Below are 135,047 nucleotides of genomic sequence, written 5' to 3' on the forward strand. Positions count from 1 at the left end.
GGAAGGGCCTGGCTGGTTGAGTTGGAGGCTCACTGCTGAGAAAGACCCTAGCACTTGTCACTTCCAGGCACCACCCATTCCTTACTGAACCACTGGGTAATCTGTTCTTGTTCTATATATGCGAGAGAGAAGGGGGAAAGAGAGGGGGCCGGAGGAAGAAAGCCAGCTGGAGAGGCACAGTCGAGGGCGGGGCGGGGGAGAGCATGAAAGGCGGCGAGAGCCCTGGGCGGGAGCGGAGGCGGGGCTGGTCTATACGTCCCAGCTGCGGCGGCAGAGCCAGCGCGCTGCAGAACCCCAGTCCGCGGTCTCAGGCTGGAGGGTCACATCCTGCTGCAGAGAGCAGTGGAGCGTGGCTTCTCGGCATCCCGCTCCGCACCGAGGAGCAGAGCCAGCATCAGACCCGCAGGGAAGGGGGGAAGCGAGAGAACGAGGGAGCGAGAGAGCAGAGTCCTGTGAGAGCCGGCCGGACCGAAGCCCAAGCTTTCAGAGACAAGGGCTCTGCATCACGTCCTCAGCTCCACGTACCCGGCCCTGCACCGCCTTCCTTGCCGGGCCTGGGCTGGCATGGGGTAGGGACCACGCAGCGGAGCCGAGAGATGGGCCGCTCCCTAGGCACAGAGCGGCCCCTTAGGCTCAGAGCGGCCTGACCGTCGGAGACTCTGGGGCCCAGCAGGTGGGTGTGGGCAGGGCAGAGGCGTGTTCCGAGGTGTAGTTAGCGGAGCTGCTGTGTGGGCGTGGGCGGAGTTTACCTGGGGGCTCTCTGTGCTGGACATGGGCTTTGGCGGGGGGGAGGTTGGGTCCTATCTTGGGGATTGGCTGCAGATCCTATTTGCGGGCAGTTTTTGATGCCCAGGCTTCCTGACACCTGCAGGAGCCCCTAAACTGGCTGGACTGAGCAGATGATGACCCAGTGCCCCAGAATGGATTCCATGGGGGCAATGGCTTCACTGATTCCACTAACCCCATATCTAAGCCCTACAGTCCTACTGTTGGTCAGCTGTGACCTGGGATTTGTCCGAGCAGGTAAGTTGAGGGAGAAATGGGAGGGATCAGCTAGGACCTACTTTGTGGGTTTAGTCATATTAACTTATCACTTCCTTGGCACAGATCGGCCTCCTTCTCCCGTGAATGTGACTATCACTCAGCTCAAAGCCAATTCAGCCACAGTGTCCTGGGATGTTCCAGAGGGCAACATTGTCATTGGCTACGCCATCTCCCAGCAAGTATGAATCAGCCCTCTCATCCCTCCTTTCTTAAGATTCCCCTGTATCCCCCTCAGGCTTTCCCCAAGTTGGGGAAATGCTGGAGTAGGTATCTCCCACAAGCAGTCTTCTTTAATGAGCTTTCTTACACTTTCCCCTTATTTATATGATGCCCCCTGAGACAGACTGTATGTGATCCCTGAGGGGTTCCCCTGAGAGGAACCTGGGTGGGTCCTGTGGTCTACCACTCTTTCCTGCCACCACAGAGACAGAATGGACCTGGACAGCGGGTAATCCGAGAAGTGAACACCACAACTCGAGCCTGTGCCCTTTGGGGCTTGGCTGAAGACAGCGATTACACCATACAGGTCAGGAGTATTGGTCTTCGGGGGGAGAGCCCCCCTGGGCCTCGGGTCCATTTTCGCACTCTCAAGGGCTCTGATCGACTGCCCTCAAACAGTTCAAACCCAGGTAAGAGCATGACCTGACTTTATAACTCTCTGTACTCAAGATCCTCTGACCCTTCCTTACCTACTTAACCATTCAACTCTGTTCAAGGCAAGTAACTATCCTAGATAAATAGAATGGTGATTGAATTAATTATGCTGCCACTATATCTTTGAGGGAAGACAGATTGGAGAGGAGAAAAAGGGCTGGTAATTTGGAACAGTGCTTTTTATAACTCTGCTTTAGCCTGACCTCCAACCCACAAACCTTCCATCCTTAATAAGAACCTGGCTTTTTGCCCCACCTCAACTCTCTGATGCTTTGATACCCGATCTCTCTGTCCACAAATCAGCTATCTTTGGGGAGAACGGTGACCTAAAATTTGAGCTCAATGGCTGTGAATCTATCCTTCATTCTAATTCCCATAAATGTACCTTTCTTAAGTGTTTTTAAAATACGCTTCCTTGCTGTCCCCTTGGTAACCCTTTAGGCCATGTATGTCCTCCTCAGGTGATATCACAGTAAAGGGTCTAGATGGAGAGCGAACCCTACAGACGGGGGAAGTGGTCATCATTGTGGTGGTGTTGATCATGTGGGCAGGTGAGCAAGGGGTTTGGAAGAAAAAAAGTTTGGGGATTAAAGAGATGGGGGCACTAAGATGGGAAGTACTAAAAAGCATTGGGAGAAGGGGACAATAATAATTACTTGAATTTCTAGAGCACATTTGAGATTTTCAAAGTACTTTCCTCACAGCAAACCCCTTATAAGGTAGGTAGTGAGAAAATATTGTTGCCATTTTACAGATGAAGATACTGAAACTCATAGAGATGAAGGCACTCATCCAAGGTCACAAACAAGGGGAAAAATGAGGGCTGGTGCATTTAGGGAGGGTGGAAGAGAATCTGGAAATAACCTGAAGCTAGAGATGGGAGGTTGATGAGAGTCAATTGAAAAAAAATCAAGGGGGTAGGACTTTGTAAGAGGAAACAAAAATGAAAAAACCAGACTAATTGGGATTTAGAAATTGTGCGTGTGTATGGGTGTATGTGGGTATGTGTATGTGTTCTTTTATGGTGACTAGAAGGCGCCTAAATTATGGATGAGTATGGAATTATGGATAAGAGTAAAGTATCTTGATGTTATTACAGCTGTGATCGGGCTATTCTGCCGTCAGTATGACATCATCAAGGATAACGACTCCAACAATCCCAAGGAGAAGGGAAAAGGGCCAGAGCAGAGTCCTCAAGGTCGGCCAATGGGGGCCAGACAGGTGATGTGGGAGTTAGGTACTGAAGAAGATTGGAAGGGTGGGTGCTCAAGCAGAGGTCACCTTGGGTAGCCAGCAAGATCCAGATAAGTAAAGAGGAAACCAGAGACAACAGAGAGATAACGAAATGGCTTAAAAGAGTAGAAGGAAAGTAGATCCATGAAGTAAGAAAAGAAAGAAAAGGAATTGTATCCCTAAGATTTATGAATGATTTCAGAGCCTCAAGCATAATTTTCCATTACAGAAAAAGTCACCATCCATTAACACCATCGATGTCTGAAAGAAAGAAATGGAGCCAAAAAAGAGAGAGATGGATTGGGAATGCTGATAAAGACTCAGATGGTCATCTGCCCAAGATAGAAGGATCCTACCCACTTCCTTACAGCTGAACCAGAGGGGATAACTAGCATTCCTACACACTCAGACCTGCCTCCTATTCCCTTTCTCACTGTAAGCAGGGTCTCAAGGGCTTGACAGAAAAAGCTTCCCTAGACCTGGAGAGTGAATGAAAAGTGGGAGAAGTCCCCAATGTTCCAGGTCCTGGAAGGAATGACTTGTCTAACCTTTTTTCATGAAACCCAAGAAAGCAAACGATCTACTTCACCTGCATCAGGACTGTCAACATCTTTAGCTGCCTCTAAACCCAGCCTCTGTCCCCAGGACTCAAATGGGGGTCTTTCTGTGGGCTCTGGGCAGGGGGGAGGGGACTGTTGGGGTCCAGGGACCAGATACCACACTGCACTAATCTAATGTCTTCCATGAAGCCTGAGGAGCTTCATTGCCTCATCAGGCAGCCTCCAAGAGCTGCTGGTGATCACACCCCTTGGGCGTTTTTACAATAAAGGGTTCTTGGAACAAAATAATTTTCCTATGTGACTATTGGAATTTCCTTACTTTTTTCTATATGACATTCTAATACAAGACTACCCCCAACTAACTGGCCCCCACATTTCCTGTATCAAATGTTCTATTTCTTTACTCAGAGCTGGAAAAGAGGAAGGTACAGAAGAAATGGGTGCAAGGAGTCTCTAGTTCCAGTTGTTTTTAATTCAAGCATTTCTTGAGCATTTTGTAATATTACTATGGATACTCTCCTCGTTGTTAAAAAAGACAATGCCTGAAATCTGGAAAGAAACAATGTGTCCAGAGAAGTATCTACAAAGATATATAAGATAAAAAAATTTTCCAGGACTTGAGGTAGGACACTAATTGACAAGTGGGAGCAAGTCAGAAAAAAGGGGCCAGTGTCAAGCTAAGTTTCATGAAAAAGAAGGTGATGGTACTTGAAGTGAGCCTAGTAGGAAGTCAATGGTTCTAACAGAAAAAGGTCAAGAAGGAGTATAGGCATAGGGACTCATGGTTGGAGTGCTGTAGATTGGTTTAGCTGCCTGAGGACCTAAAAAAGGTATATAGGAGCCAGATTGTAAACATGGGAATTTTTATTTTATCTTAAAGACAAAAGAAAGCTATTGGAGTTTTCTTGCTTGAAGGTGGGAGGGATGTGGTGAGACATGTTTTATAATTTCAGTGTGAGGGAGACCACTTAGGCTATTGCAATGGTTCAAGAGAGAGAGATGACTGAGAGCCTGGATGAATGTTGAGGATATGAAGCAGAAAGAATTGCATCAAGAGATGTTATGAAAGTAGAATTGGGACCTCAAGATGACACAGTGGATAGTGTGCCAGCCCTGAAGTCAGGAGGACCTGATTTCAAATCCACCTTCAAACACTTAATACTTCCTAGCTGTATGACCCTGAGCAAGTCACTTACTTAACCCTAGTTGCCTCAGGGGGAAAAAAAAGTAAATCAAAACTTGCCTATTAATTGGAAACGGGGTTATAGAAAGGGCAGAGGAAGACTGGGGTTGGGAAACTGGATCACTGGAAGGATTTACCTGCCACAGAAATTGAATTTAAGAAGAGGGGAGGTTTAGGGAGAAATCAAATGACTTCTGTTTTTACTATGTCTAATTGAGATACCCAAGGAATATTCAGTTGGAAAGATCCAATTGATGATATATGAATGGAACTTGGGAAAGAGCTAAATTTTCCTGATTATAGTCAAAATAGGATAGTTATAACACATCAATTGATATTATTAAAAAATATCATATAGTCTTTATTATGTGACAGGTACATTGGAGACCAGAAGACAAAATGAAACTGCTCTTGTTCCTAAGGAGCTTACAGTCTACTGGGGAAGCATAGATAGGACAGATGCCAGAAGTGAGTTCATACCATCATTAATAACCTTTTATATTGTTCCTGCTCACAATCTAAATCAGAAACGTCTGCTTTTGCCTTCTGTGTTACCTCTTGCTACACAGACAGGTCTGAGCAGAGCAATGCTAGTCGTTAATTGGTCACTGACACAATTGATATTGTCCGTGCCCCTTGATCATCTGTTCAGAAGAGGGCCTACCCCAGAATTTGTTTACTTCTTTCTAAATATTTACTTGTCTCTAGCAGAACTCAGGGAAGAATAATACTTTCTTCATGGGGTCTGTAGGAGTTTAGTGCTCAAGCATTCAAGACTCATTCCTCCCACCTGTGCCCTCTAACTGGCCCTAATCCTGTTAGAGATAGAGGCCTTTGAGCAATGGCTCAGAGATGAATTTGGGAGTGTGGATGCAGATATCTTTAGCCTGAGCCCAGGAACTGATCCAAATTGGGAAGCTGGGTATGGTCCAGAGTCATATTCAGACTCTATCTAGAACAAGGTCCTGGTAGCAGAACTGAGGAAAGGGATTATTTTTGAGCAGTGAAACAATATGACCTTGATCTGGGTTATTTTCTTTCTGGGCCTAATTTTCTGTGAAAATCATCATTATGCCCTGAACCTTTCTTGTTTCTTCTCTGAAGATGAGAGAAATCCTAGATGGCTGCTCTAATAGCAAACTAACCCAGAGACTGAAAACTTCTAAGGCAAAGATCTCTGTCCTGAGAATTTCTGCCCCTCCCAGCCTCATTCTCTTCCTTCTGGAAGCCTCAGAGCCTTCTAAATCCCACAGAAGTGACTTTTGTGATTACCAACCCCCATTTCTTCTGGTAACTCTAGGTAAAAAACAAAAAATTCAGAACAGAGAGACAGCAAGGTATACTGGAATCTTTAGTTAATGGTTTTAGAATTGAAAGTGACCTCAGACCTGTGGGAACTGAGTGTGGACCACAACATAGCATTTTCACACTTTGTTGATGTTTGCTTGCATTTTGTTTTCCTTCTCAGATTTTTTTTTCTTTCTAGATTTGATTTTTCTTGTGCAGCAAGATAACTATATAAATATGAATACATATATTGGATTTAACATATATTTTAACATATTTAACATGTATTGGATTACCTGCCATCTAAAGGAGGGGATAGGAGGAAGAAGGGAAAAATTTGGAACACAAAGTTTTGCAAGGGTCAATGTTGATAAATTATCCATGCATATGTTTTGTAAATATAAAGCTTTAATTAAAAAAGGGGGTGGGGGGAGGAAGTGACCTTAGAAGTCCTCTTGTTCAATTCATTCATTTTACAGCAAGGAAAATGAGGCCCAAAGAATTTAAATGACTTATCCACAGCCACACAGGCAGAAAGAGATTATAAATCCAAGTTCTCTGATTCTGGCTCCAATGTTATTTGTACTCTACCTATTACACTGTGTCCTGACCTCTACAGGCCCACCATATGCCAAAATTAAGCAAACTCAAAAAGATAGCATGTTAAACAGAAGTAGGAAAAGAAATCAGACACAGGGATTACAATGTTCTCAGGTAAAATGAGATAAGCTAAGACTCCCCCTTACCCCCAGAAATCAGACACTTTATTTTCCCCTACACTATGGCAAACTCCTACCTTAGTCTAGCCATGATGAAATTACTGTCCCACTAAGCTAAGAATTGAACTAGCAATTTGAAAAGGGCATTTACTGTCTTATCTGGTGACATGAAGCAAGCATTATTTACTCAGCCTGAGCAAAAACTCCTATTCTAGAAGTTCTATAGTCTTAGGAATCATCTAAGTATCCAGGAAATTAAAGCCTAAAGAAGTTATTACCAGCTGGGTTTTGAACTAAAGAACCCAGTTTCAAATCCCAGCTCTGCCACTTACTTACCTTGACTCTGAATCAGTGAATCTCAAAGTTTGGTTTCCTCAACTGTAAAATAAGGGGCTTTTTCTAGATCACTATGGAGCCTGTGCTTTTAGCTTTAAATATGATTCTCTGACTAACAAGTAGCAGAGTTGGGCAGACAGTAGAAATGAAAGTAGTTGGCTGAGATGACTTCTGAGGTCCCTTCCAGCTTTAGGTCCACAATACCTGAGCAAGGTCACACAGGTAACAAGTGGCAGTGTTGGGATTTGGATCCAGGTCCTCTAAATTTAAATCCAGTGCTTTTTTTGTTTTAAATACTGCAATCTGGTCCCTAAACAGCTTCTATTCTGTACTCTAACGACCATTACCCTCTTTCTCCCACCTGTGCCCTCTAACTGGGCCTGACCCTGTTAGAGACAGAGGCCTTTGAGAATGGCTCAGAGGTGAATTTGGAGGTGTGGATGCAGATATCTTCAGCCTGGGCTCAGGAACTGATCCAAACTGGGAAGCTGGGTATGGTCCAGAGGATGAGAACATAATCTACCCAAGAGCTTCTCAGAGCCAGTTTCTCTTCTCCCCCTCCTTCTTTCTTTTTCTTCCCTCCTTCCTTCCCTTTTCTTCCTCCTCCCACTTCCCCTCCTTCGTCCACTCCTTCCTTCTCCCTCCCTCCCTCCCCTCAGCTCTTCCAACTCGTTTGCGCTTGCGCCGTGCTCGCGCGCTGAGCAGACGCTCTGGGCCTACGTGAGCATCGCGCTGCTGAGTTAGCGGTGTGCGTGAGGGCCGGTTGCCCGGGTAACCGTGGGAGTTTGTTGCAGATAGTGCCGGAGCCTAAGTGGTGGGTCGCCATGCAATTGAAGCACTTGCGGACCCTCCTGAGCCCTCAGGTGAGCCGCCACAGGTCCCTTCGGCCGCCCTCCGCCCCCTCTGACGTTGCGCAAGGCTCGGGGGCAATGGGGCCCGGGTGGGGGTAGCCCCGAGATAGGACAGGGATCTCTGTGGGGCCTTCCTCTCTTCCGCGGCGGGTGGCCGGAGGCGCCCGAGCTGCCCCAGTCCTGGTGTCTGCGAGGGACACCGCAGTAAATAACAACCGTAGCCCCCGAGAGCTGTGGGGGAGGGGCCGACTCCGCCGTTTGACAGCGGGGACCTGACTACGGTCACACAGGTAGTGGGTGGCAGAACTTGGATTTAGATGCCGGACCACCTGTGCTGCTTTCCACTGCACCGTCAATCAGCTTGTTGAATTGAATTTCAGCTCCAAATCTGTACTCCTGTGATAATAGTAATAATAGCTAAGATTTTAAAGTTTGCGAAGCACTTTGCATATATATATCACATTTATAAGCTTAAAAAATCTTCATAATCGATCTTCACAATCGATATTGTTGTTATTACTTTCCAATTGAGAAAATAGAGACTGAAAGTGGTTAAATGACATAACAATATCATAATTATAACTGCTAGCTTTTATATGGCAGCTAGCAGCAGGTCTTCTGCACTTCACACAAAGTATTCTATCCAGTTGATCTCAGACAGTTATTAAGTATCCAAAGGGAGATGAGATGGGGAGGTCTCAGGGTGGTTGTGAAAAATCACATGAAATAATATTTGTAGGGGTAGCTAGGTGGTGCAGTGGATAGAGCACCAGACCTGATTTTGGGAGGACCTGAGTTTAAATTTTATCTCAGACACTTAACGCTTCCTATCTGTGTGACCCTGGGCAAGTCACTTAAACCCAATTGCCTCAGGGAAAAAAAAAAGGGATAATATTTGTAAAGTGCTTTGGCACAGTTCCTGACACATAGTAGGTACTATACTAGCTATCATCACTATCATCATCTTTGTATCTTTCCACAATGAATTGACCCAAAATGCCTGATGCTTTCTTTTGGTTCTTTTGCTATTTAATGAAGCACACTTAATGTTGTTTATTTCTCAACCCTTTTCCTTTTTATATAACTAGCCTACTTCTTTTTCCAATTATACATTCCATTGTGTTGTCTTTTACATTACTCCTGGTGTGTCTTAATTATTTCAAAGATTTGTGATTCCCTGGATGTTCCCACAACCAAGATACATCATAATTCTTCTATAACTCAGTAGGTTGTCATTGAGAATTGCTCTGACCAACCTATCAGTATAAGCCTCTCTGAATTTAGTCGGGCCAGTCCTTAGAATCAAAGAATTTGAGAGTTGGAAGGACTTCAGCAATCTTGGAGTCCAGCTCGTCTGCCAAGGAATCCCCACTGGAATATATATGACATATGGTTGTGCAGCCTCTGTGTGAAGAGCTCCAAGGAATTCCCATGACAGCTCAGCCCACTTTGGGATGACTCTCATAAAGAACAAGATTTGCTCCCATCAAACATAAATTGGTCTTTTAGCAACTTCCACTTGTTACTCCTGAAACTGCCTTGTAGGACCAAATAGAAAAAAATCTAATATCTCTTTGATTTGGCAGATTTTCAGATATTTACAGATATTGAAGACATCATGTGACCCTTCTCAAAGCAAATCATGTCCAGTTCCTTTAACTGGACATGAATCCATCTGATTTTATGTTGTCTAATCCATCTCTTCCTATCTTGTCTACAAAAATAATATGAGAAATATAATCAAAAATTTTTGCAAAATTATAGGTAAACTATACTTGATACATCTAAATTTGTGGGTATAGTAATCCTATCAAAAAGAAAAGTTATTCTAATATGAGCCCTTTTCTTTTTTAAAAATTCTTTTATAATAGCTTTCTATTTTTCTCTCACTTCCTCTCCTAGATGGCATGTAATCCAATATATGTTAAACATGGTAAAAAAAAAAAGTGTTAAATCCAATATAGGTATACATATTTATACTATTATCTTGCTGTATAAGAAAAATCAGGTCAAAAAGTTAAAAATGAGAAAGAAAATAAAATTCAAGCAAACCACAGCAAAAAGAGTGAAAATACTATGTTGAGATCCACCCTCAGTTCCCATGGTCCTCTCTGTTGGTGTACATGGCTCTTTCCATTACAGGTCTATTGGAACTGGCCTGAATCATCTCATTGTTGAAAAGAGCCATGTCGGCCAGAAACTGGAAACTGAGTAGATGCCCATCAATTGTAGAATGGCTGAATAAATTGTGATATATGAATATTATGGAATATTATTGTTTGGTAAGAAATGACTAACAGGATGATTTCAGAAAGGCCTGGAGAGACTTACATGAACTGATGCTGAGTGAAATGAGCAGGACCAGGAGATCATTATATATTTCAACAACAATACTATATGATGATCAATTTTGATGGACCTGGCCATCTTCAGCAATGAGATGAACTAAATCAGTTCCAATGGAGTTACACCCAGCGAAAGAACTCTAGGAGATGACTAAGAACCATTTCATAGAATTCCCAATCCCTATGTTTTTGTCCACCTGCATTTTTTATTTCCTTACAGGCTAATTGTACACTATTTCAGAGTCCGATTCTTTTTGTATAGCAAAATAACAGTTTAGACATGTATACTTATTTTGTATTTAATTTATACTTTAACATATTTAACATGTATTGGTCATCCTGCCATCTAGGGTAAGGGATGGGGGAAGGAGGGGAAAAATCAGAACAAAAGGTTTGGCAATTGTCAATGCTGTAAAATTACCCATGCATATAATTTGTAAATAAAAAGCTATTAATAAAAAAAAAAAGAAAAAAGAAAAGAGCCATGTCTATCAGAATGGATCATCATATAATCTTGTTATTGCCATGTACAATGGTCTTCTGGTTCTTCTCATTTCACTTAGCATCAGTTCATGTAAGTGTCTCCAGGCCTCTCTGAAATCCTCCTGCTGCAGACCTGCAAGCTGAATGGAGGATAGATTGAAATGGAGAGATATTAAGTAGGGAAATTAATGAAAAGGCTGCTTCACCATCTAAGAGAAAAATAATGAAGCCTGAACTAGGCTAGTGGCTGTGAATGGAAAGAAGGGAGTGGAGAGAGAGAGAAATTTTGAAGGTAGGAAAGAACAGGATTTGACAAGGTCATGCTAGCACTGAGTATAACACCAAATTTGTGAACTCTGGGTGACCAGGTGGATAAGAGCCCATGAATAGTAATAGGAACATTAGGAAAAAGAGAATGTTTTGGAGGAAAGCTAATGACATGATTGGTTTGAAGTACTTATGTAATATATTGCTGTGTCCAAAAAGGTTAATCACTGATGCAAGGCTAGAGTTCAGGAGAAGTATTTGGACTGTATATATATTACATTTGTGTAATTGAGTCTATGGAAGCAGATAAAATCACCTAATGAGATGCAGTATGGAGGAAGAAAAAATGAAGGACTAGGATAGAACCTTAGAGGAAATCCTCAGTAATGGATATGACTTGGAGAAAGATCCAACTTAAAAGAATGAGAAGGAGCAGTCAGACAGATAAAAAGAAAACCAGGAGAAAGTCACAAAAATCTGGAGAGGAGAGGGAATCTCTAAAATCAGATGATGGATGGATTGCAGTGAGACAAAGAAGGATGAAGATTAAGAAAAGACCATTAGATTTGGCATTTAAAAGATCACTGGTAACTTTGGAGAGAAGTTTCAATTGAATAAGGAAATTGGAAGCCTGATTACAGATTTTAGAAGCAAGAGGGAGAAGGAAAAATATAGACAGTTTTCTTAAGAAATTTGGATGGAAAAGGAAGGAGAGAGATAGGATGATAACTAGTAGAGATAGTGCAGTTGAAGGATTTTTTTCCCCCAAAGATGGGGGAGAGATAGCCATGTTTATAGCAGTTGGGAAAGAGAGATAGGGGAAAAATAAAAGGAATAGAAAGGGTGGGGTCAGTAATTGCGACAAGCTGCTGTAAGAGATGGGAGGGGATGGAATCAAGGGTGCAGCTAGAGGTGTTTGTTTTAGCAAGAAAAAGGCCATCTCTTCATGGGAAGTGGGGGATAAGAAAGGAGGAGATAGTAGGATAAGATATTTGAGTGGTGTGAGATGAAAAAGAAAAGAGGGAGCTTCTCACTTTTTTTCAATGAAAGTCCTCAGCCAATGGGTGAGAGTAGAAAATGACTTGTTCTCAGCTCTTTCTGAGAACTGGGACAACTTCTCCAATCTTCTGGTGCCTCTCCTGTTTTTTGTAATCTTTCAGGTATTATTGATAGAGATTCATCAATAACATCTGCCAATTCTTTATCACCTAAGAGTATTGAAAGATCCTAATTCATCTGAGACAGATAACTTGAATATACTTATACTTGGTGACTTTCTAACTTATTGAAGGGTACAGAGCTTATACCCTTCTTCCACAGCTTTTGAAAACCTGGGGTCATTTTGATATCTCATATGAAAGTTATCTCTGATAATAAGCTATCACTTAATTTATTCTCTCCATTCTCCCTACCCCCATCAGCCTTTATATTACCCTTTGATGGTGTTTCATGATTTACAGGCATATAGCAATATCAAGATAATAGTGAAGTTTAAAAGTACGCTTTTGCAATAGCAAATAGCTTGGAATTACTGAACACACTATGCAGTTTTCCAAATGCAGTCTATCCTCATCTTTTTTTTCCTTTCCACTTTTGAGTACAGAGAAGAGCAAATCATTTGGCAAAAGGTAATTCACAGGATTCCCAGTTTAATTCAGAGGATACTTATTAAGCACTTACTATATGCAAAATTTTGTGTTGGTTCCCTAAAATGTCAGTGACCTGTGATAAGATTGGAGTGTGAACTTTCTCCATTGGAGCAAATGGCGACCTGTCTGTCACATCTCTTTGGAGAGTTCTCTGCCCATGGTTCAGTTGTATCCAAATGTTCCTGACTCCAAGGCCCAGAGTCTAGCCACAACTCGAACAATTATCCACTAAGAGCTGATTGTTCAGCAGGGAGATAAGGAAAGGAATTTGGCTTGGTAGATAGAGGGTGCAGTATGTCTCTGAGTCATGAAGTTCTGTGTTCTCATTCCACCTCAGACAGATTCAGGCCTTGTCACTTAACATCTAAGTGCCCTGGAGAAATTTGATGTATTGAAGAGCATAAACAGAAGAGGATTTCCTACACCATTGAAATCATACATTTAATTTTTTAAAGGTGGGAGCAGCGATATGTGGACATAAGATTCCTTAAAGAAATAATTTAAACATAAGACTATAATGTGAAGATGGAAATGCCCTTATTATAAGAAAGGTATAAAAAGTCAATAGGTATTTAGCAAATATCTTCCCAGCTAAATGCTAGGAATACAAATTCAGAAGTGAGATGATGTTTATTTTCAGAACATCATATTTTCCCAAGTGTATATATATGGTCAGAAATAAAAAATATAGAAAAATAAATAGAAAATTACTTGGTCCATCTTATATGCTCATGTTTCTTTGTTTTCTTATTGTTTTGTTTATATACTTAAATACTATTAATTCTCAGTAAAAGCTAAACTAAAATTTTCTTTTTAACTTTTAAAATTTATCTTTTCCTCCAACAGGATGGTGCTGCAAAAGTGACCTGCATGGCTTGGTCCCAGAACAATGCCAAATTTGCTGTCTGTACAGTGGACCGTGTGGTGTTACTATATGATGAGCATGGGGAAAGGAGAGATAAATTCTCCACCAAACCAGCTGACATGAAGGTGAAAAGACTCCTCCTTCCTTGGCTTCTTACCTTTTCAGCATTTTCCCTATTCTTAAATCACAAAAAATAGTGTATTACTCTCTTATTCCATCCATTTACTCCCTTTTCCCCTTCCATATTGCCCTTAATTCCAATATAATTATATAAACCTTTTTTTAAAAAAAATTCTTTCTCTTAATATATTTGCACTCCTTTATCTCACCCTTAGTATGGTAGGAAGAGCTATGTGGTGAAGGGCATGGCTTTCTCTCCGGACTCCACTAAGATTGCCATAGGACAGACTGACAACATCATCTATGTATACAAGATTGGAGAAGATTGGTAAGACTAGTGAAAGTGGATGACTGGGAAGAAATGAAGATTGAAAGGGAAATGACACCCTGGGGAAAAGGGTCTAAAGATGAGATATTAATACCTGCCCCAAATATAAATACGTGTGATACCATGATATTGATGCTTCTGTCCCAGTCCTTTCCCAGTCCAATTCCTAGGAGAGTCAATGTCACATAAACAAAGCTGCAATACTGTATCTCTGCTTAGTAATTGAGATGGACAATATCATTGAAACTTTGTATTGTTCACAAAGCCATGGCCACTTAGAATCCTACATAGATTTAATTTTAACAAATAGATTCCAATTTTGATATTTTCTTTTCCCTTTTTTGGAGCAGGGGTGACAAGAAAGTGATCTGCAACAAATTTATCCAGACGGTAAAGTATTATTTTCTCTCAAAATGATTTTATTGGAATGTTCAAGTTTTTATCAGGATATCTAACCTTCCTTAGTTCTAACATCTGGTGCTCTTTCCTTTGCTAAATGGTAGTTTCACTATTCATTCTTATAACCTTACTCTTTTTGAGTTTGGTTTGTGTCTTTCCATGCAAAAGACCAGGGTGGTGCTTATTTATTGGTTCTGATCGTTATAAGCAATGCTTATAACAAAACTGTTTTTTTTTCCTTCCTTATAGAGTGCTGTTACTTGTCTACAGTGGCCAGCCGAATACATTATTGTTTTTGGACTAGCTGAAGGGAAGGTAAAGGAAAGAAACATAAAAGAGGTGGTCAACAGTGCTCTTCTCCCTTAATATTAGATCTATATGTAGTATTAGTCTTTTATTTTATTTATTTTATATTTTATATATATATATATATATATATATATTTTATAAAGATAAGATGATTGACTTTTTCACCCCAAATTTATACCAAATTAAGGTGAAACTGAGAAGAGCTTTTATATTTAGTCCCAGTAGAATAAGGGGTTAGGCTATTTTAGTCTTAGCTTTTCTTTTCTTAAGTCTTGAGCATGTGCAGTCTTTTTACTGCCTTCAGAGTCAAGGTGAAGAAAGAATTCATCTGGCTTCTCTCTTTCAGGTCCGTTTAGCAAATACTAAAACCAATAAATCATCTACCATCTATGGGACAGATTCTTATGTTGTCTCACTAACATCAAAGTAAGTAAGGGGAGAGTACTACTGGGAGTGAGAGGAACATAAGGATATTGAAAATTGGTGAATGGGTGACTTCTGAGAAGGCTGTGTATGAGAGGGGAAAAGGAGTCAAAGGTTGGAAAATGGCTTGACAGTAAAAGGGCACTTGATTGCTGGGCTTAGGACTTGTAGTCAGGTAAATTTGTATTTGAATTCCAATTCTGATTTTTATGAGCTGTAACCCCAAGGCTATTTTCTCCTTTGTAAGTGTGGATAAAAATTAATAGCTGTACCTATCTTAAAAGGTTATTAAATTCAAGTGAGATAATGGGTGTAGACAGAGTACTTTACAAACCTTTAAAGCTCTCTATAAATGTCAATTATTTTAATTACTTTATTTTCCCAATATCTATTTTTTCTCTTGACTGACCAGTGGCTCTGGGAAAGGAATTCTTTCTGGTCATGCTGATGGCACCATTGTCCGATATTTCTTTGATGATGAAGGCTCTGGTGAATCACAGGTTTGTATGATAAAGGATCCTTGGAAATCAAGCTGTTTAGAGGGTGAAAGTGAGGAGTGGCTTGGAGCTTAGAGGAAGAAGATCAGAAGACTTAAATGTTTGGATTTGGGAAGTCAAGAGAGCTAGAATCTTAGGGGAAGAGAGAGAGATGGAGAATGCTAGGCTAAAAATTCCTGGGAAAAGAGAGAGATGGAGAATGCTAGGCTAAGAATTCCTGGGAAGAGAGAGAGAGATGGAGAATGCTAGGCTAAAAAATCCTGGGAAAAGAGAGAGATGGAGAATGCTAGGCTAAGAATTCCTGGGAGCAATAGGTAGAAGGATAAAGAAGAGTTTTTGGAGAATGGTGTCTTTGAGAGTGCTTGAGGCTAGAATGAAATGAAGACTCTGGGGAAAGTGGGTTGTGTGGCTGTGGGTTTGGTCAATGTACGTGTGGTCTCACTAGTAGAACTTACACACTAATTTTGTTTGATATCAATTTGTAAGAGTAGATCTCCCTCATACTAGTTATTCTGTGTATTGAGGGTAATTGTCTCATGGACACTTGTCAGTATGTGTGTGGTCTTCCCATAGAAGATTTGGTTTGTATAAGTATATTCTTATGTTAAAGGAATAATTTCTATAAGAAGAATATGGTCAAAATAAGTGAGAAGGAAGTGATGAAAAGAAGAGATTTAAAAAAAATTAATGTCACCACTTGCCAGACTTCCTTCATTCCTGTTCTAGGGGAAATTGGTCAGTCATCCATGTCCACCCTATGCCTTGGCTTGGGCATCTAATAGCATTGTGGCTGCTGGTTGTGACCGAAGGATTGTGGCTTATGGAAAAGAAGGCCATGTATTGCAAACTTTTGATTATAGCCGTGACCCTCAGGAGCGTGAATTTACCACAGCTGCAGCCAGTCCTGGAGGCCAAGCTGTTGTACTGGGAAGTTATGACAGGTGGGATAGGAAAATGGTTAAATAATCAACAGAGACTTTGGGAGTCATCCTATAGTCTTGTCCTATGACCTTTCTGTGCTTCCTTTTAGTCTCTTCTCATTCTCTCTTCCTTAATCTCCTTGACCTCAGACTTCTTATTTTTTGTCTTTTCTATATTTCATTCTTTTGTGCCTCTTATGTATCTCCTTACTAAATGACTTTTTCCATCTTCCTTTTCTCCAGCCTTTACTTACCTTACCTCACCATATCTCTTCTTATCACTCTTTTGTCACTTTCCTAAATCATTTTGAAGTCTTTGTTCTCTCTCCCACTAAACTCTCCCCACTCTCTCTTCCTGACACCTTTTCCTCACCAATGAAGGGAAAATATTTTTTCTCATCAATACTGCATCTCTACTCTTTCTCTTCCCTTCTATAAGCCATATATCATGTGTCCTTAAATCCCTAGGCTTCGGGTGCTGAACTGGAGCCCTCGACGAAGCATCTGGGAGGAGGCAAAACCCAAAGAAATTGCCAACCTGTATACTGTCACTGCCTTAGCCTGGAAACGGGATGGTTCCCGACTTTGTGCAGTATGTTCACCTAGAACTAGCTCCTTCCTGACAAAAACTTGTTCCTTTTCTTGGAAAATTCTCTTTCCCTAAGGATGTTTACCTAATGCCACTAGCAACTTTACCTTCTTTTGATCCCATTCTACCAATCCAGGAACTGGAAGTAGGGAGGAGAAATTAAACATCTCAGTTTAGCAGTCACTAGGAAGTTGCAAAGAGATGTATACAAAGGGCTAGGTTTTCACTGATGTCTCGCCAATTTGGGGTGCCCTGCTTCTGATATCTTTTGCCGTTAAGATGCTTACCACCCACTCTTTTCCATGTATTCTCTGTGTCCCCAGATACTTCTCCCTGATTAATCATTCTGCCTCAACACTTTCTAGTGGCTGCTATCTTTTCTCACAGGGTACTTTGTGCGGCGGAGTAGAACAGTTTGATTGCTGCCTCCGAAGAAGTATTTACAAGAACAAGTTTGAGTTGACATATGTAGGACCCAGCCAGGTAAGTAGGACATATTCCACCCATCTAGACTTTGTCATGAGTCACCCAGCTTTGTACTATTTTCTTCCCCCGCCCCAGGGTATATCACTATTATATCCAAGGATAACTATTTTTATCACACTGCAGACAGAGCTTCAATGAAGAGTAGGTCACATCAGGGTAGTTCTCTTCCTTCAAGCCACAACCCTTCCTTCTTTTTGGAGAAGAGACTGGCAAACATCAGATCTTTTAAACTGGGCTCTAGAGACTATTCTCAGTTCTTTTCTAGTCTGAAATTGTCTTGATTGTGAACTACATTAGGGAAGAAGAATAACTCATGCTTACATGCTAATTTAAGATTTATAAGCATTTTTCTCACAATTCTGTAAGCAAATATTATCCCCTTATTAAATGAGGACCCAGACTTAGATGAAGTGCCCATGGTTACAAAGCAGGGATTCAGATGTAGGTCCCCTGACACCAAATCTACTCCATGTTGCAATAGTGTGTGCTACTTTTTAAAAATCTTTTTTTGGTACAAGACTTGTGATTTCATTAGTATAGGGAACTTATGGTACAGAAATTCTCTCTCCCAATGCAGATAGGTACCTATTCTGCAACTTACAGACTTAGTTGCTGGGGCACAAAGAAATTAAGATACTTGTCCAGGGCTACACAGCCAGTATGTGTCAAAGGCAAGGTTTGAACCTAGGACTTGTACACTCCAAGGCCAGTTATCTGTTAATTACACCATACTGCTTTTTATATCTTAATTTTTATTGGTATATTGCTTTTACTAATAGTTGATTTATAAGTAACATTTATATAGTACTTTAAGATTTTATAAAGTACTTCATAAACATTAACTATCTCATTTTTTCTTCATAACAATTCTGAAATGAAACGTGTACTTAGATTCGCCGGGATTGCTTCCCTTGTGGGTAGAGAGTTATAAGGGATGGGAAATGGGGAGGGTCACATTTCTTTCCTATCCTGTGTCTTCAGACTACTTGACTCTAGCCATGGCTGATCAGATAGGCCAAAACAGGCCAAAGGCCAGAAGTGCAGAGGGCCAAAACAGGCATGGATGGCTCTGAGCCCAAAGAAAGGATAGCATATGGTCCACGCTCAGGTCTTGTTCTTTCCCCACTTCCAACCCCTTGGGCTGGTCCCTTACCTAGGGAGGGCCCTTCCCTTACTAGCCCTTTGCTTTCTCTAGCTCTTAAAGTCCCTGAAAGCCAGATGACCAGAGCTAGAGACTGATTTAGGTTTAAAGGCTAGTATCTAACCTTGGGTAAGAGTAGTATCTTATTTCTTGAGCTCTGGAACATATCTATAACCCAAGGGTAGCTGGCTAGAGCTAGGCTCAGTTCCTTCAGCTAGTCCAGGACCAGATAGAACCTCAAGGCTCTTAATCCCTTCCAGGGGACATCAAAGAAGTAAAAGCAGGCTTTGGTTCTTTGGGAGAGGTGGGAGGGGAAATTCTCTTTCTCATAGCAGTCAGTAAGGCTGAAAGAGTGCCAGAGTCCAAGACTAGGCAGAACCATCAGACTCTTAGTCCTTTCCCCCTAGGGACAAATAGATAATTAAGCAGGTAAGCCTTGAGCCCAAGGAGAGTTACAGGTTCCATGCTCTGTGCCACCCCCTCAGCAGCCTCTGGTCTATCAGCTGTTTCCAAATATATACCTTCTCCCTTCCTTATTCAGTGAACCATTCCTGATAACAAAAAATTAGAGCAAAAAGATTCAGCAAAACCAACCTACATATCAACCTCGTCTAAGAGTATATGCAATATTCAGTATTCAAAGTCCTCCACCTATACAAAGAAAGGAGAGAAGTGAATTTGCTCAGCTTTCCTGCAGTCAAAGATTTAGTTTAGTTTTGTTTATTAATTTATGTTGTTACAGCCATTGTGTATATCATTTTCCTAGTTCTGTCTATATATTCTGCAGTAGTTCATAGAAATCTCCATATATTTTCAAAACTCTTCATAATTTCCATTTATTATGGCACAGTAACATTCCATTTCATTCTTGGACCACATTTTGTTTATATATTCCCCAAGTAGTAGGCATTTTGTTTCCAGATTAAGTTTTTTTCCTAACCTGTGATTTAATTGCCATAGGGCTCTCCATTGTGTAACAGACTTCCTCTAGGAAAGCAGTTGTGTGCCTGAATAAGCGATACCACTGTTAGCTAGAGAGTTACTTTGGGTACCTAGAAGTCAGGTCATTCAACCAGTATCCTCCAGTCATCATGTGGCAGAGATCTCCCTGATTGAGGAGCCAGCTTTCTATTCACTATGCTATATTGCCTGTCTAACCAGTTATTTCCTACTACAGAAATAATCAAGAAGCAAGGCACCTGAATTAAGGGGGATCAGAAAAAGTTTTCCTGTAGAAGGGGTGGTTTTTATCTGGGACTTGAAGGAAACCAAGGAAATCACAGAAGTAAGAGTTGAAGGAGAATATTCCAGACATGGGAGCCCAGAGTTGAGGGATGGAATGTCTTGTTCCAGGAACAGCAAGGAAGTCAGTGCTACTGGATCAAAGAGTATGTGAGGGAGTTCAAGAAGTCTAGAAAAAGGAATGTGGGCAAGTTATGTAGGGGTTTGAGTGCCAAACAGGATTTTTATTTGATCCTAGAGGTTATAGGGAGTCACTGGGATTTAATGAGGCAGAAGCCTTTTGTAGCAGTTTGGGCACGAGATGATGATGGCCTGAACCAAAGTGGTAACTGTGTCAGAGAAGGGGACATATGTGAGAGAGGTTACAAAGGTAAAATTGACAGATCTTGGCAACAGATTGGAAGTTGGGGATGCAAGAGAATAAGGGGTTAAGGATGACACCAAGGTTGGGAACATGAGTGACTTGAAGAAGGGGTGGTGCCCTCAACATAAAAAGGAAATTTGGAAGGCATTGGGATTTTAAGGGGAAAATAATGAGTTCTGTTTTGGATATGTTGAATTTAAGGTGTCTTTGGGAAGTTTAGTTCAGGATATCTAATAACTGTTGGAGATGTGAGGTTAGAGGTCAGCAGGAAGATTAGAACTGACTAAATAGATATGAAAATTATCAGCACAGAAATAATAATTGACTCCATGAGAATGAATAAGCTCATCAAGTACAAAAACAGTGTAAAGGGGCTAAAAGAAGAGAGTGCTATGGACAACCCACTGTTAGTAGATATGACCTGAATGAAGATCCAACAAAAGAGACAGAGAAGAAGCTGTCAGGCAGGAAGAGAACCAGGAAAGAGTGGTGTACCAAAAACCTTAGAAAAGAACATCAAGGAGAAGAAGTGATCAACAGTATCAAAAAATTCATAGAGTTTAAGAAGGAATAGGATCAAGAAAAGGCCTTTAAATTTGGCAGTTAAGAAATTGTTAGTAACTTTGGAGAGAAGTTTTGGCTAAATGATTTTTGGAAGCCAGATTGTAGAGACTTGAAAAGGAAGTTGATGTTTATGCAAGTTATGCTAAGTCATCAGCCTTTTGCTCCATTCACATTCTCCTCTACTCATTTTATTCCCAATTCCCCAATCAGTACCAGCTCTGACCTGTGCTTATGCAAAAGTCAGAATGGGTAAGAAGATGCTTAGGGCTCAGGATGTTGACTCCTCTTCTAGGATGAAATTGTGGTGTAATGGAAAGTATACTGATCTAATACGGATAAAAAAAAAAACCTGGGCTTAAATGCCAGTTCTGTTACTTAATCCCTGTATGATCTTACTTTACCCCATGGCCCCATCCATAAAATGAAGTAATGAAACTAGGTAATCTCTAAGGCTCCTTTAGCTTTTAATATTCTATATAGTGGTTCTCTATGCTTTGCCTTCTACCCAGGTGATTGTGAAGAATCTTTCATCAGGCACTCGTGTGGTCCTCAAATCCCATTATGGGTATGAAGTAGAAGAAGTGAAGATTTTGGGCAAGGAGAGATATCTGGTGGCCCATACCTCAGACACTCTGCTGTTGGGAGATCTGAACACCAATCGACTCAGTGAGGTAGGGACCAAGGATGTAAGAGTCATGGGGCTATCTTGGATGGGTAATAGGAATCTATTCTTCCCAATGCTGGAAGAATAGGAGGTAGGGAAAATTTTTTAGATACCCTAAACATTTTGATTCTAGGTGATTTGGTTTTAATCATTTCAGTGTTAAAATTTTGGAACAGGGGACCCAGAAGGCTTCAGGAGTTTGGGTCAGAGAGATCTTTGAAAAATAGGATACTGAAGAGGGAAGAGAGGGAAATCAAGAGAACCAGAATAAGATCTGCCACTAGGGCTTCACTGTGTAATGTCCACCATCAGTCTCCTTTTGGCTCTCTTCTATTATTTTTTCCTTCATCTCTTTATCTCTCCTCACCAAAGCCTCTTGGATTCATATCTTAATTAGTCTTTATTTTTCCCTATTGCAGGTGGCTTGGCAAGGATCTGGTGGCAATGAGAAGTATTTCTTTGAAAATGAGAATGTGAGTGGAGCTGAATTCATGGAGCCCCTGGCTCACCAAACTTTTGACTATCCCAGTCTTTTCTAGTCCCTTACTTCCTACTGGAGAGACCTGGCAGTGAATAGAGAAGATAATGGTGGGAGAGTTGAATAGAGTGGGGAAGCAAAGAGAAAGTTGTGAACTTCTCAGTGTGAGAATTGGTGTTCTAGAATGCTGCACTCCATAACTTTTTTCTTTCTGAAATTAAATCTTGGTTAATATGTTAGTATTACTCTTCTCCAGGTCTGCATGATCTTTAATGCTGGGGAACTGACTTTAGTGGAATATGGGAATAATGACATTCTGGGTTCTGTACGCACTGAGTTCATGAACCCCCATCTCATCAGGTAAGATCCAGAGATCCCCACCTTGTCAGGAATGACTTTCACTCTGACTTAGGACTGTCATCCATTCAGATTAGACCAACACCCAGACATATTCCCCTTCAAAAACTTAGAGAGACAAGAGATAGAAGGCATTTTGGATTTTAGTTAAAGAGCTGACCTTGGAGTGAGAGAACCTTAGTTCAAGTTTTTCTAACACATCCTAGCTTTGTAATTTTGGCAAGTTATTTAACCTTTCAGTGTCCTAGGCAACTACATTTGATTGTAAGTTGCTGAAAAGGTATCAGTCTTTATTGTAAACTGAGTGCTTACCTGAAGCTCCCTACCCCACTGAAATCACAAGAGCAAAAAAAAAATGTCTAAAACCTAAACATTGTTTGTACTCTTATTACATTTCTTAAAGTGTCCGTATCAATGAGAGACGTCAGCGGGGAATGGAAGAGAACAAGAAGCTGGCTTATCTCATAGACATTAAGACCATTGCAATCGGTAAGAACAGTCCACATTTCAAATAAATATATATGCACCTACATTGTATTTAACTGCTCAGGACCCCAATGTATTTATCTGTAAAATGGGGATAATAATATTTTACATTGTCTATCTTGTAAACCTTAAAAATCTACACACTTAAATCAATATGAATTATTCTTATTATTATAGTCTGTTCTAATGTAATGTTATTTACATACATTTGTATCTCAGGCATCATGATATAATGGATAAAGAAGCAGTCTCAAAGTTAGGAAGATCTGCGTATACAAAGAAGGATTCTTCATTAATTTTTAGTTCCTTTGTCAGCCATTTTTTAGTCTTTAGGCTAAAGTCAGGAACTAATGATATATAAGGAGAAGTATGTGATTGGACTCTATTGAGGAGACTTAACAACCCTCAAAAGCTCTTTGCCAGCTAACTTGTCAGACCTAAATGCCATGGCCTTTCTGATCACCTCCAAACCCTGATTGATCACACTCATGCTCCATACTATTTATATTTATCTTATATTTATATATTTATCTTTAGCTAAGATTTCATGGAATCACAAAGTTTTAGAGTTGGAAGGAACATCTAATCTAACCTATATTCCCTTCCACAACATACCTGAAAGATGCTCCTCTGGCTTTTAAAGCCTGAGGATCTCAAATGAAGGGGAACCCACCATCTCCCAAGATAGTCTATTTCACTGTGGGATAGATCTCATTTTATGTGATCTTTAGTGTTGGATGAACCTTTTATAAATCATTTATTTCACCTCTCTAATTTCACATACTAAAGCTCTGAGGGTTGAATGCAGTAAGAGTGACAAAAGCTGATTGTATATATGAGGACTAAGGAACCCGTATTAAATTCATTCTGAGGAAAAAGGACCACAGAATCTGTATAAATGGATATGTAGGGAGCTGGTAAGAAATAAAGGAATGTTATGTAAGAGAATGCATTAGGTCTAGATAGGTCCCTAGTTTTCTTGACAAAAGTCAGTTTAGACCATTATTTCTATTGTTTCTCTTATTGTATTATTGCACATCTCTGTCCCTGGATGGAACTGTCAGACATGAATATATTAGCTGCATTAAAGCAAAATATCTCATGTTTTACTAAAGTTTATAAAGTGCTTTCTACACAACAACTTCATGAGGGATCCATACAAGTCCTATTACTATGCTCAGCTTGGAAATGAAGAGACTAAAGTTTATAGAGACCAAGTGCTTTGCCAGTGATTACACAACTCATAAGTGGTCCCATTCAGTTTTACTTTTTCTCCTGGTTTCCTCCTTCTTTCCTACATCTGTGTATGTTATTTCCTGAATCCTGAATATCCATGTAGTAGCAATATAATTAAGCTTATTGATCAAGCTAATATTTCATATTAACATAAACTTGAACATTTCATTTATAAATTATATGTCAGTGAGGGAAACATTAAGCTGAGATTAGGTTCCTGAGGTTTCTATTAGATTTTGTCTCAATGAGGTCTTTCAGCACTTTCTTTCTTTCTTTCTTTCTTTCTTTCCTTTATTCCTCCCCCCCTCCCTCCTTCACTTTCTTCCTCCCTCTTTCCCTCCCTCCCTCCCTTCCTTCCTTCCTTCCTTTTTTCCTTCCCTTTTTTTTGGGGGGGGGAGGAAGGGGGAAGGATACAGTATATACACGTAATCAGGGTTAAGTGACTTGCCCACACAGCTAATACATTGAACTCAGGTTCTCTTGACTCCAGGACAAGTGCTCTATCTACTGCACTGCCTACCTGGCCCTTTCAGCACCTTCGAAGTCATGGTCATACTATAACTTGTCTGGGATAGGTTCAGGCTAGGTGAATTCTATTGAGCATTTCCTGGTTTAACTTTGTTTGGTTTAGAGTTTTGAATGAGGTCACATGTACAAGAATTTTCCCTTGCCTTAAACCTTCAAGAATCTAGATATGGTAAAAATGCTCTAAATCACAACTGATTATAGAAATGCAAATTAAAACAACTAAAGTACTACCTCATACCTCTCAGATTGGCCAAGGAAAAGATAAATCTTGGAGGGGATGTGGGAAAACTGGTACACTAATGCATTGTTGATGAAGTTGGGAAATGATCCAGGCATTCTAGAAAGCAATTTGGAACTATGCCAAAGGGCTATAAAGCTGTGCAATATCTCTACTGGATTTGTATCCCAAAGAGATCATAAAAGAGGTAAAAGGACCACATCTGCAAAAAAATATTTGTGGCAGCTCTTTTTGTAGTGGCAAGGAATTGGAAATTGAGTGGAAGCCCTTCAGTTGAGAAATGTCTGAATAAATTATAGTATATGAATGTAGTGGAATATTATTGTTCTCTAAGAAATAATAAGCAGGCTGATTTCAGAAAAGCCTATAAAGACTTCCATGAACTGATGCTGAGTGAAGTGAGGAGAACCAAGAGAACATTGTACATAGTAACAAGAAGATGATTTGATGATCAACTATGATAGTCTTCTCAGCAAGAGTGATCCAAGATAATTCCATCAGATTTAGGGTGGAAAATGCCATCTGCATCCTGAGAGAGAACTATGGAGACTGAATGTGAATCAAAGCATAGTATTTTCACCTTTTTTTTTTTTGCTTTTTCTCATTTTTTTCACTTCTGATCTTATTTTTCTTGCACAACATCACAAACATGGAAATATGTTTTAAAGGATTGTACATGTATAACCTATATTAGATTGCTTGCTATCTTGGGAAGGAGAAAGGAAAGGAGAGAAGGAAAAAAATTAGAACATAAAATCTTAAAAAATGAATGTTGAAAACTATCTTTACATATATTTAGAAAAATAAAATACTATTGAGAAAAAAAGTAAGGAAATTAAAAAAAAAAGAATCCCAGATAGGAATTATAATATTTAGACTAACCTGAACTTTTGGGTCCACTAAGGACTTGAACTCAACTCCCAAAATTCCAGAAGAGTCAGCATTTGAAAAATCTTTACAAAATAATGTCACATCACCCATGTGGCAGGGCAGACGGTGCAGACTTCCTGAGGCATAAAGTAGGCCTTTGAAGCCTGTGAAGCCTTTTCCATACTGTCTTGGTACTCAGTGATACTTCATTCCTTCATGATCCCTCTTCTCCATTCTGCAGTGGATTTGGTCGGTGGCTACAACATTGGCACGATCAGCCATGACAGCCGTGTGGATTGGTTGGAGCTCAATGAGACTGGACACAAATTGCTGTTCAGGGATCGGAAACTTCGTGTAAGACACTGAATTCCAGGACTGGTCACTTTGGCAGTAGCCACAAACACAATTTATAGGGGGCATGGTACAGAGCAGTACTTGAAATGGGTAGGGGGTTGTAGAAGGACAGGCAGAGCCATTGAATTGCTGCTGCTGCTGCTGTTGGTGATGATGATGACTACTTTTTGCTTCCTCTCACTATGAATGATTGGCTTAGGAAGGGCTGGCCCAGGTTGCCTGAGGGATCAGCATCCATCCTTCTATTGCCATCACTGTAGCACTATATTGTAACAGCAAGAGAGGGATGCAGAAAGGGGGATCCATCATCAGTGCACGTCACCTTTATTAGATTTTTTGTCACTTGGAAACTTTTCCCCAAATCCTACTCTCTCCACCTGCCCCTGCCCCAACATTGATACAATAGTAAAAATAACTATTAAGATAATTTCTTTTTTGTTAACTCATTAATTCCTGAACTCACATTTTAAAGGTTATTCTGATGACTTTCAGTGCATAATAACATCATAATGTCAAAGTTCTACAGAAGACAAAGAATTTGACAATTTTTCATTTAAGTGAAAAGCAAATCATAAAGATCAGACTTTTTCATATGTCCCATGATCTAGAGCTCGGGTTTTCTGGGGCTGATCTGGAAATGTCAGTCTGGTCTATGATCACTGTAGACTCCCATAGAGTGGGTGGCCGTAAGAGGCATGGGCTTTGTTAAAAGGCATGTACGTGCATGCCTTTCAGGCCCCGGGTTTTCTGGAACCAGAATATTTCAGACCAAGTAATCTCAAAGGGAGGCAACTTAAGGGCTTAAAATGGTGATAGGTACTTGACTAGATGCACCCTTACCTCTGAGAATCACATGTTCACCACAAAATCCTCAATTATTTACCAGTTACTGTTCTACTAGGAGAGACCCTCACTGCATCTCCTATTAATTCTCTTTCTTCTATCCCATCTTTTCCTCAGTTACACTTGTATGATATTGAAAGCAGCTCCAAAACGATGATCCTGAATTTCTGCTCCTATGTGCAATGGGTGCCAGGAAGCGATGTGCTGGTAGCTCAGAACCGAAACAGCTTATGTGTGTGGTACAACATTGAGGCACCTGAAAGGGTCACCATGTCTTCTATTAGGGTATGGTGGAGCCTGAGGCCCTGAACCACAAGGCCTGATAGGGACAACCTAGTATTGTGTTAATTCAGTTGTTCCAAGGAATTGTCATCTCAGATTTTGGTACACATCAGTTCTACTTTTCATGATTTCCAGCTGAGATATTGAGAGCCTTAGGGAAGCATAAGGGTTCTGTAATATAATACAAATAGTCTTTGCCACACTGCATGCCACCATAGCATGCTCTTAGACTGGGGTAAAGCCAATTTAGAGAGTCTCCTTGTAGTTTAGAACAACCCCACTGAGGTAAATTATATCTAGCTGTAACTCCTTGTTTGGTGGAACCCTAGAGTTTGGTCCAGACTAGTTCAGATCCCTCTCCCCTCAGCACTGCCCACCTCCCTAATTAGAAATCTTAAAGAATTGTAGCTTAGCTTATGAGTAGAATACTGAGTAGAGAATCCTGACTTAAAGCTTCAGGGTAATTGCAGAGTTGCCAACAAGTTTCGGGGTAGATCAGGACCTTAAAATCTAGTCGAGCTGATTGGCACCATTACTACTATTGGGTATCAGTGAAGTTTTGCCTAGTGAGTCCCACTTTAGCCCAAGGACTTAGGAGCACATGATACATGCTGAAGTGTTGTGCCCTGAGATAGGATCCAGAAAAATCATGGTGCCGTATAATTCCCTCAAGAGCAAAAGAAAATGGGGATGGCCAAGGTTGGACCTAGTCTCTTCATAAGAGAAGATTAATCCAAATAAGATACTAATCCAGAACCTGGCTGGGGATTCACAGGGTGATGTCGTGAGTCTGGAACGGGGTGGTGGAAAGACAGAAGTGATGGTGACCGAAGGTGTGACGACTGTTGCCTATACACTGGATGAAGGGCTTATTGAATTTGGAACCGCCATTGATGATGGCAACTACACTCGGTGAGAAGATGGACAAGGACACAGGGAGGGAGGTGTTAAAACCAGAGCATAAGGAAGAACCCTATTTGGGAAGACAGCTCAGAGAGAGGAAGAACCATCAAGGTATTCCAGTATCCTATGTTTTCTTACTCTGTGGGTATTCCTCATGCCACTTTTAGAGCAGCTGCATTCTTGGAGACTCTGGAAATGACCCCAGAAACAGAAGCAATGTGGAAAACGTTAAGCAAATTGGCACTGGAAGTAAGACAGCTACATATTGCAGAAAGGTAAGTTAGGGCTGAATTGAGATACTGAATTGAGATACTGAAAATTTTAAGAGCTAGAAAGGCAGGTGACTAAAGTAGGTACAATCATGCTCCAGTCCTGTCTTCTTGAGTCCTTCCTTAGAATCTTTTCTTACTTCATCCCCTCCTAGGATACCAACAGACTAGGATTATAAGTTTCATGGGGGTAGGAACAATTCCTGCTATTACCTTTTTGCAATCTTTATCCCACTGAGATTTATACCTTGCCACACTATACCCTCTTCCAGGTGCTTCTCTGCTTTGGGCCATGTAGCAAAAGCTCGATTTCTACATGAGACCAATGAGATTGCAGATCAGGTGTCCAGAGAATATGTAAGTATCAGCCTTCTGATCCCTTCAGTGTTTCAAATTGTGATTCCTCAGTTTCTTAACTATATGATTTGTAACTTTCTGGTCTTTGCTTTTTACCATCCCCTCACTTGAGACTAGCTCCTCAATCCTCTTGGCCTCAAATTTTCACACTTTTCAGTGCTCAGATTCCTTAGGCCCTGTAACCCTTCTTCTTGCCATCCAGTTACACTCTCCCTCTTTATCCATGCTTCCTCTTTTGCATCTTTTGCATATACCTGCAGTTAGTGTCTCCTTATTCTTTGTCAGGGTGGGGAAGGAACTGACTTCTATCAGGTCCGAGCCCGTCTGGCCATGCTAGAGAAGAACTACAAGTTGGCAGAAATGATCTTCCTGGAACAGGTAATAGAATAGGTTTGCATGAATATGAATATGTAATTAAGAGATGGGAGGAAAACTCATAGTGAATAAACAGTGGCAGAAAAGTAAAAGCAACAGCTACAGACTTGAAAAGATTGAGTTCTGGGAGAATGTTTATAGTTAAGATTGGCTTTGCAAACGTGTGATAGAAAGTCAAAGTGCTTATGCTGACTCTGGGGCGACCCAGCTGAGGCGGCCTAGTGCTTGTTTGGTGATGTTGATGCCTTCTTTCTCTTTCCATTTTCTTTCCCTCTGATCATTCAGAATGCTGTTGAAGAAGCTATGGCCATGTACCAAGAACTGCACCGCTGGGATGAATGCATTGCTGTGGCTGAGGCCAAGGTAGGGACTGCTCTTCCCACAGCTCCTTAGAAGTAAATTTCCCTTCTCATCTCACTTCAGAAACTTTCTTCTTTTGTGGACAAGTCCAGAAAGCAGGGCTGTGGTTGAGCCTAATGAGATTGGCAGAGAGCTGGAGAATGAGGGATCCTGAGAGCAGAAACCTGTGCTACCTTTATTCTCTCTCTCTCCTCTTCCCCTAGGGCCACCCTGCCCTGGAGAAGCTGCGCCGGGGTTATTATCAGTGGCTGATGGATACACAGCAGGAAGAAAGGGCAGGTGAATTACAGGAAAACCAGGGAGATGGGCTGGCTGCCATCAGCCTCTACCTGAAGGCCGGACTCCCTGCCAAAGCCGCTCGGTTGATTCTGGCTCGAGAGGAACTGCTGGCCAACACTGAACTAGTGGAACACATCACCTCGGCCCTTATCAAGGGAGAGCTGTTTGAGAGGGTGAGACAAACTTCCTATGTTTCCCTGACGACACCTTATCCTGTAATCCACACTAGGTTCCTGAGACCCAAAAGCCCTGCATTCACCAAAGAGGAGTTCTCTGATAAATAGCTCAAGCCCTCTTTGGCCTGATTCTTTTGCTCTCTAATCTGATATTTGTGATGGGAGAAGTAATGCTTTTAACAATGATAGATGGTGGTAATAGTTGGTAGTTGCAGTCGTGGTCACAGTGATAATAATTAGCGCAAGTTGAAAAAACTGAGACATTTTTAAGCAGAGGTCAAGTTTAAACAACTAGTGTCTGAGACTGAAATTGAACTCAGGTCTTCCTGACTCTAGGCCCAGCAATATCCACCACACCACCAGCTACATCTGCTTTCATTGGTATTAGCTCATACATCTTCATAACTCTAAGAGAGAGAGGCTTAGCAGATATTAAATATACAAGATGGAATTTAGGATGAAGGACTTATATTAGATCACACACCTTGGCAATGCCAGAGATGAGATCTTGGATCACCAAAGACCTAGTTTGAGAATTCTTTATTCCCTATGCTGCCTCTCCTAATACATGGACTGAAACCCTCTTTTAACACTGTATATGTTAATAGGCAGGAGATCTATTTGAGAAGATCCGGAATCCACAGAGGGCCCTTGAGTGCTACTGTAAGGGCAATGCATTCATGAAAGGTAACAGTGACCTTGGCTGTATAACACACACACACACACACACACACACACACACACACACATACATACACACACACTTTATTGAAACATACATATTACTTTCCTTCACTGGCCTCCAAATTTTTTATTTTGCATTGACACTACCTACAGTTCTCCCCCATCCTTTACTTTTCACCATTTTTTCCTTATCCCTCATTTTCTTTTCATGTTCTATGCCTTGAACCCTGAAAGTCTTAGCCGGGTTCTTTTCTCTGACAGCGGTGGAGTTGGCCCGCATGGCATTCCCAGCTGAGGTTGTGCGGCTGGAAGAGGGATGGGGGGACCATTTGGTGCAACAGAAGCAACTTGATGCTGCCATCAATCACTATATTGAAGCCAGGTATGAAGAAGACGCCAAGAGGATAGGGTTTGCCTGTGGGAGGTAAGAATTCTACAGGAGCACATAAATTGGGGATCAAAGCATTGAAAGAAAATGGATCCCAGAAGAAGGTTGGAGTATTTCTATGTCATATACACTTCTGATCTCAACCTGAATAAATGAATAAAAAAGCATTAGTAGCTACTTATTATATACCTGGTGATAGAAATACTATATTCTGGTAATACAAATATAAAAGTAAAACAATTCTTTTCCTCAAGAACTTACATTTTTAATGGAGGAAACGTGACTATAGAAAAATGGTAGCCAAGAAAAGATGTGTTGGTCTCAAAAGTCACAGAATAATTTATTGATAGCTCCTTTTCACACTTAGTGGCAGTTTAGATGGTAAAGAGCCTTGGTTATCTGAACATGTTTTCTTTGCCTCGTCTAATATCATCTCTTTTCTCCTAAATATCAGGTGCTCCATCAAAGCTATTGAGGCTGCTCTTGGTGCCCGTCAGTGGAAGAAAGCAATTTATATCTTAGATCTGCAAGACCGGGCTACATCATCCAAGTATTATCCTCGTGTAGCCCAACATTATGCATCCCTGCAGGAGTATGAGGTGAGGAGTCAGGCATCTGACCTTACAAGGCAGCAGCACAATCTAGAACTTCTCATAGTACTCCCCCCTTATCCCATCCATAGTTCAGAAATCTCTTCTCAGAACTAAAAGCCCCACTGCATCATGATCTGAGAGCTTTGCAGATAGAGAACCATTATTACTAGCTTTATTGAATAGTTGCTCAAGAACAGACCTTCTACCACCATCATCATGATACCAAACCCATATACAATATGCTCTGTGTGCTCTCACTTGGCTCTTACATCATTCTGTGAGGCAGTATTATCCCCATTTTATAGATGAAAAGCAGACTCAGAGTAGATTGCTCAAGGTCTTGTAAGTGGCAACATCAGGATTCAGGTATAGATTTTCTAACTCCAAGTCCATGGTTCTCTTCATGCTTTCTTTTTAAGTCAAATTCTATACAAACTCTTAAGAAATATAGAGATCTTGGCCCTTGTCCCCTATATATGTGAGTATATCACTTTATATGTGAATATACAAGTATGAGCTAGATTCCCCTTGTATTTCTCTTCATGTTGTTTAGTGTTCTTCTGTGTCATGTGGATATAAAATCGTACCCTATGTTTTTTTTCTACCTTCACTAAAAGTTATCAAGTAAGAAAATACCAGTCTCTCCCAGTTTCCCACATTAAGCAAAGTTTATATCCCATATCCTCTAATCTCAGTTTTCTCTTCCCATCAGTTATTTCCAAATCTGTATCCTGTCTATTTGTTTTCCCTCCTTTTTCTTTCCAGATTGCAGAGGAGCTCTACACCAAAGGAGATCGGACAAAGGATGCCATTGACATGTATACTCAGGCAGGGCGCTGGGAGCAAGCACACAAGGTGGGGAATAGGAGTGGATTGCCATTGTGGTCATGTTACTCTGGGCACCTAACAATGCCCCTTGTCAGTTTGAGAGTATTCTATATGTCAGGTTAAGTTAATTTCTAGTCTCTGGTAGGGAGAAGATTGAATAAAGGAACCAATTTTGGTTGCTGTACTTAATTACTTTGGAGGAAAAAAGATAGAGAAGCCATAGGAACTGAAAACTCTCCAGAAATCCCAAATTCCAAAAGTGTGGGGAATGAGCACATACTCCCCAGTCATGCAAGGAATATCTGAATCACCCTGCAGAAGATAAAGGAAATTCCTATTCTGTTTCTTCATTCTTGAAGAGTTTCTGGTCTTTGTAGTTTCTGGTTTTAGGGAAGATCTGTAGGCCCTTTTCTGTGAATTGAGGATTCACAAAAGCCATGACTGGCTTCTCATCTCTTTTATATACCCTTTAGTCTCCCTTGTTCTCAAAGTAGCAAAGGGGAGCACATCAGCCAGATGGCTCCTTTTGGCCTGACTACTCATGGCTCTGTGTCTCTGGACAGTTGGCAATGAAATGCATGAGGCCAGAAGATGTGTCCGTGCTGTACATTACCCAAGCTCAGGAGATGGAGAAGCAGGGGAAATACCGAGAGGCGGAGAGGTAAGGGGGGAAAGAAAAACAAGAATAGGAAATAATGATAATAATAAATCACATTTATGTATCTCTAAATTTTCTAAACACTTCCCCCACAGTATTTCTCCAGGGTAGGCAGTGCAGCTACCATTGTTCCCATATTCGAGAAGAGACTACTGAGGCAAGAAGTAACTTCCCTTCCCTGTGGTCATTCAGCATCTGACTCAAAGGTCTCCTGAGTCAAAGTCCAGTTTCCCATCTGTTATGCCATGTCCAGGAAAGAAAGGAAGGAGGCATCTAGAAAAAGGGGAAGTCTAGTGTCTTGTCCCAGGAGAGGCAACAGATAGATAATTATAGCCTGAAGTTTGATTCCTAACTCCAACATTTAATGGTCCTATTACTATGGGCAAGTCAGTTTCACCTCAGTGCACCTCTGATCCCTTCTCTACTCATATCCTTGACTAGCTTCAGAGTCCCATCTCACAGTCCAGTCCACAATCTGTCCATGTCTAATCATACTATGTAACTTAGCCATCTCCTCCCAAAAGTTTGTCCTGGGGTTGGAGTGAGGGTCTATTCAACATGCTGTAGGCTGCCTTAGCTCTCTTTCCTCTTACCTTGACACTGCTCAGACTGTTAATTTTTCTGTCCTCCTGCCACATGACCACTTCATCATCTCTTTCTGGGCTACATTTCTAGGCCATTTTGCAAAGTTCCTCCCTGGTTATGTGTTACAGCCTATTCACACCTGTGTGGTACCCAGTTTTAGTGGGAGTGGTATTCCAGGTCTTGCTTACATATAGAAACACTAGTAAAATGTATGTTTTGAAAAGATGGACTATTATGGGAAAATGCTTTGAAGTATCTTGATGGCAACCCAGCCTACTTTCCTCTTCCTCTTCAACTCTGAGCCCAGTTCTTTGTCCTTTTTATGCTTCATCCATTTGGTCCTCCTGTGTGGATGGACAGACCAAGCTCTTTTGGATTATTACATATCTATTCCTGAAGGCTCTGGATCATCCTAAAGCTTTATGCAATCAACACAATATCATCCCAAGCTTATCTAGAGGACCAGTATCATCCATTGGTTTTCCTTCCTCAAATTGGACTGTTCACTGGATCCTCTTCTGTCACAGAGCATACATCTCCTTTTCACAACACATTTTTTATCAGAGGTTCTTTAACTGGCTTTTTTTATTATATCTTCCAGGAAACAATCTTAATAGGTTAATGGGAGATACCTTGTATGTAAAAGAGCCTTAAAAGTATTTGCTTCTTTTGAGCTAATATTTTTTTCCAAGCAATTATGAAATGCTGGACATATGCTCCATTGTTGAATATCACTGAGGGAGCTTACTTATTCCCTCCTGATACCCTTTTTCAGGAATGTTCTTAGATGGAAAATCAGGCATGGTAGCCAAAAAAGTGAAAAGACTTTTTTGTTATCAATTAGGGAGCTAGATTTTTTTCCCACAGCTTTAAAATTTTTTCTTCCTTTAGTTACTTTGTAAATTTGCCATTCAAGTTTGTAATGTTTTTACATTTGATACATTTATATTTGATAGAAACAAGTACTGTTTCTATCTTTTATTCCATTTGCACTTCCTCTGTCAGCACCTTACTGAAGTTTGGGTCCAAGTGTAGGATTCCACTATCTTGGATTAAAAAAACAGTTGTAATGTTTTTTGAAGATCTTCCTGTCCTCTTTGTATTTTCATTCTTGAAGGTCTTTGGAATGACTTTACTTAGTTTGTCAAGCTTTCTTTAGACTGATTTTACTTTCTACTTTCATATGTCTACTCTATTTGCTTCTCTTCTTTATCTAAAAATGGATGTTTATATATAAAAGAAATGTTTTCACTACCCCTAGGCTATATGTGACAGTGGAGGAGCCAGATCTTGCTATTACTATGTTCAAAAAGCACAAATTATATGATGACATGATCCGCCTTGTAGGGAAGCACCATCCAGACCTGTTGAGTGACACCCATCTGCATCTGGGCAAGGTGAGACATTTCTCCCCATCCCAATCCATCTTTCCCTTAACCTGTATCTATCTACCTTTCTTCACTGGCTTATCGTTCCCTAGGAGCTAGAAGCTGAAGGCCGACTACAGGAGGCTGAATATCACTATTTGGAAGCACAGGAGTGGAAGGCAACTGTGAATATGTATCGTTCTAGTGGGCTTTGGGAAGAAGCTTACCGGGTAAGAAGCAGATTTATTTTTCCTTCTCAGCATCCACTAATTGTCATCTTCAAAAATAGCTTGGTTTCTTCTGATCCTAGCCTAAGGATCTATTTCCTAAATTAGAGGTAAATCTGAGATTAGGAATTAGCACATGGGGTGGGGAAGGATAAGCATCTAATATTAATAGAGCAACCACACACCTTTGGATTGGAGTATCACCAGGAAGCTCTTCCTTTCAGGTGGCAAAAGCACATGGAGGTGCTAATGCCCACAAGCATGTGGCTTATCTATGGGCAAAAGGTCTTGGGGGAGAGGCTGCTGTTCGACTACTCAATAAACTAGGACTCCTAGAAGCTGCCATTGACCATGCTGCTGACAACTGGTGAGAACCTAAAACCTTTTCTCCTATTTCTCATTGGAAGCAGCCTCACATACCATGGGAGTTATTCCCTTCCCATTCCTGCCTCAAGGTTGTGACACAATTTCCTTAGGATATCACCAGCTATAAAAGTTTCTCCACCTGTAAAATTGGGGTAATATTAGTACCTTCCTTCCTATGGTAATTGTGAGAATAAAATGAGATAATATTTATAAGACACTTTATAAACTTTAAAATACTCTATAAATAAATCTATTGTCATTGTTAATAATAATTAGTAAAACAAAAGCATCCATGAATCTGAAAAAAAGTTTGAAAGTTAGTAGTGACAGAAGAGATCTCAGAAGTGAATTCAAGAAGAGGAGCAGGAAGAAAACAAGTATTTTCCTTCTCACTTTATGGGATTCACGTCAAATTTAAGTCAATTTCTTTCAGCCATCATTGGCCTTAGAGATGGTCTGGGGATAGGGAAAGTTCCATTCTATAGAGCCTTTAAGTTTTTTTAATACATTATATTAATTTCTGAAAGTATACCATTGTCCCTGCTCCCCTGAAACTGAATCCTCTCTTGTAACAAAGAACAACAGTTACACAAAAATATCTGATAGGGATCTTCTATGACAATGAACACAACATGTTGCCCAAGTTGTATCTTATCTCTGCTGATTGGACGAAAATATACATTTCATTTTCTGTTTTCCAGAATCATTTTTGTTTTTTTCAGTTACTTAGAATTTGGCTTTCTTTTAGTAATCTTTCCCCAAACACTGTGAAAGATATGTTCTTGCAGAGCCATATTTTTAAACCGAGCAGGGTTAGACTGAAGTGAAAGACAATGAGGAGAGGACAGGGAAGATCCTCATGGACAGGTAACTGAGGAAGAAAGAAAGGAGACCCCATTTATGTAATGGTAGCCAAAAATTTCAAGTAGCAGGAGCACCTCAGGATTGACCAAGGAAATTAGATAATATTTTCAAACCACAGGACCCTGGATTTTGCAGCTCAGTAAAATCACTCCTGCTTTCTTTCCCTTCTTCTCCCTAAAGGAACTTTGCCTCTAAAGAAAGGGAAAAAATTTGTGTAGATACAATTATGTGTATTTGTCTAGGTACCTCTCTGTGTCTGTTATAGTACTCAATTTGATGTTGCTATGGGGTAGGCCTTAATAATTCTGGCACAAATGAGGTGCATATCCTTTTGTGGTAGAGGAATAAATAAAGGCAATCATTTAATAATGAAGATCAGCTTTCAAGATCAGATCTATATTAAGCCTTATGAGCTAAAATCTGTTTCACTGGATCCAAAGTGAGATTTACTTCAGAAATTAAGAATAATGCTAATATAAACTGAAGCTATGAAAATGCCAGACTATTTGATTCATTTTTAGGTCACTTGATTTAAGGCAGGTGATGTTTCATAATAATATTGATGGGCTTCAGGAGATAATAGGGTAAGAGTCAGCATTAATTTACTGAAGTAACAGTGACAACATGAGGCAATCCCATTGATTATAAAAACTAATGCTGTGAGAATCAAGTGTATTTTGGAGGGAAAAAAAAAATCAGGTGTGATGATCTCTCTCCTGACTGGCCTGGTGTTCTCATACATACTATCTTACCACTTTTTTTTGTGCTTCCTCTCCATTTCATTCCTTCAAACCCAGTAGTTATGTCTATGCCCCTCTGCCTCCTCTTTGAAAGCAAAGGACTTTCTGGAGAGTCAAAAAATGCTAAAGAACTCGCTTTCCCTTTCTCTTGGGCTTTTTCCATTTATCATTTTCTAAATCTTTTTAATTTATCACCATTATTTCTCAGTTTTATTTTTCTTTTGCAAATATAAAGACTGAAGTAGAAAAACTTTTTCATCTTTGTTCCAGCTCCTTTGATTTTGCTTTTGAACTTGCTCGACTTGCCCTCAAGCATAAAACCCCAGAGATTCACCTAAGATATGCCATGTACCTGGAAGATGAGGTATGGTGCCTTGGTTCCAGAATCTTCTTTCTACACCCTTAAGTTAATGTCAGTGGAAGCTTGTGGCCCCTAGAAGCTACTGACAGTGGTCTCTCCCTTCCTCTCCCTGAACAGGGTAAGTTTGAAGAGGCTGAAGCAGAGTTTATCCGAGCAGGAAAGCCCAAAGAGGCTGTCCTCATGTAAGTAACTCCCATGGGACTTCCTCATATTTCCCACATAGAAACCATTCCCCAAAACCTTTTCATTCATGTCTAATATTAGTAAACTCTATGCTCTTCATGCAGGATGTAGTCTTTTCTACATATCCCGGCTTTTCAAATAATTCTATTCTGTACTTTTTTCTTCTTTTTAAAACTCAATTCTGATTTTTATGACAGGTTTGTCCACAACCAGGACTGGGAGGCAGCTCAACGAGTAGCTGAGGCTCATGACCCTGACAGTGTCTCTGAGGTGCTAGTAGGACAGGCTCGGGGAGCCTTAGAGGAGAAAGATTTTCAAAAAGCTGAAGGGCTCCTGCTTCGGGCCCAGAGACCTGGACTGGCCCTCAATTATTATAAGGTACAGAGCTTCAGTAAAAGCCAAAGGAGAGGGTAGAGAGTAGAAGGGCCTAGATATTCAGAGTTGCCAATGTGACTTCAAAGAAAGCCTGGCACAGGAGAGAGAAAGACTGAGAGATTTGGGACAACAAACCAGGTGGGCTGCTAGGAAGGAGTCTTGAGTGTTTCCTGTCCTCTAAAATTTCTTGAAAATCTTATTAACAGGAGGCTGGGCTTTGGAGTGATGCTCTTCGAATCTGTAAGGATTATGTGCCTGGGCAGCTGGAGGCACTGCAGGAGGAGTATGAGCGGGAAGCCACCAAGAAGGGTGCCAGGTACACACCGCCAAGGAAACTGGAAAATAGAAGGCCAGGGCTGGGAGAAGCACAGACGTGTGCAGGAAACTCTGGCAGTTAGGGGTCTTAGAAGTTCAGCTCCCCTAGCCCTACATTATCTTTCATACATGATGTACTTTCTTTAGTCATGGACCCTTTTTTTCCTTCTGCAGGGGTATGGAGGGACTGGTGGAGCAGGCACGGCAGTGGGAGCAGGCGGGTGAATACAACCGTGCTGTTGATTGCTATCTCAAAGTGCGTGACTCTGGGGGTGCCAGTGGAGCTAGTAACCTTGTAGAGAAGTGCTGGATGAAGGTAAGGGACCCAAATCCTCCCTTACCTGCCCACTTCTTCTTAAGCTACCGCAAAGGTATTTCCAGGAGTCTCATTTCTTACCCCCGTTGGCTCTCCAGAATATATTAACTGTGGCACATGCTGAAAAGATTTAGAGAACTAAAAACATGGTTTTTATCTTCAAGGAACTCACAGACCATTTGGAGGCTTGAAACTAATGAACCTTTTACATTGGGCAAGCAGGATACATAATTAAGTGCTAACTTATATGATACAGACTTTAGGTACTGTGAGATCTCTTCATGGAGAAAGGAGGGTTTAAACAAGGATTTAAGGGCTAATTATGAGAAAGATCTGGTGAAGACAGAACACAAACTATTAGATACTGCTTGGGCACCTCCAGGCATTTCCTGGTTTTTTTCTTCCTAGAGAATCAGGGAGTCATCTGGAGGGACAGCAGATCTTCACTTGACTTCTTCTTATTGCCAAGCACTCACTATAAAAGGATTAAATCAGGTTTATACATGTGGCTCTGATATGGTTTCAGGAACAACAGAAAATATAATAGAATATATACTGAACTGGTAACTGAAGGAGCTGAATTTAAATCCTTGCTCTGTAACCAGTGACATTTTTTCAGTTTAGGCCTTAATTTCTTCATTGAATAAAACATCTGTTCCTCTTTCTTTTGTTCTCCAAATCTATGCCTTGCCCTAATGATAGTAATACTCAATTGCTTTTTCAGTTACTCAAGCTCTTAATTTCAGAGCCATCTTTGATTTTTTCCATTCCCTTCAACCTCCATTGACAGATCTTGTCTATTTTATTTCTGGCAGCCATTCCCTGCTTTCTATATTACTCTTGTAACCATCCTGGTTCCCGCCTTCTTTGTATTACTTACATTACTGAGGAGATGGGTCTGAGTTTCTCTGCTCCTGCCTTCCAAAATACTTTTCCTACCTATTGTCTGATGCCTGAAATTCTTAGAATCATAGTACCATATATACAGAGATTTGGAAAGAACTTTAGAGATAAACACCATCATTTTATAGATGAAGAAACTGAGACCCAGAAAGATTGACCAAGGTTATATGTGTAGTTTTAATGGCAGAGTCTAGATTTGAATCCAAATTTTCTGATTCCAATCCTTTATTCTTTCCACTTATACTACTCTGCTTGCCTTAAGGGTCCTCAGATTGGACAAAGCTGTTCATGCCATAGTTAAAAAAATAAAATGTTAAAAATGCAATTTCCTTGGGGCAAGTTCAACAAGAAATCCATCAATAATTGTAAAATTGCTACAAAATATTTTCTTGTTTGATGAGATGAGGGGAGGAGCAGTGATACAAAGAAGCAAGCAGGAGACTAAGAATGTGAAGGAATGAGATGGGCTATATCACTGAGAGGGGGAAAAAATGTCTAAAAAGGAAGCTAAGGAAGGGCACCAAGCTAGGGGACAAGCTTTAACCAATTTTTAGTTTTCCCTCAGATCAACTCTGGTAATCTTCATTTCTAAACTGATAGAAGATACAAAACAAAAATAGTTTTGCCATACTGGGAAAATATTCTTGTCCACTTGTATGTAGGTTTAAATTAGAGCACGGCTTTCTCTTAAACTTTGAAAAATGGAAGCAATTTCCAGGCAGACAGGAGAAGGGAAATTGTAGTTATGAAGACAAGCCATATGAGACAGTGATGGACCTGAGAGGACAAATATGTTCCTGTCCCTATCCCTCTTCTTTTCAACTTTATACCATTCTTTGCTGATATATTTTCCTCAGCTTCAGGTATGCAGATGATATCCACATCTGTCGTTCAGCTCCCAAATTCTTCTCAAAGCTCTTTCTTGAAAACAACACCAGGAGGCCCCACCAGCAACTCAGTCTTACCTGCCCAAAAACTAATCTTCCTTTCCAAATCTGCAACTTGTTCTTTTTTCAAGCTCTTAAGTGCAGAGTCATTTTTGACTCTTCCCATTCCCTTCAATTCCTCAATTGCTAATTCTATCTATTCTATTTCTGACATTCTTTCTATATTACCACTATAACTACCCTGGTTCCTGCCTTCATTGTGTCACTTAGATTACTGTAATTCACTCCTGATGAATTTTTCTGTTTGTAATATATCCTCAATCTTCATTCATACCACTGTAAACTAATCTTCCATTAAAAAAAAAAATAAACCAAGTAAAATGGGCATTTCATTTATAAACTAGAACAGAAAAAGAAGACTTTATACATGAAACTTCAAATACTATATTTAGCATGCTTTGCATTTTAAATTTATAATAAATGTAACATATAACTTTGAAAACTCCTGTTCATTTTATTTCAAAATGAATTAATGGCACTTTTTTACTTTTTATTTTTCAATAACTCTGCCCCTAATTCTTTTCTTCCTCCCCTCCACCACCAAGTAGGAAGAAAACTAATATTCTACAAATTCCTCCATTGGCCATGTCCAATAATGTATGTCTTGTTTTTTACCTTATATCCATCACTTCTCTGTCAGGAGTTAAGTAGAGTGCTTCATCGTGAATTCTTTTTTAAATACAGTTAGTTATTATATTGATTCTTAAGTCCTTCAAAGTAGTCTCTCTTACTTTATTATTGTAGAATGTTATTATTGTAAAAACATAAGTTCTGCTTATCTCACTCTGCATTATTTCATAGAAGTCTTACTAAGATTCTCAGGAATAATTTTGTTGGTTATTTTTAAAATTATAACACATTACACTCATAGACCATAACTTGTTTAGTCATTCCCCAATTCATGAGAGAACTCTTAATTTCCAATTCTTGATCACCACAAAAAAAGCTACTATAAATATTTTTGTACATGTAGTTCCTTTTTGGGGTATAAACCTAGTTCTGGTATCAATGGATCAGTGTGTGCATAATATAATAGCTCTTTGGACATAATTCCAAACTGGCTCCAAAATTCAGTTCAAAAGCTTCATCAACAGGGTACCTGTTTGGGGCAGGCTAGATGGCACAGTGGATAACCTCAGACACTCAATACTTGCTGTATGACCCTGGGCAAGTCACTTGACCCCAATTGTCTGGCATGGGAGGGAGATAGTATGCCTGTTTTCATCAACTTTGTCTGGTGACTGTAAGAAGGAATCTCAAAACTGGCTGCTTTAACTTAACATTTCTTTAATTATTATTAAGTTACATATATTCTAACATTCTATATATCTATATCTATATATTTCTCTCTCTCTCTCTCTCTCTATCTATATATCTTAGATATACATACCTTAAATATAACAGAGAAACTTGATATTGAGATTTTTTCCTCCAACATACATTTTCCTTCACTGGTTTTGTTTGGGCAAAAACTTTTTGAGTTTTATATAATCAAAATTGGTTGTTTTATCTTCTGGGATCCACTCTATGCCATTTGGTAATGAACTCTTCCCCGGCCCATAGTATTTTCTTTCTTGCTTCTCCATTGACCTTATATATTGAAGACATGTATTCATTTCAAGTTTCTCTAGATATGAGATAAAATACTGGTTTAAACTAGGCTTAGTTTTTAATGGTTCATGCACCTCTTTAGCAATCAGGTAAAGAGCTTTGTAACCTCTTTTCAGAATAAAGTTTTAAAACAAAGAAGCAGCTATGGAATGCTATAGTGCACAGAGGATTGGGCAAGGAGTCAGGAAAACTGGAATTCAAATCTGTCTTCAAATATTTAGTAGCTGACGAGGCAAGACATTATACCAATATATACATATATACATACATACATACATATATATATATATACACACACACACATATATATACATACATATATATATACACACATATATATACATACATATATATATATACACACATACACACACACACACACACACACATATATATCTGCAATGATAGATATTAATATCAGGTTTTTCAACTATAAAATTGGATAAAAGTACTTAAACTTTATAGAGTTGTAGTGAGAATCAAATGACAGATCTGTAAAAAGCCTGGTACATAGGCACTATGTAAGGACTTACTACTTTCCTTGCTCCATAACTTGAAAGAAATTCTAAAATTGAGAGTTTAGTGAAAATTAGATGAAATTTTTTTTCACATTCAAGTTTATAACTCCTCCTAAAATCTGTCCAGTCTGAATACCCTGTTAAGAATTCTTGGTCTAAATCTGTATTTGCCAGTATGTTTCCCAATTATCTCAGCAGTTTTTGTTGAATAGTGTGCTCTTAACCCAATAGTTCAGGTTCAGTACTATTTAAGTACTTCATATGTTCCATTGATCAACCATTATGAAGTAGTTCTGATGATTACAGTTTTGTAGTATATTTTTAGATTTGGTATTGATAGACTTTTCCTTTTCACTTTTTTTTCCATTATTTCCAGTGAATGAGATTCTTGACTTTTTATTCCTTCATATGAATTTCTTTAACAAATACACCCTTCTGAGAAGCAGAAAGCTGGGAAATAATTTTTACAGTGTTTCTGACAAAGATCTTATTTATAAAATTATATAGAGAACTGACTCAAATTTATAAGAATGTAAGTCATTCTCCAGTTGATAAAATGATCAAAGGATACAAAGAGACAATTTTCAGATAAAAAAGTTAAAGCCATATATAATCATATGAAAAACATGCTCTATATCCCTTTTGATTAGAGAAAAGCAAATTAGGACAACTCTGAGTTACCACTTCACACCTCTTAGATTGACTAAGATGACAGAAAAAGATAATGATGCATGTTGGAGGAAATGTGGGAAAATTGGGACACTAATACATGTTGCTGGAGTTGGGAAATGATCCAAATATTCTGCAGAGCAATTTGGAACTAGGCCCAAAGGACTATAAAATTGTGCATACCCTTTGACCCAGTAGTGTTACTACTAGGCTTATATCCCAAAAAGATCTTAAAGGAGGGAAAGGGACCCACATGTGCAAAAATGTTTGTAGCAGCCCTTTTAGTAGTGGCAAGAAACTGGATACTGAGTGGATGCCCATCAATTGGAAAATGGCTGAATAAATCATAGTATATGAATTTTATGGAATATTATTTTTCTATAAGAAATGTCTAGCAGCAGACTGATTTCAGAAAAGCCTGGAAAGACTTACATGAACTGATGCTGAGTGAAGTGAGTAGAACCAAGAGAACATTGTACATAGCAACAGTAAGATTATACATATTGATCAACTGTGATGGAATTGACTCTTTTCAACAATGAGAGGATTCATAGCAATTTCAAGGCAAGCCAATTCCAGACTTGGAATGGAAAATGCGATCTGCACCTAGAGAGAAAACTATGGAAACTGAATATGGATTGAAACATAGCATTTTCACCTTTTTTGTGTTTTTTTCTCCTTTATCATGTTTTTTTTTTTTTCCCTTTGGGTCTGATTTTTCTTGCACACGTGACAAATACGGAAATATTTTTTAAAGGATTGCACATTTTAAACCTATAATTAGATTGCTGCCTTGGGGAATAGGGGGGAGGTAAAGGAGAGGAGAAAAATTTGGAAAACAAAGTCTTTTAAAAATGAAGGCTGAAAACTATTCTTACATGTAATAGCAAAAATAAAATATTGAGAAAAATTTTTTTCTAAAGACCAAATGTACCCTTCTGACATCATTTATCCCTCTACTTCAAAAAAAAAACCCCATTGCCTACTAAACAAATTCCTGTATTCCAACTACCTTCCATGCCACACTGTTGTTCTCTCTTGCCTCTGCTTTTACTTTTGCAGTGCCTCATGTCTAAAATGAGTTCTCCACCTCAATTCCTCCATCTGTTTGACAGCCCCTTTAAGACACAATCCAAATTCCATGACAAATTTCGTGACTTCCGTAAATGCTCCTTGAATGGTCACTTTCCTTTGCACTTACTGAATTAGACTACCTAGAAGTGAAGGACAGGGAGGCAGCCACAGCATATGAAAGAATGATGGAGAATGGATTAATTTGATGGAGGCCTTGAAGTTGCTAAGGATTAGCTAATCCCAAACTGTCACTTAAAAATAATTTATTATAAATAATTATGAGCAGACACATTCAATTACATATATATTTGTATGTGAAAGCATAAGCTTTTATTATTTAGTTTGTCCTCTCCTTTATGTAGCCCAAAAATAATCAAGATGTTGGGGAGTACACTTCCTTGTTCCCTGATAGCAGTAGTCTGATCTCTCTCCACTTCAGTAAACTCTGGTGGCTCTCTATTACCTTTATAATCAAATACACAACCTCTGCTTGATTTGCAAAGCCCTTCACGATTGGCCCCCTCTCTATTTCTAGTCTTACCTTTTACTTTTTTCTCACATACCCTACAATCTGGAAATACAAGTCTTCTTTTACTGTTTTTCCTTTATGACCTTCTATTTTCCAACTCCCTGCCTTCTGGCTGTCTCTCACACCTGAAATGCTTTTCTCCATCTCCTCCACCTGATGTACATCAAAACAGTTTGTGGCCCTACTTCTGTAAAAGGTCTTTCCCAATCCTCCCCACTGCTAGTACCTTCTCTGGGAGAGAACTTCTATTTACCTTGAATGCAGATTGTTAAGTACATAGATATTGCATATTGTTTTCCCTATTGGAAGATGAATGCCTTAAGAACAGGAGCCACTTTTGCTTTTCTTTGCCTCCCCAGAGCTTAGGGCAATGCCTGATGCATAGGAAATAGTCACTAACGATTTGAGTTCCAGAGTAGAGGATTCTATTTATTTTCCTGGAGTGAAGAATTCTTAATGAGAAAAGGAAGTTGGGATAACTTTAGAGAAACAGGCTATTTGTTGGGTCATGTGAAGGTTATTATGAATCAGTGGGTAGGTTTTAAAAAATGTTATGGAAGAGAGTATCAGTGGAATTTGTGACAGGTGACAGGAGAGATTGCTTAGATGGACCATTCATCTACCTATAATCATAGGAATTAGTCCATTTATGTTCTATGAAATAAAAATGGTGAGAGCTCTATCAGAATCTGGCTGTCTTAGCATCTGCTCCCTTTTCATTTTTCCCTCCAGGCAGCTGAACTCTCCATCAAGTTTCTACCGCCACAACGTAGTCTGGAAGTTGTTCGGGCTGTAGGTCCCCAATTGATCGGAATTGGGAAGCATAGTGCTGTAAGTGGGGTGGTGGGGAATACAGTAGAGGGGAGTTACAAAGGAAGTTACAATGGTTTAGGGGCAGGGCAGAGGTGGAGGTCCCAGAACTCAAAATATGATGGGCTAGAGATGTGACTCTGGGAAAGAGAGGAATATGTATTATTAAGGAGTAGAGATGACAGATAATCTCTAATATTTGATTTGTAACTTTTTAGGCTGCAGAACTCTATCTGAATTTAGACCTAATTAAGGAAGCAATTGACGCTTTCATGGAGGGTGAAGAATGGAACAAGGCCAAGCGAGTGGCCAAGGAATTAGATCCCAGGTAAATGCAAAACCCCACCCTTTACTTAGAAACCTTTCACTTTAAGGATGAGAGTGGAAATGGGATATAGGCTTCTAGCAATTAAGAGATTAAGTCTGTCTCCCTAGGTATGAGGACTATGTGGACCAGCAATATAAAGAGTTCCTGAAGAACCAGGGCAAAGTGGATTCGGTGAGTTGCCAGAAAATGCCAAAGTTGGTGAGGAGACAGAATTCAGGAAGGGACTAAAGAGAGCTGCTCTCTCATATTCATGGAAATTTTTCAATTTGTCAATAGCTTGTAGGCGTGGATGTTGTGGCTGCTCTGGACTTGTATGTGGAGCAGGGTCAATGGGATAAATGCATTGAGACAGCCACCAAGCAGGTAAGTGTTCCCATCACCCCATCCCTAGCTCTTTGCTTCCACTTCCCCTCATTTGCCTATAGTTTCATTGTCTAAGGCTATTCCACTTGTATTCACATCCTCCTTTTCTCTTAAATATACCCATGCTTCCAAATCTTTCTGATCCCAAACTTCTCCCCTCCATCTTCTTCTCTGGACAGAACTACAAGATCTTGCACAAGTATGTGGCATTGTATTCAACCCACCTGATCCGAGAGGGGGGCTGTGCTCAGGCACTAGCTCTCTATGTGCAGCACGGAGCACCTGCCAACCCACAGGTACTGGCTCTTCCTGGGGGAAACTTCACAGAATCTCTTTCTCCCTATGGACCTTTGTCACAACAGAGGGGAGGAGAATCCCTGTGTATAATCTAGTTCCTGTCCTCAGAATTTCCCTTCACCTAAAACTGTCCTACACCTGCCTAGATAGCCCACCATATCTTAGAAAGAAGTGGTCCTTTGGAAATACATACCTTGCTGAAACACATCCATATTTTGGGAAATCCTTTAAACTTTTAACATCATGAAATCTTTGCTGATTCATCAGGAACATTCTTTCAGAAGCTAATCTTGCTACTGGAAATAGGAAATATTCCCAGTCTCTTATGTGTGACCCTGGACAAATCATTTGGCCTCTCAACTTCAATTCCTCAATTACAAAATAGGAATACTACTACTTGTACTAGAGTTGTGAGGCAAGTGCTTTGTTACAAAATGCTATAAAAATGAATTCCTAGTTTACATCATTTTATTAACTTTTTTTTCCTGCTTCCATACTCCTTGGCCTCTGAAAAACCTTCTCTCAGTTCCGCTCATTTAATGCCCCTTCTTCCAAACAATAAATCTTTTCCAATTCCAGTTCCTTCCTTCTCACTAATATTCTTTTCTTTCTTTCTCACTCCAATAATTTCCAGAACTTCAACATTTATAAAAGGATCTTCACAGACATGGTGAGCTCCCCTGGAACTAACACTGCTGAGGCCTATCACAGCTGGGCTGACCTTCGGGATGTCCTCTTCAATTTGGTGAGAGTCAAGAGTTTGTTTACATATTTTGATCACAGAAATACTCTCCGTGCCTCTTCTCAGGGTTCATGTTACAGTGAATTCCAAACTTATTTTCCCTCCTCTCCCCACAGTGTGAAAACCTAGTGAAATCCAGTGAAGCAAACTCAGCAGCCCATGAAGAATTTGAGACAATGCTTTTGATTGCTCATTACTATGCCACCCGTTCTGCAGCCCAAAGCATCAAACAGCTGGTGAGATGACAGGAAAGGCTGAAGGAGCATAATACTCTTTTTGAGGCATATTCAAGACTTCTTAATGATGCAAGCAGGTTTCAAGTTCATGCTATACACAGCACCTACTTAGATTTATATAGGAGGTACAATGACAAGTTAAGTCTCAGGTCTTTTTTGGCACTGGATTAATGTTACTACTTAGAAGAATCAAAAAGACCCTTAGAGATTGTTGAATCCAGGTTCCTATCATTGGGAATTCACTACTTCCTGGGGCAAACATTCTAATTCTGATAGCTCTAAATGTTGGTGATTAAATAATAAATCACATTTATATAGCACTTCAATATTTAAAGTAGTTGAAAGCACTGAGTCTCCCAAAAATCATGAACCTACAGCTAGTCAGTGTCCACATCTAGGTTAGAACTGATATCTACCCAGTGCAGAGGCAAGCCCTCTTTCTATGACATAGAGCTACTGAGTGCTAGAAAGCTCTTAATTTTTAACCTGCCAAATAGGCACCCATCTAGCAGCCTTAGATTAAGTATCTTCCCTTTATACCTGACAGCCTTTCAGACATTGTGAAGAGTTTTGACACACCTTCAGTGTGTCTATTCACTGCCCAGCTCTCCTATTCGTATAATGATTTCTGATGCTTTCCATGGCTATGTTACAAATATAAATTATGCAATTCCTATTCCTCATTCTTTATCTCATGATGTACATCATGTTTGTCAACACATTGTCTTTAGGTACTTAGAATCATAATAAGACTCATAAAGCTGGAAGAATTTACACAGAAAGTTAGAACTTAACATTAACTTAGAAGGATCTTGTCCAACCTGTTCATTATGGAAATGGACACCAAAGAGTCCAGAGAGGATAAATACTTGTATAGAGTTGCGTTTTCTGGGTCATGTCATTTGTCTTTCTGAGGCTGCAGCCTCCCTGGTACAGGCCTGTACCCTTGGTTTAATTATTTTTAAAATCATAATTCTTAGGAGTCAGTGGCTGCTCGTCTTTCTGTATCCCTCTTACGACACACCCAACTAATCCCTGCAGATAAGGCTTTCTATGAAGCAGGCACAGCTGCTAAGGTGAGTGATGAAATGGTTAACTGTGTGGCCAAAGTAATTAATAGCAAGGAGACTGGGATAGATGGGAGAATCAGGGACCCTGTTTACCAGAACCTAATTACTAAATTCTCCTTTCCTTAATTATTATTTCCCACGTAGGCAGTAGGCTGGGAAAACATGGCATTCATCTTCTTGAACCGTTTCTTGGATCTGACAGATGTAAGTTAAGCGGCAGCTGTGCCCAGGGAAGTGGCTGATTGTACCGGGTTAGTCTCACCATTTTTCTCTCGACACTTCTCCAGGCAATAGAGGAAGGCACTCTGGATGCCCTCGACCACTCAGATTTTCAGGACACAGACATTCCCTTTGAGGTGCCACTACCAGCAAAGCAACATGTGCCGGTAAGGACTGAGGCTGAGAAGAGCCTGATTGGTCAGGTCAGAGTTCAGCTAAGGAAAATTCTCCACCAGTTCCTTGGTGAACAGAAAAAGGCAACATTTTCATTCTTTTCCCCTGGATAGAAAACATAGGGAAAATAGGTGGTTTGCCTGTGGGAACTTCTCAGTGAAAGTATGATCGGAATAAAGGAAAAGCTGTGCAAAAACCCAATTTGCCAGACGACATGCTGTGATATTATGTAATTGAGTTCTGCTTCCCATGCCCTACCAGGAGGCCCAAAGAGAAGAAGTTCGGGATTGGGTTCTCACGGTCTCAATGGACCAGCGGCTAGAGCAGGTTCTACCTCGGGATGAACGAGGTGCCTATGAAGCTTCCTTGGTAGCAGCAAGTACTGGTGTCCGGGCTTTGCCCTGCCTTATTACAGGTACAAAACCTTTGTATGGAAGAAAGACAAACAAGGCACCTTCACTATGCTCTTGTTTCTGGTGGGTATATAAAACAGGTAGTAAAAGTACATGCTCCTCCTCCCACTCCAGGGTACCCAATCCTAAGGAACAAGATCGAATTTAAGCGACCAGGGAAAGCAGCCAACAAGGACAACTGGAATAAGTTTCTTATGGCCATCAAGGTTTGTTTGCAGAGGAAACTAGAGAAGATGGGGACAACAGTAGTTTCTCTAGACCACCCAACCAGTCTGACATTCTTAACAGGATGGGGGAAGAGTGTGGTAAAGAATGCCACTCAGCATGTGTGAGGTTAGCATAGGGGCTACTTTTACTTCTTGCCAAATCGCTTCCCTTCTACCAGGAATTTTTTTTTTCTTTCCCACAGACCTCCCATAGCCCAGTGTGCCAAGATGTCCTCAAGTTCATTAGCCAGTGGTGTGGAGGATTACCCAGCACCAGTTTTTCATTTCAGTGACACACAGGGATGGAGAAAAGCATTTTTAAGACTCCGTATTGCTGTTCTACATTAAAATTCAGAGAGTATCCTGGATCACCGTTCTCCTTACATAGCCAAAGAAACTAAATAAAAGTAGTAAACAAGTCTTTTATTACAATTATTTACATCATCACAATCTGGGTTTTTGCATGGTTTTAGGAGGGAAAGAAAATGTCACCTAAGGCTTGTCCGCTCCAATCACAAGAACTGCTGGAGAAAGTAGAAAATTAATGTTGGCAAAAAGGGTGGTGGGGAGGTAGTAGAAAAAAGGAAAGGAAAACAGTGACATATGTATATAACTCTCTACCCAGATTCAGCCCCCTGAGTTTATTTTTTTCCTGCTCCTTACCTGTTGCTAAACCCAATTTTTCCTCACAGTCTGGATTTCTTGACTTTGTTCCAAAAGCTGTTCATTTTCTTGCCTTTTCCCCTTGGGGAATTCAGGCTCTTCTAGTTCCTGAAGCTATAAAAGAGAAGGGTTAGGGCCTTGGCCTATGCCCAAGTTTTGAAACAACTCCCCAGTCCGCCCTCAATTCCTGGCAGCTCCTTTGCCCTCCTTTTTTTCTTACCTGTTGCAGCAGTCCTTCCTCCCCACAGGGCTGGAACCCCCGAAGGGCAAGGGCAGCCCCACAACAGTATCCAGACAAAGTAGCCTCGGCTGCAGCCATGAGCATAGACGGAAGCCAGAGCGCCAGCGCAGTCTCCTAGAGGGCAGAGGGGTGGGGGAGCGGCCTGGGAAGTATTCCCAGTTGGGCATTGGGAAAAGAATGCAAGGATGGATTCAGACTTTGGAAGATGCTTACGTAGATGCGGGTGGGGTCAAATGGGCAGTCGTCAGCGGGTGCCAAAGGGTCGGAGAGGCTCTGATAGCACTGGGCCAGCAGGCGACGGCCTCCATTGGCGACGGTCATGGAGAACGCGAGCAGTAGCCCCAGGGAACAGGCAGCGGACAAGAGCAGGTTCAGCAGGGACACGGCCAGCAGGGCCCAGTGCTGGGGGCGGGGCGCACAAGTTAATGGAGCTGCTCCCCATTGGCACCCTCTCCCCGCACACCGAGCAGAAGTAGCCCCCCCCAACGCCTCGCCCAGCCTCACCAGCGCAGTCAGGAGGAGGTTCCTGGAGGCCAGCAGCGCCACGAGTCCCGCGGCTACGCTCTAGGGAAACAAAGGCTCGGAGATGAGAGCGGGATTCCGGCCCGCCCAGCCGGGCCCTGCCCCGCCCTGCCCGCCCGCCCGCTCACCAGAAGGCCCGAGCCCACGGAGACGACGTTGGCCGCGGTGTACTCGGGGGTGATGGTTCCGCCGGGATTCGACACGTGCCGTAGGACAGTGCCGTGAAGCACGGCTCCCACCAACAAATTCACGTGCCCCACTAAGATCAAGGCGAGGCCGGCGCGCATGAGCCGGCGGGGGCCCTGGGCCGCGTCTGCGGGTACCGAGAGGGAACAGAAGAGCCCGAGGGTGATTGAATGATCTGCCACAGCACCCTACCCTACCCCACCTTCCCCCCCGGGAAAGTTACCGAAGCGACAGTGGCAGCCACTGCACATAATGCTCCCAGCGCCGCCGGCCACCCGGCCGCCTTCCGGTACACCTGAGCCTGGGTCCCGCCCCGCCCAGCGCATTCTCTAGTCCGGCCCCTTCCCCCACCTGCGGCCCCAGCCACGCCCCTTAATCCTTAGGGCCCTGCAGCGCCCCCTCTTGGAGAAGGCGCGAAGAAACAGGCCCAGACATTAGCAAAAGTAGACTTTTATTACAGCAGCAACTGAGTCACACAGCCCCAAGGGGCCACACTGCAGCACCCTCCCACTTCTCCAGACCAGTCCTCCCTAGCGGGATTGTGTAATCAGCTTCCTCTGCCCCAACCTCTTTCCAGCACAGGCTGGGCAGGCTCGGGGAAGCTGGCGGAACGCCTGAAGGCAAATCAGCCACTCAATACCGCCTCCAAGGGGAAAGAGCAGCTGAATACCCACGGCTCAGTTCTGTGCAAAACAAGTAAACAAAGTGCAGGGGAAGAGGAAGAAAAGGGAAAGGGGAGTGATGATGCTCGAATCCAGGGCCTTCCGCCCCCCTCTTAAATAATAAGGGGAGAGAGAGTTGCACTGGGTAATACTGACTCCCAGAGGGGAGGGGCGGGACAGAAGGGGCTGCAGCAGGCCTGATACAGTCACAGCCCAGGGCAGAGGAGTAAGCACTAGGAAGAGACGGTGACAGCAGCTGAGTTGAGGGTGCTGTTCCTGGCAAAATTGAACTTGTTTAGAGTCTCCTCCAGCAGAGAGGTCAAGCGACTCTGGTCAGCCTAAGGAGGGAAAAGTCAAAGTAAGTCAGTCTGAAGTAAAGAAGATAGATCAAAAAGACTTCAGGAAAAAGGCAAGAAAAAAGCCTCACCTCACTGATGAAGCCCAACTGTACTAGTTCCGCAGCCAACTCCGGGATGTTTTCATCTGAAATAGCAGAAAAAAATGGAGATAAACTGAAAACATGCCTGCAAGGGCTGAAGAAGAAAATGCAACTAAAATTTCTCAAGCATAGGACTGGTTAAATTGTCTGGGAACAAAGTTATCTTTCTTCCTATAATTCCAGTAAGAGGCCCATATTTTATTTCCCATTTATATAGAATGAACCTGGCTTCCTTTTCCCACCCAGGATTGGAAGTCCTTCGGAAAAGATGACATTTACATTTCCTGAGGGGAGAAGATAATAGGTAAAGCAGGACAAGGAAGTCATACTTACTCGGCAGCAAGTCACAACTCAAATGCCGATTCAATTTGTCCTCGAGTTTCAGCAGGAGTGTCAGCTGAAATACAGCAAAGTCAAAAAGGAGAAGGAAACTCCTGCCAATCCTACCCCAAGGCCCAGTAAGCTCTGTCCCCCTGAACTTACATGATGTTTGACTCCTTCCTCTACTGATTCAATGTTACACTGCATCAGCACCACCTGAGGGGGAAAAGATTGGTAACTCCAAGCCACCTCTTTACCTCTGAAAGCCTCTCCCTGGCACCTTCTCCTAGGACATACTACCTATTACAAGGAAGACAGATCTTTTAAATGCCAAAACCTGGGAAAAAGGGATGCTGCTTGCCGACAGATTTAAGCTTAATATAAGGAACAACTTTGTAATGATTATAGAGCTGTCCAAAAATGGGTTTTGGAGTTGGACTAGATGAACTGTAAAGTAGCTGAAAAGTGAAAGTCTGTAATTTTAACATGTCAATTGAGATTCTCTAATTTCCTGTAAAATTCAAAAATATTTCACAAATCACCTTCACTTTCTAGATATAAAAGCTGACATTCATATATAATACTCTAAATGTCATTTAAGCCTTATAAAAACCACTCTGTGAAGCAGGTAAATAAGGATTATCTCAGCATTCCCATTTTAGAGATTAAAAAACAGAGATTTCATAGAGAGGAAGTGACATGCCTAAAACCACAGTAAGTGGGGAGAACCAGATTTAAAAACCTAGGACTTCTAACTCCAAATCCAGTGATTGGACATACCGCAGATATAGCATACAAGCAGCTTTTCTCACCTTTCGAGTCTCTACTTCAGCTGGCTCAGGTGTTGGAGTCTTCACAGATGGGGGCACTACAGGTGAAGTCACTTCCTCTTGTTGGGGTTGTTGGGGCCGAGGCAGCCCAAAGGCCGTTAGGGGATAGATCCCATTTCTAGAAATGAGATTAAGTATGTTTTAAAAAAAATTCCAAAGTGTCCCAAACTGGTTCCCCTTGGCCCTGTTTTCCCCTTTCTCACCTTACATCTTCAAGGAACTTATCCAACTCCAGAGCTGGTGACTGAGAATACCTTGAGAAAAGAGGAAAAAAGGGAAAGGCAAAGTTATTCTCACACATTCAAATATTAACCTCCTGTGAAACATTTCATGATCCTTAGAGAATCCCTTTTTTAGCCTCTATACCTAAACCAAACTAGATAGCTTATAGACATTCACACAGCTTATATTCAAAAAGCTTATAAAATAGAATTCCCATTTACCAAAGCACTCGCACCATCCTCCTTACCTAGAATGAACTAATTTCTTGCAGTCTCTTCTGTGCCTCAAGAGGCCCATCAAAGCCTAAACCAGCTTCCACCATGAAGTTTTCTCTCCCTCATACCCCATATACCAAGGTGAATTAGATTTCTCCCTCTCCTCAAATCTTTCATAGTTCCTTACATGAATGAAGTCCTTTCTGCTCTCACTTCAGTTAAGTGTTTTTGTACAGGTCTCTTCTCTCTGGTCTCATTTAGAATGGAAATTTTATTGTCTGTGTCATATTGATCATTGTAACCATAGCACTTCACAACATTTTGGTACTAAACTTCCTCCCCAACACTTCATAGTTACTCACAGGGTCCTATACAGTTCCCTCCCAGGTCCTGGAGGGATTTCTGCCAGTACAGCATTGGTGTCCATGTTCTTAGTGATCTCCTCTAGGGCATTTTCTGGTATGAGGTCTGGAGGACATAGACAAGTGAGTCAGAGTGGAAAGGTATAGAAGGTATAAGAACCAAAGACATCGAAAAAGGTTTTTATTTCTCCCAGAAGAGAACTATAAGAATAATAAGCTTATAGAGAGAGCAAGAAAATGGTATTTGCCACACATTAAGACTCTGTAATGCTGTGGGTAGAAACAAGGAGTTGTGTGGAACAAAATAATCCCTTGGAGAAAGAAGAGAAATCCACAATAATGTCATAAGTACAAGTGCAGAAGAGTAGAAGGAGATCCTAAACAAAACTTACGTTGGTGTCCCACAATGCAATGTGCAGCAAGCAGTTTAAGTGAGGGCACTTCAAACAGTGCAGGGTGGAAAAGTAGTTCTCTGGCTGTAGGTCGACGAGCAGGTTCAGGTTGTAGGCATTTTTGAATGAACTCCTGAAGAATGGAGAGAGACTTTGTACTCGTGCTCCCTTTTCTGCTTTCTAGCCCCAAGATTTCTCAGCTTCATTTCTTATATCCTTTGGCAGTCAAGTCACAAAAGTTCTTTCCTCCACCATCCCTCAATAAACTCCTCCTTAGTTGACTCCCGAATTCTATGTATCTCATTTTTCAAATTCTTAGAAACTTCTAATTACTTAGCTGGTTTTCACCTTTTATGTTAATCATTTTTAAGGTCTCCAATCAAATTTTACCATCAGGTTCAAAGATCTATTTATAGTTGATCCTCCATCTATCCACTAAATTTAATTGGAACTAAAGTTGGTAAAAGTTATAGAAAAGGAGATTATGGGACAAAAGAGTTTCTTCAGATCTTCAAGACTAAGAGGTAGATACTAATTTCTATTTTACATATGGGGAAACTGAGGCTGTTTTAGGTGACTTTCTCCAGGGTCTTACAACTAGGTAAATGTCTTAGGTTAGATCTGAACTCAGGTTTTTCTTACTCTGTGCAGCCAATGTACTAGCCTACTGTCAGCTTCCTTTTTCTAGGATTCCTTCCCTTAATTCTACTATTTAGTTTACCTACCCACTTGAGTATAAATCACACTGATCTAGAAGATTAATAGGAAGAGTGTGATTTGGTAGGTGAAGAATAATGGCAGAGATGAGGTGGAAGTGAACTCAAGTTCACAAAAATGGAGGATAGTAAGCCATAAGGAATTCAATAGGTGAATGGTATAGAGGCCAGAGATTAGGAGTATAGGGACAAGACCAATGATTTTGACTTCTGGTCAATAGATTAGAATGTGGATCAGATAGAGAATTAGGGATAATTTCAGTGTTGAATGATGAGATTGGAATGAGGATGTTCAGTTCAGCCAACACAAGGCAAGGCAGTATCTGCCAGATTTTTTTTTTTTTAGGTTTGCCTTTTTGAGGAAGCCAAATAAGGAACAGCAGAAGAAATTTGATGAAATTTTAAGACAAAAAAAATTTCAAAAGTGGATGTTAATTCAAGTTCCCAAGACTGGAAAACAGGACTGGTGTCTGACCAAAATAGAGAAGTTGGGTTGGGAAGCTACTGAAGAAGATATTTAAAAGATGTAAAGCACTTCACAAATCTTAATGTACTCATGTATAAATGTTATAGATACTATTATCAAAGAACAAAATGTCTCTAGAGTCACCTAACTCGACGCCCACTAATGCCTACTACCTATGTGAATTTGGGCAAATCAGTCTCCTAGTGCCTCAGTTTTCTTATCTGTAAAATGAGGGAATTAGTTGAAAGGACTTCTTCTAGCTATAAAGTTTTGCCTCTGATTGGGGCAGAAAAGGGATTGAGAGTAATGATCTTGAAGTTGCTCACCCTCTGAAGTGGGTCCTCCAATAGCTGGATGGCACTACTGATGGCCTCCTGTGGCACATAAGATGATTCTCCATTTCCCTGAATCTCCAGCACTGCCATCTAGAGTTTAACGAAAAACAAACCAACAAAAAAAGATGCTGCCTGAGGACCTACATGTTAAGGATATGACCCACAGGCCTCAGGAGACTGCCTAACCCTCATCCATTTTCTCCTCCCATTTTCCCTCATCTCATCCCTTATGGAATCCTCACCTCCAATGCACACATGCCAAAGGAGTAGATGTCCACTGCTGTTGTCACATTAGTGACTTCTGGGAAAGAGACAAGGCTTGAGGTAAATAAAATGGAAGGCTGAAGGAGTCCCACATTTGTTCTCTATGTGGACAAGGACTAGAAATCTGACACACCTTACTTCTTGTATGCCAGTAAGTCAAATGGAAAAGGGCTTCTGGGATAGGGAGTTAGGGGCTGGAAGTACAAGGGAGTAAGATCCCTCACCTCCATACTCGGGGGCAAAGAAGTGTAGATTCTTCTGTTCTTCCCGACAAGTCTTCACATGATTGTTAATGGTGTCAGGAGCCACTGGGAGTGGGAGATGCATCTTCAATTTGTTGGTCATCAAGAATGTACAGCTCCAACCCAGACAAAGCCCAGCTTTCACTTATGAGCCCCATTCCCAGCCTACTCACCTACCCACCCTGAACTATTTTTAAAAGAACCACACTATCACATAGGAACATCCCCCCTCCTCTCAGCCCTATCAGTCCTCATTCTGTGTTCTTTCCTCTCTGATAACACAGACATAAGGCATTACAGCTATGAGACCTTAGGTTGGTCAGTGATCAGGTCTTCTAAGGAGACATCTATACCTTGCAAGGGCCCTCCCACTTCCCTAAATAGTAGGCTAACTTGTCTTTTTCCACCCTACCCCCCAACTCAGTGTTCCCTAAGAACAGTGTTGGTTGTGCCCTGATTTCTTCCTTCCACCCACTTTACTGTTTTGTAGTGTCTAGCTTAAGGTGCCAACATGGGAGAATAGGAAGCCCATTTTATTCCCTTTGTGTCATGGTGGGAACCTTGGGAGTTTTGATTTAAAAAGGAAAAAAAAAAAAGGCAAGAAATGTCAATGCATGACAAAGAATATAGCCACCTTCGTACTCCCTCTGCCTTGGCTGACAAAACTCCAAAGAAACTGAAGTCCAGAAGTGAGCTGACAATCTTGAATAATGATCCCTCCTTTAACCCATCTTACTTCTTATTCCCTAGTTGTTCCCCTCTCCCTACCCTTCCCCCTCCCCCCCTCTCCCCCCCCCCCCGGCAATTTCCCAAAATCCTGCCTGCCTCAGGGCTGAGTGAGGAACCAGGGCTGGGCCCATTTTTGTAGTCACTCAGGTCAGAAGACAACAGCCAGAAATCACAGAGAAGCTGGGAGCACAGCATGGTTTGGAAGGGATCAACCTGATGAGCGGGTCTGAGGAATGTAAGGGGTAGGTGGCCAGCCAGACAAAGTCCACAGGAAATAAGCAAGTTATGAATGGGGCAAGCAAGTACATGACTAATGGGGGTGGTAAATAAGCAGGCATAAGGGTAGTTGGGAACAAGTGCTTGCTCCATCATTGCATGCTTTGGGTAGCCAGCCCCAAAGGGAGCAAGGGGAGCACAGACAGAGCCCCAAGTGGGGCAGAGAGAGCTCTCACCATTAGCAAAAATCCTATGAAAGACTGTTGGGAACAGAGCAGCCCGTAAGCGGGAGGGAGGAAAACAGAGAGAAGTCATGAGCGATGGAGCGGCCAAGCCCCAGACAAATGGACACACAAACAGCACACCAACACGGCACACAGAAATGCAGTACACTGCACACAGATACATAAGCACATGGACAGCACTCACAGCAGGCACAGTCTGGAACCTCTTTTGGCAGGGCTTACAAGACCCCACACTTCCTAGGCATATACATGCCCATCCCCATTCTAAACAGATACCACCCTCATTATTTAGTCTTTCCCAAACTGTCTAGTAAATCCCACCCACCCAAACTGAGGTTAATTCCTTCAAAAAAAGCTCTAGCTCAAAATTATTCTACACTTCTCCCTGACAGGAACCTTCTCTATGCTTTTCCTACCCATGATCTGCCCTCCAGCTTAATTTGTACCTTTTTCTCCCATTTCATGACTTTTCTCTGCTCTCTTCTTATTTTTCACTTTAGCCCATGATTCCCATGTTCCCCTGCCACTCCCTTGACCTGAACCTCAGCCTCCCCCTCACCAGAGCCAATCTTGATGAGTCCATTGTGCTGGATGAAGATGGTGTCACAGGTCAGGTTCCCATGGATGATTGGGGGGTCACACGAGTGCAGGTAGCTGTGGGGGTACTGGGCTGTTAGAGGGGCTACTAGAAAACTAGGGAGAGGGCAACCCAGGGAATAAAGGATCTAGTATGAAAAGCCTTGCTGGATTTATTATACAAGGCGCCCCACACTCTGGGTTTTCCACCATGCCAAACGTTTTAGGTAATTGGAAAAGTACTATAAAAGACAGGTAGGAAATGGTGTTATGCCTGGAGAATTGAAAATAATTTAAGGATGACCCATTATCATCCAGACAGCATTACATGGCTAATAGGAGATGGGAAAAGGCAAAGAACAATGCCTTGCAATCTATGGGTGGAAACTAATAAGAAACCACTTACCTAAGAGCAGAAAGGATCTGTGTGCACCACCGCTTCCAAGCCTAGAAGAGACAGAACAGACCAAGTATAAGAAGTAACCCCCCACTGGGGCAGCTAGATGACACAGTGGATACAGCACTGGCTCTGGAGTCAGGAGGACTCAAGTTCAAATGTGGCTTCAGACATTTCCTATTATATGTGACCTGGAAAGTAATTTGACCTGTGTTTTGTGGGTGGGTGAGTAGGTAGGGGGTAACCCCATCATTCATCCCTAATAACTCAAACCAGGAGCTATTCTCTCTTCCTTTCATACTTAATGTCTCACACACCTCCACCAACTTGAGGGTCAATATATAACTAACATTGTTCACACTTCAAACCCATCCCAGCCCTCTAATTTCTGTCCACACCTTTTCATTCATGGTCTTATGGTTCTTCTTTGTCTTCTTCAGAAATTGTTTCAGACTCCCAGATGACATATATTCTGTGATAAAAATCACCTAAGTAGTAGGAGAAAAAAAAAACAGTGAAAACTTGATACAGAATTCCTTATCCATTTTGTAATTTACAAATCAGATATGGGAAGGCAATCCAGATAAAAAATTAAACCACTTATCTTTGTTAAATCATTTTCTGGGTTTCTGCTCCTTTGGTTTGGAAGAGCAGTTAAAGATTGCCCAAAAAAAAAAAAAAATCCAAAACCCCAACAAGCTTTTTTTGTGTTGGGGGAGAGGGTGGTGGGGATCAAAAGAGACAACTATTGGCCTTGGGAAAGCCCTAATCTTTATACAGACAATAAGTAAGGAGGATTGTGGCCTTGTTCCCCACTCCACAGAATCAGTCCTCACTTCCAATTCCTCCCCACCTTCACACCTACAGATCCCAGTTCTGTTTCCAAGCTATCTTGCTCTCATCTGCAGAGGTAAAAAAAAAAAAAAAGAAAAAGGAACTGCTCATCTTCTTTCACTATTAGGAGGGAAATGTAGGAACAGATTCCTTACCCTGGCCTTGTTCTCCTTAATGTCAGCCCAATACTTGTGGAATTTAACAATGTTGAGATGTTCCAGCTGAATCAAATTATCAAATACAGCACGAACTTTTTCCTGCAAGCAAGGGACAGTAAGGTAGAACTCCGGAAACCATCTTATAGATTACTATTACATTCTTCCTTCTTCACTCTACATACCCTCTTCCTCAGTAGTTTCACTCCCAAAGCTGCTCACAGCTAGCTCTCCAATACCAATTCTACAAATGTTAAAACACTTTCCTTTAAGCCCTACAATTCCTTCTCCACCACTTCTGTTCGCTATCACGTACCTCCTGAAGTTTGTAGTTCTTTCGCTCAGAAAACTGCACCTCATTCCACACAACTTCCACACCTTCCTCTGTATCCATTGCTAGGTAAGCACTATCAATACCTGGGACATTCCGCTGGTTCACCTGGTAATGACAATTCCACATGAGAAAAAGTTAGGATTCCTTTTCCAATTGGGAAAGGAGTAAAAAGCACTCTAAACCTTAAGAGAACGGTACACATGTGAGCTATTTATCATTTAGTCATTCAACCTATACATTCATCTTCTCCAACCTATGGTAAGGTAATCTATTCTACTTACTTAGTTGAGTCCTATAAGACTCCTTTACCCAATTTTTTCCTCTTATCCTCTCCTTCACCATTCTCCAAAAACCCCTTATGAGTTCACCTCTTCTCTCCTCTTCTGCCAACGCCCACAAGGTGACTCTTCCAGGATCTCCGACTCATCTTCACTCTCTTCCTCTTCCTCTGGAGAAACAGCTGAAGCTGTGGAGGTCACTGGAGGTGACACAGAAGTCAACCCTGGGGCTGAAGATGAGGATTCTGCCTTTGGATCTGAACCACTGCTGGGTGCTGTTTGGGTCTCCCCTTCTGACATGCTGGAATGAACACTTAGATCTGCAAAGATTGCAATGTGGAAGGTCTAAGAATGGATCCACAGATATCTTATCCCACAAATCCTAATTCCCCTATAAGTCAAGGAAAAAACCAGATACTTCTTACATATTCCTTTCTAGTTTTTCCAACTCTAATTCCAAAGTTAAAACCAATCCTGCTCCATAATGTATTCTAGCTCCATTTTTTCTAGGCCATTTAAACGTTCTTACAACACTAAAACTGCAGCTGAATTTGGATGGGCATCCAGAGAACAACACACAAAGGATTGTGGCAGCTTTATCTTCCACACTCAAAAAGTGGCAATTTGGTCTTGGTTCTTCTCAAGAGCAACAGAACTTCCTGGAACCTTACCACTGTCATTTTCTCTTATTTGTGCTCAATTATGAGATTCCACAGGAAAGACTGGACTGGTTGATCTTACTAGTTTTAATCAATCACCCTACTCAGCCTAGGTGGATTGATGGTGCCAGGCAACAAGCCTTACTGTGGGCAGGGGAGGGGGAGCAATTAGAACATAGTCTCTGGAGTGAGGTTAGAGGTATGCCCCAAGCAATATCCAGTGAGTATAGAGAGATCCAGCAACATAATACTTCCAGTCAAGCCCTGAAGCTAGACAATTGTTCCACTTACCAAGTAAGTAAGGATAGACCTGGGACACCAACTCTCAAGATAGGAGTAAGATTAGTATTCTAGAACTAGGACTAGTCCTCTCATTAAATATACCTCCCACTGAAAGGACTAGTTCAGCCAATTCATGAAGAAACTCATCCATAAAACCAGGTGAGTGTTAGGTAGTTCAATGATTTCATCCCTGATGACCTCACCTTGCCCTGTGATGTCAGTGTGGCATACATGGGTGTTGCTCAAACATCACATCAGTCACATATCCAATGAGGTGTCAACCTTAGGCAATACATCTGGCTGAGCACAGCCTACTCAGGGCCCTATGGATCTAGATGTAGAGCTAAATCTACTTCCTGTCTATTCAAAATACCTTGTAAAGATTTGGCTGTTCATTAGTTTTCCATTCCCAGAGCATATGGTCTCCAGTTTTTTGGTACATGGGGTTGGTCATAAGTCTCCATTCTATATGGTTCAACAAATTCCAACTCTCGATATCCTCTGAATCCCTGAATCAGATAGGGAGGTTTCTCTTTGAAATTCAAATAACTTTAAATTCATAGTGGCCTAGTTCCCAAGTGCACCAACAGGACAGCATAATTTATTTTTTTTCTGTATACATAATATTTCCCCCAAATAGAATATAAGTCCCTTGAGGGATAGGATTGCTTTGTGTTTATTGTTGTAATTCCCCAATGTTATAAGTAGCACACCAAGTGTTAAATAAAAATGCTTGTTAAAAGAATGACTAATACCTCTCTTTAAATTATGGGAAAGTGACTTATTTGAGAAAAAGGATTTCCAACTTCTAAATGTCAACTTTCTCAGAGAGAATATAGCTGATATTAAAAAAGATTCCATAACATTGAAAAGAACTTAGATCCAGAGTGCTGATAAAGGACTTCTACAGATTGAAAGTGCCATCCACAAAGTAAATATGCTAGTCTCCATAATGGTTATGAATTTTTTAAAATCTAGACTCAGTCTATCCCATATCTCTTTTTAAAAAATAGACTACTATGAATATATATTCAATCCCAATCTGATATAATTTTTTCTTAATATCACAAACAAAAATGATACTGAATTAAAAATACTCTTAATACCATTATTTGGTTCTTTACCTATCATTCCTTTATGGTGAAAAAAGGAAGTTTTCATTGCCAGGACTATTAGAAACTATGTAACTTTTCTGTCTAGTTTACCCTAAGTAACTAGCCTCTTCAGGAGTCAAGGAAAAGGGGTCATTCTAATCCCTCCTTCTCTGAAATGCAACTAAAAAATGAACAAGTTCCCTTACTTTCACCTTTGAAAAGATTAAGAAGAGGAAGTGCTTATGAGTCATTCTTACAGTGATCTAGTCTCTCAGGATGTAGGAGAGCAAACTTATCGAGAAAAAGAGAGAGAGAGAGAGAGAGAGAGAGAGAGAGAGAGAGAGAGAGTGTGTGTAGGGGAGTAATAACTAGCAAAAATTGATAAACTTGCTTCTCAAATCCTTGGCTCAGTTAGACCTATTAAAATTCTTTTCTAGAAATGGTCTCTAAAATCATTCTTAGCAATATGATTGGTTACTATGAACAAGTTTCCCAAGACCAATTACTTCCAGAAAAGCAAAACAGTAAGTTACTGCTAGGCCAGGATTAGTAAAGTATGATTTTTTCAGGTAGGTGTCAAAAGGACTCTTATCTTTGGAATTCACATGCCAGAAGCCCACAGACAATGAAAGTATAAATAGATTCTGAACTCTGGCTTATCACAATGAAGCAACATAGAATGAAAGTCATAGCCAATGCCCCATCAATAATGGCCATGTTTTCAAAGATCTTTTTCTTTCTAATGTGGTGTCTAAAATTCTAGTATCAATATCAATCCATTTAACAAGCATTTATTAAAATATCTACTACACTGTAGGGCGACAAAGACAAAAAAGAACTGTCTTTCCTTAAGGAACTTAAAATCTCTTGGAGAAACAACATACACAGAAAATATTTTAAAAACTAAATACAAAGTAAGATGGGGAGAGAGGTGAGAGGGCAACAGCAAGAACAGCTCAGATAAGGACCTGGGACTCATCCCCAGGGGGGCCACTCAATTATTCTTGTAGTGGGAAGGGAGGACCGGGTCATGGCCTTAACTACTATACAAAGAATCCCTACCAGGCCAAGGGAAGGAAGAGACTTCTACCTCAATACTGCCCTCTACCCACATCCTCACCAGGAACAGGGTGAAGGGGGAGTGGCGGTGGGCATCAGGAGTGGAAAAGAACTGCTGTAAAATTCCATTTGAGTGTCCGAATCCTAAATCCCCAAGCATCTGCCACAAAGTAGGAGCTTAATAAGTGCTTACTGACAGGGAGCCTGCCATAGCACAGCTCTAGGGTCTTCGACAGCCAGTGTTAAGTATTTGCCGAGAAAGCAAAGCTTGGGCAGGGTCAGAGTTCTCCCCAACAAAAGCTTAGAGGTCCCTTGCAGCCCAGTGTCCCTCACTGGGGTGCGCTCGGCAAAAGCTGGAGTCCAAGACGCGTGGAGCTCATGGCTCCGCAGTGAGGGAGAAGACTAGCTTGCGGGTTTCGGGACAGGCCGGCTGACACTTTTACCAGCCGCGGGACGATGGGGCTGGGCGTCCGTCCCCCGTCACGCGGGGCTGTCAGCGGACAGGAGGCCACGCCCACGGTCAACCGATGGTTCGAGGCCTCAGTCCCCGAAGCCCGGTAGGCCAGTCACAACCGCGGGCCAGGCCGTTGGAGTCGCTGGCCCCGGCGACGAGGCAAGCTGTCCCCCTCCGGTCTGCGGGCGAGCCGCACCACTACATGGGGGCCCAAAGAAAAGGCCAAAAGAGCAGGGGCCATACACTGAGGCCGGACATCCAGCCTGGCCCCTCCACCTCAAACCTCCTCCCCAGCTCCCCCACCGACCTCAACCCCGCTCGCCCCCTCACGCCCTTCTCTCTTCTCCTCTGTCCCACTCACGTACGGGCTTCGGTCCCCTCAGCCTCCGCTGCAGGTCCGGCTCCGGGTCCGGCTCCGGTTCTGGCTCCGGTTCCGGTTCCGGAGACTCCGCTCAATTGGGCTCAGCTAGACTAGGCGCAGCTCTCCCACAGCGGCTCTTCACAGCTCAACCGAACTCTGGGCCCCGCCCTCCTCATCCGAACCAATTAGCTAGCGGCGCTGAGCCGACTCTCGAATTTTATTGGTCGAGGTGGACGACAGTGGAAGAGGAGGTGCCCCTCATAGCCAATCAGGATGAGGCGTAGGCAGTTTTGTCCCACCTCCCCTCCTTTAACGTCAGAGAGGTCCCCTCCTCCTCTACCCTCAGAGCTCCAGTCAAAGAAGTCAGCCTTTCTGTCTGGTCTGTCTGGACCGGCGGCCTGCCCCTCCCCCTCGTCCCGCCCCGTGTGCTCCTCCCTTTCTCCGCCCCTCTCCGACTGTCAGCTGGTCTCGGATTCCACTGCAGGAAGACTGTTTACTTCCTTTCGGGCCGATGTGGCAAGAGGTAGGCAGACAAAAGAAATTAGACGCAGCCAATAGGACCGCGCAGTATAGAGGAAGCATTAGATTTGGAGTAAAAGGATTTAAATTTGAATCCCGCCCCTGCTTCTTGCTAAATGAAGTGACCTTCGGCTTTTAAGCCTCTCGGTACCTCAGTTTCCTCACTTGTAAAATAAGGTCATTGAATTAGATGATCTTCAAGGTTCCCTTAAACCTTTAACTTCTGTGACAAGGCAGCCCTTTAGGATAAAAGGATATTACAATAAATTTCTTGAAGGCACAAACTTTCATTTTCGTCATTGTATCCATGTCATTTAGCACATGATAAACGCTTAACGCTTTATTATTAATAAATGCAAGATAAACATTGATAAGCAAGACTAAAGGAGATTTCCTACAAAGCAGCCTTATTAATAGACAACATATGTAAAGCGCAAATGAATAATTCTTGTGTTTTTACATAGTATACGAAGCTTTTCAGAACACTTTCACATGTATTATTCAGTTGGAGATTTCACTGTCTCAAAAAAAGAGACAACCTCCTCCCAAAAAACAAAACAAAACAAAACTCTAAGGCACGAAAATGTTACAGTATTTACCCAGGGACACAAATTAGGGGATAATGTTTAAGAGGAATCTTCTTAAAAGAGAAAATAAAATTTAACTGGAAAGAAATGGTATAATCAGCTGTGTACAAACTATTGTTCTGAAGAAATTAGGCATGATTTAGTATAAAGGATGAAGATTCATTGTTAAAAGCAAAAGATATTCTGCTACTCTTTATCAAGTGTCAGGAGACTCTAAGTCACCAAATTCCACCACTGAAACAGGATGACTACATAATGTCAAGCAGCATTTATTAAGTGTGTATGAAGAAGGATACCAAAAAAGCATTGCTTACAGAAGGTAGAATTTTAGCTCATACCTGAAGGGAATCAAAAGGCAGAAGCAAAGAGGGAAAGCATCTGAAACTGGGAACTAGCCAATTAAAGATTCACTGAATATCAAGAGTGTCTTGTGTGAAGAACAGCAAGGAAGCCACTGTCACTAGCTTGTAGAGCATGTGGAAGGAAATAAAGTATAAAAAAACTTGAAGAGACTAGATTATGAAAAACCTCAAAAGCCAAGCAAAGAGTTTTATAATTCTGGAAGAAACTGATGATGTTGGGCACCAAATGATGAGGTTGGAATAGCAATTCCTAGATGAAATAAGCACAAGACACATAGGAATTCACAATGGCAAAAGATGCCTTTATTTATGAGAAGAGGTTACAAACAAAATGAAGAGGTAAAATAGACATCAGGAATGATAAATGATAAATATGAAATAGATTATAGTTAGCAAAGAAAGAAGTTTTATAAATTAACAAGTTCTCTAGTGAAACACAGTTAATCAGGAAAAAGGGAATATAGCCATGAGGTGAGAGTACATCATTGACTAGCAGGCTAAATTCATAGAGGAGTTTAGAACTCTAAAAGAGTTAGCTTTAACAAGAAGAAAGACAACAGGAAACATGGAGGAAATCTGGGGAGAAGAAAGACATCAGGAGGCAGAATCCCATTAGTGGGCTAGCCCCAAAAGGGATAGGGCAAAGATAGTGTAGGCCATGGGCAGATTTATAGGGAAATTTAACCTCAGGGGTGTGACATCATAATTTGGCTTTTTAATTGGATACAGTAAAGTGGTATTTCCACCCCTCTGGGACTACAAAGCTGAGCCCATCCCATCACTATCCTTCCCTACCTGCCTCAGGGATCATTAAAATCCCATCAGTGCTTCAGGCTTTCTCTGCCAGCTCCACCTAGTTACCCAAGATCTCATCTGGAATCACTGAAGTTTTAGTGGGTAGGAAGGGGTGACATGCTCAGGGATGTACCTAGGGAGCAAGGAGTTGTATTTCAAAACACCAGAGATGGTTCTCAGCTGCAGAAGAGGGGAAGAAGCAATCCCCAGATTAAATCACCAGCTAATGCCAGAGGTCAGGTAGGTACAACCAAACACAGAAGTGAGGGGATGAGAGGAGCACAGAAATATAAAATAATTATTCTCAGAGACTGAACAATTTAAAATCAGTTATATTTTCATGTTGACAGTATATACATGTGTTCTGCAGTATAGGAATAAGTGAATTTAGGACCTATTTAACTACATTTAAGGGGCACAATGAATAGAGAAGGAGTTGGAGTAAGGGAAATATAAGCTATGTGACTAATCAAATCTTTTAGCATTTCTGGGCCATGGTTTCTTCTCCATTTACAAAACGATGGGGCTGGGGGGGGGGGGGGGGAGGAAGGAGTAGATTTAATAGCCTGACAGTTCTAAACCTGACCTATCTTCTAGAAGGAAGGCTCTTGTTAGAATCACCTATTCATGAGCCACTAATCTAATCCTACACACAACAGAATGTCTTAATTCCTGTATTTTCACATCACAAATTAAAAACAAGGATATAAACTTTATAATTCATTATGTGAAAATAATAGAAGTAATTGACGTCAAGGTATCACATACACCAAAATATCCATGGCAGCACTTTTTGTGGTAGCCAAGAATAAGAAACAAAAATGACTAAACAATCTGTGATACAAGAATGTAATGGAATATTGCCTTGCTTTAAAAAATGAAAAATTCAGCAGCATGAGAAAATGAATGAATTGATATAGAATGAAGTGAGAATAGGAAAACGCATACAGACATGATGGAAATGGAAAGAATCCTCTCACCCCAAAAAAAGAAAGAAACTAAATATTGTAACTATAATGAACTAGCTTTATTTGGAATTGACAAAATGCACTATCTTTCCTTCTTTGCCACCGTAGTGGGATACTATGGGTAATAAAAATTTGTATATATCGTTGGGTTCCATTTCAAGCAATTTTGCTAAATTACTTTTTTCTTCTTTTTAAAAACAAGCTTTGTCATGGGGTTGGCTTGTTGGGGGGAGGGAAGAGGGAAAACAACTCAAATAAAAGTGGTATAAAAACAGATTCTATAAGTTATGGTATATAAATGTATTGGAATATTATTGTTCTATAAGAAATGATCAACAGGATGATTTCACAAAGGCTTGGAGAGACTTGCATAAACTGATGCTAATTGAAGTGAATAGAACCAAGAGAACGTCGTACATAGCAAGAACAAGATTATGTGATAATCAACTGTGATGGACTTGCTTCTTTTTCAACAATAAGGTGATACAGGGCAATTCCAATAGACTTGTGATGGAGAGAGTCATCTGCATCCAGAAAGAGGATTATGGAGACCAAATGTGATCACAATATAGTATTTTCATTTTTGTTGTTTTTTTTTTCCTTTTTCCTTTTTTTCCTTTTTGATATGATTTTTCTTCTGCAGCATGATAAATGTGAAAATATACTTAGAAGAATTGCACATGTTTAACTTATATTGTATTACTTGCTATCTAAGGAAGGGGGAAGAAGGAGAGAGAGGAAGAAAAATTTGGAACACAAGATTTTACAAGGGTTAATATTAAAAACTATTTTTGCATGTATTTTGAAAAATAAGAGGCTTATTTTTTTTTAAAGAAAACTATTGAAAATCTGAAAAGAAGAAAGCCAGATTCTATCAATTTATAAAAAGAAGTAATTAAGATAAATTCAGGTGCCCTATTCAGTAGATTGTAAATTCCTTGAGATCAGGGACTGTTTGATTTTTGTCTCAAAGTTATTTATAGTTCAGGAACCATCCACCAAAGACTTGTCTCACACAGATTTGATCTGATCCTGAAGGATTGACCCCAAATGGTTAATTTCTTTTCCTTTGGCTCATTGCTCACACCTGTATTACAGTAATATCTCTAAAATGAAATAGAAATGTGAGTGCCAGGCATCAATAATCCCTAGGCAGGAAACTTCCTTCTCTCACTATGGAAGACCAAGCAATACCTGTGCTCTTTAGTATTTCATCAGGTTGCCTAAGAAACTCATCAATCTGATCAAAAGATAATGAATTGCTTCGTTATAGAGCCTTAAAATACTAGTTAGTAAACAATTAAATTGTCTTTAGTCTATTCAAAGGGCATCAATTTCCATCCCTTCCTATAAAGTCTACAGGATAAAATTCAAATAATAATTCATATTTATGTAGTGCTTTATGGCTTTAAAAGTCCTTTTCTCAAATGTTTTTCATCCACTGTCTCTAAGAAAGGCTTCATTTCTAAAATATATAGAGAACTGACTCAAATTTATAAGAATACAAGCCATTCCCTAGTTGATAAATGGTCAAAGGATATGCACAGACAATTTTCAGATGAAATTATAGCTGTTTCTACTCATATGAAAAAATGATCTAAATTATTTCTGATTAGAGAAATGTAAACTAAGACAGCTCTGAGATATCATTTCACATCTCTCGGATTGGCTAAGATGACAGGAAAAAATAATGACAAATGTTGGAGAGGACGTGGGAAAACTGGGACAGTAATGCATTGTTGTTGGATATGGGAAATGTTCCAACCATTCTGGAGAGCAATTTGGAACTAAGCCCAAAGGCATATTAAACTCTGCACACCCTTTGACTCAGCAATATCTCTACTGGGATTGTACCACAAAGAGATCTGAAAGGAGGGAAAGGACCCACATGTATAAAAATGTTTGTGGCAGCCCTCTTTGTAGTGGCAAGAAACTGGAAACGAATGAATGCCCATCAACTGGAGAATGGCTGAATAGATTATGGTATATTGTGGTGAGCTTTTTCTTCTCAAAACACAGCCAGGTGATAAAAGTTCAGATCTTTTATTATCTCCAATATAGCCCGGTTAGCTTAGAGGTCTATCTCTCTGCTTGGTTCCAAGAGCTCCCTCCGAATGTCGCCAAATCCAAAGGTTTTGTCCTTCAGCCTCTGCCTCTGCTTTCTTCAGCCTCCAGCCAGCTCCACTCTTCCCGTCATTCCGGTGAAATCTGATCAAGAGCCTCTGTCTATTTCTTTTATACAAGAGGGAGGAATTGTGGGATACGAGAGAGAGGGATTATGGGTTTTCTCCCATAGTGCTCTCTGGCCCAAAGAGCTTTAAGGGAGGTGTGAATTCAGAAAGTTACAGTTTACTTTGTGAAGCTGGCATACTTGTGAACTCCAATGAGTAAAGGTGCAAACACAAGCATTGTATCAATTAGTTCTACTTAGTACCTTGTTTCAGGTTCTGGCCCAAAACATCTTCTTGTAAGATTAGATCAACTCTAATTAGTTAGCAGTTTGTAAGGATTCCAACAGTATATGAATGTTGTAGAATATTATTGTAAGAAACGGCCAGCAGGATGATTTTAGAGAAGCTTGGAAAGACTTTAATGAACTGATATTGAGTGAAGTGAGCAGAATCAGGAGAACATCATACATGTCACCGGAACAACAAAATTATGTAATGATCAACTGTGATGGATGTGGCTCTTTTCAACAATGAGGTATTTTAAGGCAATTTCAATAGATTTGTGATGGAGAAAGCCATCCATATCCCAAGAGAAAACTGTTGAGACTGAATGTGAATCAAAGCATAGTCATATTTTTACCTTTTCTTTGTTGTTGGTTGCTTGTTTTCTTTTTTTCCTTGTGTTTTTTTCTTTTGACTTTTTTTTTTTGCACAGCATAATGAATATGGAAATATGTTTAGAAGAATTGTACATGTTTAATCTATATTGAATTGCTAGCTGTCTTGAACAGGGGGAAGGGGAGAGGAAAGGAAGAAAATTTGGAACACAAGGTTTTGCAAAGGTGAATGTTGAAAACTATCTGTATATATTTGGAAAAATAAAAAGCTATTATTAAAAAAAATAAAAGTACTTTCTTCATAACCCTGTGGACTAGACAGTAGAAATATTATTCCCATTATTTATGTGAAAAAACTGAGGTCTGGAGAAATTATCACTTACCTGTAATCATATAAATACCAAGTTTTTAAATTCAGGTCTTCTGATTTCAAGTTCAATTTTTGTTCTTCCTGCTATGTTAATGTTCTCATCAAACTACTGGAAAATAGTTAAATTAATTATGACATATGAATGTAATGATATGTTATTGAACTATAAGAAATGACAAAATAAACAGTTCCAGAAAAGATTGGGGAAAACTCTATAAACTGGCACAAAGGGAAATAAACAGAACTGGAACCATTCGTACAATAACAATATTTTTAAAAAAACTTTGAAAGACTTAGAACAGATCAATACAATGACCAACCAAGATCCCAGAAATAATGGACTTAAAATACAGATACCATGACAAATACAATTGTTGTTGCTGTTATTTCATTGTGTCCTACTCTGTCGTATTCTTTTCTAGTTCATTTTACAGATGATTAACTGAGGCAGAGTTAAGTGACTTGCCCAAAGTCTAATTAAAATATGTTGCTCAACATATGGCAACATATCTAGTTAAGTATTTGAAGCCAAATTTGAAATGAAAAGATGAATCTTCCTGACTTCAGGCCCAATATTCTATCCACTCTACCACCTAGCTGCATCATATACATTTTTGGATGTGATCAATTTGGGAATTTGTTGAGCTAGACTATGGATATCTATTATCAATTCAGAGGCAGTTGTGGGAGAGAGGGATAATAAATGTTAAAGTTAATTTTAAAAATAAATTATGAATATGAAAAAAATATCTAAAAGCTAGACTTCTATGCTGTGGCCAATTAATACTCAGGAAAAAACAAGCCTAGGCTACCTGACCAATTAGCTCTTTTCAATTTTCAAGAATAAAGATTAAAAACTTCATTAAGTCAGGAGGTAAGTTTTTTCCCAAAATAAGTAATTATTTGTATTCTTCCCCCAAAAAATTTCACCAATATATGCATTTGTTATTTTTGCCTTCATCTGAATGGCATATGTGATCCATAACTATCCTTTGAGAGCATTAGATACTAAATGTTTGGGAACAGGCAAGAGAGTCTGTTCACTTCACCAACCATTGGACTTAGCCCCCAGACCTGCATGTGGCTACAGTGGTACAAGCCCCACACAGGATATAGCCATCAGAATGGATGACAGAAAATGTCTCCAAATTGATACTAAAAGATTCAATACAAAGTGGATAAGATTAGCCGCCTTTAGGAATGGTGAATTGAAAGTTGCCTTCCCCTTATAAAGATTTTCCCTCACTCCTTGATTCAATTATCTGTCAGGACAAACAAGATAAGTAGTTTTCCTTGATAGTAGAAAGTTATCAAGCCTAAGTTCTTGCACATTTTTCTTTGTTCTAGCATCTACAAGTGTTGCAGAGTATGTACTGTTCCTGCCCTTCCTAATCCTTCTCCTAATGATCAGAAGCACTTGCTGTCTCTGTGCTGATAATGAATTTAGGCTCTTGGAATAGAATGCAACCCAGCACTTGTTGGTTCCCATATATCTTGCCAGGAAAAATAGGGAGAGTATGAAAATGAAAATTCTCTCACCAGGAGGGGAAGAGATCCTGGTCACCTTTGCTTCTACTAACCTTGGAGGTTTCTGGGCATTTCAGGGCTTGATATCAATCACTACCTAGATATAGTGAAACAACAGGTCTCAGGGCAGAATTCTTGGGACATTTCTATTATAACAATTCTGTGGAAGTTTGCATCAGTTTTGTGTTGTTGTTGTTGTTGTTTTTAATAAATCCAGCACCCAATACAAAGTGCTTAGGAGTAGAGGGATTTATTAAGCATTTATTAAACATCTACTAGTTCCAATTTACAAATTTAATATTTACAAATATTAGCTTATTTGATCCCTAATACTTGCAGCTTAATGTTTCTTGGATGAAACATTCATAGTAATACTAGCCTTGCTTTTGATTGTAGCTTTACACAAAACAGATCTTGGTTCTAAATGCTTTTAGTTGAAAGCCTTGTTCTGGATACCAAAAGTCTGGGTCTAATGGCTTTACCTAGGTTTTCCCAAGGTTCTGCCCACCCTCCCTCTACTTGCCTTGATTCTGCTCTCAATTATATCTCTCAGAACCTTCCCTGGCTTCCTTCCTGAGCACTGTTTTGTTGTCTTTTGTCAGTTCCTTCCTAGAGGAGTCTCCTTTTATTTCTGTCTTCCATTCTCTCTCTGAAGTATGGCCTTACCTTACAACAGATCTCTGAATTGAAATCTTATCAGATAAATGGTCAAAGGATATGAACAGACAATTTTTAGATGAAAAAATTAAAGCCATTTCTAGTCATATGAAAAATGCTCTAAGTCACTATTGATTAGAAAAATACAAATTAAGAAAACTCTGAGGTCACCACTTCATGCCTCTCAGATTGGCTAAGATGATAGGAAAAGATAATAATAAATGAAGGAGGGGATGTGGGAAAACTGGAACATGATACATTGTTGGTGGAGTTGTGAAATGATCCAACCATTCTGGAGAATAATTTGGGACTATGCTCAAAGGGCTACGAAATTGTGCTTATGTTTTGATCCACAGTGTGTCTATTGGGTCTGTATCCCAAAGAGATCATAAAAAAGAGGAAAGGATCCATATGTGCAAAAATGTTTATAGCAGCCCCTTTTTGTAGTATTAAGGAACTGGAGTTGAGTGGATGCCCCTCAGTTGAGGAATGACTGAATAAATTATGGCATATGAATGTAATGGAATATTATCAACCTTTAAGAAAAGGCTGGGAAAGTCTTACCTGAACCTGATGCTAAGTGAAGTGAGCAGAACTAAAAAAACATACATAGAAAACATGTACATAAAAACAGCAAGATTATGTGATGATCAACTGTGATGGACTTTGTTCTTTTCAACAAAGAGGTTATTTAAAGCAAATCCAATAGACTCATTGAGAAAATGCCATCTACAACCAGAAAGAGAACTATGGAAACTGAAGGATCAAAGCATAGTATTTTCACCTTTGTTGTTGTTTGCTTGCTTGCTTTTTTTCCTTTCTTGTGTTTTTTTCCCTTTTGATCTTGTTTTGTTTTTTGCACAGCATGATGAATATGGAAATATGCTTAGAAAAAATTAAACATATTTTACCTTATATTGTATTCCTTGCTGTCTTGGGGAAGGGGGAGGAGGAAAAGAGAGGGAGAAAAACCTGGAGTACAAAGTTTTACAAATTGTGAATATTGAAAACTATTTTTGCATGTGTTTGGAAAAATAAAATACTATTAAAATAAGGTAATAAGGTTAATTAAAATTGTTAAGCAGAAAAAAAAGGAAGATGAAAACTGAGAAAAGGCCATCAGATTTACAATTAAGCAATAAAATAACCTTTTATTGGCTGGCAAAAAAGAAAAAAATAAATCTTATCAGAGCTCTAGGGACTATACCTGTAATGTTCAGAGTCTTCTCTTGTGTCTTTGTCTGAGAGACTTCTCTGTGTCTGTGGCTGAGAGGCTCTTTCCCAATCCCCCCAGCCTTTAAATACTTCAGTAGGACTACATCACTTCAGCAACTGAGCATGTGCAACCATTATATCACGATCACATTAAGTATATATTTAGAGAACCATTATCTCACACTGAATTGGTGCTTAACTATAAGCACCCTGCTGTCTTATTCAAGCACACCTTTTCAGTTTCAGCCCTCTACATCTTCCACTTTCTTTTGTTTTATAACACAGGTGGTCATGCCCTCCCTGATTTCTCAAGAAGGGAGGTGGGCATCAAAGGGAAATGGGGAATCAAACCAGATATTGTTAGCAGGTTTTCTCTGGGCTGAAGGGTCTTACTTAAAACAGGTATACATAAATCTATTAGCACGGGAAGTATTACACAAGCACATAGTAATATAACATAAGCTAGTAGTGATGTAACAAACAACATGAATCAATATGAGGAATTATACATGTCCATAAGTCCTAGAAGGAAGGTATATAAATAACAATCACACGTATGCCTTCTTTAGCAGCCAAGAGATAGTCCAAAACCAATCTATTGTCCATTATTTCATGTGTCAGGGAATCCAATGATTCCTGCAGATTTTGAAGTCCTGTAACAGTTTCATCATGTGTCAGGGAATCCAATGATTGCTATGGGTTTTGAAATTCTGCAACAGTCTTAACAATTTTTGATGTTCATGAGTCAATTGCCATAGACATTGGGTTAACAGCCATGCTCTTTCAGTGGTATATGTAGTCAGCAATGGAACCACCCGATGTTTCTTGGGTCTTCTCTTTTGTTTCAAGGGTCTGCTCCGTCTCTCTCTGATGGGACAAGGCAAATACGGCTCATTGGCACCCATCAGATTCCTTCTCCATCTGTAGAGATATAAGCAAACCCTCTCCCCCAAGCAGTTAACCTATCTGGTCCCTTACATTGACTACTTTCTGGATCTCTCCACATCATCTGGCAATTATCTAAAGATAGTGGAGCTGCTCGTACTGGACACTGTCCTTCCGGTGGGTTATAAAACCTGTCTGCCAGAGCCAGTGCATCTTTATCAAAAATCAAGAAGTTAATTGTATAAAGAGCAAAATTTAAAAGTTCTCTAGGGTTACCTGTGGCTCCCCCTTTCTTTTGTTTTTGGAGGAGCATCTTGATGTCTCTATTTCTCCTTTCTACTATTGCCTGTCCTTAAGGATTAAAGGGTATGCCAGTAGTAAGTAAAATCTTATAGTGTGCACAAAAGTGTGCAAAATGTTTAGAAGTTTATGCAGGTCCATTATCTGTTTTTATTGCTTGTGGCACACCCATAATTGCAAATGCTTGTATAAGGAATTCAGTGACCACTCAGGCAGTCTCTTTTGCTGCTGGTATTGCAAAAATATGTCCTGAAAAGGCGTCTACCACAACATGGATAAAAGACAGACGACCAAAAGATTTATAATGGGTCACATCCATTTGCCAAATTTCATTGGTTCTCAAATCACGAGGGTTATTCCCTGGAGAGAGCGTAGGAGCATGGAAAGGAAGGCAGGCTATACAACCTTTTACTATGCTCCTAGCTTCCTCTCTTGTTATCCCAAATTGCAAACATAAAGCTTGAGAGCCTGATATTTAGAATGAGATTCTTGGGCTTCCTGAAATAAAGGAGTATTGGCTAACATGGTTAGAAGGCTATCTGCCTTTGAAATTTCCATCAAAAATAGGACCTGGAAGTCCATTATGAGAGTGGACATGCAAGATATAAATCTTACCTGGATGCTTTCTCACTTGCTCTTGAAATTCCTTAAAGAGCTGTTATATATTAGAAACTACAATTTTATTTGTGCTGTGGCAATTCTTTGTGCCAGATATTATCAGATATTATATTTACATCTGGATAATAAGAGCTAGCATGATTACATACAATTCATTCTGCTGAGTGGACGCAAAAGGAGTTCTTACTACTCTATAGTTAAGTCATAAGAGTATGCAGCACAAATGTTATGTTTGGATGAATCTGTAAAAATAGTTGGTCCTTTAAGAGGAACCTTAGAAACCTTTTCTTCAAGAATCTATCACCAATTATGTAATAGTTGGATTATCTTTAATGGAGACCCGTGTGTAAAATTTGGAGCCATGGCCAATAAAATTTGCCATTCTGGGATGGTTTCATGCCATACAATAATTTGTGCATTAGTATAAAAGGTGTATATCTTGTCAGATCTTATCCCAGATAATTGTACTTCTCACTTAATGGCCTTTAATAAAATCCTAGCCATAAGCACTAGGTAAGGAGTAAGGCTTGGTTCTGGTTGTGCTGGGAGGTTCACCCACTCTATCACACTGTCTCCTTGATGAGGGACTGCTGTGGGTGCCTCTTTTGTAGCAAAAACTGATATTTACAAGGGTTTTGGGGTGACTCAGCTACATTGGATAAAGCCAGTTTAACTTCTCTCAAAACTTCTTGAGCTTCTTTTGTAAGCTGGCATGGTGAATTTAAAGCAGTGTCTCTCCTTAAAATGTCATATAATGGTTGTAATTGATAGGTAGTCAAGCCTAACACTGGACACATCCATTGGATACCTCCTATGAATTTCTGAAAGTCACTTAAGGTGTTGAGCTTCTCTGTTTTTAAGGAAAGTTTTTGTACTATAAGCATCTTAGTATATACTTTATAGCCTAAATATTGAAAAGGAGCATGTCTTTTAATTTTTTCTGGAGCTATATGCAATTTGTAGTTCCTTAGTGTTTCTATGGTCTTTTGTAGACTATGCTGCTAATATTTGCTCCTCAGGTGCACACCCCAAGATATCATCCACATAATGTAACAATATAACTTTTGGAAATGCTTTTCTTACTGCAGTAAGAACAGCAGCAACATACATTTGGCACATAGTAGATCTATTTTTCATTCCCTGTGGCAAAACTGTTCATTCATATCTTTTAAAAGACTCAGCTAAATTAACGCTGAAAAGGCAAATATTTTCATATCCCCCTTATCTAGAGGGATAGAATAGAAACAATCCTTAATGTTTATAACTCAAAGAGGCCATTCTCTAGACAATTGAAAGAAGATGGAAGTCCAGGCTGACAAGTTCCCATAGTTTCCATCTGTTCATTTACTTTTCTTAAATCAGTCAACATCCTCTAGATTTCTTTCTTAAAACAAATACCAAAGAATTCCAAGGACTTAGAGAAGGTTATAAGTGTCCTTGGTCAAGTTGCTCCTGTATTATATCTAATAAGGCCTGAATTTTATTGCTAGCTAAGGGCCACTGTTCTACTCACACTGGTGTATCAGTTTTCCATTGAATGGGAACAGGTAAGAGTGCAGGCAGGCCTTCAATAGCAGTCCTGCCTAAAAAGCTGAAGTACTCAATTGTAATCCTGTTGTAAGATGTCTCTTCCCCATAGATTGATGGGGATTTTTTTCTTCTACAAAAGGAGTAAAAACTCCTGTTTCACCTTCAAATATCCATCTCATAGGATCTATTGATCCTCCTACGCCAGACATGTAGGTGTCTGCCTTAATCTTTGGCTAATGACTGGGCCAGTTGGCACCTCTAATGACTGTACAATCTGCACCTGTGTATACCTACCCTTCAAAGGGTATGCCATTTACATAGATAGTGAGCATAGGTCGGTCAGTTGTAACTGCTGCAGTTCTGAATATTCCTGGATTGTGTTGCTTGGAGTCAGAATCTGGGCAACTATCACCAGATTGCATATTAGGAGTCTGTATCAGTAAACCTGATGCTACTACTTCTCTTGGTTGATAAGTCATGTATTGTCTACCTGTATTAGTGACTGGGGTATTATCCACACATTCTCCAGTTTCCCAAATCAAGGTATGAATGAACACTGTTTTGTAAGCATTCTCAGGAGGTGAAATGGTCAAGCCTACTGTGCCTAAAGGCAAGGGATCCATAGGCTGGATAGGAACAGATTTCACCTCTCCAGGGGGTATCTCAATTGTCCCAGCTACATACAACTCTATTCTCCCAAATTGTAATCCCTTTTCCCAGTCAGGTTGTTTCTCGGCTGATTGATCATGTCAGAGTACTGAACTTCTAAAGACTCTCTGAGTGTAACATCGGCTTGCCATCATGCCCCAAGTGTTTTTTGCCTGGGACTTCTGTTTCCCCCAAGTCATTCTACATTTTGATGCCCAATAGAAGCCTCTGTTTTGGGTCTTGTTCTCCCACCCTGTCTTCTATGCCAACATTGAGCTTTTCAAATGCCCTACTTTGCCACAATGAAAGCAATGACGAGAATCTCTGGATGTCCTTTGCCAAAAGACACCCTGTCTTCCCATGTTTGGATCTTAGTAAGTCTGCATCATAGCCTGGGTATAAAAGGTATTTGTGTCCACTGTGGCACAGTGTCTTATGATCTTCTCTAAAGGAGCATCCTTGTGTAGTCCTAGTATAATTCTTCTACAAACCTCGTTAGCATTTTCTCTAGCAAGTTGTTTTATCATTATCTCTGTTGCTGCATTTTCACCAACAGTTCATATAACAACTGTCTGCAGACATGACACGAAATCAGCAAAGGGTTCATTTGGACCTTGTGTTGTTTTCATGAAGGCTTCTCCTCTGTCTTAACTTCCTGGGAGGGTGCCCCATGCTTTGATAACAGCAGAAGCAATTTGTTTATATGCAGCTATAGGGTAATTAATCTGCTCTAACGTGTCTGCATAAGGACCTAAACCTGCTAGTTGATCAAAGGTGACTGGTATATTAACTCTGGGTTGCCTATTTCATTGGGCTTGTTTTCTACAGAGTTCACTATACTCAGAAAGCCACAACAAGTTTTGTCCAGGTTCTAAACATGTCCTTACTATAGATTTCCAATCACCAAGGGTTAAAACTTCTGCTCTTCCCACTTCTCCTCCCTCCACCCAGGAAGGCAAAATTGAGGGAGAATGGTCAAGAGATGGGGAATGCCCTAAGAGCGCCTGCTAGGGTGTAACTGAGCTGTGAAAGTGAGAAGCACCACACCCCTTAAATTCAGCAGTGCTGTATTTAACTCCTTTCTTGTCCAATTCTCCATGCTTTTCAGCTGCTTTGTCAGTACCATCCCCCTTGTCCTCTTTCTCCTCACACTTCTTGTCTAGCTGTTCTTATAACTTTTTTTTTTTAGAACTTGTAGGATTCTTTAAAGCCAATTGTATTATATTGTACATAAGGAATGTTTCCTCAGGAATTGAATCAGGACTCATAGCTTTGTAATATTCAATTAGTTGCTCTCCTACTAGTTCCCACATATCTGGCTCTAATTTTTCTTCCTTAGAAAACCTAGGAGATATGCACTCTTAATATATCTAAGAGTCCAGTGGTCTGCTTCTGAGTTACCAACAAACCTTGCTTCTTTATTAACCTAACTATGCATGCTCCACACTCCCCTCAGGATGGGGGAGGCTCTTTTCTTAGTATTTGCTCCATTTCAGCTGAAAAACAAAAGTGATTAATTTTTTAGCAAAGTTTCCTGCTTGTCTATTTTTATACTCACCCTAATTCCAGGTCACAAGGACTTTTCCACTGAGCTTACAATTGTGTCAATTTAACTGATTTGTGTCCTGTTTTGCAAGGCCCTGGTTTGTGGGTCCCTGTGTTTAAGCACCAAAATGTAATGTCCGGGCTAGCTCTTTGGAGAGTCTTAGGTCTTTAGGTGGAGAAGTGATGAAGGCAGAAGAGCTACCATGAGGCTGGTCCAAGATGGAGTCTTGAGTCTTCTTTGTGGCTGTGTCTGAAACTCTGATGTGTCTGTGGCTGAGAGGCTTCTTCCCAGTCCTCCCAGCCCTTAAATATTTCAGCACACTATGTCACTACAGCAACTGAGCATGTGTAACCATTACATCATCATCACATTAAATATATGTTTAGAGAACCATTATCTCACACTGAGTAGGTACTTAACTATAAGCACCCAGCTATCCTTGATTCAAGTACATCTTTTCAGAGTTCTGGCCCTCTACATATACACAGGCTTGCCCCATGACTCAAATCTGGCCTCAGATACTAGCTGTGTTACCCTGGGCAAGTCACTTAATCTTCTTTGCCTCACATTCCTCATCTATAAAAGAACTGGAGAAGAAAATGGTAAATCAGACCAGTCTCTTTGCCAATCACTTTATAATTATAAAAAAAAACTCATAGACTTTAAATAGTTCCAGAAATTCACTCCTTTTTATCTTATAAGATTCATAGTAAGATCATAAAAAGCTAATTAACTGACATGAAAAAGACATTTTTATTTATTTATTTTTTGCTAAGGGATAACATAGCTATGCTAAAGGCATTTATAACAATTTAAGTATCCTTCCTCCACCCAAAAATGTACCTTTTCCTGTTACCTTATCATTTTACCCAAAACTGTTTTGTAAAAACTGTCTATGTGACTTAACTGACATGACCAAACTCTATGCATCATGTAGCCTAGAAAGAGAGACTCTCTATATGTCATGTGTGGAATTGTAAAACACACATGTCCATCACCTATTGAGGGTGTGTAGCATACTTTTGGGTGGATAAGTAAGTGTATATGTCTGTATGTAACCTGTACTGGCTTTTCATGCAGTGGCTAGCAAGGACCCTGAAAATTCTTTACATATAATCAGCATTACATTAGCTAAGTCTCAAGGGAAGCCAGTGGTTCAAAGGGGTAAGAAAGAAGAAAACTCCAGACATGGAGAAGGGTCTGTAAGGATAGAATTTAAAATTTTTAATCATTTCTAGCACTTAATACTGTGCTCCAGACACAACAGCCTCTGTTGTTTTTATTATATAGTTGCTTAAATGAATTTTCCCATCAGAAATATTTACATACTTATGCTAAGATATCCTCTCAAAAATACTTTCCAGGGTTAAGAAAAGTTATCCATCTTGGAAAAACAAACATATGGTTATAAAAATAAGAAATATTAAAAGAATTGGAGACTAACATAAAGAGGGGGCAGTTCAGGCAACAAGGGTTGATTCCTTAGTTTGGTTGCAATGACTATTTTCTCAATAAAAATCAGAACACATTCTGTGATAAAGGAGATTTTTTTCTGTAAAAGCATACTTTCTTTTCTTGATATCTGCTCTGTGCTTACTATACCAGTCAGGATGGCTACACCATCCCTTTGAGGTTCTAGGGGTATCCTGAAGAGTTTGAAGTATATCTTCACTAATACGTTTGGTTCAGGCTCCCATCAATTTTGTCCCCCAGTTGTTGATCAAGAGAATGACTGGAAGCCCAAACCCCTGAACCAATTAACATCAATTGGCTTTTACAAAGCTATATTTACTTTGAAGATATAACAACAACCAAAGTACCAACTTTCCTTCACTGACATCCTGGGGTATTACTCTCCCCTATACCATCTCAGTTGCTGGGGAGAGTGAGCTCAGACTTGGCAAAGTTTCCACAAATGCAAATTTGCCTCACCAAATTCATGTCCAAATTCATTTTTGCTGCTGGATAAAGCACTCAACCTCAGTTATTATTGGGTTGGGTCACTGCTGAGTTGGTTGCAAAACTTGGCATGGACTCAATTCCTGGATTTTCCAGACATCCTGGTTCCCAGATGCCCCGATAGCTTGTTCTCCTGTCCTTTCATAACTCACAAGTGTGAAGCCTCCAGATAAATCTTTACTTAAAGCGCGCACACACACACACACACACACACACACACACACACACACATCCCATTGGGGCAGTGTTCCACTACCCAATTTCATGGGATCACTGGCTGGACCAGAAGAGCTCTCACTGTACTGTACCTCACTCCTGGGATCAGAGCCATATTGCTGATGGTTTTTTCTGAACATCTTTTCTCAGCATATGAGCTAGGCTTCAAGACAGCTCTTCACCTTGTCATGCTGCCCTCTGCATGCAGGTCTGCTCCTACCCTGCATCTGTGACCCCCTGGGCCTGGGCAGTAAATTACAAAGCGGCCAGTTGACACTTGTTCCTGAATTCTATCTCTGTCTCTGTCTCTGTCTCTCTGTCTCTCTCTCTCTCTCACACACACACACGCACATACACACGCACATACACACACACACACACACACACACACACACACACACTGTCTCTCTGGAAAGGTGACTCACTGTAATTTTTCCTTGGATTTGCCAATGTTGGGATGAAATATGGTACTTGAAAGTCACTGAACATTTAACAAAGGTGGTTTACCTTGCCTTGGTGCAGCCAGATTTTGCAAGGATAGTGATCCCAGTCTCTCTAGAGACATGGTCCTCTTTCAGTAAGTCATCAAGGCATGTTAACTCAGAAAATCTCAGAAAGAGACTCTTGTTTGGCTGTGATTGAAGAGTCACAACTGAGATGGGGAATTCCGGAGAAGAGCATCATTTACAAAAGGTCAAGAATATCAAGGGAATGGAAAAAATATACCTCACATCCCAAACCAAAATAAGGTTGAATCAACACATGCTATGTGTTTTTTCCGTTTTTTTTTTTCTCTCTCCCATGGTTTTTCCATTTTGCTGATTTTTCTCTTCCAACATGATTCATAAAGCAATCTGTATTAAAAATAAACTACAAAAAATAAGCAGCAGTAATTTTTAAAAAGCATCATTCAAAAGGCATCAGTCAGCCTAATTTGATCTCTTTGGCTTACTTCTTCCTGGCTATTGGTGTTCCAGTGACAGAAAAGGCTTTTGTTATTTCATTTTAGGTGAAAAAAACTTTAGAAGTACCAACTTTCTGACTTTTAAGAAGTCAGGAGAGTAAGCCACCCGAGTAGGAGTAGTCTGGGAGCTGAATCCATTCTCAGTTTTGTAGCCAGCCTGAATAGGATTCAGAAGTGATCTTCAGAATTATTCCACATCTCTTTTGCCTCCTGAGTTAGTTGAAATGAGACCTCATTTTGGTAGTGATGCCACATTTGGTATATCCAATGCTATGTACAAACTGCACTAAATCTGAACCCATTTCCCCCAGAGATCAATTTGGCATAAGGGAGAGCGTGTGCTCCCTCTTTTCCTACCATGTTTGGTAGGTAAGGATATTTGTACTTTTCTTAATATATTTCCAAATAAACACTCCTTTGTAAAATCAAAGTGATGTTAATTGGTTAAATGAAAGTAGAATGCTAACAACTGGTGGCTTAACAAGGTTCAAGCCTCTATCTAGGCTGTTGTACTTCTCCAAAATGGCAGAGTAAGGCTGAGATGGTGAGGAAACCCTCCAAATCCTCAGGAGTACCCCAAAAATTTTGAGGGGGAGAGATAACTTGTCTGGTTCTGAGATAGTAAATCCCAGAGAACTAAGTAAACATATATGAGAACCCTTGGTTGTCCATGCCCTTGGATGTCAACATCCAGAATACTAATGCATCTTAAGCAGACTGAAAGATCTCAAGTCAAAGAAACACCTCCCACTTGTAGTCTTCTGAATCATTATCTCTCCCAGAGAAATTCAAGATTCTTGACCTAGTTAAAACAAAATATGTATAACAGGGGCCTTCAAAACTGTGCTTGAGTTCAGTTCCAGAAATATATCATATGGACAACCCTAAGATTTCCCAATTTGGGAGTATTGCAAATAAAAATTGTCAAATTAGGCTGACTAATGCCTTTTAAAAATTACTGCTTATTTTTTGTAGTAAGTTTATTTTTAATACACATTGCTTTATGAATCATGTTAGAAGAGAAAAATCAGCAGTTTCTCTTTTCATATTCTTTTCTCTCTATCTTCTATCAGTATCCAAATTTCAGCCTTTTGGTTTCAGAACTGTTTTACACTTAAAAATTATTGAGGACTCCAAAAAGCTTTTGTGTGGGTTATATATATATATATATATACATATATATATATATATATTTACTGAATTTAAAATTAAAATGGATAAATTAACATTTGTTTAAAATAAACCCAATTACATGTTAATACATAAAATATTTTTCAAAAAAAAAAAAAGAGTAACAGTTTTCATATTTTCGCAAATATGTCTGCCTTCACAGAAGGCATCTGAATTATAGCTGCTTCTACATTCAATCTGCTGTAATGTGTTTTGATGTATATGAATCTAATCTAGCCTCACATAGAAAAGTAACTTTTCAATAGTAATTATGTAAGTAGTTTTGACCTTGAAAACCTCCTGACAGGGAATCAGAGACCCCCATAAGGTCTACACTTTTGAGAACTGCTGCCTTGAGTGGTGTCCCTGAGGGTATTATGACTTAGAAAACCACAAATAATACTTTACATATGTGTATTTTTATTTTTTTTAAACATTTCCCAATTACATTTTAATATGGTTTTGCTGGAACTTGGGAATTTTAGTGATCACTTGAGTTTGGTGGGAATTTTAATGATCACTTGAGGTTGGTCACCTCTGCTAATCTATAAATTGTTGCCTAGGATTGAGCATTGTCTTCTAGGTAACTGCACCTACTTCCTTAGCCTTGGGTGATGACAGGATAGGTAACGCTCCAGAAGAAGTCACACTTTTGCTTTTCTAGTCTATGAATGAGCTGGAAAGAATGAGCTAAACCTCAAGCTCCTGAGATTCACTCATCCCCACCTACTTGCCATGAGAAGGATCCTTAATTTGTCTGCCTAGAGTTCTAAGTTCTGGGCCACAGATCACATAGATAGCTTTTATATTGCAAGGTTGTTGGTTTTTTTTTTTTTTTTTAATTAAATTCAGGGTCACAGTTACTACCGTCTGAGGCCAGATTTGAACTCTAGGAGGGATATTCCTGATTTCAGGCCCGTCATTCTATCCATTGCACCCACAGATATTACATGTCTGAGCTCCAAGATTTGAACATCTTTCCGATTTCTGGTCCAACTCTAAAACCAGTACACCACCTAGCTGCTTTATAAACTGATTTACTTCGATGGTACTTCTGAGTTCAAGGATTTTCCAATGAGCTGAGCATTATCACACTTATTTCACATCTATTGCTCTATTTCTCTTTCCATAGTCTCTCTTCTTTGTTTCCATTTCCCTTATTTGTGCAGTCATTTTTTACTTTCCTTTTTCTCTTGATAATCATTCTCTGGATCTACTTCTTCCTTGTCCCTTTGGTTTCAGCTTTTTCGGTATTCCTGTCCTCTTCCCTCGGAGCTCTAGGGCTGCCGCATTTCCATCCATTCATAGTTTATGTGCAAGCGGCTTGGAATCCCAGAAGAGGAAATTTTCTTTACTAAAGCAGATTTGCAACTGTTCTGCAATTTATAATACTAAAGCGGGGGTGGGGGTGGGGGGGAGTGTTCTTAACCTTTTTTTGTTTGTTTGTTTTGTATCGTTGATTGTAAAGTACGGGCTAGCTCCCATCCCTTTGGCAGCCTGGAGAAGCCTATGCATCCCTTCTCGGGATGTTGTTTAAGTACCTAAAATAAAATATATAGGATTAAAAAAAAATGGTTAGTAGGAAAAAAAGTTTTTTTTTTCTCCCTCCATTTAAATTCAAGGAAACCTTGAAATCTATCCATAATATACCCATGAAATCAATCTTTTTGACAGCAGGTCTTAAGTTAAAAACCCCAATCTTGGCGGGTTCCCTGGAGCTCTAAGAGGTTACTCCTCCAGTCACCAGGAAAAGACAAAGGCCCGCCCCCTCCCACCCGGAAACTGCCCTGAGGGAGGTACATTCCAAAGGAATAAACACTAATCTAGTAGAGTTAAGCGGAACCGAGTTGTGGGACCAGTGAGACTACTGTCCTTTGGGAATGGGGAAGAAGGGAGCGTTAAAGAGAAAAAGGGTGCTAAAATAGCCTGCTGCGGAAGTGGCTGTAGCTCACGGCTCCGCCCAGCGAGGCCTCATCAGCGAAACCCTGAGCCCTCAGCCCGCCCCGGCCCCGCCTCTTGGGAACCTGCGGCCGTTAGAGGGCGTGGTCAGCAGGTTGAGTCTCGCGGGAAATTCCGTTGGTGGGGCTGTTGTCCCTGGCCGGGGAGCGGGGGACAGTTGCTAAGGAAATGACTCTTAAGCACCGCCCCATCTGGCCGGGAGGGGTCTCCTCCTGGCGTTATTTCCGGTTCCGCTCCCCCTTAGATCCCTTGATCCCGTTACCGCGGCCGCCGCCTCCTCCAGCCCTCGGCCGTCGACCTCACTCGCAGGCTTCGCGCCTCTCGCCGGCACGTCGCCTTGGCCACGCCTTCTTTTCTGTCCGCTCCCTGCGGCGCGTGCCCCCGGAGCTTTTGCGCCGGGACGGGTCACGGCTTCTCTCGCCCGCCCTGCCCATCTGCCGGGCCTTCAGACGTCGCGATGGGCGCGTATCTTTCCCAGCCCAACACGGTGAAGAGCTCTGGGGATGGGGAGGGCACCTCGGGCCCGGGAGGACACGGCGCTCCGCGCCTGCCGCTACCTTACGGCTTCTCGGCCATGCAAGGCTGGCGCGTTTCGATGGAGGTAATTGCGGGAAGGAGGCAGACTCCGGCGGCCGGGCAACCGCTGGGAGATGGGAGGCGGAGTGCGGGTGCTGGCCTCACGTGGAGTAGAAGAGGCACATTCTGGGACTCCAGAGTTCGGGGCGGGCAGGCTCTGGGGCTCCACGGAGGCGTGCCTCGGGCCATTCCCCACCCCCACTCCCCGTCTCTCCCGGGCTTTGCTGGGCCGGCCAGCCAGCCGGGCTTTGGGCGTGAGCCGCGTGAACTCGGGTTTTATCAGCTCTGCTCTCTCGCCCGGCTCCTTCAAAGGGTGAAGGGAAGGGAGAGAAAGGTGACTTTTTCCCCTCCGTGGAACGGTGTTGTCATGTAGTATGTGTTTTTTGTGTATGTATGTGTGTGTTTAGACGAACATACATACGAAATGGGAAGGCCTAGTCCGGGTGGGGAGGCCTCCTAAATGGAATGCTGAGCAAGCATTCTGTTTTGGATTTTTCAAACTCCCAAGTTGCTGTTGCCTGGCACCGAATGGTGTCAATTCCAAGGCCCCAACCTTGTCTTCCAGAATCTGTCAAGAGCGAACCTTGTGAGAGGTCATTTCCAGGGTTTTTCTTTCTTTTTATATATTCAAGTTAACTGTCTTGATCTCTCTCATTCCAGCTCAGTATTTCTTGCTTAAATTCCCCAAAATTCTCTTTGTTGTGGTCATCTGTTAACTTTGAAGTGGCTAGTTGCTTACAGTGCATTTACTTGCTGTCATCAGTCTTAAGAAACTTTCTTTGCTTTCATCAACTTTTTTTCCTGTGACTTTTACTTGAGCATTTTCTTGTTTTGCATTTTTTGTAAGGAACCCTTTTTACTTACTTTAGGGGATGGACATAGCAAAGAAAAAGTTATTTAGTTGGAGTTATGTTTGAAAATACAGAGAAGGGTATCAGATGTTGGTACTGAAGAAGAGAATGTAGATAAATGCTCTTAAGCACTACTACTCTCTTAGGTTAGAAAAATAGGGGTGTGGAGGTGGATGGGGGAAGAGAGGAGTGTGTCCAGAAGAAAGATAGGAGTGAGAAAATGGATTAAGGCAATAAGATTTTTAAAAATTGGTGTAATATCTGTCATTCATCAGTGACGGATATTATTCTTGATATACAAATATACTCTTGATATACAAGTATTACTCTTGGGTATTCTCCCCCACCTCTTCCCCATTAAGTTCTAGAATGACAGCATGGATTTAAACAGTTTGGGCTTTAGGTTCCAATTCTGTAGCTGAATGGTCTTTTTTGACTATTAAAAGGAGCAGTCTGGATAAATTGTACAAGGGATCTGAACAGACTGGCACCTTTTTTCTGTTTCTCTTCCCCAGTAATATTAAGATGAGGGATAGTGTCTCCATTTTTGTATAATTCTCCATAATGCACAGTGTAGTGGATGTGATAGATGCACAAATTGGAATTTTGTTTCGTATAGTTTAAAGGTCAGCCCTGTCTTAAAGGAAATGTGGATTGGTTAATATAGGTAGATTCCTTTCATTTCTACAATTTTTCCATTGAGATTCTTTTTATGATTTTATAATTTGGGATGTATATACAATAAGGCAAGACTTCCAGGATTCCTTATTCCATACATTTTCTTCTGTGTTAAATATGTGAGTGGTCTTTTTTCTTAAACTTTTCTTTCTATTTTAGTTACTGCCATTCTTTGGCAATAATTCTAGTTTCTTATTTTAATTGTCTGAATTAGATCTACTTCCAATGTTTCATTATTCTTACTGGACCTTTTCATTTTGCTATAAGTATAGTTTAGAGGCTAATCAACATAGGTCTATGTGTCATGCAGTGATTTTTAGCTAAGATGACCATGATCTAAAATTTCCCTCTGAGAGATTGACAGCTAAAGGTGTTTGAATATTATAATGTACTTTAAAAATTGTCTCCTCTCCCTCTCCCCTTCCACCCCTTCACATCTTGGATATCCTTAAAGAAATTCTTCCTAAATTTTCTTGTGTATCAAATGAACACTCTGTAAGATCTTACATTTGTTGAAGCCTTTTTGCATAGGTCCAGCATAACAGGATGAACTACTGTACTTTTTGAGTCAGGGGTGGTAGCTGTCACACTCATCTTCATGTTATTCTCCCTGCTTTTCTCTAACCTCTTTCATTATGGCACCAAGGTGCCTTGACTAAGAAGGTGTAATCCAGACACAACAAACAGGGAGTTCCCCCACTCTTGTCTCATCTTGCTTTGGAGGGAGCCTGAGACCAAGCTGATTGAGGTGTGTGGGAGCAGAGTGTGAATTGATGGTGGTGGTGGTGGTGGTAGTGGTTGGGGAGAAGAGTGTCTGGTTGGGAAGTTGAGAATGGATGGATGGGTAGCCTAGATTGTGCAACTTCTAATGGGCTAAAGATCATTGGAGAGAGAGTTTTCAAAGATAACTCTGAATTTCTTGATCTTGGGTGTTAAAAGCTAGTTTTAATGGTGATTTGGGTCTCCTAGGTTCTTTTGCCTTTTTTATTTTTCTAGTTATTCTTGGCTCAGGAATCTCTTTTTAATATTTCTGTAGATGATTGAGGTATTTGTGATGTGTAGTCATTTTATTACAAGTTTGAGTTATTCTAAAACAAGCTGACGTTTCCAAATGACTTTTGGAGAGGGGATTATAGAGCCTTGGATAGTTATGGGCAGTATAACTGAACTGACCTCTCCCCTTCCCCCTAGTCTTTAAGGTCTACAGAATTAAGAGGAAATAGCTATGAAGCTCCAAATATATGTTTCTGAATAGATAAGCTTTTTAAAGAACTTTTATATTGTGGGGATTGGAGAAGACATTTGTAGTTGAAGTTTTAGAACTGTTGGGTAGAATGGATATGTTTAACCAAGTGACTTGGGAACTGTATGTCAGGCCCTATAGGCAGTTGAATAGAAAGTGTTTAAAATGGTTGGTTGTGAGAAATGACTTGTTTGAGGTCTAAGAAGCATGATCAGCCAGAAAGCATTGGAATGAGTTTTGGGAGAGACAGAGGCATGTTAGAGCATTGTCTTGGGAATTGAGGCCTCTGCATTGTAGTAGTGCAAAGTACTTCACTTTTTAGAACCTTAAATGTTCAAGATTTGGACAAAAGGAAGAAATTTGCTAGGCTTGGGAAATGATGATTCTGGGCTTGATGCTCATAGGTCTACCTTTTTTTTTTTTTTTACACCGTACTTTAGTTTCTCATCTCTCTAGCATTGTAGTCTTCTTGAAGGCAAAAATTGGTTTTTCGTCTTTGTCTCTCTAATTTGTATCACTGGTAATGCATAGGGTAGGCATTTAATCAAGTTAATAAACTTAAAGTAGGCACTTAAACTTCAGTGACTAAAAAGAATAAATTAAAAGAATCTAAGAACACTTCATGTACATAGTTTTTTACATAGGGCAGTGGTAATAACTGACTTTAGGAGATAAGAGTAGCCTGGGATTTCATTTGACTTGAGGAGATGCAATATATGACAGATATTTTCTTTGCAGGTTTCAGCCTCTCTAATAACCAAGCTGGTTAAGCTGGCTATTCATTGGAATAGTTTTGTATGAGGTTGTTTTTTTTTTTTTTTTAATGACCTCAGTGTTCAACTTAAAGTGAATAAAAGTCATTGAAAGACAGTTTTCAAAGTTTTCTGTGAAAATACTGAAGTTGTCACTATTCATTAACTCATTAAAAATGAGCAAAATGTTTCCTTCTCCGTTTCCTTCCCAGCAATATAACATATTTGTCAGCCATTTATCACATAGATTTGAATAAGCCTTTGCAATTAGCACTGGAGGCAATTAATTGGGCTTATTGGCCATATGCTTAATATTTTTCATATCATTTTTAGGGCTCTTATAAGGGTTGTAGTAGTCTCTTATAATAAGGCTGTATATATTAAAAACTGTTCTAGAATTTTTTGGGCTAACAGTTTTTTATGATTGATCTAGTCTTGATTAGAAGACACTGCCTTCTAGTAAAATTATGGGTCATGATCTTTAGGACTCTTGAGAAAAGATGCTCAAAATGCTCTGATTCTTTCATATATACTGAGAGCATTTTTTACTTGGAATGGAAGATTTGGAGTAATTGAACCTTTAACCATGGTAAAAAAGTTAATTTTACATATCCAGTGGATTATGTAAGATGTGACTCTAGTAAATGTGTGATTGTAAAATGTGTAATCCTGATGGTGGAAAATGTATAGGTACCTAATAAGCAACTAGGTGGCTCAGTGGATAAAATACTGGACAATATATAACTCAAATACCTGAGTTCAAATCCAGTTTCAGACACTACTAGTAACTGTGTGACCTTGGAAAAGTCACTTAACCTCTGTTGTTCTCTGGAAGAGAAATGACAAACCAGTATCTTTATAGGAAAATTCTTTGATAGTATTTGCATATTTTGGTCCATAGAATCATAGAATTGGATATAACTGAACAGTGACAAGAGCAGTTTGTAATATTGTGATATGTGCAAAAGGGATGCCATTTCTAGATTTGGAATCCAATCTCCTTGTAGTGAAGCGCACAGTGTCTGTTTTTCTCAATCAAACTGGAACTCACTTTTTATCTAGAGTACATTCAATTTAAATAATTAGTAAGGAGAATCAAATCAATTTTTAAAATGGTATATTTCTGTTTACTATAACCAGTAATAGATATATTCCTGTCTTCCTCATAATTCAGAGAGAGATGGATATTCCACTTTTAGAAAGATTTTACTTTTTACTGTAACATTTCCTCATCTTTTAGACTACTGAAGGCTGTACTTGGACCTCAGACTTCTGAGACGTTCTGAACAAATTTATTTCCAAACTCTTAATCCTTTCCTTGCCTCTCAAGATCCTCCTTGTTCACTTATCTTTTCAAGACTTCAATTTTAGAGATCCTGAAGGACTTACATTTGTGGGTACACATTTGCAGAGAGATAGAGGCTCCAGCTCTATTATCACCATCTTTACAAGCTACTTTTAACAGATATGTTATCTCTAGAGGCACAATTCCATAGAACCAAATTTAAATGTCATTACTAAGTGGGATCTTCCAACTGAACATTAAACATTGATTTCTATTTAATGAGTGATTTTATTTATTTTTACTAGACATAAAACTTAACAATCTTATAACCTATAAAAGATTCTTTGGGAGGGAGTGAAGTAAAGGAAGGAAATAAGCATTTAGTAAGCAGCTAGGTGCTTCTGTGTGCCAAATGCTTTACAGATATTAACTCAGTTGTTCCTATAACAACCTTGGGAAGAAGGTGCTATTGGCTGGATTTGAACTCTGGGCTTCCTGGCTCTAAATTTAGTGCTCTCTTCATTTTTCAGCTTCTATAACCTTTGGTTATTATCTACAGACTTTTGTGACCTCTTGAATATTTAACACTTTTTGAAAATTTAAAATAATTGCACATGCTATGTCATTAGAAATGTTTTATCTTTAAATATTAATATTTTTGTTAATATTTGTTAAAATATTAACAACTTTAAATTGAAATTGCTTGGTCAAAGTGAGAGGCAAAGATGGGGACTAAACTAGAATTGGAGCTAGAACTATAGCTAATATGAAAAGAATGCAATAAAGTGTTCATAAATAGCCTCAGTTTCTAGGGAATAGCCAGTTGTTGGTTTTATTTTTAAAAAAAAATTTTTTTCCTCAATTACATGTGTAATCCCCCCCCATCCCTCCCCCTTTTGTCACATATCTACATTTAAGCAAATAAACAAAAAAAGGTGAAGATACTATGCTTCACTCCATATTCAGTCTTCATACTTCTCTTTCTGGGTGATGAGCATTTCTCACCTCACTGTTGAATAGGGCCAAGTCAATCACAGTTGAATATCATACAATCATCTTGTTGCTGTATACAATGATCTTGTTCTTCTCATTTCACTCAGCATCAGTTCATGGAAGTCTTTCCAGGCTTTTCTGAAATCAGCCTGTTCATCATTTCTTATAGAACAATAATATATCACAATTTTCATATACCATACCTTATTCAGTCATTCCCCAACTGATGGGCATCTATTCAGTTTCTAATTCCTTGCCACTACAAAAAGGCCTGTTATAAACATTTTTGTACATATGGATCTTTTTCTCTTTTTTTGTGATTTTTTTTTTTGGGGGGTGAGGGAAGGGGAATACAGTCCCAGTAGAGACACTGCTGGATCAAAGGGTAGGCAGTTTCATAGCCTTTTGGGCACAGTTCCAGATTGCTCTCCAGAATAGTTGGATCATTTTCCAATTCCAACAGCAATGAATTGTCCCAGTTTTCCCATATTTCCTCCAATATTTATTTTTTTTTCCTGTCATCTTAGCCAGTCTGAAAGGTGTGAGATGGTACCTCAGAGTTGGGAATCAACCAGTTGTGAAAAAGACCCAAAATATAAGCAGTTTATCCAAGGAGTTTATAATGGTCAATTGTGCAAATCACCAATATTAAGGATTTACAAATATAAGTTACATGATACCTTGCTACAAGAAGCCGTCACTTCTCTATAAAATGTTGAAAAGTTGTGGTATTCTAAAGTAATAGTACTTTTGTGCTGTAAAATATGATAAAAGAATGATTTCAGAAAAATCTGGAAGACTTCTGTGAACTGATGAAAAGTGAATAGAGCAAAACCAAGATAATAATCTACACAGTAACAACATTATAAAGATAATCAACTAAGTTAAATTCAGTTAGTGACTAAAAATTTTTCTAAAGACAATTAGGAGGCATCACTTCAAAACAACCCAGTCATTATTGTGGGTTGTATCATAGTGATTGGATTGGATTGAAGAAATTATGGCATCTTATTAGACCTAGATCTTATTAGGGCCTAGTTCCTTGCCCAATTTACATCACATGTTAGCTCTACAGAGTTTTCAATTGTGGCTTTAACATTTCCATTCTCACTGTTATCCTAAGAAAAAGAGTTCTCAACATTTCATTATTTATTCATTCATGTTGAGATACAGCAATGGAAATATTTTATTAATTTAATTTTTTTGGTTCTATATTATCTCCCTCCCTCCACTCTTTTCCCCATCCTTGAGAAAGCAAGAAATACAATATATTATACATATGAAATCATACAAAACACTTTTACATGTGAAGTCATACAAACATCTACACTCATAGTTCATCAGTTCTCTCTAGAGAGATTTCATCATAGGTCCTTTGGAATTATCACAGGTCATCTTATTGATCAGAATAGGTAAGTGATTCACAGTTATCATTATATTATATACAAAATGAATTTCTGCATTAGCCATGTTCTGAGGGGAAATGCAAGAAAAGGAAAGGGGAAAAAACATGTTTCAGGCTGCAGTCTTGAGTCTATTAGTTTTCTGTCTGGAGATGAATAGTTTTTTTTTTTTTTTCCTGTGAAGACTTGGAGTTGTGGATCACTATTGATCAGTCACTAATTGTCTTTAACTACTTAATTGTTTATTTTTATAATGTTGTTGTTACTATGTAGATTGTTATCTTGGTTTTGCTCTATTCATTTTTCACCAGTTCATGGAAGTCTTCCCGGGTTTTTCTGAAACCATCCTTTTATCATGTCTTACAGCACAAAAGTAATTTATTAGATTAGAATACCACAAATTTTCAACATTTTATTTAGAAATGATAGCTTCTTATAGTAAGGCACCATGTCACTTATATTTGCAAATTCTTAATATTAGTGATTTGCACACAGTATAGTTAATAAATTTTTGAAGAAGCATTTATTAAATACTATGTGCAGAGTAATTGTTAATGAATGAATGAAAAGTATTAAGTAAGTACTTATTGAACGCAAAGCACTGTGTGCTAAATATTGGGGTATAGACATAGAAAAGCAAGATTTTTTTAAAAACATATACATCTATTATTTTATTTCCCCCCCAAGTACATGTAAAAACAATTTTTAGCATTCATTTAAAAAACTTTTTCTTCCTCCTTCCATAACCCCCCATTGAGAATGTGAGCAATTTAATGTTATACTTGTATAGTTGCGCAAACCATATTTCCATAATAGCCATATTGTAAAAGAAAATATATGCCAAAAAACCCGCAAGAAAAATAAAGTTTAAAAAATATGCTTCAATGTGCATTCAGATACAGTCTTTCATTATAAGTCCTTCAGAGTTATCTTGGATCATTGTATTTAGCACACAGTGCATTTTCACATTGCATTATCTCACTGAAGTCTTTCTGAGAGCATCCTGCTAATCATTTCTTATAGCACAATGGTATTCCATCATAATTACATATGACAATTCATTCATCCATTCCCTAGTTGATGTGCATCACCTCAATTTCTAATTCTTGGCTTCCCAGAAAAGAGTTGCAAGATAGTTCTTAAAAGAGTTCACTTCCAATTGAAAGAGTGAGTGAGTGTGTGTGTGTGTGTGTGTGTGTGTGTGTGTGTGTGTGAAGGATTTCAGCTGCAAGTCAAGTGGAAAGGTCTCATGATTCTTAGGGTACAGTAACAAAGCAAGTTGTATGAAGTTGTATTGATAAAATTATATCTGTCTCTTATGTTAACGGTATCAAGGACTTGGTGTCAACTTTATTCTCTAGTTTTTTAATAGGTTTGGCTCCTGAGGAGGCTTCAGTGTCTCCACAAGGATTGCTTCCAGGGGTGATGTCTGAGAGGGCTGAGCTAGAAGCAGAATCACTGGTTTGGAAGAGGCTACACCTCTTGGAACTCTTGGATTGACATAGTCATTGGTAGTAGAGGTTGATATTGTAGGGTGAGGAAAGTGGGCCCCTTTTTCTAACGTGACTATTCCCCTCAGTGATGTCCGTGACACCTAAATCGTCTAAGCTGGTAGTCCTTTTCTAAACTTTTTTCTTTATTGTCTTTCTCTCTTTTTCTCCTCTTAAATAATTTTAGGTTTGTTTTTTTTTTTTAGGAACAGAAAAACGTATTACATGTAGCTTGTTTTGCTTATAAAAATGTGTTTTGTGTATTAAACGTAACTCCCTTATCAAACTTCTTTCTAAGAGAAAAAAAGGAGTAGGAAGGGGAAGCAGTTCAGCAAAATAAACAACATATCTACCAAATGTGATATTATATACAGTCTCAAATTAACTTTTAAATAATTTTAATTTTTAGTACAAATGGAATTTTTTACTTTATTGATAATACTCGATGTAGATTCTTTAAATTTTTTTGTAAGATTTGAAAACTGCTTCTTAACAGCTTCTGGATCTTTACCCCCCCTCCCATTTTTTTGCTGCCACCATTACAAAGAGAGAAGGAGTTGTAGACAAGAATATTTTGTGCTTTGCTTTTTCCATTAATTGATCAAAAAAATTAATCTTAATGGCCAACCTAGTGATATGGTTATGCATTTAAATATCTAGGCTAATATCCTCAGACAAATTCTTTCACAATATATATCTGAGGCTTCCTAGATTTATCAGACTTTATATTCTGCCACCAAAACCTTTAGAAATTCAGAATCACCTCATGATGGGACATCAAAGTAGGATTTTGGTAGAATCTAGCATGTCCTGAATTTTGTCAGTTTGAAAATCTATAGAAAGCAAGCATTTTACTAAATGTCTACTATAGGGCAGGCACTGTGTCAAGTAACACTAAGAGGTAAGTGCTTGTTATTATCTCCATTTGACAGTTGAAGAAACTGAGAGGAGCAGATTCTTAATGACTTGGTCACCAGCAAGAAGTGGTAAGATGTTAATTGATCCTTTAAGGCAGGATATAACTTGAGTAAGATAGGGGAAAAGCATGCAGATAAGAACAAAAGAGAGAAGATAGGAATGTTTGGGTTATGTTAAGCAAATGGTGAGTGAAAAATTTGAGCAGGAAATTTAGATGAATTAGATAGGAGTTAGATTGTGGAGGGCCTTGAATGATGTTTGAATGATATTAATGAAAGTAGGTAAGGAGGATGGGAAAGTGTTTCAAATCACTGTTAGGTAGGCTAATCTATTTTTGTTTGTTTATTTTGGGGAATTTTGTTTTGGTTTTTTGGCAAGGCAATTGGGGTTAAGTGATTTGCCCAGAGTCACACAGCTAGGAAGTGTTCAAGGTCTGAGACTAGATGTGAACTCAGGTCTTCCTAACTACAGGCTTAGTGCTGTATCCACTGGGCCACCTAGCTGCTTCAGTGGGTTAATCTGTTGAATGCATGTAAGATTAATTAGAAAGACTAGGAAATGGAAGCCTAATTAAAATATTACAGCAATATTAGTATGGGCTAATAAATAATCTAAACAAAGGTAATGCCATTGGGAATGGAAAGGAAGAGGGAAGGCTGTAAGAAGTTACAGAGGAAAAAATTAAAATTAACAGTGGTTTAATTAATACTTTCTGTGTATTAAGCACTGGAGATTTAGTGATTAATAATGTGACACTCAGTAGCTTAAAATCTACTGAGGTAGATGGGTAAGAAATGACATGTATCTCTCTCTAGATAGATATATAGATAGAGTAAAAGTAGAGTATACCAGGGCAAAGAAGGATTTCAAGGATCCAAGTTTTCCTAATTCCAGATCTATTACTGTGTCTATCTAGCACATTATACTGCTTTTGTCTGATCCTCATTTTCTTTACCTGTAAAGTGAGTGGACCAAATAGAATTTTATAGATTTATCTTCCTGTGGCCTGGAAGTTTGTTCAAAGAAAAATGAAAGATAAATTCAGAATGAAACACCTACCCACTCTGGATTAGACAATTTCACAAAACATATCAACCTCCGAAGTTCCTTTCAGCCCTAAGATTCTGTGATATTATGAGTTTATATTTTATCCTATAATAGGCAATAAAGAAATTTTTGACCATTTTATTTTGGCAGTTTTTTAAAGATTAGGGTGAAGGAAGGTAGATCAGATTGTTAGTATTCCAGGTGAATAGTGATGGGGACCTCAACAAATGTGATGGTAATAAAATTGGAGGTATGGGGTTGGATCTGTGAGTAGATGTGAAGGTAAATTTTAAAGGATTTGACTAATTGAATGTGGGGTTTGAGGGAGTAGAATATTAAGAGCTGATATTTTTAATCTGGGTGTCAACTGGGTAGATGACAGTAGATTTGGAGGTAATTTGCAGAGAAGTCAGATAGTAGTATAGTATATAAAGAGTAGAAGGCTAAAGACTGGACCTGGAGTTATACCTACATTTAGGGAACAGAAGGAGAAAGGAAAGCCAAAGGAGAACAGTCTTTAAGTGGATTTGGTATTGCCAAATGAATGTAAGAATGAAAAATGAGAAAATGCCACTGGATCAGATGTTAAAGAAGTGTAGACAATTCTCTGATCCTTAGATATTTTTATTTCATATCAGTTTCCTCAACTAACCAGTTCCCATAAACTAAAGGTAGTTAGGTATAGTGCTGTGAGTAGAGTTGCTGAGCCTGGAGTCAGGAAAATCCAAGTTCAAATTCAGCCACAGACACTTCCTTGCTGTGTGACCCACAGTAAGTCATTTAGACATCATTTGCCTCAATTTCTTTAACTGTAAAATGGTGATAACTCTGATTGCTTCTGCAAGGTTGTGAATATCATTTGATCCTCACATTTGTATAATCCTGTAGCAATAATAGGCACTATATAAATCCAGTCCCCTCCTTTCTCCAACTATTAATCTGGTCTAGGGACATATTTGTTTTTTGTCCCAGAGTTTTTCCCTTTACTAACTTCTAAACCTTCACTAATAGTTAATTCCTGGCTCTTCATACCAAGTTATCTTGATCTTGATGTTTGGACCTGCTTGATCCCCTGGGTTCAAAGATTTGCTGCACCCAGCCTCTAATTTTGTTTTCCCTTTAGTCTTTTTTTTTTTTTAAACTTAATATTTTATTTTTTCCAATTACATGTAAAGATAGTTGTCAGTCAACTCTGAGATACCACTGCACACCTGTCAGACTGGCTAGAATGACAGGGAAAGATAATGTGAAATGTTGGAGGGGATGTGGGAAAACAGGGACACTGATACATTGTTGGTGGAATTGTGAACATATCCAGCCATTCTGGAGAGCAGTTTGGAACTATACTCAAAAAGTTATCAAACTGTGCATACCCTTTGATCCAGCAGTGTTACTACTGGGCTTATATCCCAAAGAGATCTTTTTTTTTATTTTTTATTTTTTTTAAATTTTTTATTTAATAATTACTTTATATTGACACTCGTTTCTGTTCCGATTTTTTTTCCCCCTCCCTCCCTCCACCCCCTCCCCTAGATGGCAAGCAGTCCTTTATATGTTGGATATGTTGCAGTATATCCTAGATACAATATATGTTTGCAGAACCGAACAGTTCTCTTGTTGCTTAGGGAGAATTGGATTCAGAAGGTATAAATAACCCGGGAAGAAAAACAAAAATGCAGATAGTTTACATTCGTTTCCCAGTGTTCTTTCTTTGGGTGTAGCTGCTTTTGTCCGTCATTTATCAATTGAAACTCAGGTCTCTTTGTCAAAGAAATCCACTTCCATCAAAATATGTCCTCATACAATATCGTTGTCGAAGTGTATAATGATCTCCTGGTTCTGCTCATTTCACTTAGCATCAGTTCATGTAAGTCTCGCCAGTCCTCTCTGTATTCATCCTGCTGGTCATTTCTTACAGAACAATAATATTCCATAACATTCATATACCACAATTTACCCAGCCATTCTCCAATTGATGGGCATCCATTCATTTTCCAGTTTCTAGCCACTACAAACAGGGCTGCTACAAACATTTTGGCACATACAGGTCCCTTTCCCTTCTTTAGTATTTCTTTGGGATATAAGCCCAATAGAAACACTGCTGGTGATCAAAGGGTATGCACAATCTGATAATTTTTTGGGCATAATTCCAGATTGCTCTCCAGAATGGTTGGATTCGTTCACAACTCCACCAACAATGCATTAGTGTCCCAGCCAAAGAGATCTTAAAGAACGGAAAGGGACCTGTACGTGTAAGAATGTTTGTGGCAGCCCTCTTTGTAGTGGCCAGAAACTAGAAACTGAGTAGATGCCTATCAATTGTAGAATGGCTGAATAAATTGTGATATATGAATATTATGGAATATTATTGTTCGGTAAGAATTGGTCAACAGGATGGTTTCAGAAAGGCCTGGAGAGACTTACAAGAAATGATGCTGAGTGAAACGAGCAGGACCATGAGATCAGTATATACTTCACCAACAATACTATATGATGATCAATTCTGATGGACCTGGCCATCTTTAGCAATAAGATGAATCAAATCAGTTCTAATGAAGCAGTAATGAACTGAACCAGCTACACCCAGCAAAAGAACTCTGGGAGATGACGAAGAACAACATAAGAACCATTACATTGAATTCCCAATCCCTATATTTTTGTCCGCCTGCATTTTTTGATTTCCTTCATAGGATAATTGTACAATATTTCAGAGTCCGATTCTTTTTGTACAGCAAAATAATGGTTTGGACATATATACTTATTTTGTATTTAATTTATACTTTAATATATTTAACATGTATTGGTCATCCTGCCATCTAGGGGAGGGGTGGAGGGAAGGAGGGGAAAAATTGGAATAAAAGGTTGGCAATTGTCAATGCTGTAAAATCACCCATGCATATAACTTGTAAATAAAAAGCTATTAAAAATTTTTTTTAAAAGTCAGTATTGATCTAAAATTTTGAGTTCCAAAATTTTCTTTCCCACCCCCCTCTCCAAGACAGCAGGCAGCTTGATATAGTTTATACATTACAATGCATTTCAAAAAAATTTTAATTCCAAATTCTTTACTTCCTCCCATCCTTCTTCCTGAGATGGTAAGCAACTTGATATAGGTTATACCTGTGCAGTCATGCAAAACGTATATTTTGTAATGCTGTGAAAGAAAACAGAGACATAAGAAAAACCCACAAAAAAAAAATGAAAAATAGTAAGCTTTGATATCTGCATTCAGATTCCATTAATCCATCAGTTCTCTGGAGGTAGGTAGCATTTTTTTCATCATGAGTCTTTTGGAATTGTCTTAAATCATTGTATGGCTGAGAAGCTAAATCATTCAGAGTTGATCATCATACAATATTGCTGTTATTTTGTAGTCTTCTCCTGATCCTCATTCTACTTTGCATAAATTCATGTGAGTCTTTCCAGTTTTTATCCTTTCTATAACACAATAATAATCCAGCCCAATTTTGTACCACAACTTGTTTATTTTCCAATTGATGAACATCTTCTCAATTTTTATTCTTTGATGAGGGTTATTTATTTGCGAGGGAAAATATAAATTCATTTTAGAAATAATATGCCAGAATAATTACAAATATGTATTTAAAATTTTCCACCTGGACCAGTTCTAGTTTGCTAGCTGTTTTCCAGGCACGATTTTCAACCCTTACTTAAAAACACTGTCAACTTGGTATTCTGCTCACCTTGGATGCTTTGGTCCAAATTCATTTATTTCATAATTTCATTATTCACTTAGCCAATTAGAAAGCTTCCTAATTATTGGTGGGCTTTGGATGATTGGTTCACATTCCTGTGATGTAATGACTAACTCCAAGAAGAGAAAAAAAGGGAAAACCCTTTTAATAGATATTGTACTTTGTTACTCTTTGGGGCAGGGGTGGAGGGTGGACCTTACACCCACAAGAATAAATCTACCTGACAGTTCACCACCAACTTTCACAAAAAAAGACACTTTCAATTAGAACATTTCCTCTTAAATTACAAGTATTCATGATCTCTTCAAAAACTTTGTCTGGAATTTCACATGTTTAGGAAGAGCATGATAGAAAAACTTTTCCTCAGCCTTGCCCCCTCCCATGAAAGTATTGAGAGATTAAAAGTGATTTGACCAGGGCCAAAATAGCTAGTGTGTCATATAGGATTTAAATCTAGATTTCCCAGATTGAGATTGATCTTGACTACTGTCCTGTACTACTACTACTCTCCTAGAACTCTTAATGCTGTCTTTCATGGCTGTTTCAGTGCTTCACTTGTTTTTCCCTTTCCTTTCCCTACTAAGCAGAACTTGTTTGATCCCTTTTGTATGTGATAGCCCTTCAGAATGCTTCATCTACCAAAAACATCCCTATTGCTTTCAATCAATCCTTTTACTTCATGAATTGTAGACTTTACTGTCCTGGCAAAGTCCTATCCACAGGATGCTCTGCAGTTTTATTAACATCATTCCTAAAAATATGGTACCAAATCAGAAACAACAATAGCACAATATTCAAAATGTGTGATGGTGGTGCAGAGGTACAGAGTAGTAGAACTATTGCCTGTCTAGTCCTAGACAATATGTCTTTTAATCTTAACTATCCTAAACAATATGCCTTTTAATGTAATAGCATTACTCTTCTAGGACATCACATCACATCTGACTTATTTTAGCTTGTGGTCTACAGTACTTCCAGATATTTTTCAAATGAATTGCTATCTAGGTATATCTCCTTCATTGCATACTTGTGAGATTGATTTTTTTTTTAAACCAAGTTTAAAACTTTACTTTTATCCCTGTTTTATTTTAGCTTGTATAGACAATTTTGAATCCCAGCTGTCATTCAATTTGTTAGTCGTGCCCTTTAGTTATGTACTAGTTAATAAAAATGAGATTGTGTACTGTAATCTTAATGAAAGGGTGCTGTGGATGTGGAAAATTGTATTTTCAGGTTGGGTTTTTTTTGATATGTTGATTAATTTCTTTATTTTCTTTTAAAAATTTCTTCTTTGAATGGAGTGACTCTAGCAGGCAAATGTAGAGGAATGTAGGGAGAAAGTTAATCAATATAAGAATAAAAATTATTGACAAAAATTTTACTTAAAAGGGGAAGTACTATGGCTGTTCATTGTCTGTCAGTAGTTTTGTTGCTGCTCGATATTACCTTCCAGTACAGGCTGGAGTCAGTAAATATATTGATCTTTTGGTCTTCCTTTTTCATTCTACCTCATTTCATGTGTCTTCTTGTAATTATCTCTTGTCCACATATTCATCAATTCTTAGGGTTACCCATGTCCTTCCCTTTCATGAAAACCCTCAAAAGGTTGTATTCAGTGTACTTGATTAATACTACTACTGATTTTTAAAAATATTTCATATGAAACCAGAGTGTTAGCACTTAGGTTGTGTTTTCTTTCACTAAGTCATCTATCCTCCTTTTTTCTTGATATATCTGAGGTTTTCAAGTCTAAAACTTCTCAATAATTTGTAATTTGCTGCAACCTACTTGTATCTGGTATGTATCTTTCAGTTGCCCTTTGGTGTATTTTTTTTTTATTTTCATAGATGTGCATGTCATCTTCCCCAGTAGCATATAAACTCCTTAGGGGAAAGTATTTAATAAATGTTCTTTGATTAGTCAGTAGTCTCCAGTGTATTCCTAGAGTATGTGTATGGGTACAGAAAGTGATTCTCTACTCTTCCATTATGCTGCTATGTATCAGTCCCATCTCTGTTCTTGTTCTATATTTCTGGGTTCCAAGTCAATTCCTATATGTTCGTGTACAAGATCATCAAGACTTATGGTCAGAGAATTACTTGTCTTGGTGCCTTTCCTAAGTATCTCTGGGGACTTAATGTATAACCCTGACTTCTTTGCTTCTTCCTAAGTACATGGCTAAATCGGGCTCAGCTTCTTCAAATTGGACTAGTTTGTTTGGAATTTAGAGTTTGGACTTTGGGCTGTATTAGGTTTAAGGAAGCCCTTTCCCTTAAGTGGACAGTTCATGTGAGGTATATTATTGTGACTGAATCATGTCCTTTGTGGGGCTGGGCTTAATGCCATCTCTGGACATAGATCTGTGTTATATCCTTATCTGGAACAAGGTTCCTAATAATAAAAAACTCTTTTTGTCCCTTCTGTTTGGGGGAGACTTTATGGGAAAAGTTGAGACTTCATTTCTTTAGAAAGGACATTCCTTTTCAGATTTGGAGCCATTGCCTTCTTGTTACAGGAGTACCCCACATCTTTTCTTGCTTGCCATGGTATCAGATTAATAGTAGGAAGGATCTACCCCTCTGCCCCTTTTCCAAAAGTAGTCTCTTTGACTGAAGAATTGGGGTTCAGTTGAGAACTTACTAAAATTTCATCTTGGCTTTACAAAGTAGGGTATGACTGACACTTGGACTTCCTAACCTTTACAGAAATCTCCTGGGAATGTTCTGCAGTGGCATATCTATCAGCTGAATGAAAATCTTCTGGGAGGGAAAAGAAACTAACTTTCTACCATAGCATAAGCTTCTCTGTTATTAATAGATGATGTTCTTTCACCTTGGGGACTCAAGTTTTCCTCAACATCGACCAGCAATCTGGCAAGAACAGATTTTCAGTTTGATTCAAAGAAAACTTAACTCAAGTTTCCCACCCTGTAATTCAAGGTCTATGTTGTATATTGTATTGTTTTTTGTTTTTCTTTTTCATTCGAGTACCTCTTCTGTACTTGCTTCATTCTTTTTATCCTCCTTTGCAGCCTGGGCCCCAGCAGTCAAGAGTCACTGTTTTTAGCTATTGAGCAGGGCTTGATATGGTTTTCCCACATCCTATACTTGATCTTGTCCATTAAGAGACTTAATGGAGAGATAAATAAGTTATTATAAACCCTCCGAGTTTAAAGCATTTGATTTTGCTTTTAATCTGTGAAGAGTTGTAGTTACCACTTATGTTGTACTCAACCTCTCCCCTTCTCTAGTTTGTTCTCTGTCCTTAGCCATTCCAGTACAGCAGCTTTCAACAAAAGATATAATTCATGAGGGAGGCTGATTCAGACTGAAGTACAGGTAGAAAAATATTGGTATTTCTTTTGGTGGTTATTTTCCTTGAAAATTGCCCTGATCATAAACTTCTTTCTAGGATGGCTCTATAAACAGATAGTTGGGTATATTTTGATCTTAATGAGATCTGGCTCAGCTTTCTCTCTCTCTGTAGCTACTTGTGTTGGGTGTGCTACATCAAGGGACCACACAGGTTTTCTTTCCAATTTCTTGGCTTGGAGACTGTCTATTCTCCTCTCTGAGGCTTTTGGCTTCCTTCAAAGGAAATACTGGGAATTCTCCTTCAAGCTGTCCTTAAAAAGATTTCCCCTTCTCTCTTTTCTTCTCAACATTTTCTAAGACCCTTTCCATTCTAGATCCTCTTTTCTTCTCACTGTTCTTGGATTTTCAGTTCTAACACTTAGTTTCTCCATTTTTTTTCTCCTACTCTTAAATCTAAATTGGGCCTAAGCTTTCTAAAAATTTTCTCATTTTTGCCACAACTATTCTTGAGTAGAGCTATTTGACTTAATCTCCTCTAGATTTCATGAAATCAATTATGAAGCTCCTAACATCAATCAACCATTTGTGTAAAGACCCTTTGTTTCCCTCACCTGTCCTTTCTCTGCCAGAATCTACATATCCAAGAGGAATTACGTGGTTCACCCATGCAGTGCCAGAGTTGGTTTCCCATCTCTCAATAGAGTTTTCCAGATATAATAGAAATGCCACTTTGAATAGCTTCAGTAGCTATCTTGATGATGAACTCAACACCTATTTTTCATCCCATCATTTAAGCTACAAACACTAAAAGTCTAAGGGTTCCCTGACCTAGTTCTTAGTTTTTCTAACTAGATCAACAGCCTAGATAAAGGGCAGGATCTTTTATAAGAGATCACTTGGTAACTTTTGAAAAGACATTTTTAGTAAAGTGTTGGGACTATAAGGTTTCCAGGAAGGAAATGAATGGGGAAAAAAACCAAACATAATGTAGGAACTTCTTTGAATAAGTTTGGCATTGAATAGAAAGACTGCAGCTCGAGGAGGTGGAAAACAGGGTTGAGTCACCAGAATATATGTTTTGCTTTTCTTAGTAGGTAGTAGAGTTGGAGAGATTGATAAAACGGGATGGCATCGATCAGCCCTGTATGAATCTCATAGATCTATCTCTTGGGAAAACAAAGGTAGTTTATCAAAACCTCAGCAATACGCTTCTAAGAATAATACAATTTCTGGAAATCTTAAAATTCAATCAGTTCAACAATACCTTCTGCCAATTTTGTGTTAACCTTTCTTGTCTTTGATCAAATTCCTGTTCATAATTAAGTCTTCTCTTTTGCTTAAACAAGAAGTCTAGAAAGATGAAAGAGCAATGGAATCCTTGTAGGAAATCAGATGATTAGGGACATGACATAAGTAAACCTAAGCCTTGAACTCAATCAGGGGACTTGGATTGTAACCCATCTCTTCCCCTTGCTAGATACTTAAATCTTTTTGCTTTCCTAATCCTTAGTTTACTTTTTTTGTAGTGGGATTGAATAGTCTCTAATGTCTCCTTTTTGGCTTAGGAGTGCTAGTGGGGCTCAGGAGATTTCATGGGACTCATCACTTCTTGATAGTACTTTTTTCCTTTGAATTCCAAGTTCAGAAGGCTTAGTTTTGAAGCCCAGCAAGAAGAGGTGGTTCTAACTCTGTTCAAGGCTGGAATGTCCATGCATGAAGTGACTACTAGGTGAAGACTACCAGCATAGTGTGGTAGCCACCTCATTTCTCTTTTTTCTTTTCATCATTAAAAAGCAAAATAAAACAAAGAACTTGCTCAACCCAATCTTCTTGTATTAGCTAAGGAAGGGATCTTGCCCAAGGGAAAATTATCAAAAGCTGAGGTGTAATATAGTAGAGTTCAGAGGAGTTCAGAGAAAGTAACTTTTGCCTTGGAAAGATTATTCTGACTTTGTTCTTTTCCCAGGATGCTCACAACTGTATTCCTGAATTGGATAGTGAGACAGCCATGTTTTCAGTCTATGATGGACATGGAGGTAAGTACAAGTTGGCAAGTTGTCACATTCAAGGTTCTGGGACATCTTTTCTGTTAAGAACAGGCTCACATGACTAGGATTCTGAGCCCTCAAACTGATTAAATCTGTTGTCTTGAGGCACAAGAACTCTAAGCTCTTGTCTAAAAGCTGTTCATTCAATGAGCATTCAGGAATCAGACCTAGAATTTGCTCTCATTCACATTGGCAGTAGGTGATATAGGACAGAATAGCTTCATTTAGATGGTCTCTTCAGCTGTCTTTTTGGGGAGTGGGAGTGGGAAGTTTGGGATTAAGTATCTGCTCAGAATCATACAGCTAGTAAGTGTTCAGGGTCTGAGTCTCCAGTTGTCTTTAAACTTAATTTTCCTTTTTGTGGAACTCAGACTGTTGTCGTTGTCTCTTATTCCTAACAATGCTTTAATGATTCAGTAATACTATAAATAGACTGGACCTTGTTTTTATTCAAGGAACCTTTCCTAAATTACCTTTCTTTGTGGGGCTGAGGCTGGGGTATACAAAAAGAAAAAAGTTCAGGCTGGTTTTGATTTGTACAAATTTACATTACAAAAATTGAATTTTAAAGAATTTGGAAAGAAATCTATATCCCCCCCCAAAATTTAAGTTAATAGAACCATGCACTCAAGCACACACATACTCTCTCTCCAGCCCTTTCCCCCCCAGCTCTTCGACTGTGATCTCCTGACCTCCCCAAAAAACCCTTACAAAACAGCCACCCTACAAAAGAAAGAATCAAATTATGGGGGCTTGGCTTGAGACCTCCAGCACAGAGACATTTGCTCCACTCCATCTCTGTATTCAGTTTCCAACATGTCTCTTTGATCTGATTTTATCTGTCCTTGGCTCCTTGTGTGTTGTCCATCCTTTTCTCTCTGTGTATAAATTCCATGTATCTGCCCCCATTGTGTTTTTGTATTTTTGATCTAACCAGACTCTTATTTGACCAACCCCCTGCCCTTTGTGGTGTGTCTCTTCTCTGCCTTTGGTTGTAATATGTCCTTGTGCTGGTCTCCTCCCGCTTTGGATTTCCCCTCCTCGTGTTTTCAGATTCATATCACATAAAAATCTCTTTACACAAAAGTCTCCAGGATGATCCATTTTATATAAAGTAAGAGCTATATGTGGATACACCTCAGAGAGGTAATGAAATAGACTTTGAGTAATTTCACCTTTCTTCTAGGGGAGGAAGTTGCTCTATATTGTGCCAAATATCTCCCTGAGATCATCAAAGATCAGAAAGCATACAAAGAAGGAAAACTACAGAAGGTAAGAACCCCCTTCTCCTCTTTAAATGGAGATAGAACCCTAGGCTTGGAGTCAGGAAGACCTGCATACAATTCAGTTTCAAAGGTTTTCTAGCTATGTGAGCTTGGCTATTTAACAGTTTAGGATCATAATTGGACTTCCCTCTTTCCCTCCCAGGGTTGTTGTGAGGATTAGATAAGAGAATATCAGTAGAGTGGCTACTCATAAGATACACTAAATAAAAGCTAAATATTAGTACATTTTTGTCTTTGTATTTAGGGCCATTCAGCTAGTCAATTGAGGTTTGGCCTCTGGGGCAAGTCACTTGACCTTTGTGTCCACTTCAGTTTACTCCTTAATCAGATGAGATGTTTGTAAAGGTTTATTTAGCATAGGGCCTGGCATATAGTTAAGTCTTTAATAAAGACTTGCTCCCTTTGTCTTTCCCTTTTTATTCCTTGACTATGAATTATATATCTACAATTATTCCATTTTTTTCCTCCTGAAACCAAAGAATCTAACCTCTTTATTCCCCCTCTATTTGAGATCTTTTGCAAAGTTCTAAATTTAAGAGAATATAATGTGTCATACTTATGTGTACCATAGCATTATAGGCAGGTATCTTCTTTAGGCCAGTAATTCTCAGTGTGGTTTCAGGATCCAGTTTTCTGGATATATATTTCCCTTCCATTTCCAACTACAAATCTATATGAGGCCAGATTCTCTTCATATACTTCAACAAAAACAACACTTTGCAACAGATTGAAAACAGAAGTAGATATGAGGATTCAGCTGTCTTTTACTAAGAGATCTGCAAAAATATGTAAAACAATTACATTTTTCTCATCAACTTTTTTGTTTTGGAAGTTTATTAAAATGTTATATCAAGATGCAATGGGTTTATTATTTTTAAAAATCAGTTTAAATTTTTAACATGATATTGATACAAAATTATAATCCATATAAGCAAAAGCTCCTGTAAAGGCATCCTGAGACCAAAAAGTTTGAGAACCTCTTTAGGCTCTACATTTGTTTCAATCCTCTTGTGTTCTTCACATTGCTTAAATTCAGGCTTTGGAAGATGCCTTTTTGGCTATTGATGCCAAACTGACTACAGAAGAAGTCATTAAAGAGCTGGCACAGATTGCAGGAAGGCCCCCTGAGGATGAGGATGAAAAGGAAAAGGTGGCAGATGAGGATGATGGTGAGCAGAATTTGGCTGAGATTTATTTCAAAATCGTTAGTGTCGGTTGAGTGTGTAGTACATGAGTGCGCCATCCTTCCATTATGCTTCTTTACGGTCCTTGGACTTGTACTCTTTTACCAATCAAAGTAGCTCAACTTCTTAAGCATGTGTTTGAAGCATGGAGCAGTACCTTTCCTGAGTGATTGGTACCATTCTCCATCGTGCTTTGGTCAGATTAGTTTTTGTAATGAAATTGAAAGGGAGATTGAAAGTAACAAAGATTGATGGTGGGGTGGGTGGGAAAGGCCAGCTTTTCCCAAGTTAGCCTCTAGAAAAAGGGTGTCCCTCTGAGACCCGATAATGAGAGGAACTTTAGGCACACTGAGGGTTGGGACAGGAAGGTTAGTGTCGTGGGGCACAAGGGGCTCTGATTTAGCCTGTTCCCTGCAGTGGACAATGAGGAGGCAGCCCTGCTTCATGAAGAGGCCACCATGACCATTGAGGAACTTCTAACACGCTACGGGCAGAACTGTCACAAGGGCCCTCCCCACATCAAGGCTGGGGCTGGGTTGGGTGAGGAACCAGGGTCCCAGGGCCTCAATGGGGAGGCAGGGCCTGAGGAGCCGTCAGGGGAATCCCCTGTGGAGGAGAATGGCCCCCTAGCTGAGGCCCACCCAGACCTTTCCTCCAACTTGGAACGTGGGACTGAGGCAGTCCAGGGTGATGAGCCTCTCACCCCCACTGGAGAGGCTGGCCCCTCCTGCTCTTCCACCCCCGCCAAGCCACCTCGTGCTGCTAAGTCCAAGTTCTTTGAGGACAGTGAGGATGAGTCAGATGAGGCAGAGGAGGAAGAGGAAGACAGTGAGGTAAGGGCCTGTGAGGGCCAACAGGTGCTAGAGTTGCACAGAGGGACTGTCTTGTCCCCACCCCACTTTTTCAAACTTTCCCTCCCATCCTCCCCACTCCCCTAAAGGTTTAGCCTCCTTGACTCTCTTCCTGGGTGGAGGCAATAAGAGATAGACCCAGTCTTGGCCCTCAGAAGCCCAACCATCTCCCAAAGAGGAAACAAGAAGGTAGATGATAATCGGGGCATTAGGGCATTTCCTTCTCTTTGGGGAGGTTGTTTTTAGCTGTGTTTTGGGGAGGTGACTGACCTTTGGCCGACATCTCTGGCCTTCCCTGGGATTCCCCACTCTTGATAGCTAAACCCAGCCAGGTACCGATGCCCTTCCCACCCTGAAATGTCCCCACCCCAATCCTGTAAGTAGCAATTCTTAGGGGTTGGAGAGAGTGTGACTAGGTAGGATTTGTTGGCGGGAGATGGGTGGGCTTCAGGGTAGGGAAGGTTCAGCCTCATCTCAGCGGCATGGCCTCATCCCTGTGGCAGGAGTGCAGTGAAGATGAGGATGGCTACAGCAGTGAGGAAGCTAATGAGGAAGATGAAGATGACACAGAAGAGGCAGAAGAGGAGGATGAAGAAGAGGAAGAGGAGGAGATGATGCTGCCTGGGATGGAGGGCAAAGAGGAGGTGCGTGTGGGCCTGCAGCGGGTGTGCTAAAGCTTGGATTGGGGGGACTGGAGGTCCCAGCTGGGTCTTACTTAGCATGGAAGATCTGGCCTACGAGTCTCTCTAGTTAGCCAAATGGCAGTCCGTAGAATCTTTACCTGGAGAGAAGTTGTAGGTTGGCCTTTCTTGGAGAGATTCTTTCATCTAGCCTTCATTTACTAAAGATTTAGATACAGCTCCTGTCCTAGGAGTTCCCAGTATCCACCTGGGCTGGATGGAGGAGGATGAAGCCTGGGAAGACCAGCTTCTTCAGCGAACTTTGGACCCTGAGAGTGGTCCTCATGATCCTTTGCCTGTTGTTTTCCCATAAGCCCGGCTCCGACAGTGGCACAACAGCAGTGGTGGCCCTGATTCGGGGAAAGCAGCTAATCGTGGCAAATGCAGGGGACTCCCGGTGTGTGGTGTCTGAAGCTGGCAAAGCCTTGGATATGTCCTATGACCATAAGCCTGAAGATGAATTGGAGTTAGCACGAATCAAAAATGCTGGTGGCAAGGTCACTATGGATGGGCGAGTCAACGGGGGCCTTAACCTCTCTCGAGCTATTGGTAAGAGGCTGGGAACTAGGAAAGATACTGGGGCCTCCACCCTTCCAAGATAGTTCATAGTAATATCTGTATAGTGCTTTATACTTTTCATAATTGAAAGGATAGGTCATCATCCTCATTTTGTAGTGGACTAAATGAAATGGCAGCTGGAACGAGGCTTTTGTCTCCTGGGTCCTTACCCAAAACTCTCTACTCTGGACCACGTGAGAGGAGCGGGTGTCTCGGATACAGATTCCTTGTGTGGACTGCAACACTTTTTGTAATTCATCTTCCTCCCAGGTGACCACTTCTATAAGAGAAATAAGAACCTGCCCCCCGAGGAACAGATGATCTCGGCACTCCCTGACATTAAGGTGCTAACCCTCAATGAGGACCACGACTTCATGGTTATTGCCTGTGATGGCATCTGGTGAGTGAGGGGCTGGGAGGCCACAGACCTACGCCTGCATTAAACAGCAGCTCTAAGAGTAGGAGGCCACTCTGGGGGGTGTTAAAAGCTTCTACACTGGCTCACAGTAACAGGACGGGAAGTGCTCCATCCTGCTTCCTTTACGCTTAAGGATCCTAGGCAGAGCTCTGACCCATTGTGTTTGACCACAGGAACGTGATGAGCAGCCAGGAAGTGGTGGACTTTATCCAGGCCAAGATCAGCCAGAGGGATGAAAATGGGGAGCTTCGGCTGCTCTCCTCCATCGTAGAAGAGGTGAGCTGACCACTCTGGAGAGAAGTGGCAAGGTCCTCTAAGTGTAAGAAAAATTGAGTCTCTGGCTCAGTGGCTAAACCAGAGTAACGCAAATCTTTGTGGAAGTTTTTCTCCCCTGCTGATAGTTCTTAGTTGAACTTCGTGAAGCTTGAGGCCCTTTGCCCACTCCTCCCGTCCCTGTCAGGAATTATCAGGTTCAGCCTCTTGTCTCCACCCCACCACTGAAGTAACCTGTTCCTCCTGCAGCTGCTGGATCAGTGCCTGGCACCTGACACTTCTGGGGACGGCACTGGGTGTGACAACATGACCTGCATAATCATCTGCTTCAAACCCCGAAGCACGGCAACACCCCTGCCTGAAAGTGGCAAGAGAAGACTAGAGGAGGTTGTGACCCCCGAAGCCACTGGAGAAAATGGCAGCAATGATAACAGCAAGAAAGCCAAACAGGAATAGCAACTGTCTCCTCCCCTGCCCACCCAGACTGTTTTCTGAGCCCATCGGACTTGAGACTGAGTTTTGTCTTTTTCATTTAGCCTTAGCAGTGGAAATGAGGTGTGCAGGGGGATCGGGGTGGCTTTGCTCATTAGCCCATTCCAAAGAGGGCTCTCCCTCCACCCAGCACACTGCGGGAGCCCCTTCTTTCTCCCCCAACTGGTCCCCTCATCGGGCAGTGGGAGAGGTGGAGCACGGCACCAGCTGGAGGCCTTGACCCTGTGCAAGTCACCATTAATGTGCCTGTGCTGTTGTGTTGGAGGGAAGGACTGGTGGTTCTGGTTTTTACTCTGTGAACACTTTATTTAAGAACTTTCTTTTTTATTGGCGGCTCCCTGGTCCCTTAGCCGCCTCCACCCACTCTGTTGTACACTTTCAATCAACACTTTTTCAGACTAAAGGCCAAAACCCAACTGTGCCCTGTGGTGTCCTTCTTTACCGTTTTCCACTTCCCATCGTACTTCTCTCCGGTCACATTCAGCAGACTGGCCAGGCTGCCTAAGGGGGAGGAAGCCCCCATAGCCCGTGCTCTTCCTGGCCAGGAACCGGACGGAGGGGTCACTTAAGGTTACTAGGAATGGGGAGGGGCATTCTGGAGGGCGGGGTTACCGAAGCTGGACCCTCGAGATTTTAAGGCTCGTGTCGGGGGATGTGTCGCAGGCACGGATAAAGGGCGTCCAGATGCGTGGGGGCGGCAAGGAAAAGGGAAGAGTACCAAGGACTGTAACGTTACCCAGAGCCAAAGAAAAAGCCCGTTTGCTGGCGCGCGTCTTCCCTCCGTGTGTAGCAGAGGCGCGCCCGGAGATCTTACTTTACCTGCGGGGGAGGCCCGCGGGGGGATGGGACTAGAGAGCCTGAAAGGGGCCGAGGAGGGAGTGCTGGCCCAGGCACCCAAGGCTCGGGAGAGGAGAGAAACGGGTTCCTTTTGGGTCGTGTCGAGATCGCCGTACGAGGGCATCGGGTTCGGCGGCGGACCAGCCGGAAAAGTGGGCGTCTCGGGGAAGAAGGGAGAAGAAAACCACGTCCGCGCTCCGGAGGTGGGGTGGGGGGAGGGGCCGGGGCAGTAGCGGAGTCTCGCTACCGACCTTCGGTGGCCTGGAGGAACTCGGGCAGTTGGGCTCGTGGTAAGGGCGCCAGACTCTTAAAGAAAAGGGGGGGGGGGTTGGGGAGCACCGGAAACCCGGCTCCTGATTGGGTTCCGTGCCATCTCGTCACAATTACTTCCGGGTTGAGCAATTGAGCCACGGAAGTGGCTGATTTCTCTGTTTCCTATGGACTACGAGTTCCGTGGGGCTTCGCGGCAGCGGAAGCGGAAGCGAATACGGAGGTACCAGCTGGTCTCCGAAAGGAGGGGGGTTGGGGGGCTCCATGAATGGAAGCGGCGGCGGCGGCGGCGGGAGCGGCCTGAGCTGGGCGCCGGGGCCAGGGCCGGGGGCTGCCCGGGGCCCGCGCCGCTGCATGGGGGCGGCCCGCGGGCCCTGAGCGGGAGTGAGGGCGGGCCAAGGCGGGCAGGCAGGGGCGGGGCGGCCTCGGGGCCGGAGGCGCGTCGGGCTGGAGCCGGTCACGATGCCCCGAAGGAAGCAAAGCCACCCACAGCCCGTGAAATGTGAGGGGGTCAGGGGTCAGGGGGGAAGGAGCGCAGGGGCAGGGGGAGGGGAGTTGGGGCGGGGCGGGGGAGGGGTCAGTCGTGGGGTGGGGGGAGGGGTGGAGCCGAGGTGGGGGGGCTCGGAGACTGGGGGGGAGGAGCGCAGGACGAACCCCCGGAGCCCGGTGTTGTGGGCAGTGCGAGGGTCCAGCAGAGCTCAGGCCTCCGCCCTCCCCGAGGAGCAGTCAGGGCACAGTGGCAGGCAGGGGCAGGTGCCCTTGCTTTGGGGGAAGGTGGGCAAGCCCCCCTCCCCCCGAGGCAGAGCCGGCAAGCTTTGTGTCTCTCCGTAGTGGACACGGAAGACCCCCTGGAGGAGGGGCCGGGGGCCCTGGTGTTGGAGAGTGACTTGCTGCTAGGCCAGGATCTGGAGTTTGAGGAGGAAGAGGAAGAGGAAGAGGAGGAGGAGGAGGAGGAGGAAGAAGGTGACGGCAGCAGTGACCAGCTCATGGGCTTCGAGAGGGACTCCGAAGGTGGGTGAAGGGTCGCTCGCTCGGCCGTCCGCTCAGTCGGGAGGTTTGAGGTTTAAGGGTCAGAGCCCTGCTGACCCGGAATGAACACGTTTAGACTGGGGTTTAATCTCGGGGAACAGAAAAGGAAGTCTTGTCCTGGTCCAGAACTGAATTAGGCCGGGGTTGGGTTTTTTTGGGTTTTTGACTTGATTCACTATTTTGCAAGACTCTGACCATGTTGTTAAGTCTGTTCGTGTGTCTCTGTGCATCTAGTCTCTTAGCTTGCCGCCTGTTATCTATCTGGCCCTTAGCTTGGGGTGTCGGTGTCCTGAAAGCCTCAGCCTAGGGATTGGCACCTTTAAGAACTACTTTCTTTCATGTGGCCAATTGTGACCCCCAAACCTTTCTCGCTCCTGACTTGTAGTTACACCTTCCCTACTTTTTAACTATTATTTGATTCCTACTTTCCTATTTTATAACCCTTTTTATGCCTTACTTATTTCTCAGAAGCATTATGAAAATGAATGAGGGACTCTATGATAAAGTTCTGTGCACATGGAAGGTGGTGTATTTCTTTTTTTTAATTGTCATTGTAACCATCCTGAAACTTGCTTTTTAAGTTGTATACTAAGATTTGAAGGGTGGTAGAACTCAGGTACAAACTAAACCTAGCTCATTATACTAATGATTCATTCTTTAGGCTGTGGTCCTTTATGACTCCTAGATGTTTATCTTGAGTTGATTTAGTTAGGCATCTCATCACATTTTGGATTTATTTGCTCTACACGTTTCTTCTTTTTTCTCCTTGTTGTGTCTTTACCCATGTTTGTGTCACAATGTGGAAGGAATCAAACAATGCTGTCATTTTATCAAGCCAGCTGTTGATCAGAACCGACAAGGCTGGTTTCTGCATCAAAAGGAGGTTTTTCGTTTACCTGCCAAACATTCACTGACACTGAACTTGATTTCCTAGAGTAAATTCAAAAGGATTAACCATAGGATAGGAAGTAGGGGAATATCTTCTCTGTCCCCTAGTAAGTTAAATGAGTTATGTTAAGGGAAGAAGGAAAGGTGAGTTCTCCTGGATAATGAAACAGGGGAGTGAGAACTAGGAGGAGTTAGGCCTACCACGACCCACTTTTGACATCCCCTCCTGTGTCTGTCTTGCCAGGAGACTCTCTAGGGACCCGGCCAGGGCTGCCCTATGGACTGAGTGACGACGAATCTGGGGGCGGCCGGGCGCTGAGCGCAGAGAGTGAGGTTGAGGAACCAGCCAGGGGCCAAGGGGAGGCTGGGGGTGAGAGGCCAGGCCCAGCTTGCCAACTGTGTGGGGGGCCTGCTTGTGAAGGACCATGCTGTGGGGCAGGAGGACCAGGTGGGGGACCGCCACTCCCCCCGCGGCTGCTGTATTCCTGTCGGCTTTGCGCCTTCGTGTCCCACTATTCTAGCCACTTGAAGCGGCACATGCAAACCCACAGTGGGGAAAAGCCATTCCGCTGTGGCCGCTGCCCCTATGCCTCTGCCCAGCTTGTCAATCTGACACGCCACACCCGCACCCACACTGGTGAGAAGCCGTACCGCTGTCCCCATTGCCCCTTTGCCTGCAGCAGCCTGGGCAACCTGAGGCGCCATCAGCGCACCCACACAGGCCCCCCTGGCCCTCCCTGCCCGACCTGCGGCTTCCGGTGTTGTGCCCCAAGACCCCCCAGGCCTCCCAGCCCCACGGAGCAGGAGGGGGCTGTGCCCCACCGACCAGAAGGTAACGGGCCAAGAAGGAGGGTGGCTCAGGGACCAAGAAACCAGGGACAGAAGGGCAAGCGGTCCTTCAATACCTGGAGTCACAGCCCATGCTCTGACCTTCTCCCCACAGATGCTGTGCTCCTTCCAGATTTGAGCCTCCATGTGCCGCCAGGTGGTGCCAGTTTCCTGCCAGACTGCGGGCAGCTGCGGGGAGAGGGGGAGGGGCTGAGAGGTACTGGACCAGAGCCACTGCCTGAGCTGCTGTTCCCTTGGGCCTGTCGAGGCTGTGGGCAAGAGTTGGAGGAAGGGGAAGGTGAGGGAGGCCGCCTGGGTGCCGCCATGTGTGGGCGCTGCATGCGGGGAGAAGCTGGAGGGGGAGGCAGCGGGGGCCCCCGAGGTCCTGGAGATAAGGGCTTTGCCTGCAGTCTCTGCCCCTTCGCCACTCACTACCCCAACCACCTAGCCCGGCACATGAAGACACACAGTGGCGAGAAGCCATTCCGCTGTGCCCGCTGCCCCTATGCCTCAGCCCACCTGGACAACCTGAAGCGGCACCAGCGAGTACACACGGGGGAGAAGCCCTACAAGTGCCCCCTATGCCCTTATGCCTGTGGCAACCTGGCCAACCTCAAACGCCACGGTCGAATCCACTCGGGTGACAAGCCCTTCCGCTGCAGTCTCTGCAACTACAGCTGTAATCAGAGCATGAATCTGAAGCGCCACATGCTCAGGCACACAGGAGAGAAGCCCTTCCGATGTGGGACCTGCGCTTACACGACAGGCCACTGGGACAACTACAAGCGCCATCAGAAGGTGCATGGCCATGGAGGGGCTGGAGGGCCTGCCTCAGAAGGGTGGGCACCACCCCATAGCACATCCTCTGCCCTCAGCCCTCATGGCCCCACATCTCTGAGCACCACCAGTGGTAGGGGACTCCACACGGATTCACCCTGAAACAGGTCCTCCCCTCAACACTGGACTCCACATGGACCAGCTCTACACAGACTTGAGGCTGAGGCCTGTCCCCCCTCCCCCCAAGCCCTTTTTTTCTTCTTCCCCCCGCTGGCCAGGGGCTCCATACAGACTAATCCAGACCCTTACATGGACCAGCCCAGAATCCCATGGAGGGGGGACCCTCACATGGACCAGGAGGCCTTGCCTTCAACACTCCTTGAGTGCAGTGGAGAAGGCCCTCTCCTCACCTCCCCTGTCAGCCTAGGGGCTGTTGAGGGAATAGCTGGGGGCCTGCCCAGCTCCCACCTCTTTATTTAACTTATTTCAGTGCTTTATAATAAAGGAAACACTAACGGAGCTATGTCTGCTGTGGTGGCAGAGCTGGGCACAGAGCTCCTCTGGGAAAGAAAGCAGGGCCAAGTGAGAGGGGAACGCCAGAGGCAGGCAGCGATCAGGCGGAGTTTTAATGATGGGGCAGCAGGGCCAAACTATACACAGAGGCTCATCCCAACCCTGCCTCCTCCTCCCCACCAATCAGGGATTAAAAGCAGCTCAGGGGCATGGGAATCTCCATCCTCCAGACAGGTGTCCATGGTCCATAGGGCTTTGTGCAAAAATACTAAATGCTAATTTGGCATTAGGAGCAGGGGAGGGGAGTGGTTAGGAGGCCACTGGCTCGGGAAGGCAAGGAGATAAAGAGGAGGGTAAAGGGGCCCCCAGCCTGGGGGGCACAGGCACAGGGTGAGTTCCTGTACATTCCTCCGTAGGAGCTGGAGGAGTCATCCAAAAGTGGAGGTTACAGATCCTCATCCCCAATGCCTTCAAAAGCATAATTGCCATGAACGTCACTGGTACTGGTGTCAGGGCTAGGGCTGCTGATCCCTCGAAGGCTCACAGCACTCAGTTTGCTCTGCAATAAGGATAAGGGGGAGATCAGAGGGCTGAAGATCCTCCAAAAATAACAACTTCACCCACCCTGAACTGGGGACTCACTGAAAGTTTGACCATTGACTCCCGGGTAGCATCAGGTGAATCCTGGGGAAACAGGGAACAGAAATAGTATCAAACAAGGGCAACACTGGTTTCAGATCAGATAGCTAAAAGCTGGTAAAACTTACAAGCAGTGGTGGGGACTTTACTGCTTGCTGACTGTCTGAGCGCCTCAAGGTCCCACCTGCCCGTCTTCGTAGCATCTGTGAATGAAAAATAAATGCTTCAATTACTGAGACAGATGCATTGACTGAATAGCAGAATGAAACTATACCAACCCATTCCCACTAACAAGTTAAGGAAGAATGAGTAGGTACAAGTCACAAATAGGTTCACCTCTCACCTTTCTGATACTCCCCCCTGATTTCTTCACCATCAGTTCATCCACCATGGACTGCAAGCAGATGCTCATCATGATGGCCTAAGGATAAGAGTAGAGCTTAACTACGACAAGGGGTCCTAAAATACCACAAAGCCACCTTAAAAGAACACCTATGACATGGAAAGGTGAAGCATATTCAGGGATGTAGACTTCCCGGACCCAGATACACAATAGATAATAAAAGGCCACAGCATGGGACAGCTGTGGCTAAGTGGGGGGAGGCATATGTGTGTGTGCGTGTTCGAGTGCATGTCACAACTGAAGATCAAGTCCACACCTGTGGGCTGGTGATGGTGACCCACTGCAGCCGATCCTTGCTCATGAGATACTCAAACGCTAGTTCTAGCCGAACCTCTCCTCGGCCTCGGCCTGGGCTGCTCGTGCTCCCACTGGGCAGCGGTACCTGGTGGTATGAAGAATAGAGCTAAGCTTACCTGAACTACATTTCCCTTCCTCCCTAACTCCTCTTATCCTTAACATTCTCATTTCTAAGCCTTTAACTCTGTCAGACTTCCCAGTGAGTATACCATGAGTTACCTTTGAGAAGTCCCTCATGTGTCTGTACCCCAACTCACAGAGGAAGTAACCCGCCAGCACCGCATGCGGGTCACCCGGAAGGAGCCCTCACGAAGCTGCTGACCAGGCAAGCGGAGCTGAAGGCTGAGTTCACTGTTGCCGGCACTCACTACCACAGGACAGCCCTTCTCTGGGAAGTCAGCCACACAAGGCTCAAACCGAAGATAGCCATAATGCCTCAGGGTCTGTGCTAACCGTAGAAACTGAAATGGAGCATAAATGCAACATACAGAGTCAGAGGAGAGTTTCAAAAGAATTATACTCAAGGGAAAACTGGTGAAGATGGGGCAGCTCATGCTAAAAAGGAAACTACAGAGACAAGTAGTGCCATCTGTACCTCTTTTTTGGAGACCTTCTCCTGCAGAGACTTGAGTTGCCGGTGCTGTTCCTTAGTAACCAGGATCCAGCCATGCTCAATGTCAGAAACTGTCTATAGAGGGGAGAAGAGTGCAGAGTAAGGAGAGAAATACTGTTAGCCACAACGATGAGTCCAAGCTGCCTTCTTCCCAGGAGTTTCATTTCAAAGGGATCAAAGTGGGTTTTCTGAGAACACAGAAGTAGAGTGTGAAAGGAATTTTCTTGGGCAATTTCCAGTTTACCTGAGCATAAAGTAGATTTAGTCCAACCCGGTTCTCCATAACATCATCATCATAGGCAGAGTCCCAATAACTGAAGCCGAGGGGGAAAAATATGATAAGCTAAGATGGCTAAGGCACAGCACAGAGACAGGACAAAGCTTAGGAAATTCTTGCCTAGCACCCCTTTCCTGATTTCTGCCCCTTCTATGCCCTAAAAACCCACACCTGAGGCTGCCCCAATGCACTAGGCCATCCCTGACCTCTTCCTAAGCACAATCTTATACTCTTGACTCCGTAGGCTGGTAACAGACACATAAGGCAGTTCAAACTCCTGCAATTTCCGTACAACTGTGGGAGAGATAAGAGGAAAACATGAGACTCGTGAAGGGGGGCAATCAGAAGGGATAGAAACCTGACATCATGAAACACTGTGATCTTGTGAATCAGAGGGAGATGTTCAGGACTGGTCACCCTAAAGTATCAGTAGTGATTGGTGACTCACAGGAGAATGACCCGTCCTCTTGCTCTCGAACGAGAAAGAGGCTGAAGTAGCCAATCAAGTCATCTGGAAGGTCCAACTTTGCAGCCACTGCCTGGGAAGATGGACACAAATAACAGCTGTTCACACACTCCCAAGTTCCCCATGATCATTCAAGTCAAGGCTGATGGTGAAGGAGTAGGCAGGGAGCTCACCTCCAAGACATCTTCAGTCTGGTCGGAAGTCAGAATAGTGACTAGCACCTTCTGCCCATTGCTTAGTAGCACTTCCAGGGATACCTCCTCAGTAGGTACCTGCTGCGTTTCCTAGATATAAATACAGGCCTGGATAGCTTTGCAATGCTCAAACCCCATCCTGGAGTTGACAATTCACAAGATTTCACAGCATCTAGCTCCTTAACTCCTTTAATTCTTAAGCCCCACAGAAAGATATAGGCTGCCTTAATCTCATCTCTAAAGCACAGACTATTACACATAGCCATGGGATTAGAATCCAAATTTAGTCTTGACTGCCTTCTGCCTATCCTCCTAAAATGCCAGTCCTCTAGCTCTGAGCTTCTTAAACTTATGGTTTGCAGCCCCATAAGGAGTCTCATAACTAAATATGGAGGTCATGAAATTATGATTTATTATCGTAAATGTTTGATTTGTATAATTATGTCATATACTCAGAATCACAAAAGCTTCTCAGAAGGGGTCAAAGTGGAAAAAGTTTAAGAAGTTCTATTCTAGCTTTTGCTCTTTCCTATTCATCTCAGTCCTAAACAACTCACCTGTTGTGCCCGCCGAAGGAAACTATTAAATGTCTCACTGCCCCCAAGCAATGGATCTTGTCGAACTGTAAGGGAGTAAAGGAAGTTATAGCTATGTACCAGCTGTTCAGGCTCCCACAACCCTTGACTACCCCAGTTCTGTTCCTGATTGATCCCACCCCTGGTTCCATATCCTGGACTGATGTTAATTAGTCTGCTAACTCCTTGAGCTGGCCTCACCTCACTCACTCACTCCTTGCATAAATTCTTCACCTGCCCCACCCTTGGCTGGTCCTGCCATCTAGTTAGGTCCAATCTACAGAGCTAAGGAAATAATAGTAGAGTTAATCTAAAGCAGGTAAGAAACAAATTAAATCTCTCCCCTCCCTGTCTCCCAATTTATATTAATAAAGTATCACTTAATGTTATTTAGTATTTCTTTAAAATATTAATAAACAAATTATTTTGATACCATAGCACTTTTGCGAATCTAAGGCATTATTCACTAATATATGCTAAAGAACGTTTTTCTTTGGTTCTGCTACCACAGCAAACAAGTGACTGTGGCACTTAGAAGTGAATCAGAAACCTTCTAAACAACCAGCACTATTTGGCCATCCTGCTCTGTTTCTCATCTTTCTCCAACCAGCCAGCCTAACATTCCAACTCACCAGCCTGCATGTATTTCTCCAGCTGCTCCCTTCGCTGTTCCACTTCAGCTGGTGTCAGAGTAAATAGCTTCTTTGGGGGAAATGCAGGGAGAACATTAGCCCCGTACTCCTTCCGAAGCTGTTGGGAGAAAAAAGGGCAATTCCACAAAGAAGTGAAGGGATGCAAGTAAAGATAGGCTCCACTAGGCTCTTTAATCAATCAAGCTCAATTTTCGACGCTTCAATTCTCCAGTCCCTTGTTCCCTGCATTTAAAAACAACAACAACAACAACAAAACAAAACAAAACAAACAAAAAAAACCCTGACTACTTGGAGATGAAATCTTTCTTCTTGCAGAAAAACATATCTCAAAAGAATCAGGTGTACCCCAAGGATAAAACACCCTTATCTTTTGCACTCAAAATAAACAAGTCAGCCCTTCAAGATGAAGCTGGATGGAACCAGGACCACAGTCTAAAGTCCCTTCACCAAGTCACTTAAGTTCCTATATTAACTGAACCCTAATAAGTTACATAGCAGCAGGCAAGAAAAACTTAAGAGGAACACATTAATCATCAGACAGTCCTTAAATTTAAAGAGTTTACAATCTAATAGGTAAGTCAGTGAAAGATAACAGATTTAGTTGAACTGAAAGGTACTCCCGATAAGTTTATTTTTTTCAAAATCGTTCTGTAGACTGAGAGAAAAAATACCTTGATCATAATCATAACATCTGGAATTTGGACTTTTAAAAACTCAACTCCTGATGCTGTGTGCTTTTTCCACTGTCATACATAGAGATAATTTTAATAGATTAGTTAATTTAACATTACAAAGGCTGCCAAAATTTTGAGCTCAAGGAACTTGGTTCCAATTCTTGCCACCATAGGGTAGATAGTTGTGCATCTGAAGGCAATTCACTTAACCTGTCATTTGCCTCAATTTCCTCATCTGTAAAATAGGAATAATAACAGCACCTACCTCCCAAGGTTGTTGTGAAGATCAAATGAGAAAATAATTGTAAAGCTTAGCACAGCGCCTGGCACACAGTAGTTGTTTCATAAATGTTGGCTATTCTTATTCTCATTCCTACCTGTGTGATTTTAGGTGAATCACAACCTGGGTCAGTCTTTTCTATAAAAGGAAGATGTAGCATATGTTGCCATTATGGTCTCTTTCATCTCTAACCTCTATATTCCAGTGGTTTTGAGGCATAATGTGCCGATCAGACAGCACACCCTCCCCATTCCATGAATGGTAATGAATAATTTTTTGAAGTTGGTTAAAATAAGGAATGGAAAAAGTTGGTCGTTTAGAGGAAGTGAGCCCAAAGCTGCAGTTTGCAAGCTGAAAGGCATGAAGTCTGGCAGTGAGGAAGTGAAAACTGCTCTACACACTGGTGAGGCAGGAGGAGGAAGATCGAGTGGGGCAGAGGACAAGGAAAGCCCAACTGGAAAGGAAGGTGTGGGCTGGAGATTACAAGGGAAGGGCCTGGGCGCTGCCCCATGCATGCCCATCTGGGAGCGGAGGGGTGGGTAACGTGGAGACGCAGCTGCTGCGGGCCAGGGGAGTGTCAAGTCGCACCTGCTCATGCAGCCCCAGGAGCTGGCTGTAGCGCACCCGGCAGTGCAGGACTCCATTCACGTGGATGTTGTAGGCCTGCAGAGACAGAGGCAGGTACCGGCCCTGAGACCCCGAGACCCACCAACGCCGACTTGCCCCGTGGGCGCCACGCCCTGCCAGACCCTTCCCCTCAGGGCAGCGGGTCACGCTCGGGCAAAATGCGCTCCGACTCCCAGCCCCAAGGAACCCATGACAGGCCGGGAGACTCGGCGTGCGCCGAGGGAGTAAAGATCACGCAGGAGGCGATGTCCGCACCGGGAGGAAGAAGGCCGGGTCAGCTGATGGACTATCTGACCACAGTCCACTCGGGCGAGGCTGCCCGAGCTACGGGATGCCGGACGGAAGCCGTGACGGGACGCGCCAGCCCGTCCCCCTTCCCCCGAGATGGACGGCGGCCGAGAGGACTGGGGGCCTCTCGTCCTGAGGGGGAAAGGGGCTCTGAGTACCACAGTGACCGAAGGGCTGGGCCCGTTACTCCAAGCCAACCCCGCCCCGCCCCGCCCCTCCTCTCCTCACCACGTAGTTGGAGCTGCCGCTGTCCCCGCTGCGGGACTCGGTTTCGGGGATGGAGAAATGCATCTTCCCGGCTGTGAAGCCCAGCCGGGCTCCGGACTCCTAGTGCCGCTGCTCCTCCGCTCGTCTCCGCCGCTCAGCGCGCCCCCGCCACCACACTCGCCATTTTGGGGGCCGAGGGGAACGCGGGGAGGGGGAATGGAGTGGGGCGGGGTCAAATGCATGCTGGGAATCGTAGTTTGCGAGTGCCCGTGATGCACGCTGGGTCAGAGGCTCGGAAGGCAAGGGTCGTGATGCCTGTCGGGAATTGTAGTCAGTAGTTAGCAGCGGTGCCTGCTTAATTCGGATATCCGTGAGTGGGGGTTTCTGTGTGTGCTGGGAATTGTAGTCGCCCATCTCCGGTGTGCTGTTCTTAACTCCGACTGGGCGGGCGCTGTGACCTCAGGGCCGAGTGGGGTCTAGTAATTAGGGTTTGAAGCGCCTGGTCGGTGGAGTCCACGGAGGAGTCCAGGCCGCGTATGGCAGCGGTCGCGGTTCTGGAGGGTGAGTTTGGCGGAGAGGGCTGTGTGTGAGGAGGGAGGGGAACGTTCACAGCCTGGCCCCCCGGGGTAGCCTGGGCTGGGGACACTGGAGCCCGGTCCCGGCCTTTGATCCGCCTGCGCATCCCTTCGCGTCGCGTCCCCACGCCGGCCGACCGCGTTCGCCCCTCCCTCCTTCCTCTTGTCTCTACCTGCACCCTCCACCACAAGAGTGGTCCTAGGCCCGGGTTAGCTGCATGCATCCTCCGCCGCCCGCAGCCTCCGGCCTCGGGCAGGGCCCCCCGTTGACCCGGCCCGGCCCCCCACCCTCATTGTGCGCTCTTTTCTCGGATTCAGGAGCAGTGTCCACGATGACGGCCCAGCCGCCCGGCAAGCCCGGGGTAAGTGCACTGGGATGTTCGGGACTGGGTGTTGGAAGACTTGGGTTCGAATTCTGCCTCTGACACCCGGGTGACTTGGGCAAGTCACCTAAGTTCTTCTGAGCTCTAGAGGCACCACGCTCCGCCATGTGGTTTGGATAAGGGCGTGAGTGCTGGGGGGAGTCGTGGCAGGCTGATAAATACCTAGAATCGTTTTAACTGAAAGTAATGCTAAATTTCAGATAGAGGTTAAATCCTTTTTCTTATCTAAATTTGCTGAATCTTTTGAAATCTATCCATAGATCTTAGCTTAAGAACCTCTGGACTGAATACTATGTTTTGTTTATGCTATATAGTATCCTTCGCAGCTGTTAGAATGTGGTCTTATGATACCTCTTTTAGGCCTTCAGTTTCCCCACCTGTCAGATGAGTTTAGACTAAATCATCTACGAGCTTCCTGCCAACTTTAAAATACTGGCTCCCTTTCTTACCCTAGTGGAAAGAGCGCTGTGGGAGTGGGACTTGTGGTACATAAGGGGATGAGAATTTTAGAGGGTTGGGTTATTGCAATCCAATCTTATCTACTTCCTGGGAACCTTATGGGTAGGTGGGAATGGTAACGGAGAAAGTGAGTATTCAATTCTGTGTCTCAGGCTGGGGGTAGGGAAATGTCCCAAGAAGAAAAACTGCAGCTTCGTAAGGAGAAAAAACAGCAGAAGAAGAAGAGGAAGGAAGACAAAGGATCAGAACCTGTGTCTGACCCCACTGTGTGCTCTGGCCAATGTCAAGGTGGGAGCAATGTGAGACTAGTGGGAGGGTACGTTTTGAGCTAGCAAGAGAAATGAGAATGGGGAAGGAAGACTAAGGAAAATCTGAGGTGAAGAAAGACTGCACTGGGGAGGGATTCCAGTTGCTCTGTTCTTGAGTGTCTTCTCTGGCTCCAGTGGGCCCACCAAGAGAGATTCCAGACTCTGGTGGTCAGTTGGGATCCTCAGGGGAGAAGATTCCAGGTGGCCGGAGTAAAGCAGAGCTTCGAGCTGAGAGGAGAGCCAAGCAGGAAGCTGAGCGGGCCCTAAAGCAGGGACGAAAAGGGGAGTCAACAGGATCATCTGCTCAGGCTCGCTCTAACACAGCAGCAGAAACCACCTTAGGTATTTTTCATTACCCTATTATTTCTTTTTTTCCCTTTTCTCTTGATGATCATCAACATCCTGGGTTTCCTAGGAATAAAGTAGCCTTTACTGTTTTATTGTTTTCCCCTTAGAAACCTGTTGTGTGAGTATTTTTCTTAATAATCTTTGTGTTCTAAGAATAACATATCTAGCGTTTGTGTGCCCTTAAAAAAAAAAATCTCTTGCTTCTCCTGCAGGAGTAAAACATTCTCCAGAACATGTTCAGGTGGATGAGATCACAGCTTTAAAGAAACTTATTAAGAAACCAGAACGACAGCAGGTAAGGATTATAATTAGAGGGCTAGAGAGAACCCAGCGAGGTATCCCAGAGAGCAGATCAGGAGCAGAATGAGCCCAGGATCCTCATTCCACACCTCTTCTCTGACATGATCCCCTTCATTGTTCTTGATGGCATATGAATTTCTCTGTTGGGCACGGTTTTCTCCAGGTGCCTTCTCGAAAGGATTATGGCTCCAAAGTCAGCCTCTTCTCCCACCTGCACCAGTATAGCCGCCGTATTCCTCTAACTCAGTATATGAGGTAGGTGTTCAGTGAGACAAACAGAACTGAAGGGAATAGAGGGGATCAGAGTAGCTTGATTTTAAAATGTATACAAATTCTGGGTAGAAATTAAAAGGATGTGGGTTTGGGGAAGGGGAAGTGGGGGCCACAGAGAAAGATAAGTCAGTCTTATAAGTGAGAAATAAGACTCCCTGCAAAGTGTATGACACCCCCATCCTCTCAGCATCCCATCCTCTGTGATCCACCCAGCTGTGGTGCGACTTGGCCTGCAGTACTCCCAGGGCCTAATCAGTGGCTCCAATGCCAGATGCATCGCCCTACTTCGTGCCTTCCAGCAGGTATGCCTCCTTTGTCTTCCTCCTCAGATGCCTTCCTTTCTCACAAGATCTCATATTCATTTTTTAACCATCTCAGGGTGGGAGGGGGAGTGGCACCACCTTTGCTACCATAAGACTTGCCCAGAGTGGCTCAAGTGTCTCTTCTGGGCTCCCTTTCTCAGATCCCTAGGTAAGTCAGGTCCCTTCGCTTATCTTCTCCCTAGGTAATTCAGGACTACACCACGCCTCCTAATGAAGAACTCTCCAGGGATCTAGTTAATAAGCTCAAACCCTACATCAGGTAAAGACTCACAACATCAGTTCACTTTTATCCCTGTCCTATCTCATGCTATTTCCTATTCTGCTTTTCCTTTTTGCTCTTTATTCTTTTTCCTTGTTCCCACTCTTGCCTCCCCTTCTGAATTCTAATCCCTTTTTCAGCTAGAATGTCTGTGGTCTCTCTCCTTGCCCTTACCACCTCATACCCCAGTACTAATTTCTGCTATCTTTTGTCTGTTTGCCTTTTTAATGATTCTCATTCTTTTTTTTTTTTCCCCCTTTCTCTGTCCCTTCACCTCCCTGATCTAGGATTTTCACTCTCACTGATTTGTGCTATCTGTGCTCTTCTAGCTTCTTGAATCAGTGTCGACCACTCTCGGCCAGCATGTGCAATGCCATCAAGTTCCTCACAAAAGAAATTACAGTTGTGAGCAGCACCCAACGAGAGGAGGAGGTGACAATCAAGATATGGGGTTGTGGGGATGGAGATGGGGTCGGGGTGGTGAGGGTTAGTAGCTTATAACTAAGAATTTTCAGAAGAATCAGCAGAGTCTGTTTTGTTCCTGACTAGGAGTTGAGACTTATGTTCCTGAAACCTTCAGTGCTTCCTTTGAGTCCATTCTTACCTACAAGAACAACATAATATTTCAAAGATGGTATTGTGTTATCTCTTCATCCTTTTCCCTTCTGATCAGGCAAAGTCAGAACTCCAAGCAGCCATGGACCGGTATGTGCAAGAGAAGATTGTTTTGGCAGCTCGAGCAATCTCCCGCTCAGCCTATGAGAAGATCAGTGATGGGGATGTGATCCTGGTATATGGATGGTATGGTCCAAGTCAGGTGATAAAGATGTAGCTGGGGAATTTGTAGGGTGCTGATATGCATTGGAGAAAACTCTGATCTTTTACCCATTGTGATTACTTCTTTTAAAAAATGGTATGGCTGTAACTGGGATTTTATTAGCACTGATCCTACCATAATGACATTTGTGGTTGCATTCTTTCCCTTTATTCCAGTTCATCCCTGGTATCCTTTATTCTTCGGGAAGCTTGGGCTAGTGGCCGCAGATTTCGGGTGGTAGTGGTGGATAGCCGACCACGACTTGAGGGACGGCGTACTTTGCATTGTCTTGTCCGTGCCGGGGTCCCAGCGTCTTACTTGATGATTCCTGCAGCTTCCTATGTGCTCCCTGAGGTGAGGACAGAGCTGGGTACTACCTACCAATCTATGTAATCTCCCCAAGTGGCCATCCCAGATGGAGGAAAATAATGGGATAGAAGCCTTCCAGGAAATGACGTAGGGCTTTTATAGTCCTCGTAACAGAATTGGTAACAAAAATGAATAACTACCTGCCACAGTATAGTTAGTTGTTGGAATAGCATCTCTTGAAACCAGTAGCAACTGAGAAAGAGCAGCTCTCAATGAAAACAGCATTATTGCTTTCTGGTGTTCATGGGTCAAGAATGGCACAATTTTCACATCAGAAGACTTGTCATTGAGATTTGTTGATTATTGCCTTTACATTGTGTCCTGGGGAATAGTCAGGAGCCTCATTCTTCGTCAACATTTGCCATGATCCTCTCTCTTATTAAAGGTGTCTAAGGTGCTATTAGGAGCTCATGCGCTTCTGGCCAATGGGTCTGTCATGTCCCGGGTTGGGACAGCTCAGCTAGCCTTGGTGGCTCGGGCTTATAATGTGCCTGTTTTGGTCTGCTGTGAAACCTACAAGTTCTGCGAGCGTGTACAAACTGATGCCTTTGTCTCAAATGAGCTTGGTAAGAATGAAGATTCTGTGCTGGGCAAGGGGGAATGTAGGGTAGACTGGGGGGGTGGGGTGCTGATTGATAAAAGAGAAGGGCGAATGAAGACAAAAATTGACTACTTGGTTTCCAGAAGAGTCTGATTGAGAAAGTTTCATAAGTTCTGATAACACCCCTTCTTATACAGATGATCCTGATGATCTTTTGTGTGAACGAGGAGACCAGGTGGTATTGGATAACTGGCAGAAGCACCGGTCTTTGCGTCTGCTGAATCTGGTGTATGATGTGACACCTCCAGAATTGGTGGACCTAGTGATCACTGAGCTAGGAATGATTCCTTGCAGTTCTGTTCCTGTTGTGTTACGAGTCAAGAGTGGTGACCAATGAGGTGTGGAATGGCCAGGGTTAATAAATAATATCCTCTCTCCCCTTAGCAACTCTGCCTCCTTTATCTATATTTTCCCTGTTACCTTTACAGCCATTCATAATTCAGTTTCCTTTGTTAACTCAAGTACTCCAGGGAATTTTTTGGGGGGAGATCATCATAGGTGCTTCTTCGGTGCCACTGGTCTGTCCTTGAAGGTGAAGGGAAAAGTCTGGTTTTGTATCAGAAACGATTGAAATGTGGACCTGGGTTATGACCACTGCTTTTCAGCTTTTGGGTCAATGCTGTATGAGGTAAATCTTCAACTGCACCTTTTTCCTGTGCAAGGACTGTACCTTCAGGCCTTTATTTCCAAAGAGGGCTTAACCCAGATTCTGACCCCTGAGCTATACCAGTCTCGGTCAGCCTTAAAGCTACATCCAGTGGACGCCTTAAGGAATCACAGCCTTGAAAGCATTGCATGGCATGTTTTGGGAGAGGTGCTAGATTGGGAGCCAAGGGGACTAAGTTGGACTTCTGCCTTTCTGTTCCTTACTCTCTGTGACTTTGTGAGACACAGACTCTCCAGCCCCTTTTCCCTAAATGTAAAATTGAAGCCAAAAATATTGGCAGTGTTTATCTCTAGCTTGTGAAGACTATGTAAGGTGGAGTGAATATGAAGAACTCTGTAACCATCTGAAAATGACTTGCTGTTAATTTTTATCATCCCCATTCCCTGTGGAGACAATGTGCTTTTATGTTGGGCTTCTCAGCTCTATGGATTAATATTTTTATTTTGTGAAAGTACTTAGAGGTCACTCAGAATTCAATTACATTCTTCCAATTAAGAGCAGTATATGTCAGTAACTGGGCAAAAAGACAATGAAAACACGGGATATTAAGAAGTTCCAATATCACTGGAGTAATCCTAGAAATAACTCAGAAAGTCTTGAATTTTGAATGCCATAGGCCATTTTTCTAAAGGGAATTGAAAATAGGGAACCACTTCTTACCCCAGCCCTGATGTGATTTTATTTCAGAAAAGCATCTGTAAGGAGTTATTTAAAGGGATGATCCTTTGTCAACTAATGAGCATTTAATACCTGCTTTATGCACAGTATTGTGTGATGTGGGAGGTAAAAAGATAAAAAAGAGATTGTCTCTGTCCTGATAGAGCTCATATACTTTGGTGAGAAAACATAGGTACGTAAAGCATAAACAAAATAAATACTAAAGTTATTTTTTCAGTGGAGGCACTAGCAGCTGATGGGAATCAGAAAAAGCTTCCTATCAGAGGTGAACTTTGACAGAATCCAAGAACTCTTAAGAAACAGATGAAAAGAGAGGGCATGCTGATGTAAGGGACAGCCTGCATAATGGGATGAAAATGGGAGATGCAATGTTGTGAGGGAAAGCAATAAATTATTTGGCCAGTCTGTATATAGTATCTGTGAAGCAGTCATGCATAAGGCTGGAAAGTCTGAAAGGAACTATGTTGAAGAAGGTTTCAAATGCTAAGGGGAGTAAATTGTATTTTATTCTAGAGGAAACAAAGTCAATGAAGGTTTCTGAGGAGAAGCCCAATTAGGAGAAGCCTTGTTCAGGTCCAGGGGAAAAGAGCTTGGATGATAACTAAAAGATGGATGTGAACGATAATAAAGGTGAAAATAGGATCTAGCAAATGATTGGGTTTGGGGGAATTGGCTGAGTCAAAAACTTGGAGAAGAACTAGAGAAGTCTGGAGGTAGGACATGTTTGACGGGGTTGAGAGATTTTGATTATTTAGGGGTAATACAAAGGAAAAGGGAATTCAGGAGAGAAGAGGGCTGGTTAACTAAATCCTAAAAAATATGCATAGAAATAAAGACTAAACTCATGGAACAAAATCACAAAAGGTATTTTCTATTTATCAACGAACTCCCTCGATTATATTTATAGCACCACTTTTTTTTGTAGTATTGAAGAATGGAAATAAAGTAGACAACCATCAATTGGGGAATGGCTAGACAAATTGTGGTTCTTGGATATATTGGAATGCTACTATGCTATGAGGAACATCAAATATGATGCAGAGAATCATGGAAAGATTGGTATGAACTGCTATTGAGTAAAAACCAAAGAAACAACATACACAATGACTTGTAACAATAATGTAAATGAAAGAAATACTACAGAACAATCAGAAGGAATGTTGAAATATTGCAAAGAAGAAGCCTTGAAGAAGAGATATTAGGATATACCCCAACCCTACTCCTGAGTAGAAGTGGGAGATTTATGGATATCGATCATTGCAAATATTTTCAGAAATTTTTGATGTATTGATCAATTTTGCTGATAGTTTTTCCTCTCTTTTTTTTTTTCCCTTAAAAGATATCTTTAGCTTATATTGGATGTCTGTGAGAGGAGACAGGAAAGTATACAGGGTCAAATGCATGCCATGTAAAAACAAGTTATAAATAAAAATTTATTTTAAAAAATTACCAAGGGAGAGAATGTTAAGAACATGACTTGGAACAGTTGGGGAGAAATCAAACCAGTGAAGGACATTTAAAGTAGCTGGATGGCTAATTATAGACATCTTTCAGAGGACTGTGTCACCCATATTACAGACACCAAGGGAGGAGATTGTGTCTTGGAGGATTACATTGTTAATACTATAAAAAGCTGTAGAAAATTCACCCAAAGCAGATGACTCAGAGACTGCCCTCATTCATCTAATAAGTTCTTGCTTGTTGACTGACTATATTCAGATCTTGTGTTTATTTCTAATTCTACTGTTGAGTTTTCTTGTGCCCTCTAAGAATCTCTCAGTAGCTCTCTCAACCAACCAGGGAATAAAAGCTTTTGAATTAGCAAAAATGATCTGTGCTCATTTGGCTCAGGCAGCAGTCCTTAGTGCCATGATGAAAGGGTAGGAAAAAAGCTGAAGGAGTGGGCACCCCCAGAGAAAGCCAGAAGATGTTTCCTATGTACCTTCTTGTCTCATGTCAAAGATATAGTTGTAGCAAAACAGTTTCCTTGTAAGAGATAAGGCCTGAAACGTGGCTGAATGAAGGACCTCAGCGAGAAGAAAATCGTGTCCAGAAGTGGTGAGAGCTACAGAGGTCAGATTACAGGAGGGTAAACAGGTTGGGAGTCTTTTTAAAAGGAGAAAAGATTTCGTCACAAACACTGGAAGCAATGATTTTACTGGAAGCAGCTGTGCTGCAATTCCTTTCTGTAGAGCCAAGGTCCCTTCCTGTTTAATTAAATGCTAAGGATAGGCTCGTTCTGAGTTGCCTCTGACCTCATACATATAGCCCCAACCCCACCCCTTTATTGAGATAGAAGGCCCGTATTGAGAATGGTTTTGGACTTTTTCACTATCTTGATGAGTAATACTGGGGTTTTTTTCCTCTTTAAAAATCATATTTGTTAATAAGATGACTGGGAAGGGGTTTTTAAAAACTGAGGATTCAAAGAACTTTTGTTTATATGGGTTATATCAAAATATATATTGATATTTATTAGAAATTTAAATTGATAATTTAAAATATGTGGGTTATTGACAAAATTGATAAACTTTTAATATGTGGGTTAGCTATTGGTACTTACTATTAGAAATTAAAACTGATAAAATTTTAAAATATTAATATTGGAAGTTATTATATAACATTTTATGAATAATATTTATAATGTCCAAAACAAATTTATTTACTGAGAAAAGTGGCAGTTTTACATGTCTTTTTAAATTTTGCTTCTGCTTTCAATCTTTTGAAAGATAGGGTTTTGGTTAAAGTATATGAAAGAAATCCAGACTTTCAGAGATATGTAGTTGGAAAGAGGGATGTATTTTAACAAGTAATGTCTTAGTAATATTATGAAAATAGTTTTGACCTTATCCCTGCAAGGCTTTGGGGGACCACACTTTGGGAATCCATAGGCCACATTTTGAGAACCACTGCCTTATTTTTTTTAGGTTCAGAAAACTGTAAAACAAGCTGAAAGTAGTATTAAAATTAGGTGGACACCAGAGAACCACATGGTGAAGTCCCTGATCTACTAATATAAACTTATTCAAAGAATTTTGTAAACTTTTTCTTAATCCACATCACTGTCATATGTCAAATTTAAGAAAGACTTCCCTAAAGTTATCTTTTCTCTTTTCAGATCTCTATTCCTTTGCCTAACTTCATTTCCATGTTCCTTATTCTCCATCTGACAATTCAGCCTTAGTCCAATTTAGACTATACATGCAGAGAAATACTGGATCCTTCCTCTCCTGTCTTGTTTCTTTTTATCCCTTCTCACTTTCCTCCCTCCACTTTGTCTTTCCCTACTACTCTTACCTCCTTTCCTTCCCTTCCTTCCCCATCCCAAATCTACTTCCTCTTCTCTTCTTTCCCTCTTACCTTCTCCTTCCCCATTCCTTTGGTTCCCTGTTTTCCTTCTCTTCCTCTTTCCTCCTTTCTCTCTTCTCCTCCTCCACCAGAAACTATGCACCTAGCAACAGTACTTGGCACACAGCAAGCATTAAGTTAGAACTGGACCAACAGAATTCTTCAGTAACACTCACCTTCATACAGTAGTACAATGAAAAGAGCCTGGGTTCAAATCTGTCTTCGTGACTTTGTCAAATCAATAAACCTCTTAGGAGGTTTTCATCACTCATAAGAGAGTTGGACTAGATGGTGTCTGAGTCCCTTTCAGCTTCTAGCAGTCGTTAATATTAAAATCTTATCTCTTCTGCTTTCTCCTCACCCCAATAACATTTCTTTTTTTTTTTAATTAAAACTTTTTTAGTTATCAAACTGTGCATATCCTTTGATCCAGCAGTGTTACTACTGGGCTTATATCCCAAAGAGATTTTAAAGAAGGGAAAGGGACCTGTATGTGCCAAAATGTTTGTAGCAGCCCTGTTTGTAGTGACCAGAAACTGGAAACTGAGTGGATACCCATCAATTGGAGAATGGCTGAATAAATTGTGGTATATGAATGTTATGGAATATTATTGCTCTGTAAGAAATAACCAGCAGGATGATTTCAGAAAGGCCTGGAGAGACTTACATGAACTGATGCTGAGTGAAATGAGCAGAACCAGGAGATCATTATATACTTTGACAACAATACTATATGATGTTCAATTCTGATGGACGTGGCTCTCTTCAACAATGGAAGGATCCAAATCAGTTCCAATAGAGCAGTAATGAACCGAAGCAGCTACACCCAGCAAAAAAACTCTGGGAGATGACTATAAACCACTACATAGAATTCCCAATCCTTCTATTTTTGTCCGCCTGCATTTTTTATTTCCTTCACAGGCTAATTGTACACTATTTCAAAGTCTGATTATTTTTGTACAGCAAAATAACTGTTTGGACATGTATACTTATATTTAATTTATACTTTGACATATTTAACATGTATTGGTCAACCTGCCATCTGGGGGAGGGGATGGGGAGGAAGGAGGGGAAAAATTGGAACAAAAAGTTTGGCAATTGTAAATGCTGTAAAATTATCCATGCATATAACTTGTAAATAAAAAGATATATATATATATATAATTAAAACTTTTTTATTTTTCAAAACAGTGGACAATTCTTCAACATTAGCCCTTGCAAAATCCTGTGTTCCAATTTCCTCCCCTTCCCCCATGTCCTCCCTTAGATGGTAAATAGTCCAATATATGTTAAATCCAATATATGTATACATATTTATACAATTATTGTGCCACACAAGAAAAGTAAAATGCAAGCAAACAACAACAAAAAGAGTGAAAATGCTATGTTGTGGTCCACACTTAGTTCCCACAGTCCTCTCTCTGGTATAGATGGCTCTCTTTATCACTGAACAATTGGAATTGGTTTGAATCATCTCATTGAAAGAAGAGAGCCATGTCCATCAGAATTGATCATTGTATAATCTTGTTGTGCAAGTGTTCTTTGGGTTCTACTCACTTCACTTAGTATCACTTCATGTAAGTCTCTCCAGGCCTTTCTGAAATCATCCTGCTGGTCATTTCTTATAGAGCAATAATATTCCATAGCATTCATATACCACAATTTATTCAGCTATTCTCCAATTGATGGGCATCCACTCAGTTCCCAGTTTCTGGCCACTACAAAGAGGGCTGCCACAAACA

At 41.3% G+C, this 135,047-nt stretch overlaps 8 protein-coding genes and 1 long non-coding RNA gene across 13 annotated transcripts; 5 read left to right on the forward strand and 4 right to left on the reverse strand.

Moving 5' to 3' along the window:
- Positions 1-244: 244 nt before the first annotated feature.
- Positions 245-3,779, forward strand: FNDC4 (fibronectin type III domain containing 4). Of its 2 annotated transcripts, none has more exons than XM_051976248.1 (7): positions 245-673; positions 872-1,023; positions 1,108-1,223; positions 1,469-1,673; positions 2,160-2,249; positions 2,798-2,896; positions 3,161-3,779. In XM_051976248.1, the coding sequence occupies exons 2-7, from the start codon at positions 900-902 to the stop codon at positions 3,178-3,180; spliced, it is 654 nt and encodes a 217-aa protein (XP_051832208.1). In that variant the 5' UTR covers positions 245-673; positions 872-899; the 3' UTR covers positions 3,181-3,779. The 2 variants fall into 2 exon arrangements, with proteins under 2 accessions (XP_051832208.1, XP_051832207.1); XM_051976247.1 differs by having other exon boundaries at positions 249-673; positions 2,798-2,919.
- A 3,989-nt stretch (positions 3,780-7,768) lies between these two features.
- Positions 7,769-50,291, forward strand: IFT172 (intraflagellar transport 172). Its single transcript, XM_051976249.1, has 48 exons — positions 7,769-7,879; positions 13,458-13,601; positions 13,812-13,924; positions 14,275-14,314; positions 14,573-14,638; positions 14,979-15,058; positions 15,468-15,555; positions 16,279-16,493; positions 16,941-17,064; positions 17,449-17,544; positions 21,368-21,529; positions 21,942-21,995; positions 22,257-22,360; positions 22,761-22,846; positions 25,957-26,069; positions 27,030-27,197; positions 27,970-28,106; positions 28,265-28,372; positions 28,639-28,723; positions 29,009-29,101; positions 29,384-29,461; positions 29,662-29,910; positions 30,522-30,600; positions 30,859-30,979; positions 31,440-31,584; positions 32,344-32,433; positions 32,970-33,067; positions 34,911-35,046; positions 35,130-35,246; positions 35,468-35,610; positions 37,484-37,577; positions 37,692-37,756; positions 37,955-38,135; positions 38,339-38,448; positions 38,622-38,763; positions 45,747-45,845; positions 46,043-46,152; positions 46,260-46,323; positions 46,429-46,515; positions 46,695-46,811; positions 47,447-47,557; positions 47,671-47,790; positions 48,771-48,866; positions 49,005-49,064; positions 49,148-49,246; positions 49,515-49,668; positions 49,781-49,872; positions 50,076-50,291. The coding sequence occupies exons 1-48, from the start codon at positions 7,841-7,843 to the stop codon at positions 50,163-50,165; spliced, it is 5,262 nt and encodes a 1,753-aa protein (XP_051832209.1). The 5' UTR covers positions 7,769-7,840; the 3' UTR covers positions 50,166-50,291.
- KRTCAP3 (keratinocyte associated protein 3) lies at positions 50,281-51,825 on the reverse strand. 2 transcript variants are annotated; one of them, XM_051976254.1, is made up of 7 exons: positions 51,708-51,825; positions 51,427-51,611; positions 51,281-51,340; positions 50,990-51,178; positions 50,756-50,890; positions 50,536-50,649; positions 50,281-50,393 (listed from the first exon to the last, which is right to left on the reverse strand). In XM_051976254.1, exons 1-6 carry the CDS (start codon positions 51,808-51,810, stop codon positions 50,542-50,544), a joined length of 780 nt encoding a protein of 259 aa, XP_051832214.1. In that variant the 5' UTR covers positions 51,811-51,825; the 3' UTR covers positions 50,281-50,393; positions 50,536-50,541. The 2 variants fall into 2 exon arrangements, with proteins under 2 accessions (XP_051832214.1, XP_051832213.1); XM_051976253.1 differs by having other exon boundaries at positions 50,281-50,396.
- A 93-nt stretch (positions 51,826-51,918) lies between these two features.
- Positions 51,919-64,759, reverse strand: NRBP1 (nuclear receptor binding protein 1). 3 transcript variants are annotated; one of them, XM_051976251.1, is made up of 19 exons: positions 64,628-64,759; positions 62,029-62,164; positions 60,805-61,034; positions 60,419-60,541; positions 60,103-60,204; positions 59,512-59,601; positions 59,123-59,163; positions 58,700-58,794; positions 56,933-57,016; positions 56,687-56,745; positions 56,436-56,534; positions 54,928-55,060; positions 54,536-54,641; positions 53,940-53,990; positions 53,719-53,854; positions 53,069-53,122; positions 52,919-52,982; positions 52,574-52,629; positions 51,919-52,484 (listed from the first exon to the last, which is right to left on the reverse strand). In XM_051976251.1, exons 3-19 carry the CDS (start codon positions 61,012-61,014, stop codon positions 52,380-52,382), a joined length of 1,608 nt encoding a protein of 535 aa, XP_051832211.1. In that variant the 5' UTR covers positions 61,015-61,034; positions 62,029-62,164; positions 64,628-64,759; the 3' UTR covers positions 51,919-52,379. The 3 variants fall into 3 exon arrangements, with proteins under 3 accessions (XP_051832211.1, XP_051832210.1, XP_051832212.1); XM_051976250.1 differs by lacking the exon at positions 62,029-62,164; XM_051976252.1 differs by lacking the exon at positions 62,029-62,164 and having other exon boundaries at positions 64,624-64,759.
- Positions 64,760-86,475: 21,716 nt separating this feature from the next.
- Positions 86,476-112,678, forward strand: PPM1G (protein phosphatase, Mg2+/Mn2+ dependent 1G). The gene is made up of 10 exons (XM_051976255.1): positions 86,476-86,807; positions 106,439-106,508; positions 107,707-107,792; positions 108,843-108,975; positions 109,408-109,823; positions 110,345-110,485; positions 110,836-111,070; positions 111,350-111,479; positions 111,671-111,773; positions 112,020-112,678. The coding sequence occupies exons 1-10, from the start codon at positions 86,664-86,666 to the stop codon at positions 112,224-112,226; spliced, it is 1,665 nt and encodes a 554-aa protein (XP_051832215.1). The 5' UTR covers positions 86,476-86,663; the 3' UTR covers positions 112,227-112,678.
- Positions 112,679-113,758: 1,080 nt separating this feature from the next.
- Positions 113,759-117,410, forward strand: ZNF513 (zinc finger protein 513). The gene is made up of 4 exons (XM_051976256.1): positions 113,759-113,871; positions 114,201-114,380; positions 115,531-116,118; positions 116,230-117,410. Exons 1-4 carry the CDS (start codon positions 113,832-113,834, stop codon positions 117,051-117,053), a joined length of 1,632 nt encoding a protein of 543 aa, XP_051832216.1. The 5' UTR covers positions 113,759-113,831; the 3' UTR covers positions 117,054-117,410.
- On the reverse strand, positions 114,923-116,281 carry LOC127548730 (uncharacterized). The gene is made up of 2 exons (XR_007950458.1): positions 116,192-116,281; positions 114,923-115,328 (listed from the first exon to the last, which is right to left on the reverse strand). It is a non-coding gene; the product is annotated as an uncharacterized LOC127548730 (long non-coding RNA).
- Positions 117,411-117,474: 64 nt separating the features above from the next.
- On the reverse strand, positions 117,475-123,780 carry SNX17 (sorting nexin 17). The gene is made up of 15 exons (XM_051976258.1): positions 123,619-123,780; positions 123,064-123,138; positions 121,501-121,618; positions 120,851-120,915; positions 120,273-120,383; positions 120,082-120,172; positions 119,840-119,927; positions 119,601-119,670; positions 119,339-119,431; positions 119,001-119,204; positions 118,703-118,828; positions 118,387-118,464; positions 118,172-118,246; positions 118,047-118,088; positions 117,475-117,963 (listed from the first exon to the last, which is right to left on the reverse strand). The coding sequence occupies exons 1-15, from the start codon at positions 123,679-123,681 to the stop codon at positions 117,850-117,852; spliced, it is 1,413 nt and encodes a 470-aa protein (XP_051832218.1). The 5' UTR covers positions 123,682-123,780; the 3' UTR covers positions 117,475-117,849.
- A 137-nt stretch (positions 123,781-123,917) lies between these two features.
- Positions 123,918-128,995, forward strand: EIF2B4 (eukaryotic translation initiation factor 2B subunit delta). Its single transcript, XM_051976257.1, has 13 exons — positions 123,918-124,158; positions 124,491-124,534; positions 125,167-125,302; positions 125,458-125,664; positions 125,883-125,965; positions 126,134-126,225; positions 126,431-126,545; positions 126,749-126,825; positions 127,155-127,257; positions 127,499-127,626; positions 127,819-127,996; positions 128,397-128,577; positions 128,750-128,995. Exons 1-13 carry the CDS (start codon positions 124,134-124,136, stop codon positions 128,947-128,949), a joined length of 1,569 nt encoding a protein of 522 aa, XP_051832217.1. The 5' UTR covers positions 123,918-124,133; the 3' UTR covers positions 128,950-128,995.
- Positions 128,996-135,047: the final 6,052 nt, after the last annotated feature.

The sequence above is a fragment of the Antechinus flavipes genome, chromosome 2 (assembly GCF_016432865.1).
Source record: "Antechinus flavipes isolate AdamAnt ecotype Samford, QLD, Australia chromosome 2, AdamAnt_v2, whole genome shotgun sequence".
NCBI classification, from domain to species: domain Eukaryota; kingdom Metazoa; phylum Chordata; class Mammalia; order Dasyuromorphia; family Dasyuridae; genus Antechinus; species Antechinus flavipes.

Coding starts and splice junctions, on each gene's coding strand:
- SNX17 (XM_051976258.1), bottom strand. CDS start 123,681: ATGCATTTCTCCATCCCCGAAACCGAGTCCCGCAGCGGGGACAGCGGC. Junction 118,247..118,386: donor CAGGGGGGAGTATCAGAAAG/GTGAGAGGTGAA, acceptor TTTCATTCACAG/ATGCTACGAAGACGGGCAGG. Junction 117,964..118,046: donor AGTCAATGGTCAAACTTTCA/GTGAGTCCCCAG, acceptor TCCTTATTGCAG/AGCAAACTGAGTGCTGTGAG.
- FNDC4 (XM_051976247.1), top strand. CDS start 900: ATGATGACCCAGTGCCCCAGAATGGATTCCATGGGGGCAATGGCTTCA. Junction 1,024..1,107: donor CCTGGGATTTGTCCGAGCAG/GTAAGTTGAGGG, acceptor TCCTTGGCACAG/ATCGGCCTCCTTCTCCCGTG. Junction 2,920..3,160: donor GGCCAATGGGGGCCAGACAG/GTGATGTGGGAG, acceptor TTTCCATTACAG/AAAAAGTCACCATCCATTAA.
- PPM1G (XM_051976255.1), top strand. CDS start 86,664: ATGGGCGCGTATCTTTCCCAGCCCAACACGGTGAAGAGCTCTGGGGAT. Junction 106,509..107,706: donor AGTCTATGATGGACATGGAG/GTAAGTACAAGT, acceptor CCTTTCTTCTAG/GGGAGGAAGTTGCTCTATAT. Junction 107,793..108,842: donor AAGAAGGAAAACTACAGAAG/GTAAGAACCCCC, acceptor GCTTAAATTCAG/GCTTTGGAAGATGCCTTTTT.
- ZNF513 (XM_051976256.1), top strand. CDS start 113,832: ATGCCCCGAAGGAAGCAAAGCCACCCACAGCCCGTGAAAT. Junction 113,872..114,200: donor CCACCCACAGCCCGTGAAAT/GTGAGGGGGTCA, acceptor GTCTCTCCGTAG/TGGACACGGAAGACCCCCTG. Junction 116,119..116,229: donor TGTGCCCCACCGACCAGAAG/GTAACGGGCCAA, acceptor TTCTCCCCACAG/ATGCTGTGCTCCTTCCAGAT.
- KRTCAP3 (XM_051976254.1), bottom strand. CDS start 51,810: ATGCGCTGGGCGGGGCGGGACCCAGGCTCAGGTGTACCGGAAGGCGGC. Junction 51,341..51,426: donor CCGTGGGCTCGGGCCTTCTG/GTGAGCGGGCGG, acceptor TTGTTTCCCTAG/AGCGTAGCCGCGGGACTCGT. Junction 50,891..50,989: donor TTGACCCCACCCGCATCTAC/GTAAGCATCTTC, acceptor TCTGCCCTCTAG/GAGACTGCGCTGGCGCTCTG.
- IFT172 (XM_051976249.1), top strand. CDS start 7,841: ATGCAATTGAAGCACTTGCGGACCCTCCTGAGCCCTCAG. Junction 35,047..35,129: donor CCCATCTGCATCTGGGCAAG/GTGAGACATTTC, acceptor ATCGTTCCCTAG/GAGCTAGAAGCTGAAGGCCG. Junction 35,611..37,483: donor GACCATGCTGCTGACAACTG/GTGAGAACCTAA, acceptor TCTTTGTTCCAG/CTCCTTTGATTTTGCTTTTG.
- EIF2B4 (XM_051976257.1), top strand. CDS start 124,134: ATGGCAGCGGTCGCGGTTCTGGAGG. Junction 124,159..124,490: donor AGCGGTCGCGGTTCTGGAGG/GTGAGTTTGGCG, acceptor TCTCGGATTCAG/GAGCAGTGTCCACGATGACG. Junction 127,627..127,818: donor GTGATCCTGGTATATGGATG/GTATGGTCCAAG, acceptor CCTTTATTCCAG/TTCATCCCTGGTATCCTTTA.
- NRBP1 (XM_051976250.1), bottom strand. CDS start 61,014: ATGTCAGAAGGGGAGACCCAAACAGCACCCAGCAGTGGTTCAGATCCA. Junction 55,061..56,435: donor TGGAGGACCCACTTCAGAGG/GTGAGCAACTTC, acceptor TCCATTCTTCAG/GAGTTCATTCAAAAATGCCT. Junction 53,123..53,718: donor CTGAAGTAGAGACTCGAAAG/GTGAGAAAAGCT, acceptor TTTCCCCCTCAG/GTGGTGCTGATGCAGTGTAA.